Here is a 144,179-nt window from a genome sequence, read left to right on the forward strand (position 1 = left end):
AGAAAAAGCGCGACACTTGTAACCAGTGAGCAGTCCACACGTGAGAAGGAACAGCATGAACAGATTGAAATTTGCACCTAAATGCCTGCGCAAGTGTATCAGAATTATTTTTGTTATTAAGGCCAATTCTGAAATGGACAATTAACATTGGGTCTTTTACGCACCAATGTAAGGGCAGCCACAAAGATTCTTCTTGCTGATTCTTCTTGCAAGATTCTTGCAAGATTCTTCTTGCTGCCAAAGCTCTCAAAGGCTATACACACGCACATAGCAGTAAATGAGTGCTGGCAGGCAAACCCAATGCACTCAGGTACATAAGTGAAAGAGGCACTCTTATGGTGAACCTATCCGTGTTACATGTCAAGTGACAAGATGCTCTGTGATATAGCAAGAAGACAAATAAACGTTGGACAGGCAGTTGCTATTTATTGAATTGCAGAAGATCTGCAAGCTTAAGCATTTCTTCCAAGGTTGCCCATGCATGAAGCAAAGTACCTTTTCACGTGTTTGTAGCTTCACAGCAGAAATGCTGTTAGGTGGTTTTACATATAAATCATTATATGAGTACTGGTGCTTACTATTTGGTATCGTACACTTGTCTGGCAAGGCTAGTGTCAAATAATGGTGTCCACGAGACCCGACAGCAGAATTTCGCAACACTGGCATTGGATAAACGATGCCGTAATATTGGGACATTGAATAATATCACTTTTCTTATTGTCTACATACACGTGCATATTTTCACACAGGTTAGAGACATGAGGCCCATCTTGTTTTAATGCGTCTCTTGTGCATCCACGCTTTGGTCAGAAGATGAAAAAGCAGTTAACACTGGGGAGCAGCAATACACATGAACACTGAGGCAGAACTTCATCACATTCTTATCTACAGCGAAAATGTGACAAATGTCAAATCAAATCAAATCAAAATCAAAATGAGTTTAGTAAGACGTGTATACAAAAAATGCGTACATAATATTTGGACCAATAGCCTATGTGACTAGTAGCTGGTCCAATAGAGAAAATACATATAAGTTAGCAAAGCACATGATTGGTCATGAAAATGTGATATGCTCATGTACTAAACTTATCCGAACCTTTCATAGGCACTGATAATAGCGCAGAATCATCAAATGTAACCTGTCACTTTTACTTTCTAACAAGATAACTGCAAAAGAAAATGATGGAATGGCTTCATTACAATGCATTGATTGCCTGTAGACATGTGATGAAAAGGCCCTAAAACTTGAACCTCCTCTCAAACTTTCAACTTTCACATCATCTCTCACGCTTGAGTTCCACATCAGTTCTGGACACCGAATGAAAAACCACATCTGAAGATCAGCTTGAGATAAGCAGATGGTTGTAGACCGGCTTTTCACTGTTACATCTGATTCAATGCGCTGACGTCTCTGCAATTCACCAGGAATTAAACCTGCGCCAGAGAGATAAATATTCATTAGTCCAAGGTTAATGCTACTAATAACTGGTGCAATATATGGTGCATCAACTTCAATACTAATAAATGCAAGCATATGGCCAAATGAAGAACACCGGGTAGTGTGCTTGCTTATATACATTACAAAAGAACTCACAGGGTTCGTTATGCATTGCCCTGAGACGACTCGAAGGGGAAAACCATCCGGTGTGGCTGTTTTAACATGCACTTCATACCGCATCAGTAAACATAAGTCCTCGCTAGCTACGGACATCAAAAATATCAAAACAAAATTTAGTACCCTGAAAAAATACATTGTTGATGTGCAGTTGTACATAAAGACATGTACACAGCTAGTGAAGTTTGCCTACTCCATTACTATTTTCTTTCCAGAATTCTCAAAAATGACAAAGATTGCAGTACGTGTATCCACACAAGCGCATGCATGCACCAAGAGTGCGGGCACGCAGGGTACGAGATCACTTCATCTTGGCAACTAGTTTGCTCTCAGAAGACTTGATGGCATTCCTTGGAAATAGTAAATGAAATCTGCTACTTGTTGGCTCGTGTGCAGGGATCAACCTTTGCTCAGACATTGGTGCACCTATATGGAGGGGCAGGTAACCACATATCTACAGCTGCCCCGGCCTTTCTTAGGCATCGTGAATCAGCTATCGTTTCCTGCCGACAGTGTAACCAGGGCCGTAACTAAGGGGGGTTTGAGGGGGTTCTGACGCCCCCCGAAATTTTTTCATGCTTTAACTTTCCGGGTGACACAAAAATACTTGCACGCCTTCACAGCGACAACCAGTTGCCAAAGTTAGCCGTTCTACATGCAAACACCCCCCCAAAAAGAATTCCTGGGTACGGCCCTGAATGTAACAGATTGTTTGGTCCCGACTACAACCTTAAAAACATCACAAACAAGAGCTCATCACAGCAGGTAAAATGGTGAAAAAAAAATGATAAAGTCAAACAGCAAAGATAAAGACACACAGTGACACAAATGACCAATTCATATCGCAAACTAATCATGATGTGGCAGAGTGATAGCAAACTGCACTGAGTGAATGGGCCTCATTGACGCAGTTTCAGTGCTTTTTATGCATGCCATTCTCAACGTGCATCTGTTGCATGAATCCTGTACATGCTCCTGTACATGCCCAAAAAAATAAGAAAATGTGACCAGTAACTCACTGTACAGCATGGTTTGAATAAACAGAGCCTGTGTCTTGTGCCACAGGGTGAGTAAGGATAAGGAGGTTAAGCAGGGCTGAGCCTGGTTGGCTGCTACCCTGCACTGGGGAAGAGCAGCCACGGGGTTTCAATAGGCTAAATTCAAGGGCCTTTAGGGACACACAGCAGCATGCCTAGTAGAAATTCTTTGCTATAACAATGTTTCTAAAATAATATGGATATGCACTAGGAGCACAAAAATAAATTGGATTGGAAATGTCCAGTCTTGATCACCTTAAGTTCACAACAAGCATTAAACTTCACAGTAGATCATTTTCTTCAGTTGACTCCTTTTACTTAAGTTTTTGGCAAACTTGCTTAAAATGTATTGGCGGACTAGTTGGTTCAGCAAAGTGTTTGGTTTCACCATGAAGGTGATGCTTCCACTTTTCCTGAGCAACTTAGCATTGGCCGAAATAGCAAAATGGCAACAACTGCTTTAGATTTTTTTTTCCCTCGTGTTCACAATTTCACGCTTGAATACATTTTTTGGCTGCCTAGGGTTGTCAAGCTTTTCCCGTTTTTGAGCTTTGACATGGATTTAATTGGATACGAATTAGACTCATGCCTGTAATGAATATAGCCTATAGCAAATATCCTATAACGAATATAGTCACCATCTTTGTTTACACAAAGGAGCAATAAAAAGCACTGCATGTGAGTCAGTCACTGAGTGTCAGCAGCATGGTCAGCAGTTTTAATAAGTTACTTTTTTGGCATATGGCTCACACACAGCATTCCTTCTTTTTTTCTTTTTTCAGCTTTGGCTGCATAAGGACAGCAAATATTCGTTGAGCTACAGAATAAACAACTTCACTTTGTACACCACTTGCCTGACAGAAAGCTACAGATAGAGGAGACAAAAACAGCGTAAGTGCTGGAGGTGAAGTCAAGTCACCAGGAGGTAAGTTGAGAGAAGACGGACCAACAGGTTGGCAAATGAAATGAATGATGGGACGAGGTCTAATGGGTGACCAAGTGAGAGAAGCTATCGTTGAGTGTGGCATGTGCCCTTGGAGTTTGCCTGAACCTACCATAGAAAGCGCAGCTACCATAGTCGATATTAGACACCATATGTCAGGAAATTTGAGAGTTTTCAAGGAAAGAAAAAAATTCCAGGACTTTCAAGGGCTTTTAAAATGTACTTCTAAAATATCAAAGGTTTTCAACAGTTGTGTGTCGTACCCCCTGGTTTTTCATTCGACACTGTACAGTGAGTCATGCCATTTGAACCTACCTAAATGTCAACATTCAAAGAAAGAGGAAGAATGCATGCAACACAATGCATTAGAAAATTACACTTTACTTGACATGCCAATAGAATTTCACCGTTATCCGCATTGTGAGAGTGGCAAAAGGAGACGATGCACGCAAACCAATTTCATGTTCAACAATTTTGGCATGACATTTTCTCTTTAAAGTCCCGACATGGACTGTGCACGAGCCATAAACTATGCAGCTATCGCAATGTTTTGCAGGAAGCTGTAATATGGCAATTCTCTTCAGATTCTGTGTGCCAATTCTGCCAACTATGCAAAGAAATGATTTTTTTCTCCCAACATGATGCCTACATTTCACAGGCTAGCTCAAAGTGCCAGTTTCAGCACTTTGGCGAAAATGCACAATGAAGCTGTAGGAAGAAATGCAGGCATCAGTGTACTTGTTCATTAAGATACCAAGTTGTAAAGTATCTTTTTCAGTATTTGTTGGCTTTGCTCCTTTCCGTCTGCTGGTCTGTAGAGTGGTTGAGGCATCTGCAAAGAATTGGAGTGTGTAGAATATATACATATATGCATACAGATTTCAGTTGAATAAAATTGAAATGGCACTATAGAGCACACGACAGATGTCACAACGCAGTCTGTGTATCAACATGCAAACTAAGTATCCGTACAGAATTTCCTCTCTACCAACTCACGAACCTGCTATGGTTTGCTCCTTCTGACGAAAACATATCCGGCCCCAACTAAACAATGCGCCACATCACAGTCCGCACGCACGCCCGACGGCTGCGCCCGATTCGCGCCACAAAGGAGAACCAAATACAAATGTGGCGGTGCGCGCAACAAACGCTCTCAGACCACAACACAGGGCTACGGCGGACCACTTTTTGGTTCAATATATTCCTGGACAAAACAGTCGAAGCCTGCGTTCAAACATCAACAGAACTCAAAGGTAAATATTCGGTAGATATATGCCTGGTTGGGGACAACAGAATTTTATGGAAAAGAGAAGAACTCCAACAAAAGTTTATTTTGCGGTATCCGACGTTTTAAAGCCTAGCCGGCTTCTTCATCGGGGGGCGAAAAGGGCCGAGATACGAGTTTTTGTAGGTACTTGTCGGACAGTAGACGGATGGCAGGTCTGGTTGATTTTTCCCGGCGTCTGCTGCGAGCAGTTATCCACGGAGACACTGCCCTCCGTTTACTGCCAAGGCTTATGACAAGTATCTGCAAACTTCGCATCTAGGGCCTTCTCGCCCCCGAGAAAGAAGCCGGTCAGGCTTTCAAACGTCGGGTACTTTAAAATTGAGCTTTGCTTGAAGTTTTTCATTACATAAACTCCCCCCTTGCAGTTTTTGGAGTTTTTGTACTGATGCTAATGACGATGGAGCTTTTGATAGACGTATAATAAAACTCGTAACAATTAAAACTATACGCTTGCCACAACATTGATCGCCATCTTTTGATTATTTAAATTAAAAATTCTGCGTCTTCATGCGCTCAAAATCACCAACAAACAATGTCGCGAAACTAAGTTTCTTGATGATGATAACTATTGAGTTTCGTTTTTGACGTAATCTCAGCGGCGCAGGCTGGTCCCCATCTCACCACCATCATAACATCCGTGCCGTCCGTACAAAACCGTCATGGAGGAACGCGCCTAACGGTGAGCTCTCTCGGGATCATTTTCGATGCTTTGCGCGAGTGAGCGTGCAGTGTTAACTCATCCCAGAATCAGCACCGCAATCGAGAACTGCCACGAATATTCTATTGTTTCTATTCGCGAGCAGTTGTACTAGTTAGGTTTCCGGCGATGCACCAAAGATGCGGAGCACATACATTGTTATAGCTGCACCCCCAAGGCCGCGCTTCTGCTGCAAATTTTCGAAACAAGGAAATATTTAAATAAAATATAGATGCACATTTAAGATACGTGTCTCGCGAACCGTAACATTTTTAAATGTCGTTTTGTGCAGCGCACGAACCAATGTTTTCTGAGGAAAAGGTCCAGAGGAGAAGAAAGAACCTTTCTCTGAAAAGAAAAAAAGTCATGAAGAAAAAAAAAACAATCAATAAAAATATCGTGCGCTGTGCTATCCCTCGTGAACCAACTCGTCCACTCTTCCGCCCTCGTATATATAATCGTTAAACACCTTTTCGCTCTCTCTTGTCGTGATACTCCGCGCCGCGCACGTGTAGATGTTTTGAACGAAACGCATACCGCAGTGATATTGAGCATCCGGCATTCACATCAGTGGTGTTACAAACAGTAACACTGGCGTCGAAATTTGTCAGCTGCTTATCACTACGTGTGGATATGAGCTAGATTTTGCTCGATTATAGAAAATTTAATGTTGCATATAATTGTAACTAATTCCGCATGCATACTTTTAGCGCGCTGTGTATGCATTGTGAAACAGTACAGGGGCACAAATAATATATTCTAATGGCGAATAAGTAATACGCAGATGGATAATGAGCAGAAATTTAGGCAGGAAACGTAGTACGTACATTATTCTGTTTACGCTAAGGTGGCTTTTCTGCACGACTTGCAAACGCTAGGTGAAGCCTGCTTTACAAACAAGGGCTTGTTTTTTATGCGTAAGCTAATATGCCTACCCCATAACGATACCTGTTTGTCCGTAGTCGCTGTAAAGAAATTAATGTATAAAACGAAATAGATCCGAAAGGAAAGAGTTGGCGGGTGGTGGGTTTTGAACGACCTCAGAAAAGCCGATGACATTTGGGGCAACGTTACTAGTAGGCTGTTGCTAGGGTTACGTCCAGACGTAACTGTAGTCACCGCTATCGTTACGTCCAGACCAAAGTCCCTAGATTTTTCCCTGTTGAAGAGCAGGGAAAATCTAGGGACTCTAGTCATGTGGCTTTCCACAAACGTGAGTACATTATTTTCCTGTTGCTCAGTGAAGGCCCTCTGCGCCCTTCGGGCGCGGCAACCTAATCGTGGCTTCGCCCTCGCTTCGCGAGTGCGGCCATTTCGCTAACGCTCAATGGCCGGTTGGCAGGGTCACGGTCACGCGCTACTGGCCGCTGTCGCGGCCACGCGCTGTTTAGCCCGCGCAGCCTGCCCCTTCGGGGCAGGCGGAGGCGTACGTAACCCAAGAGCCGCGTCGCGCTTCTCTGGCAACAGACTTCAGCAACACCTCAGACAAAAAAAAAAAAAAAAAAAAAAAAAAAAAAAAAAAAAAAAGCAGCAGCAGCGAGGTTCGAACCAACGTCCTCGCAGTTCCGAGCACGACACGCTAGCCGCTGCGCCACCGAGGCCAATCGGTTCGGTAGGTCTAACGGGCTCTATTTGTATTGCCACGCTGGACGTAACTTTTAAGACTCGTTATTCTTACGTCCAGACGTAACTGCAACGGCTCGTACCGTTACGTCTAGACGTAACGCTAGACACTCCCTTACTAGTAACGTTGATTTGGGGAACCTAAAGATTTTAGCCGCCGTAACACGGGTCGCGCATTGGGAGAAAACAGTCAAAAGCATGCTGAGAGTGTCCAATGCTAGAAAACAAATGTTTGGCCTACAGTTCTGAAACGTACAAGCTTCAGGAGCTTTATTCGGGCCGACATCGTTCACATTTTCCTTCGAATTGAGCTGCCGACGCTTCGTCGCGTCTTCCATGAAAGAACATGGATTTGCCTAAACTTCGTTCTTCTGGATTCGGGTGGCTGTTTAGGATCGTTGCGTTGTAAACGCGACAGTTCGCAATGATTATGCGCGTGTATTGCATTAATACTATCACCCATAGCAATCGGGCATTTAGAAAAATACGATCGCTTGTCCGCTTCAGTTTTGTGAACAAAGGTAGCGCTGGCGTCTGGAGCAATATGGCGATATGCCTGTCTTCTGCTACAGTTCAGTGCGACAACCGTGTCTCGTAGCCGTTTAGCGAGTTACCTTTGCTGGTTGCAATGTACGCAATGTATGCAGTTAGAGGAGTAGTGTTCAGGTTGCTTTTGCAGCGCATACATCGACAAATACACATCAAATGATAGCTTAAAGGCAATGGACGGCGACCGAATAACAGAACCCTTTCTCGTTCGCATTCCTCCATGCTCGTTCGCAAGAGAGCCACGTGATCCCCGCGCAGCCAATCGGAGTCCTGGAAAGCGACGTCGTGGTTCGAAAGTTGATCGAGCGGTCTGTTTGATGTTTATATATCGTGGTCACGCTCTTTTGTCCCTTTCGTTGGAAAACGGATCGACAACGTGCGAATGGGAGGAAAATCTCGACTAACGAACGCTCTAGAAGTTCAACGGAGTCGTGCAGTACGTACGTAGAGAGGTGAGTGTGATCAAGGGCTGCAGGTGCTGCAGGCGTCGGTTCGCGAACGCCGTTGTGGACTTGCAGGGTGTATCTTCTTGTCCTATAGTATAAATAAAATGCTACGTACAAAACATGCTGCCCGCAATATAAGCGAGAGGCATAAAAACGAGTGAAGACGATCTTAGCCTCCTTATCCGTGCGATTTTTCGTATGGGGAGCCGCCTCTGGCTGGTTTTGCATAACGGTGTCGCATGGTGCATTCCAGAAGCCGATTAACCCCGCTTGGGATCGAATTTCTGAGCGGTGATTGGCTCCTCTGCGCGACTTGCGTAAATGAGCTAATCATAAACAAGATATTCGTTTCGTATCCAGCCCGATCGCGACCACAAATGACCGCGTGACACCGGTCACATCACAAGGTGCGATTTCCCTTGCGGTTCCGTCCGTGCCCAGCTGTGGCAGAAGAGTTATCGACTGCGCGTGAAATTGTTTCCCTGCCTCAAGCGAGAGCAAAGCAGGCTGAAGCGCTCGAAAAGTGATCGGATATATTGCAGCCCCGAAAAAATTGCACAGTCAAGTCAGTCCTGCGCAATACCGCAAGACATGGATTTTTTTTTTTTTTTGCAGCAAAGCTGTTTATGGCTGGCGTTCCGTGTATCTTTCTTGTGCGTCAACAATAACGTATGTACCACACTGGGCAGACCCCCACTACTCACCACTGGTCCACTACGAATGAAGAACAGGCGGCAAACACCTGTTAAGATCGTGCATGAAACGGCAAGCCAGACAAGGCGACGTACGGGGCGAAACGGAGAATGTGGCAAAAAGATGCATGCTGCCCAAAATAAAAGGTCGAGTAGAGGGACTTTCTGGACAGACATTTCAGATTTAGTTGCAGGGTGTGTGACCGGCTTTGGTTTAAAATTATGTGTCACCTTTGTGTCGTGCGCTAAGCAGCTTCGCTGGTCATCCACTTTCACAGAGTGGAATGGCGCACATTTTATTTTTCTATCTTTCTTTTTGTGGATGAAAATTTTTCACAGCCGAAGAGCAGGGCATTCCGGGCGCCGAACTGAAAAATGTACTGGTTCAGGTCTGGTTCGCCAGCGAAAATTCCACGCAGAATCTCCTCTGGGAGTAGTATTAGTGATGCATAAGCATTTGCTGCTATTCATCTGCTCATTCGTTGTCACATCCTGCTTTGATGAGGCAATTAGTGCAGTCTTCGTACCCGATGACATCCAGTATCGTGAGTGTCCTGTGTTGCGGCCTTCCTTTGAATGTTGCTGGGCAGCGTAGCTCAGTATCTTTCCTCCTATTTCTTGTGTATTGATGTACTTCCACCTGTACAGCACCTTGATATGGTTCAGATACATTCGGCTTCTACAAGTGCGGCTTCTCATTGGATCGGCTTACCCATTTAATAAAAAAGTTATCCGTGTTTGCAAACCAGTTTGGCAAAGCAAACTTTACTTTTGACATGTTGCACAACGTTAACTTAAAAGTGCTAATCTCCAGCCAGCACTGCTGATCTGATTGCACTGATATATCCAGCAGGACTTGTATTTTGTAATTTTTCATTGAATTTCCTCTTTGCTCCCAATCGTGTTGTACCGAGTGCATGATAAACCAGCAAGTTTCGTCAGGAAATGAAAGGAATAGGATCTTTGGCAGATTATAAACAATGATCCATGTTTCAACATAAGTATCAGTGAAACTTTGTGAAAATAGCCACAGCAGCCATTTTCATAAAAATAGCCATTTTATGAGCACTGCATCGCGTGATATGTGTGATGGATCTATATGATCTGTCTCCCACGCTTCTTTTGATTGGTCATTTTTCTGAGAAAAGGTAAAACAGTACAAATTTATGTGTATGTTTGAAGAGCAACATTTTTAAGCCAGCTCACCCACCAGTTCTAGAACATTTCATAGCACCCTTGAACCTAATAGCACTAGAGAAGAACAACTGCCGGGTATTAATTGAAATGACGTGAAATGAAAAGTTTTGTCAAGTGCTCTTTACATAATTTGTCCAACACATGTGACGTGGCAGGATTACATCTGGTGCCTGATTACATCAAAGTTAACGATAAGAAGATAAGGTGCATCTATTGTGGAGTGCAGTGCTCATCGAGTTAATGGATGAAAAATCTTGCATCATTTTGAAGGCATGGTGGGACTGGAGGAATCGTAAATTGAGGCAGCGAATTGATAGGCTGCACAAAGGCGAGACATGCTTACTGCAGACATGCAGTGGGGGACTGTTTTTCCTAACTGGCCCCTTTAGTGTGTTTGCTTGGGCTCATCTGTGCGACAACAGCAGTGCACCAGAATCACTTAGATGAGTCCAACTTTGAATCAGCCTTGCCATGGAGTCTGCGACAACTGTTGGCTCTTGCACTTTGAAATTGCGGTTACAGCGCGGGGGAAGACACGAGACAGGGACCGATGAAGACGAGCGCTGACTTCCAACAAAAATTTTATTGTGAAGAAGAAGCAAGTTTATGAAAAACAACACATGCGATAAAACCGCATGCGATAAATGCCCTCCGAAACATGAAGCCAACATGATGAAGCACTCTAATACAACAAAGCAGGAACAGCCCTGTCAAGAAGAACAAGAGCGCATGTGTGGGTGCAAGGAAGCAAGTTCCTTGTCAGTTAAAGCTATCGAAGGCTTACTAACAGAGTCACCTTCAGCGATTGCTGCAGCTTATATGATTAGTCTTGTGTTCTCGTTAGGATGCCTTGCTAGTATAGCCGTCTTTTCAAAGAACGGAACACAGCCGCATTGTGCACAATGCACACCAAGAAAGCCCTCCCTCCCTCTCCTCACTTTGTTGCTGTGTTCCTGCAGTCGGATGTTCAGACATCTACCTGTCTGCCCTTGCCCCTGTGCTGTAACCACAATTTGAAATGGAATACCAACTAGCCCATACTCACATCTTGCACTTTGAACTGCTTCATTCTGAATCTTGATTATTTGTTTTTCGGTTCAGTTCGAGTTTGGGTTCGGATTCCCTTCGACAGCCTGTGAAATATTTGGAACATCTGTGTTATGATGGCGAGGCATGAACATGAACAAAGCATGCTGCATTTGAAACAAGCTTTCCTGGGTGTTCAACAGTTTCGCAGCACCAAATAAGCGGACATGGAAAATGTGAAGCTATCGATTCATATGCAGTGATAATCTTCCCGCTTTCAGCAGTATAACTGCTAAGTCACTGCAGCTAAATTAATCAGTTACAAAACTCCACATGATTGTACCAACAAGTGTATCAGTCTGTCTTTGTCACAGGTCTGCTTTAGCACTAATAAGTACTAACATGTTTGCAAATGCAGTCTACCTCACCATTCACGCTGTCTAAAATTGCACCTTATTTTAGCCTATAAAAGCCACAGCAAGGCTGGAGGCCTACACCAAAATGTCTGGTACATTTGATTTTGTTCACATCTTGGTTTTTGCTGATTTCTAGTCATTTCGTTCTATTCAGATAGCTGTTACAGTGGATGTCAGTAGAAATGTATTTCGTCTGCCAAAAGACCTTACTCATTTTTTCTGTCTGCTATGAGGCAAGGATGAACATTGGTGTGTTCACTTGAATGTTCAACATTCAGAAATTGAAGGTCGCGGGATCGAATCCCAGCCACGGCGGCTGCATTTTCGATCAAGGCGACAATGTTTGGGGCCCGTGTACTTAGATTTAGGTGCACATTAAAGCACCCCAAGTGGTCGAAATTTCAGGAGCCCTCCACTACGGCGTCTCTCATAATCATATCGTGGTTTTGGGACGTTAAACCCCAGATATTAACGTTCAGAAATTGCAGCTGTGTAGCACCTGATGGATTCGGGGCTGTTTGCAGTATTCCCCATGTGTTCACATCTTGCAATATCGCCACAATCATGTAACAGTAGCTTTATTTGTTTTGCTCAAGCCTAATCCTATAATATCCTGTCAACACAGGGCACCAGTCTCTACTAATAAGTCTGCTTAGTCACTTTGACTTGTTCTTGGGGTATGGAACTTCATATTAGAAACAGAAAAAAAAGAACACTGACCAAAGTAGTGTTGTCAAAAAGGTTGATGTTCTGGCTTCCATTAAAAGCATTGTTCAGAGACTTCCTTGTGGAAGCCCTCTTGAAGGCAACAGTCTGGTCGGCTGTGTATTTTTACGTTTCCTAGTTAAAGCTTATTCTCCTTCAACACATGAGATGTTCAAAAGCAGAACATATCGTAATGTGACACTCCAGTATGCGTGTCACCTCAGACCTGAAAGAATGCCACCACAGCCGTCGGTGAGTTCCAGTTTCTAAAAAAAAACTACATTCAACAGTTGGCACTGCAGTTAATGCTTGGCTGTGTTGTCGTGATGATGAGCCTAGATTTTATGCAGAACCTGGCAGTATTCCTCAATCAACATTTTTAAACGGTCATTCACAGTTCCATCACTTAGGTTGTCTACTGTCAGCAGGCTACATGGTGTACCATGTGTGATGACCCATGTATTGTTTGTCCATTTTGCAGTGGCCTGCTGCCAACACGATGAACCCTGGCCAACAGTTGCCAAGCATACCGCACTGTTGCTGCCTTCATGGACGTGCTGGTGGCATTGCTCCTCCTGTCCAGCCCATGCACTGCTGCACCGCTGAGTACCACCATTTCCCCAGATGCTATCAACCTTCAGGGGTCGAGCTCGTCAGGGGCAGGACTCAACACCAGTACCGATGGCCGCCTGTCAACATTCACTCCACCGACAAAAACGACAAAGTCAGCTAATGATGCTTCCTTGCACACAGCGGACAGCACAACTGCCGATCCTCATCAAACTTCAATATTGCCTGCATTTGTCCACCACATCACTGAACAGAGCTTTACGAGGGACACGGATTTGTCATTGTCGAAGACGGTAGGCAGTGAAGTTGCTCAAAGCTCATCAGATGACAATAACTCCACAATAGCCTACCTGGAAACACAAACATCTGTGGATGTGCTTAGTTATGAACTCAGCTCGCTCAAGAACAGGTCGGGGGACAGACAGGTGAGCACATTGCCTGGGAGCATGCCTTCAGTTGAAGTGTCAACTGTACTTCCTACTCAAGAAGAGCTGAGGCCGGCTGGTAAATTATCAGTTGTCAAGGTGCACGAGGCACCCTCACAGACTGTTGCTAAACAAGAGCTGACTACTTCATTGTCAGTTACAGTTCCTAGCGTTACCACTCACAACCAATTTGATAATGAAGAGCTGCAGGTTACAGCTGAAGAAAGACCAACTAGTAAAGAGCACATGAGTCATATTCTACCAAGTGCAAGTCCTAATGTAACAACTCTCAACTACTCTGCAGTACAAAGCCTGATGCGGTCCACTACGGTTGTTTATGCAGTCGCTGCCAATTATGATGTGCTAGACGTTACAGCCACACCGAAGACTAGCACACCTCTGCCTCAAAACAATGATGTGCAAGCTCCAGTACCTACAGCAACAAGAATTAGTGAAAGCAACAGAACAGAAGACGTTGAAATTCAGTTAAAGAGTCTTGTGTCGACACAAGGTCAGACCATCCAGCCTCCTACCACAAGTTTTACATCTCCTTCCTTTTTTTCAAGTGATGACTTACAGAGCAGAACTTTATATAAGAGCTCTCTATCCAACATGCCACTACCAGCATGGAGTGAGCTAGTGAACTGCACGTCAGTGAATTGCACAGAGCAGTCAGTTGAATTAACACTACAGCAGCCCTCAGTATGGAGTTCTTCTGATATGACTACGGCTACTGCAGTTGAATATAGCACTACATCGGAGCAAAGTACAAGCCACAAACCAGATGATGGGGCCACACTGCCTCTTGAGAATACTGAAACAAGTACTGTCACAGTACTGCCTGTTCTTGAAGACAGGACAGTTGAGCACAGTACTACATCGGAGCAAAATACAAGCCAGAAACCGGATAATAGTGCCACAATGCCTCTTGTGAATACTGAAACAAGTACTATCATAGTGCCTATTCAATACTATGCAGTTGATCATAGTACTACATTGGAGAAAAATACAAGCCAAAAATGGAATGAAAATGCCACACTGCCTCTTGAGAATACTGAAAGAAGTTCTGTTACAATGCTGCCTATGCTTGAATACAGTGAATACAGCACAGTTGAGCAGAGTACTAAATCGGAGCAATATACAAGCCAAAAGCCAGATAGTGCCACACTGCCTCTTGAGAATAATGAACCAAGTACTGTCACAGTACTGCCTATTCTTGAATACAGCACGATTGAGCACAGTACTAAATTGGAGCAAAATGCAAGCCAAAAACTGGATGACAGTGCCACACTGCCTTTTGAGGATAATGAAACAAGTACTGTTACGGTACCACCTGTTCTTGAACACACCACAGTTGAGCACAGTACTAAATTGGAGCAGAGTACAAGCCAAAAGCCAGATAGTACCACACTGCCTCTTGAGAATAAAGAACCGAGCACTGTAACAGTACCACCTATTCCTGAATACAGCATGATTGAGCACAGTACTAAATTGGAACAAAATACAAGCCAGAAGCCAGATAGTGCCACACTGCCTCTTGAGAATAATGAACCAAGTACTTTCACAGTACTGCCTACTGAATACAGCACAATTGAGCACAGTACTAAATTGGAACAAAGTACAAGCCAGAAACCAGATATTGCCACACTGCCTCTTGAGATTAATGAACCAAGCACTGTCACAGTACTGCCTACTCTTGAATACAGCACAGTTGAGCACAGTACTACATCAGAGAAAGATTCTAGGCAAGAATCGGATAGTGCCACACTACCTCTTGGGAATAACGAAACAAGTACTGTTACAGTTCCTATTTCCCTGGATTACCCAGAGATTGACAACACGTCAGTGGCAACTTTTTCTCTGCAAACCACTGAGACACTAGCCAAGGTGACAGAGATTCCACCCACTCCCATTTCTGCTGCCACCTCAGCCTACTCAAGTGAAGCATCGGTCAATGCAGCAACACAACTTGTCAAGATGTCCACAGATGCAACAATGATTTCGGAAGAAGCCAGCACATCAGAAAGTTTCTTTGACACATTTTCTTTGGCACCGAAATATGATAGAGCCACAGTGGTGATGCCATCCCATGGTAGACCACTTGCGGCTACATCAAGTACTCCAGCAGGTGTGGTATTAGGTACATCAGATTTGGGAGATACTGTCACTAATTCCGAAATTCCAGATGAAGATAGTGCAACAGAACATAGTGAGGCAAGTCCAACAGGCACAAGTAATACTGCAGGAACTTCAGGAGTGATTGCTGGCACCACTACTACAGATTTGGTGGGACAGCAAGTACTCCCAGAGTTAAGAGATGTTCTTGATGCGAGTGAGCCAACATCAGCTGAACATTTTACACCCTGGGAGGGAACTGATCCTGTTCGTAAGCAGCTTGAAACTTTGCTAGCTACTGGTGCCGTCACGGAAAGCAACATGTTTGCAGGTTTCCCACATTCATTAAGTGAGGAACTCGCTAGCACCACTTTGGAGGTTACAACTACACTACCTGCAAGCTCTTATAGTCCAGCGGGGAGTGAGCCAGTTTCACCTCATACTCCAGCCATTGCACCAGAAGGAAAGTTGACATCACCACATGTGCAACAGAGTACCACAGAGAAGAGCTCTGTTTCTACAGCTTTGCCTTCTGAGCTGCCAAGGCATGGAATCCCGGAAGACGGCACTTCGTCAACCTGCGTGCCCTTGGAGCCACCGCGGAGGCCGACGCACGAGTTCCGGCTGGTGTTCAACACCTCGGCCGAATTCTCCTGGGAGCAGGTCGAGGCCCTTGAAAAGCGCATCCAGCACTTTTCCAACGACAGCGCTTGTCCGCGCCACTTCGCACGCACTGCATTTACCCTTGGACCCCCACACGAACTCAGCTGGACTGACCCTTCGGCCAACGCAAGCTGGTGCGACCGCGGAGCTGTAGACACCCTGTTGCACGCCATGCGCACCCGCACGGGTCACCCAACGCCCGAGGTGACGAGGGCCTTCTACCCTGAGTTTAAGGTCGTCACTGTTGAGCTACATTACCGTGGCGCATGCATGGACCGCCGAGGTATGGCGCCGTTCCCCATTGCAGCCACAGCCATCGGCGTTGTTCTTGCCGCGGCACTCATTGCGGGCTTGGTCCTCTGGAGGGCACTGCGGCTGGTGCCCTCACGTTCACGCAAGCTCAACGTCACCAGCAGGTCCTCCGCAGTGCCTCGCGAGTCGTTCCATCTGAAGCAGCGGCGGCCCGTACTCCTGACAGGAGAGAACAGGGCTGGCAGCACCAATGGCACTCCAAGCAAGAGCCCGCACACCAAGCCCAACCCACCGTTTGTGGTAGACACGGACTTCTGCTACATCAATCCCAACTTCTTGGAGGTTGTCAAACAGTCGCCGCCACCTCCACCGCCATACCGAAAGTCGCTCGACAGGCGCAGCCTCGATGCCGTGCTCCCTGCTCCGCCCCCGAGACCACCACATGGTCCTCACTCATCTCTCGGGAGTCGACGACGAGCTGAGCACGACGAAGGATCGTCGAGTTCGGGGGTTGAGTCGGACGCGCAGCCATCGGGGGAGGCCAAATCCAATGAGAGCAGCTGAAAGTGATGAACGATGGCATAGCAGCATTTCAGACACATTCCAGTCTTCTTGTGAATAATTCCATTCATTCAGCCCGTCCTCAGACAACATAAACCCAAGCTTTCTCTTGGCACCAAAGTTTAATGTGGCTGTTATCAAACAACGGTGGAAAGTTGGGCAAGTTGGTTCAAAACACTGCTCTGACACGTACAGACAAGAACAAGTGCTGGCTTCCAACTGAATTTTTTTTATTAAAAACAGGTGAACATGTGTCATCGAAAAAACAGTAGAAAACACGTAAGCATTCCCACCATTGCCTGCTATGCACGTGTAAATGAGATCATGAAGCAAGCTTAACATGTAGCCCCACATAACAATGTAGGTGCAATAGCTCTGCGGCCATAAGCGCCAGAAAAAGCCATATTGCATAGTGTAAGCAACAAGGACACATGCAGCTACATTCAATTCGCAAGAAATTGTGTTGCTATGCATATGCCATAAAAACAAGTACACGCATTTTCTGCCAGCTCATTGATCCAATCTACACATTATATCATTAAGCTCATGATTTCATAGCTGCCGATACTAGAACACATCCTGTCAAGTGTTCACATATTGTGTCCGTGCATTAAATCTAAAACAGCGCAAATCGTAATTGCTTCCAAATTTCTTATTCTGCACAGCCCTTGGTGTGTTACCTATATTTTAATTTGTGACAATAAATTAAGTGTACTTCAAATGAAAAATGAAGAACCCCGGTGAGATGTTTTGGGAGATGAATGGGCAGTCCTTGTGATATGCTATAGCAGGCTTTGCATGTTGTATCTCAACAGCATCTCAGTCATTTTGCTGTGAAATCGGAGAGACCTACAAGGGCTTGATCACTGCTTTTAGTGAGCAGACATACATGAAAACAACTGCGCTTAGCTGATGTCTAAGCAAGTAGACAAAGATACGTCCATGTCCAATTGTAATCTGCTTTACACTCCATACCGAGAAAGTCGACTTTATTGAAGGAAAACATCATTTCATATACTATTCGTCCTGTTTAGTGTGTTGGTCTTGTGTTACTGCAATGTCTGATTTTACTTGCTTCTGTAGTGTAACCTCACTGAATTCATGCTATGAGCTTTGGATGTGCTACTCAACATTGTGGGGAAATTTTGTACGACTTTCACTGCCACTATATTTTTCTCATTGGGTTGCACACATGTTGCATGCAGACAGACTTGCTGCCGTCTTCTCAAAACTAGAGGTATGACACCGAGCGAAGTGTTTCAAGAGTTTATCAGCATTTGTACTGAACGTTGCATGTGCCAGGCATACTTTAGCAATAACGTTAGCAGTAATGCAATTGACACAAGGAATTACGGGTGTCTCTGTTGTCAGTTCTCCTGTCTCCATTGTGTCAGGGCTATGGTTAGTAGTGTAGCCCAGTAAAATTCTGGACTCTATGTGAAATAAAAGATGCCCGTACAACTTGGCAATTGCGTTACACGGGGCATGCAAACCTTGGGTAAATTTCTTGCCACTTTCATCCACAATAAATTGGAATTGGCAAGTAAAAACTTTGCTAAAATAGTGAGCTTGGGCTGAAATACAGCGAAAGATTGTTCTGCTGGAGTAAAATCCTTGTGTTTTTTATTGCCAACACCACGTAGAATGCATTCCTGCGATGGATGAAACAGTCAATTAATTTGCACAAACTTAATATGAAACTAAGGGTAATTAACACAACTGCAAAGTTCCACCCCTTAGTGAAATTTGATGGCCATTCAGCCTATTTGAATGGCTATGTGTACCTGTCTGTATCATATATGCAACATTCTATACTTACTGCTACTTCTAGTACACAGAGCCCAGTGTAACATATGACATACAGGCTGTGTGACATTATCTACAGTGACACGATCTACAAGTTCATTGTACATTTGGCAACATGTGGCTTTGCCACATGCTTCACCACAAACGCTGCAACTGTAATGTGCGCACACCCCTTTGTTGAGAGGGAGTATTCTTATTATATGTAAAAGTTTGAATGGCATGTAAGAGATTGGTTTACTTTTACAGGCCTTGTCAGCGATGCTTGTCCAGTGAATTTTGAAAGCTGTGCATGGTATTTGCTTTAGTGGCATTCACAGGCATGCGCAGGGGAGGGGGGGGCACCCCCCCCCCAGTCATCTAAGAGGGCAGGGGGTCTGAAAGTCTGCCCCATACATTGACTTAATAGGGAGGCGGGGTGCTGCAATGTCTTTGCCCCCCCCCCCCCCCCTGAAGGGGAACCCTGCGCATGCCTATGGTGGTATTCAACAAAAGTTTCATGTAAAATTGTGTTTGTTCATCATGCACCAATCTTCAAAATCACAGACATGCTCAAGGTTCTGCGACTGCTAGGTGACACAACTTCGCTCCTTTGCAAGTACTTTGTTGCTTTCGGTAGCATACGCTGTAGACTCTCTTGCTGACTGTCATCCCCAGTGATCACCAAGAGCACTTCTGTTGCGTACATAGAAAGTCATTATGTGACGCACCAGACCACAAAGCCAGCCACTGATGAAAGAAACTGTTCATGCAAATAATAGATTGGCATTTTATGCCAACACATTCAAGTTGCACACCGGTATATCCTGCTTTTAGCATGCTACAGCAACCACCAATAAGAAAACTTCCCGTGAAAGTGAGAAGCTGAGCCAACGTGCAGTTGTAATTTCACTGGCCGGCTTGTACTAGGCGCTGCTGTAGATGCTGTACTGACGACTATGCATTCCAGAGCTACTTTATTTCCATTCACTAGTCCCTGTGCTTGTATTAGCAGAAATAATGTTATTTATTGAAATGTCTTGGAAAATGTGTGTTGTGTATTTGTGGCCTGAATGTAACTGAATAAATGTTTGTATATGTAGAACACTTTCCTTGCGTGCTAGTAGCCTCTTCTCATGTTTTTTCACCTTCCGACATAAATATGCAACACTAAAGAGCCACTACAGGGCTTTCAGGTTCTGCTGCTCTTGGCCACCTAAAAGCTATGTGCAACTCCTCGTTTTGTTTGTAGGTGTCACGCATGCATCCTGCATGTACGTATACCTGTAGTGAACCAAGTCCATCACTTTCCAACAGCACTGAAAAGGCTCTTGTAGACATGCAAAAACTAGAGCAGACTAGCAGCACCAGTTACACTTGTGTCTACTATATCTCATTTAAGAAAGACACAAAAGGGCAAAGGCCTTTGCAAGGTGTTCAAACTGGATGCAAGACTGCGGTGTGGAACGCAGGTCTGGCAGCAATGCTCGTGGAGCAGAATGCTCTTGATGTCAGCGATCATTGTGCTGAGCAGCTAATGTATCTGGCACAGTAATTGACTGGGGGTTTGTTGTCTGAGCTCAGTACCGTGCAGTTGCCGTTTCAGACGCAAGGGCTGTGATGCGGTAACACGAATGTTCAGCAGGTACTTGAGCTTTGTGTACACGTCGGTTACAGATGGAGTGACAAGTAGATCCTGCACACCATCTGCTGTAGTGGTGGAAGGCTGCTGACCATGTTGCGATATCTTGTATGGTCTGCAGTAACGTAGTGGGCAATGATTCAACATACAGAAACAGTATAGTTCTGGGTCGGTGGTCGAAAATGACGGTAGCTGCTCATCGATGGCAGACATTGCTGGTGCATTGGCTGGCGCATCCATGGCATTGATGCACTTGTCACTAAGCCTTGTCGCCATTGCGAGTCCCAACCAGACAACTGGTTTTGACAGTGGTCTGAGGTTAGGAAAAATGCTAATTTATGACCCGCTAAAGGGAGCATAGCTAAGGAATGGTGTGGAAAGGGGAGGCCACCCACTTTACATTAGCACCCACTACCAAGTGCCAGGCAGGTCGGTGTATCTCTTTCCGCATGAGAAAAACCAGTGGCTTCCCAGCAATACCGAGAAGCGAACGTGGCCGATAACTTTTGTGTTGGAGGTGAGTGCAGCATCATTTCACCACCACTGCAGTTACAACTGTTTTTTGTTTTTTATTTTTTTTTCATCTCAGAGAGGCAGCGCTTATTCACTCCATAGCGGCCATACGCGATCTGGCTTTACTGTGCAAGTAAGAGAAAGCTGAGGGAGTTTATAACGTTGCCCTCTTTTTTTTTTGTCAGGAGTGAACACGACAGATAAAGACGTACTTACAGTAGCACTAGTACCATGCACCTAAATGAAGCATGAAAATGGTGTGCAGGCTCTTTCTCACTAGGAGACATTGAGCATTCCAACTTGCAACAATCGCCTAATGTACCAACAGCAAATGCCTTTCATTCGTGCCCCTTTAACGACATGAAACTTACTACTGGTTACCTGAACAATATCAGAAGCAGGGTTGCCAATGGTGGCTACTTTTCGCCAAATTGGTGAATTTGAGAGGCTCGTGGCGACCTAAAATTATGAATGGCGACATGGCGAATTTTTGGCGATATTCGGCTCAGGTCTCCACTGAGTTATGCATCCTAATCTCAGTGTCTTCCCAACGAATGAGCGGCAACATTCTCTGTATATTTCTCGGTTTTATACCCACGAGTAGAATGTGCACATTACGCGTCATTCGGTATGTCTGTCCTGTAACTCGTGTGTATCTCCTCAATTCATCCAGATGCAGGAGGCACTGGAACGTCCCCCAGCGACATTCTAGCAAAATATAAGTAAGCGGACTGCCTTGCAAACCACGAGGGTGCAGTGCTTGACTATAACATGGCTTTAGGTGTTTTAAGCTTCTCTAAAGTTTCGCTTCTGAAGGTGCTAGACAACGGGTTGGCCGCGTGTTCCGACCATATGTTCCGTCAAAGCTTCTGAATAGCTAGGTGATTTATTCACTGTTGCAGTACCCCCAATTCAACTCGTAGACTGTTTCGGAATAGCGAAGAGAGGCGGATACGCGGCTATTTGTGTAATCAAAAAACATTTATTCAGGCATTTTCCACTGCTCTCGGTGAGCGTGTGCAATGAAAACAATTGCTATATAACATTTTACATTGTCTACCTGTTCATTAATAACACATCGGATTGACGCGTGTAGATATAAGTGACTATAAGAAGAGGTCCGTGGCGTCCGGTACCAATTAGTTCACACTGAAAAGGTGTAAGAATTCTGTCGTTACCTTCAATAAACCTTGTAATCCTTTTAATTCATATAAAAGTAAAAGCTGTCTGCAAACAACGCTTTCAGGGTTTTTGCCCAAGGTTTACCACACTTTTACCTTTGAAACTAGCGGACAAGGATGGAAGGATATCATGAGCGTTTAATTCATTCACCCTTGCGCCACCACGCACATCTTGCAGCTAGTCGGAGAAGCAGCACCATGCACTCCCCTGGTGAAGCGGGCGATATGACTGGCATTGAGAAGCGTCAATATAATTTAAGGGTCTTGGATGGTACTGTATTCTGCGGGGCTATACGTGAGTGGAAATATTTATTGCTAGGTATGCCGCACACATGTAGAATGGCGACTTTTTTGGCGAAATTTGTAAAAAAATGGCGACTTTTGGCTACTTTTTGTTCGTCGTTTGGCGACATTTACTCGAAAGTCAGTGGCAGCCCTGTCAGAAGTGGTTATGACGCTTTAGACTTTTTTCTCAATAAAACAGAAGCATAGCTGCTGTCACGCCATCTAGAGTGTAACTGGCGCTTCTGGCTATCAGTACTTGCAACTAGAGCTGTGCGAATAGCAAAATTTTGGGTGTGAAGCGAATTCGAATAATAAAGATTGAGTGCGAATCGAATCGAATAATTTCGAATAATTTTCGAATATTTCTCAAACACTTTTCGAATAATTCGAAGTGAAATTACAGAAAAAGTTGCAGAGAATCCCTAAGTATGTTCTTGTGAGATCGCAACATGAAAGTGTTTCTTTTCGCTAGGTTGACGAAGCGCTGGTGGGGTCATATTTCATAGTTGTCTTTCTTATCAAGAGTGAGGCAATGTAGAGGCCGAATTGTATTTATGTACATGGTTTGGTGCAACCAAAGTGTTGCCGACAACACTTTACACGTGATAGGCAGAGATGCCATTTCCTCAGCCTCTCCTCCTCTTTCAACTGCTGTGGAAGGCCAACTGATGTGGCGGACAAGGGTGTGCTCCCTTCAAGTCCGGAGTTCCAAATCTGCCTCGTAGACGTACGATATACAAGAACATCTGAAATTTTGGATGCTAAAAAGCTTCGGCGTCCGATTTTTCGGACTTCCTGCCCAAATTTCAGGTCCAAAACAGCATTAATTGAGCCCCAACTCTGCCACATCTTTCATCTCCATATTGGAACCAGCGTTTTCTTGAGTTAATACATTTGCGACCGTAGCGGAGCTTGAAAGGCAGCTTTGCCGCAATACGGGGATGTGATGAGGTGAAGCATTGAAAATCTAGGGACCAATTCCAAACGGACGTTGACTGTCTCTTGGCTAAGTTCGACCGTAACGGAGCTTGAAAGGCAGCTTTGCCGCAATACGGGGGTGTGAGGAGGTGAAGCATATTGAAAATCTAGGGACCACTTCCAATCAGACGTTGACTGTCTCTTGCCCAAGTTCGACCATAACGGAGCTTGAAAGGCAGCTTTGCCGCAATACGGGGGTGTGATGAGGTGAAGCATATTGAAAAATCTAGGGACCACTTTCAACCGGGCTTTGTCTCTTGGCTAAGTTCGACCGTAACGGAGCTTGAAAGGCAGCTTTGCCGCAATACGAGAGTGTAATGAGGTGAAGCGTATTGAAAATCTGAAGGGGTCACTTTCAACTGGGCGATGACTGCATTTGTCTTTGGGAAGTTCGAATAGTTCGAATAGTAAAATTTCAGTGCCAATCGAATCGAATAGCAAACACTATTCGAAAAATATTCGAAATTTCGAATATTCGCACACCCCTACTTGCAACAGAGACGGCAACAAGGCAAAACTCGAAATAACGGGCATCATTACTTACGTATTGTGGCAAGGTAGAGCATCTTCGCCGTAGATGATTGTCAGTCTAGCAAAAACAATTGTGACCGGGTGGCTGCAGAATGCTGGTTCACGTACTATGTTGCCAAAACGCCGCTGGTCACCATTACTTGTCGCGAGAGAGACATCTGCTGGTTATTCACCAACCAACTGTAGATATGAATTAAACAGTGTGCGACTGGCATCAGTCAGCATGCAAAAAAGCCCTATCAAGTCAGGAGCCCGTTAACATGGTTCTGTTGAATAATTTCTAGATGACTTTGTTCACAGATGTCAACGAGCGGGTCATGTGAGCAATTTTTGACATTTTAGACATATAGAATGCAGAGTCACTGCTAGCAAGTTTCCAATTCCCAGAAGGATGCACCACTAGAAAGTTTATAGCTTTTTTTTTCCTGCACAAGAGAACCCTGTAGTGTCTGTGTAGCATACATATTTTGGATAATTTTGGGAACAGTGCTCACATGTATGAAAAGTATACTATATATAGATTTTCAAACACAAAACACCACAGTTTAAAAATCCTAATGCTTACTGTAAATAATGAAGGCTTTTGTTTTCTATAAGGTGTATGTACACCTACAAATGTTCCTGTATGACGTGAAATCTTAATACAAAATCCCAACTTGGCAATGGCATTTACCTTCGAATAAAAAGATGCACAAATATTTACTGCAGCGACTTCCACATTGCTCACGTAAAACTTAAGGTCAGTGTGAGTAAAATTAAATAATTTTTTTGTGAATTACAGGCAAAAAAAACTTTTTTTTTCGGTAAGCACTGTTGTGCTGCTTACTTTATGTAAGTAAGCAGCACATCAGTGGCTTACTTACATAAAAAGTGACCAAATTGTTACAATAAAATACTTTTCTTGCATCTAACATGAAAATTTAATGGATTATTTCTTGGGTCTGTATTAAGTATTGCCCAACAGATTTGCTAATGAGCTTTTGGCATAGAATGCAATAGCTTTGCAAGGAAATATCTTTTTCTAGTCACAGAAGTCCAAATTTTCAATGCACACAGCTGGCTTAGTCCCTCTAGTTGAAACATGTCTGATTGAGAACTGCATGTATATGCATCCTTGTAGTACAGTGTTACTGCGACAGTGTACAACGTTGAAATGATCGAGATGTGAGGCTAATGTTAAGGCGGATGGCAGTCACTTGAAATATATGCTGACACTTCATAGGGACAATCCTGGTGTGGTTAATACACAGCACTTGAAAAGGCAAACATCAGAGTATCCAACACATGGCCAGCTGACATACAAAGTGTCTGTATGCCTCATTTTCTTTCATGATGAATTAGCCGACCTATGTTTCTACATATCACAGTCATCAGAGTCCAGACATTTCATTTCATGCAGATATTAAAAATTACAGGCCTTTGTTTTCAGTATACAGGGTGCCCCAGCTATCTTTAGCCAGAGTTTAAAAATATGCCGACGCACTCTATGATGATGCGACAAAATGAATCTTGCTTACAACTGCATGGAGTAAGTCACATTACTTTTTGTGTTCTTAATTGCATAACTGGGCAAGATTAATTAACAATCTTTCGAAGCAATGAAGCTGGGCAAGAATTCCAACTAGAAAGTTGTAGATTGGTTTGATTAGATCGGTTTGTAGGGGGTTTGTAAAATGTCCGATGAGACAGTTCCGAACTTACTATTTCATTACATATTGGCGTTTTTCTGCTTACTGCAGATGCCCATGAAATACAACAAAATCCGCACATTCAGAGCTTCTACTTGCTGCACTGCGTTCTATTTTGACACTTTCGTCAAAGTGGTCACATTTGAACTAAGCTCATTCTATGATGCCGAGTCTTCTTGGTTGTGGAACAGTAAATGAATGAATTTGGTTGAGCCAAAACCAAGTAAGATATGCGCACATGCGCCCACACCAATTGAAACTTTGCAGGAAGCATGGCTACTATGGAATGGTGTGGGCTAGCATGTACTTCCAGTACAGTAAAGTACTTCTAGTTTGGCAGGCTCACTCACAAGTACACGAACTCATGCTTGCTCATTTCACAGGCAGGCATGAATACATCATTAATGAGTGATAAAGGCTCTGAAGTGACCTGAGATACGAACATGGGTTGTCACCTTTACTACAAACAAGTGAGTAAGAGTGATTTTGAGGGGACGAAAGCAATAGGATTTTGAGTGGTATGAGCTTGAGAATTTTATGTGCGTGTGTGTGGTAAGTGGATGAGGACATGACGTTGAGTAAATGCCAGACTATTTCAATGGAGCCAAAAATGTTTGAGGCCTGTGCACTTAGTAGATTTAGGTGCACGTTAAAGAACCCCAGGTGGTCGAAATTTCCGGAGCCCTCCACTACGGCGTCTCTCATAATCGTCTCCTGGTTTTGGGACGTTAAACCCCATATATATAAAAAAAAAAGCCAGACTATGAATGCGAGTGTCGGCAAGTCCGAGCGCAGTGGTCTAACATAAACGACTTCATTTAGCAGCTCTTGTACCAGATATATTCAGTAGCAGTAAATCTTGGATAAGCAGTCAACGAATTATGCAATACTAGCTCTGCACCACAATACTAGCTCTGCATCATTTTACGTAGCTATTGGGACATAAAAGCAGCATGAACTTTCAGACAAAGTTTAAATAAGGAAGCCATGTGAAGAGTTGCAAAGTAATGAAATGCACAATGTGGTAAAGTGCTTAGGAAGCAGTAGCAATAGCAAAACCATAGGTTACACATGAAGGTTGCGACTTCACCCTGCATGCAACATTAGTGTATGTTTTTACTTCATTTGACAAACTAAGGCTTGCAAGTGGTTTTAGTAGCCGCTACTCAGTCTCCTTCAAGTAAGTCGCCACTCTGCATGCCTGGGAAACATACTGCTTTCAACCCTTCCAACACTGGAGTTATGTTCAGAATCATTTTGTTGATTTGATTTTATCATAGTGATAACTCTCATTTGCCTTTTTTATACCCTATTTCAGTTCCTGTTCTGTGTGCACAACTGATGCTGCATTTAGTAAATGCTACTGTTGCACTTGATCAACTTAGCGGTGCTTGTGCACTTGTGGGCTGGGAACACTGCACTCTCCTTTGCTGTTCTCACATTTCAACCTGCAGAAACATAGCTCATAACCGCTGCCAATAATCTACAAAGCAGCGAAAACGCTGGTTATCTTTCCACAATCCGTGCCACCAGACTTCGAGGAGGAGTCTTGGGAGCAGGCATTGAGCAATTTGAGCCAAAATGAGAGTTTTGCAGCGGCACGGAGCAACATTAGCTGTTTTTAACAGTTTGGGGCAAATGTAGCAGCAATTCCACTCCCTGGAACAAGTAGAAGTGTGACTACCTAAGAGCGACTACACAGCCTGCAAAAAACATTGGGAACTAGTGGCTTATGCCACCAACTCAGTACATGAAACAATGTTGAGGGTTTAGTAAGACTGAAAATTGGGCTAGTTGGTAAGGTTTTGTGCCATGAAGTAAGAAAAATCATGAAGGAGCACACAAAAAACAAGCACCGAAACACAAATGCCAAAACATAAGCGTCGGCGCTTGTGTTTTGTGGGCTCCTTCGTGATTTTGTCTTGCATCGTGGCGCCGTTTCGCAATTTTGAATGTTGTGGGTCACAATTAAACCCTTACAAATGTAACTTTTCATGTAACATGAATGGCAAGGCTTGGGTGTGTATTTAGTCTCCCAATGCTCATTGTGCAGTTCATGGACTTCAGCTCTAATACACTGCATGGGTTACATTGTCTAAAACTCTAGATTGATGAATATGCAGTACATTCTGCAGAGCTTCTAGAACAAAGAGAGTGTACACTGGCTTGAAAGCTTGTACTTGACTCTTGTATGTGGTGCAGCAAATGTGCGACTGTCTGAACTGTTCAGTGCGAAATACCAACACACCCATTTGTATGTTCTGCACAGTGGTGCGCTACACATAAGGCAGCACAACCACTACCACTCATAACAGCACTGTTTTGATTCGTTTATTACAGCTCTCTCCCACCGAGTTCTTCGGGATATGCAGATCCCAGCATCACACAGGTTCTTCACTCTACAAGCCACACAGTCATGCCAAACGTTCAGTAACGAACTCTCGGCAGGCAGCTTTCCAGACGTGGCACGAACTGCAAAGCCGCTCTCTGTGCAGCGTGTCCACTGCTGCAAAGAACCTTGCCGGGACTTGAGAACACAACACAGGATGAGGAGGAAACAAAATTAAAATGTACAGCACACAAGCAACACTAATTAAAAGCAGTAGTCTGTGTTCTTCCCTTTTAGTCTTCTTCCAGAAGTTCATTTTTTGTTGCACTCTACATTTCCCTACCATAAGTTTTTTTTTTTTTCTATGTTACAACGCTCGCTGTACACAGATCACAGAGTTTAAGAGCAGTGCTCCACTGCACCCAATGTGACAGGCAATGTCTCGGCACACACCGGTACACACAATCCCAGCCTTGTCCTGGCAATGACATCCTTTCTCAACTTGCACAGAAGGGCAAAACGTATGCTTCATGGAGAGATGGTGCGCACGAGCACACACCCACTTGAGATGCACACCGCAGCACCGTTTGTGTCCTCACTCGCTGCGCCAGTTTTATATGCAACTTCACAGCTGCAATTGGCCAACTCGTGATTGTTGGTGGACTTCTTGTTTCGATGTCGTCACCCACTAGCCAGCGGACTCGAAAAGTGAGCCACGTGCTGTGCATGCCCACGCGTGGCATCTCGTTGCCTGCTTGGCAAAGAAGGCAGGTTGGAGTAGGTTCCACATGACAGGCGTCTTCCAAAGCCTATCCAACCCGTTCACGTCGAAAGGCTCGTTGAGCATGAGGAAGCAACGTTTTCCACGTTGAGGGACAACATGCTCAGAAGTTGCCCGTTGTGGAGAAGAAAGGAAATGCACCAAACTGACTGGGCGTCTTCGGTGAGGCGCACACGTAGAGGAAGTCTTCGGACTGCAGGTGTGTTCTGTTCAGCGTTGGCTCTGAAGTACTCTGGTGGATCTTGGGCAGTGATCGCATTAGCGACTCTAGTGAGGCCAACATCTAAGGAAGGATGAAAGAAGCAACATCAGGATTCAGGCACTGCATGACATGAACGCATCGAATCACCCTTTATTAACTTTATGTTCAGTGGTGTCGAGATTGCGAGACAATGTTCAATCCACAAACAACAGTTATATATAATGTATACAGCTTACTGTTATCTTATCTCAAGTATCTTATATACCTTATTTACCAGCGTAATGAATGCACTTCTTTTTTGCGGAAAAACCAAAGCAAAGTTGGGATCTGTGTCTATTACACGGGGCAAATTTTGCAAAATCCTTTTGAGGTGAGCAAAGAATGCGGTGATTAAAAAAAGCCACAGTTTCGCCGCATAGGCGAAGCAATGAATGCGATAGCAACAAATTGAAATCTAACGCGAAGAACGGAAAGCAGCTCGAAATTGCCAGCGCGTCGCTCGAGCCCAAAGGACGCACGAAAAGAACGCACACAGGACGAGCGCGAACTATCATGCGTCACAGCTCGATACTTGAAGCGCACTGCTAAAACATAAAGCAGGACGCACGAAACGAACGAACAGGTACACACAGGACGAGCGCGAACTAAATGTCGCAGTTGTTACTTATTTCTATTTGAACAGCGCGCTCCTTTCGCAAACACGGCCACTACAGCAAGCGAAAGACCTTCGTTGCGCTCCTCGTGCCACCTCGCTGGAAATGAAGAAACACTTATAAGCGCCTGCCGTCTCTGAGTCGGGCTTGCGGTAAAGGGTGTGCATATAACGCTCGCCGTTAGCTCCCTAGAAGATCGGCGTTTTGTGGCGTAGTGGCTATCGCCACGGGCTGCGGAGCGAGAGGTCCCTGGTTCGATTGCGCTTCAGAAGCATTTTTCTAAATTATTTTTCTTTGGGAATTTCATATACAGCAGAACCTCATTGATACGTTCCCGCTTAGTACGATTTCCCGGCTCCTACGCTCAAAATCGCGAAAATTAAAAATAACCCAATACAGCTGTGTGCAATACGTTCCGGTTAATACGTTCCCGGAAAATACGATTATTCGGCAGCAATGTTCAGCACCACAGAAAACTGCGGTCGTATGATACGTTTTGTAGTCAGAAACTCCCATTCAGGCGCGCAAAAAGGGCCCTCTCGTGTACTCGTGAAGCGTGAAGTGGCAAACAGCCGCAGCGCGGCGACGGCGGCATTTCCGCAGTGCTTTTGCCCCCTCCGCGCTTTCTCTGCTTTGCTCAATTGTCCCCTCCGCGTCTCTTCCGAATTGCTCGATCGTCCCCTCCGTGTCTTCTCCGAATTGCTCGATCGTCCCCTCCGTGTATTCTCAGAATTGCTCAATCGCCGCTCTCTGTCAACCACACTCCGACCCCAAGGCAGGCGGCGACGCTGGCCATCAAAATCTTCAAACGGCTCTAAAAAAAAGAAAAGTCTTTTGTGTAGCACGTGGCACGATTTTGCTGAGCATTGCAAATCCTTCATCCGTAGCACAGTACATAGATGCACACTCGTTCCACACACTTTTGTTCAGACCCCACGGCTACAACAGCCGGGGGAACTAACAATACGGCCAAAGAATGGAGGCTGTCGCTCGTCCAGTCTGCCACGGTTCGGTACAAGACCTACGGAAAAGCACATGCCGTCGCCGCATCGTCGCCGCTGCACAGCACACCGCGACACGTAACCACAGCAACGCCGCCATTGTGCCCAGTGAATATGGCTGACAATTTCCCCCACACTTTTCTCCTGGAGCGCGTTCGTTTTCGGGTCGCTCCGCCCATCGCGCGGCGCGTTCGTTTTTCTCTGGCTGGACAATTCTGCCCACCAGCGGGTCGTCAGAAGCTGCCAGAAAAAAATTTTTCTGGAAGATATCTGGGAGTTTTCTGGTGATCAGGCGAGACGGATGGGCGCTCGCCGCCATCTTTGTGAGGACTCGACGGATCGCAATGCGGGCGCTTGGGGACTTCACCTTCGGTTGCCATTACGCAGGGCATTATCTTTTAAAGCCTGTTCCGCCGTTCCACCGTGCGAGATGGTACGATTACGAGCGGCGGCGAACATACCAGTGCATGTCTCAAGTTAAGACAGAGCGCAAATTGATCAGCGCGAGTGTGCGACGTAGTATGCGATAGCCGCGAGCAGCTGTCGCTTTCAGGACGCTTATCACTTTTGCGAGATTTCGCAAATCGTGTTGTACCGCGATTGTTACGTGCACTGCGCAGAGTTGAGCTTGTTAAGCCTTTAGCGGGGCGGCAATTTTCTTCATGGACGGGGCGAGTCGCGCGTGATCTTGCGAACGTACGTGATCGTATGCCAAATGCGTATGCTCGAGATTATAACTCCCGCTCTTCGGCAAACCTAGCCTCATATTTCCAAGCGGCAATGCAGAAAGAACCGACGCTCATCATACCTGCCAAGTTTGGTGAAACGGAATCCGGGAGATCTACTCAAGGGGGGGGGGGGGGGAGGGGGGTACTGCGATAGCAATTATACGGACACTGTCAGCGAGATTGTGCGGTCGCCGCTGATCTGTACAGAGTCCAAACCGATAACATCGCTTACGCATCTTCAGTTTCACATGCGAGTAAAAGCGCGCTAGCGCTAGGGACGAACGCGGTTGAAGCAGAGATGAAACGACCCGGCCGTCACCGTCGCGCGAAGGGCACATGCGATAACATCGCTCCGCGTGCAAGGCCTGTCGTCGCTTGCTTACCAGTTATTTCTTCAGGCAATGGGACCATAAGGGGCACTGTTGAGACGGGAACGTTCGCAAGCGCTGGTGTACACGCTATCTCGACAGACATCGGTAACGGCTACCCTTTTAAGTGCTGGGCTGTCCACTTAAGGGGAGATGTGGGTCTTAAAAAATGGTTTTTTAAAAGTTGGGTGAATGGCATGAAATTTAATTCACTTATTCAGCTTTTTCTGCAGATTCAAAATCTCTAAGTAGATTTTTAATAGCTGCATTAGAACAAAAGATATGCATTTTCTAACACATATTTAAGCATACTTCTTACGGGGATATTTGGCAACTTTGCTTTGTCAAACACAAAAACAAAGTATGTGGCAAGATTGCCAGGAAGCTGGTCTAGCCGGTGATGCTATTTATTTTCTTATAATGTTGTTCACCAAATTATAATTCTCGATTATCAGAAATAGTATGCAGCAAAAAAATTTCACTGACATTTACGTCTATTTATTTTGCATTCAAAGTTTGTTGAAGACAATCGGATTAGCATCACCGGCTAAACCAGCTCTCTCAGTGTTTGACAAAGCAAAGTTGCCAAAAATTCCCGTAAGACATATGCTTTTAGAGACTGCACATCTTTTGTACTAATGCAGCTACCAAAAATCTAATTATAGATTTGGAATCTGCAGAAAAAATGGGATAAGTTTGTTAAATTTCGTTCAGTTCACCCAGCTAATAAAAGAAATAAAAACAAGACCCGCGTCTCCCCTTAAAGCAGCAGTGACACAAAATTTTGAAGGCGAGGTAACTTGTCGGATAGATTTGTGTGTACACAAACGCATCATCTACGAAATATTAACGGCTGATATAACCTATAACACATTTAGGATCAATTTTTAAATTGCGTGTAGCGCATCTGTACGCGAAACATCCCACCTCGCGTCACCGTGACGCACGGGGCACGCAATGCACTGGACGCGCGGGGCAAAACTGGATTCCCGGGAGATTTTCCTATGACCCGTACAACCGGGAGAAACGTTCAAAATCCGGGAGTCTCCCGGGTAATCCGGGAGACTTGGCAGGTATGGCTTATGCAGCACAAAGTTTCGTCTGCTGACACGGCGGCAGCGTTTCTATACATTTACGCTGCTTGCCCCAGAGTTCGATTTTGCAATATTCGGGTTGTCTCAGGATTTCAACACACGTGACCACGACGTTATTTCCAGTCAGGTCCGGAACTAGCTGGCTGACCTCTGGCTGCCAGCGAGATGCCAGGTGTTCGAAAATCGAAGAGTCCCTCCATGTTTTTTGAGAAATAAATGTTTTTTGCTCATGCACCTTAATATGGGCTTGTCAGCCTCAATTTTTACTGGATTCAGATTGTACGTTTTCCCGGATCATACGTTTATTTTCCGCGTTTTTTTTCGGAAACGTATCAACGAGGTTCTACTGTATATATATATATATACATACTTATACATATACGGTGAATGACGGCGACGGACAAAAACCAGCCGAGACTGTCCATATAATTGCTATCGCAATAAAAAAGCATTACATAGCTTACCTTTCACAGTAAACATACGCGCACACTATTTGCAAACAGCTTTTACTGCGACAGCAATTATATGAACACTCCAGGTGCATTTTTTCTGTTGCTGCTGCCATTATGTTCCATTGTAAAGTCCAAATCGACATCGCCACCCACGCATTGTATGTTCTCTGAGCAAGCCAGAGCGCATGAGTGCTGCCAATGAATGCTGCTCAAGCCGAGATCAAACAAGCCAGTCATCTCCGGCGCGTGAAAGGCGCACGAAGATAGAACTTGCGGTGGGGGTATCCACAACCTTAGAATTTGAAGGTTGTGGGTTTGGACCCCACAAGAGGAATGGGTGTTTTTTTTTCGTCCACTTCAATTAATTTCAATCCATGTCATAATTACTAAACTACAGCTAAAGGCAACAAGCAATGTCCCCTATGCTTTGCTTGGCCTAAGTCTGTTGCATTCATTTGGTTCTACGTGTGTTGGAACAGATGCGCACATGGCACGCAAGCATAAGAGTAAGCGCCCTGTATCCCTTCGGGCAATTGTTGCTGAGTGGCTGGCTTGTGTGGCATCTCATGCTTGGTACGTGAGCGAAGCATAGGATGTCACAATCTTGTTTGTTCTGGCCTCGTCTATGCTACACACAGGAAACAGGAAGCTGTACTGACACCGTCAACATATTGCAAATCTCAGTGCACGCATGCTCTCCTCTACTGCGCATAATAAAATGCACAGTGCCAGTCTCATCTTGTTCCCTGTCTTTATGTTCCGTTTCACATAAGTCGCCATGTTCGGATGTGCAGCTTAATCTTGTCTCTGGGAAAAATTTTTTGCGAGAACTTTAAGAGGCCCTGCAACACTTCTTCAGCGTGGTCAGAAAACACTGTTGATCGGTAGTCGAGGCTCCCGAGAACACGTGAGCCAAGCATTATAGCACAGCACGTGGCCTGGAATTTACAATTCTCAGAGTCGGCTAGAAATCGCTCCCTCTTCTCTCTACAAATGATGCCATATAGTACTCAAATGACCGTGCCATATACCCAAATTCACGGCCATTGGCTGATTTGAGCATCGTGAGCTGCATAGTTACTGCAGCTGCCATGGGAGGCCACCACGTGCCCACACGCGCGCTCGCGATCTCACTGAAGGTTAGCCGCGTGCTCAAACAAAAAAAAAAGTGCTCAAGGTCATGACGTGCTCATGACGTGACTTCTTTCCCCCATGCCATCCCTCCCTGCTTAGCTTCCAGCACGTTCGTCGGGACGAGAGAAGAGAGAAAGCAATTACAGCGCGCGACAAATCTCTGTAACTCTACTCGTGCTTGGCGGATTCTAAAAAATTTTGAGGCAGTTGGTTCATGAAGCAATAAAGTCCTTTAGTGAAGCCATTCGATGGTTACTAGGAAAGGTGTTGCAGGGCCCCGTTAATAAGTAACCCTTGAGGAGACAAAAAAGATGCATAGATAGCCGAGGGCTTAACATATGTGCAGCTTTATCTCGGAAAAACTTCTTCGTGTGAACTTTGATGAGTGGTGATTCAAAAAAAAAAAAAAAAACTGCCAAGGGTTTAGTTGTCAACTCTGGCTGTGCACCCACCTGTCGAAAGAGGGGTCGCTCGTCCCGGTTGAACTTGATGCAGTCCTCGGTGAAACGAATCAGAGCCTTGGGTGTGTCCTTGCGAGCTATGCTCAGGTCTGGACGCAACAGACCGTGCCCCACCATGAACAGGATCTAGACAGCACACGCACCTCGTCAGAAATGCACAGCTCGATTCTCATGCAAGACACCGTACCTGGTCCTTGTTGTTGATGTGGGAGTAAGGCAGTTGGCCAGTGATGAGCTCATATAACACAATGCCAAAGGCATACACGTCCGACTGGAATGAGTATGGGTTCGGGTCCTTCATGCGGATCACTTCGGGAGCCTGTGCAATCGCAACAGAAAGAGCAGTCACGAAAAACATAACACTGACCCAAGCATAAATGCTTTCTTACTCAAAAGTGATGCTCATATCGACACATTTGCACAAACAAAATTCAGGCAAAAAATGAATTCCAGGGTTTTCAACAAAAAACACTTTCGCATTACAGCAGAACCCCGCTGATACGTTTTTGAAGGGACCGTAGGAAATAAACGTAAGAGACGGGAAACGTAAGAGACGAAAAACAGGAAAAACGGCAAAATATTTAGTGGTACAGAATTTTATTTCAATTCTTACGAGCAGCACGAAAATTGGCGCGCTCAGCCGCGATCTAGTCGATGGATAGAAACGCGGAGCTAAGGACGGCCTCATCCACAGAAATGTAATCAACGTATGTGATTTTTTTAACACCAACAGCTGTAGGCATGAAAGAACTAAGCACACGCAATCACGACCGGCGCGGCGAGTCCAACCGCGAACCGCACGCACGACCATGCGAGCTCCAACCAGCTCGAACTCCTCCCGTTCTCCGCAAATAACAATGATGATGAGTCTACGCCAACGCGATGGCAGAAGTGAATGCCAATCTCGAAGGCCTTGCTTTCGCAAGCAATTACGTCATACACGCCATGTTTGTGCAATGCAAACCTCAAAGGCCATGCTTTTGTCAATAGTAAATGCCAATCTCGAAGGCCTTGCTTTCGCGAACAGTTACGTAGACGCCATCTTTGCAATTTGAATCTCGAAGGCCATGCTTTTGTTTGCATCAATTGAAAGATTCTGTTGCTTGCGCCTCTCATGCGGCTAATATTACGGTCAAACGAGGCCAAGCTGCGTGAAAATGCACCATGGCCGCTCTCTTTGGTAGTCACTCGGTCGGCTCCGAGCGCACTTCGCGACGTATCATACGGGAACGGTCCGACAGTTACGACGTAACAGCGGGGTTCCCAATACATTGTATCCTATGGGAGCTATGCCGGGACCGGCGGAAAACGACGTAACAGCCGGGAAAACGCAGCAGTGAGGAACGTAACAGCGGGGTTCTACTGTACAAGGAAAGCAACAGCGGAGGCACTGCGGACCGATTTTGAGCAGCTGCAGTACAGTCAAGCCCGGATATATCGAACTCGCAAAAAAACCTGTCAGTTTGATATAGGGCATAATTCGATATAAGCCTGCTAAAGAATTGGACGTCATAAATTCACACACCATTCATGAAAGCACTTTATGGACGAAGCTAGCTTAGTTGCGTTTGAAATACTCTCCCATTTTTTTCTGTTTGAGCAACTTCGCTGCCTGTGACAGCACGCATTTCTCAACATGGTCTAAAGAGTCGGAGCAGGCGAGGCCGCAACCTTCCACATTTGCGCAGAAGCGCCGGACTAGTGCGAGAGCACCAATCACCACTGAGGATGTGGGCAAAGGATCGTCGTTTCTCATGCCTTTCTTTGAACCGCTGTAGCCAACCAGAGCCACCTTGAAAATCCCCCCTGCCAAGGAGAAAAGCCATGTCCTTTGCTTTTTGTTCGATCATGGGGCCGGACACGGGGAGGTTGCGCAACTGAACGTCGAAGAACCACTTGTACACGGCTGCCATCTTCATACACGGCCGTGCGTACGCGTCGGGCGCCACGGGCACCGGGTCTTTTGTCCGCTTTATCCCTAATCTCCGCCTTATTCTTCAAGATCGTGCCGAGAGTGTTCCTCGGAATCTTGCACGCTGCCGCGACGTCCGACTTCTTCTCACCACGTTCAACTCGATTTATAATTTCGAGCTTCACGGAGAAAGGCAAATTTTGCCACTTCACGCTAGCCATCATGGCACAGGCGCACGGTGTGAAGCACAACGAATGAGAAATGCAGAGAGATAACTCGCACGACCCACGCGCTCGCACGACGAGAATACAAGAGGCCTTGATTGGCTGTCTCAGCAAGCGCTGCGGGCGGGTTGGGATAATTTTTTGCAGGGGGGTGATGGCGGCTCGAGGCGCGGTCACGGTAGGGAGAGTGGGTCATGCGCCGCCGGGTTAAACCACTTTTGCAGTGAGCGGTGAGAAAAAGCGCCAGTTTTCCCGCCACTACGATGGAAAGCCAGCTTCCGGGGGCACTTTTGCTCCGCTTGACGTTCGATATAACCGTAATTTTCGCTATATATTCTCACTGTAACTATACCGTGTTCAAAAGTTGTTCGATATACAGGACAATTCGATGTAAATGGGTTCGATATAGTTGGGTTCGACTGTACTTTGATGTCCATCTATACTGAGTGAATGAGCATTTTTGCATTTCCCTTCCATAGAAATGCAGCCACCTTGGCTGGGATGACAGCTGTGGTATGGAGTTCAGCAGAAATACACATTCAGTGACTGTGTTGTGAATGGTTAAAAAAAATGATCTAAGACATAAATTTAAAAAGAAATGACATTACTTGCACAACACTTTTGACTGTAAGAGCGAGCTTTGCCATACACTTGTTTTTACAACATGTGCTATTGATAACAAATCCATAGGCATAGCATGCCTTGTAGCTTGGATAATAACGCTGCCTAGTTTTTATAACGGCAGCAGGATTCGTGTAGGCATTCACTTCCTGTAAATCTGATGTTTGCTGCATTGCACTGTTTCACACTCACCATCCACAGGATGGACCCAGTTGGCTGACTGAATGGTTGAGAGCCACTCCATCGCGCCTTTACTGTGGCTAGGCCAAAATCGCCAATCTTCACAGTCAGGTCGTCATGCAAGAATATGTCTGAACACAATCAGGTCAAGGTACAACAGCTGCTTGGCAACGTTGGCAATGTTGGTTGCACAAGGAAGCGTATTCACTCAGAAAGCACTTGGCGACAGTGGCGGTAAACATGGTAAATCAACTGACAATTTGTGCTGACAGTCTTGTTATCAGCTATGGCTGTGCATTTTTAACACACACACTTTCGTTGATAAACATATTTACTGGATGAGCATTAGAGACAGTGCTCATTAAGTATGTGTAGCACATATGTAGAAATTAAGAGGCTTCTTGCACAAAAATTCAACTCCCAAATCAGGTACATGCTGCTGAAAACTAGCACATTTGCACTTACTGAAATATGACAGATATCCAAATGAGCCTCTGCGACACAGAAAATTGTTGTATGCTCTATGGTTATAACAAACAGAATTGGCAACTGGGTATCCGTGCAGAAAGAAAAGGCAACCAAACTTGCTTGCTTGCCTGCAATGTGTACTGTGCACCAGCCTTAGCTACCACCACAGGCTTTCTTTTTTTCATCGTTATTTATTTATTTACAGATACTATCAGCCCTTACACAGGGCTATTACAGGAGTGGAAAACAATACATAAAACCATAACAATCATTCTAGAATCAGATCTTAACATGTACAATCAGAACTTACAGATGAAGGGACAAATGAAGTACACCAAGAAATGCAACCAGGTAATAAAATTAAATGCACTAGATCCCATACCGACATATAAAGTTTTGTTAGAGAATATGATCTATGTGTTTTAAGAATAAATCTGCAGATGAGCACGAAACGGCGTCCTCGGACAGAGAATTCCATTCGTTGATAGCTCATGGGAAGAAGCTATACTTATAACAATCAGTGTAAACAGCAGGAGCACGAATGAACATTCAATGGCGATGTCTAGAAGTTTCACTACGAAGAATATCGAAATAGTCGGCATACCTTATATGAACATGGTGATCAATAATCGGGTAGAGATATTTAAGTCTTTCGTATTCAGTTCGAACCTGAATCGTGGGTAGCTCTGCTAGTGCACACAGTTGAGATGGTGAATCGGTCCACCGATATTTATTGAATATGAACCGGACCACTAGACGCTGAATTTTTTCAATTTTCGAGATGTTCGTAACACAGAAAGGGTCCCAGACAATTTTAGCATATTCTATGATTGGTCTAATAAGCATTTTGTAGGCTAAACATTGTTTCTTGTGTTGCAAACGGCAAATGGCACCTAAGACACCAGAGAGACTTATTGGCCTTTGCACACACATAACCTACATATGTGATGATTCCAGCGAAGATCACTAGTAAAAATCAAACCAAGGTTGCTCAAATCTTTTAAGTTCATGATTATTAATATAATACGTACAGTTAAATTAATTCTTCTTTCTAGAGACTGTCATAACTACAGTTTTTAAGGGGATTAGCGCCATTTGCCATTCTTCACACCATTTCTTTATTTTCTGTAAATTTTCTTGCAATTTTACCTGATCACTCACTGTGTCTATTTTTTGTATATGATGCAATCGTCTGCGAAGAGCCTGACAGAAATGGCTATTTCATTCGGGAGATCACTTATAAATAAGAGGAACAGAAGTGGTCCCAGAACACTACCTTGGGGTACTCCCGACTTTACAGCTAAAATTTGTAATTTCTCTTTTTTTATCGGCAACTCCAATGGAAAAGTTGATGCACTGTAATTCATCTTTTTGAAGTAACCTTTGTGCAGCCATCGAAATAACCCAGAACTCGACAACACTTTGTTCAGGCTCAAGAGCTAAAAGATCGAACTGAACCAGGCCAGACCTTTCAGTGGTGCCAAAATACAGTACACCTTACCTTCTTTTATGGCATTCTTCTACCTTGAAAAACAAAGAAAAAGGATACTGTTTGATTTAAGGTCTCTATGAATGATGTTCTTGGCATGAAGGTAGCTGAAAATGAGGGAAGATAAAAACACCGTCAGCTAGCAGACAAGCAAATATGTATAATGCATAAAAGGCAAGCTAAATGAAACACACCACACGTGAGCTCACTTGAGCCTACAGCAAGTTTACAAGAACTATTGCATACGAGAATGAGTATGAACTAGCACCTTGCCAATGAAATTTCCAAGCACACACAGACACAGCAAAACAAAGTGGAAAGAAAAAAAACTGCGTGATCTGGGATTTGCAGCAGCACATGAATGTTACTCCATTTGACAACTGTACGCCCAAGACTGCACACCAGACAGCATTGCCAACTGTAAACTGCCATACTTATTTCATATGTACCGATAGGCTAGTTAGCTGATCAGCACAATATTAAATTGATTTATTAACCCAATTTATTAAAAATTATTGGCAGCAGACAGTGTGTTACACAAAGGGTTAAACTGTATATTTCCCACTTAAAGACTTTAAACAGGTGCGCTAATTTATCACTATAACACATCATCTTTTCATTTTTATCATCACCTCATGGCATGTTCTAAATGGTTGCCACTCCCTTCAAAGCAATCGCAGTAGTTGTGACCAGTATCGCATTGGAAGCAAATGGAAGATAAATAACTATGTATTAACATATGTTCATCAAGAAAGTCTTCTGCAAGTGAGGAAATAAACACTGACAAACGAAACTTTACACTAGACAAAACATGAAAACCTTCTAGAGCCCTCAGAGTAGTCAACAATGGTTGGCTAACTAAAAAGGTAATCGGCTGCAGTAACATCAAACCAACAGTAAGCCACATGTGCAACTCACTCCATGCCCTGTGCTGTCTGTCGAGCAATGTCGATGACCTGCAGCATCTCAAATTTTGACTCGAGCACGTGTAGATGCTTGTACAGGCTGGATCCCTCACACCACTGGGTCACGATGGTCAGCTGTGGCTTGGAAACACAGCCCATGAACAGGATGATGCTCACGTGCCTCGTTTTCCTGCAACCACCGGGTAACATTCAAAACAGTGCTGCCTTGCCAGAAAGCATAATGAGCATATTTTTATATACAGTCGAATCCCGCTATAACAAACTCCGCTATAACGAAATTTCCGCCACAACGAATACTTTTCGATTCCCCGTCAGCCGCCTGTAGAAAAAACGTGAAAAATGTCTCGTTAAAACGAATATTTTTCCTGGGTACTTCCGCTTCAACGAAGTTTTCGCGAGTGTTACCACATCAGGAAAAGGAGCTTGTCTAGGATTGCTGCAAAATTACACTAGCAACTCGACAATTTCTCGTTGGCTCGTGACTTCCAGAGCTGTGCGGTCACATCGCAAGACTCGTGTCCTCATTGGAGACATGCTTTCTGGCACCACACGCACGTCCCCATAAAATTTTCGCCATTGAGATGCTTGGCGACAGATCGTCCATCCGTCATGATACTGCAGGCGGGTTTGATACGCGTGCAGACTGGGGTAGAATCGTTCTTCAAGAACTGTCGCCACGTTTTTGACGCAGTGCTCAAAAACGAAACTGCTACTCGTCGTCACTAGCCCTGCGATCGAGAATGACAACCACGGCGTTATGAAGGCACACGCGTGGCCAGCGCGTACGTGGTCCAAGCAACCTGTGCAAACACAACTGCGGTCGTGTCAACGCTATCACGGGTGACCAGGAAAGTACGCGCGCATCCAACGCGCACTGACTCCAAGCAATGCTGCTTGTCCTGCAACGCTGGAGACAGAAACGTGGTAGACATGATCACAGATTGCAACAACGCAGTTCTGAAAGTATGCACACCACGCGCGCATAGATTGAAGGCAGAACTACCGTTTGCAGCAACCGCTGCGCAGGAAACCGCGGTCGCAATCGTTGCCATCATCGATAGCAACTAAGCTCCAAAGGTACGCAGCTAGCACAGCGGAAGATTAAAGGCAATAATGTCGTAAAATGGCATGAAGCGTTTCAGCTTTCTTGTCGTTTGCTAATGGCTATGGTGGTGCGAAGCATATTTTTTCGTGCATAACCCGCTCCTGCATATAACTGTCACCCTCCACTACAAACGGAGGGAGAAAAAAAAAATCGCATTGACGCAAAGCCGCCTTCCTTGCATTACCGTGAAGCCAACTTGCGCACCGAAATTCACGTATAACCTGCACCTCGAGCTTAGCTTCAAATTTTCTGTATATTTTGTGCGTGTTATACGGGAGAAAATACGTTCACTCGAGGTGCAGCCAAGTACGTCTGAGTTAGCGAGAGTTCAATGCAAAAGATAATGCATGCGCTTGCTGGGACCAAAGGACGAGTCATAATCATCCGATCTTCTAAACTTTTGTGGTCCTACACATGAAATTTCGCTGCAACGAAATTCTGCAACAACAAAATTTTTCGCACATCTTGTCAATTTCGTTGTAGCGGGATTTGACTGTACAAAATTGTTCCTGCAGTAAAGTAATGTCTAGCAACTTGTTCCACATGCCCATTCTTTAAATTCATCCTAAGCCATCATAATACTTGGCAGCAGCGACTACCCCAGTCTGCAGTGCTATCTTACCACATTTTGCATTTTTCAGTTTACCAGCTTTCCTAGTCTTCATCTGGCTTTCATCACTTGCTCTCGTCACCCAAAACAAAGAAGCAATTGCCAACAGGAAACTCGAGAACACACTTTGAATATGGCACATTTCTGGCACTGCATTGCACTTCATCATTGTCAATGCCACGTTTTCTGCTGCTGCAACTGCAATTTGCGAGCTTCTTAAGACCTTGCGGGCATGACTGCTCTCACTTGGCAGCAACTGCTCAAGTCCAGCACCCTGCTAAACAGTTTTTCTATGTTGTTAACCATTTGTACAGTTTTTAGACAATGTAAGACTAAAAGTGTTGGCTATAAGGGTTAGCACCAACTTCAGTTGTATATTGCAAAATCTAATATTGCTGTCGGCAATTGATTTTAGGTTTTTGGATCTCACAGGCATGGTACCGAATGAGCTTTGGAGTGACACGAAGAAACATTATTACCAAAAAACACATTCCGATAAAGGAAAAGTGGAAGCACCGTATAATGGATGAACATTTAATGCGATTAGCGTGCTAGGGGAACTTAAGTTCTGTCCCTTGCCAATTCCAATGCTGCTCTCTGGGTGGTCTACTGGGCAGAACAATCACAATCAACTCTCACCGTAAGACAGAGACCTCGTTCTTGAAAGCCTGCAGCTGCGCAGGTGTTGGGTTTGTCACATTCAGCTTCTTGAGAGCAACGTGCCCTGAAAAGGAAAACAAAGCACCACAAGACATGAAGTCAACAAACACCTCTGAAACACAAATGCTAACACATGTTTAGCTTAAAGACACGGCGACATGTGAACGATAAACCGCATGGTGCACTGCTTACAAGACTTCAAGTGGAGCTGAACGAAGGACGTACCATGCCAGTGTCCCCTGTAGACGGTCCCAAAGGACCCTGAGCCTATCCGTGGTCCTGTGAGTATTTCGTCAGGCATGATCTCCCAGTCTTCGATGGACTCTCGTGCAGGCTTCTGCTGCTGCGGAAGAAGAAATGCAAGAGCACCTCTAAGCAGTGCAACTATACTACGAACTGGAAGAGTAAACAAATGACAGTAGACACCAGTCAGTGCAGGATGAATATATTCCATAACTATTCATTGGAATTTTCTCAGAATACTCTAGGGCACGTGACAATGGACATTTTAAGCAACACACAGCACAAACCTTTCACCTGGTGGCACCGTATGGTGAGAGTATGTGCTAAGGAGCAGCCGTTATTAAACGGACACTAAAGGCAAATGTTAAGTCAATGTTGACTGTTGAAATAGTGTTCCGGAAACTTGTAGTGCTTGTTTCGTGCCAAGGAAATGTTATTTTTAATAAAAATCACGTTTCAGTGGTCTGCACAGCGTTGGTGCACTTCAAATCGCATGCCTGAAAAGGTTTCCTGACATAGCATTTGCCTTACCCAACGTTGCCCGCCTTTACTGCCCAGCAGTGGATGCTGTGGTTTCTGCTCTGAAGGGCACATTACAGAACATTGCATGGACATGGCATTTTATTGAACTTTCCATTAGAGCGACTTTCACGAGAGTGCAAGGCACACGTAGCAGTATGCGATAACGAAACTACCCCTTAGGCGCGACCTCACGAGTGGAGCGCAGCACTGCGAAAAGAGAACTTTTGCACAACACGTGCCGTTCTCCACTGTAAAGTCAAGTTGTTTTTTCCATGAATAAAACAGAAGCTCACAAGCAGCATTTTATAACGTTTTTCAATGCTCAGAATGTTCTTTTTTTTATTATAAGTAGCTTGAATAGTAGAGATAATCTGCACTCGGGACTCTTGACGTCATTGGGCTCGTTCCAAAACATCCCACTGGTGGCGCATATAGTGTCCTACATTTACCTTAATTTCTCGATTACTAGAGCACTGCTGTTGATAATATTGACGTTTTAGACGTTCTCAAACATTGATGTTTCACTATGACATAAATTTGCCTTTGGCGTCCCTTTAAGACAGTGACAACACAGAGTGAAATTTTTGTTCGGGGTGACTACCTAGGAATCTTAAGAAATAGCACACTGAAACATAACGAATAATTTTGTTGCGTTTTTCAATGCACAAGAAAATTGCTACTAAAATTATATGTGCCAATTCCATGCTTCACCAATGCCTACCAAAGCAGAAATACAAGGTTCCTAACAGAGGAAAAAAGAATGGCTCTGAGGGTGGCCAGACATACTTACAGTGATAGCCTTTTTGGAGCTTTCGTCAGCAGACCGTGCCCGCGGTCGGCATGTCTTGTGAGCACTCGTCGGCGAACCTTGAGCACTTTGTGTCCTCGTTGGGCTACCACTGGGACTCGATGAACTCTGAGGTGGTGCCAGACCTGCTCCAGCCACAGTGTGTAAGAGCGGCGTTACTCCAATGAACACTTCACAATGCCATCTCTTAATGATTCTCTCCCCCTCAAATTTGTGCCAATGTCAGAAAGATATTCCCTTGCAAGCTCCCTATACTTACACTTCTTGGCCAGCACAATTCCATCTCAAGTCAGTACACTTCAATGACCATGCTGACATAGCCCACCCTCTTGGCAAAAAGGGCTTTGAATGCTTACTTGACAGAGTGCCATGCAGTTATCGAATTTTATTTCGTTCAGCATCAATAAGAGTGTTGGGGGTACATTCAGAGAAAACACTAGCTGACATACTTGCATGGCCTTCACTGGCGCACAGTTTGGCCAGGTGAATGGGAAATCTGTCTCAACTGTAGGCTGTGTTGCCGCATGCTCAGTCATCAACCTTTCCAGATTTCAGTCTGAGAGCACACTAGCCGACCTGCTTGCATGGTCTTCAGTTTTATTATTATTATTTATAACATAGAGCAGGCCGCAATTCAGTTCTTGCTGGAAAGGTACTCACACAGTGTACTAGGTAAATAAAAAAAGGGAGAAAATACAAGGCAAACATTACAGAAATATGCAACTAGACACACAGAAACCTGGAGAACATACTTCAATAAGAAAGTTAGTTAATATGTCACATCTGGGAGTTCCACTGCTATACTGTTTGAGGCAACACAGGAAATTTGTAAGTGCTTGTCCTGGCAAAATGATGGCTAACTCATTTGTATGATATTGGCATGTGCACCTTGCGGACAAAGGGGTCTAGCGATAACCTGCACTAACTTAACTTCTTCCTGGCAGCTACCAGTGCCCCCTCAGGGTAATTTGTGAAAAACACAGGCGAACCATCTGCCTCAGTATCTTGGGGAAAGGAATATGATTTGCCATCATTAGCTGTGTGGGGGAATCTGTGTGCTAAGACCTAGAGCAGTGGTTCTCAGCCATGAGAGAGCCATTGCTGGCATTGCAGTGAAAGAAAAGGGGAGGGGGGGTCATAAATTAACACAACACACAGCATGAAATAGGTGTCTTTTATTCCTCCCTGGCAAAGAATGGCCAAACTTGATAATAAGTTGTGTGGTCTGCAGCCACATTCAACCTGTTTCCAGCTATGTTTGCTCTTCAAATATGCAAGCCTAGAAAAAGTAAGCTGGCATGCGTATGTCGTATAGAACTGCAAGTCTGCAACAAAAGCTTTACAGCCATCTCATGGAGAAGGGGAAACATAAGTCAGCTCAGCTGCAATGCAAATTTGTTAAGCGGAGAAGCATACAAAAAATCAGAAGGTACCACTGTTATGGGACATAGTAGGACTCCAAAAAACGAGTTTTTTTTTTCAAGGTTGGGTTTCGTGGACCCCCCTTTGAGGACCACTGACTTTGAGTAAATAAAATTAGTAGCCCTTCTGTGGATTTTCCCATTTTTTTTTAATGTTAGGAATAATGTACAGATCCAACGTAATGCAAGCATACTCCAGTTTAGGTGAAACGAAAGTAGTGTGACTTTCCATGTCTCATAAAAAAATATAGACCAGAATCATTTAGCCTCACTGGCTAAATGCTAATGCATTTTTTTTTGCATGAAGTGCCACTCCAGTGCAGTGATGGGGTTGGTGGGGGCTTTGCTAAATGTCAGTATGCTGAATATCATGCTGCATACACAGTCAAAAGATGAGAAATGCATGCAAGCCATTAGTCTGTGTGACATTGCACTGTTGCTGCCTGTGCAAATAACCAAAGAAACCAAAAACTAAAATGTTCATGGATGCCAAGTGCAATGTTTATGTTAAAGAAAATGATGGCTGTACGTGTGCGGTGTATGCCCATTTCACAATTTTCCAGTGACACCTGAAGCACTGAGAGAGTGCGTTGTGACTTCGAACACAAAGACCTTCGAACCCAGCAAGAGGGCTTGGGTAAATTGAGTGACGACTATGGCTTGTAATAGGCAGGATTTTGCTGCTGTACTTCCGTGCTTCATGCGCATGTATCGTTTCCATTCAGGTTCACCATATTGCTTTTGACTTCGCTTCAACTGCTGGTACAGACTGCATGCGAACATACAGTGCCAGACCATGCTGCTCATATTTGCTTTATGCCTACAAGTCTCGCCTTAACGTGCAAGTGTGGCAGCTTTCCCTGTGACTGTAGCATGCCAGAAACTTGTTATGTTGTTCCCCACCTGATCACTATATGCCAACAGAGCACAAAAAGTAGGGCAAAAATATAGTGCACAGTATGGCAATAGTGCAAGCTGCAAATGTACCTTACTGACCTTTTAAAAAACAAAATGCAGCCCTCTTTTTCATCTATTGCCTTTAATAGAGTCCCGAAGCCAGCAATTCATCTATAAACATGAAGATCTTGCAGCTAAATTGCTATATCTTACTAAATTGTTTGCACGAAATGCCATGCTTGACCATGGCAAATGCCTGAATGGTCCCTCCCATGGGCCAATCTACATGCTTTTTGATGACAGTGACCTTAATAAAATTCAGGTTACAGGTGCATGGCCTTCGATGCAGAGCTAGGTTGCTGCCTAGCCCTGCGTATATATTTCACACTCGTGCAATAATACTCTGTTGGAAGTCAGCACCAGTGTCATGTATTCCTTATTTCATGTCCTGTTTATGCGCTGTGAACAGAAGTACGTGTTCGTGAACAAGCCACTGTGGTTGTTCTGCCGAATACTGCCAATGGCACTACCCCACCAGAATCTCACCCCGGTGGCACTGCAGTCACTTCAAAAGTTGCTTGGGTTTCTGATCCATACCAGCTGACACACCTGTGTGCCCTTTACAGAGACATATTCTGACCAGATGCATGTGAAATGTGCACAGACTACAGCCTATAATGTCACACTATGTCGTGAACTGTCTTCAGAGAATATGCTGGCACATTTGTGTGGCCTTCAATGACGCAAATATCGACCTGGTGCAACTAAAATGTGCACTAAATACAGCTAGTAATGCCACATTCTATGTTGTGACCCTTTTCCAGGTCTCGTTCAAACAATGCGTTGTTGGTTACCTCATGAGTATTAGACGAGGTCTGTAGATTTACAAATTGTTTCTGATAGAATCCTTAGAAATGGAATGGGACAGCAGCACAACATTGAAAGGCAGGTTGCTCCAGTTCTCATCAGTTTGCACAAAGACGGGCTGAAGACAGTTGAAAGTGCGAGCGCGTAGAGATAAACAGCTTTTGGGTGGTCTGAGCGACATGAACTGCGATGAGTTGGTGGGATGGCAGAGAGCCCTAGCAGCGAATGATAAAATTTGTGGAATAGTCAAAGTTGACAATTATTACACCTCGATTCCAAGCTGGAAAGGTTAATCCATGATTCAAGTTCTGCTGCATTCGTCTGAAAGTAAAGATTGGAGTAACAGATCTAGCTGAGTGATTCTGAACCGATTCAAGAGTGTTGGATAGGTCAGAAACATGTGCGTCCCACATTGCACATACGAACTCTAGTTTGGGATGCACCAGAGTAAGATAGGCAAATGTTTTAACTGAGGGTGAGGAAAGGCACGCAACAAGATGGGGCTGTCCTAGAATGTGGTTAGCTTTGTTAGTAATCTCAAAGCGTGGTGTCCAGCTCAGATTACTAGTTAAAGTCAGGCCATGCTACTTGCATGACGATGTGGAGGAGATTAATGACGTGCCAACAGCGTACTGTCGCGGTACATAGTTCTTTCTACGGTGGAAATACATCGACAGTCTTTTACTCACATTGACATCAGCCAAAACCTACAATATTCCTCGACATGGTTGAGATCACCCTAAAGAATACTAGTGTGATTATTGCAGGTAACAGTGTGATATATCACAAAATTATATCCGAAGAGATGGATGACAGATGAAATGTTTGATGAAAGGTCATTAATAAAAATTAGGAATAGCAAAGGGCCTGGAAGAGTGCCCTGAAGTACACAGGATGTTATGGGAGACAGATTAGTAGACAAGAACGAATTCGCGCAGACAAACTGCATGCAATTAGTTAATAATCTACATATCCAGCATTGAACATGCTTATCTAAATTAAACAGGAAAGTTTAAGAAAAAGTGACTGGTGTAGAAATTTGTCAAGTGTTTTTTTTTTGTAATCAAGAAACAATGCATCCCCAAGCAGGTTAATGTCCAGATATAAATTGATATCATTAATGAAAAGAGCAAGCTGTGTTTCTCATAATCATCTTTTCTGAAACAGTACATGTTTGTTAGTATGATATATACTAGCTGACACACTCGTGCACTCTTTACTGATACACAGTTTACCCAGGCACATGAGGCCTTCCCTGTTCATAGGATAGCATTTTATTGCGACAGCTATTATATGGACACTTTCGGCTGGTTTTTGCCGTTGCCGTCATGTCCCGGATATGTATATGTATGTATGTATTAATAAAAGCCACAAAGAAAAATAAATCAGAAGAAAAAATTTCCGAAGCGTGCCACCGGGATTCAAACTTGCGACGCCTCGATCTGCAACGCACCAGTTTAAACAATTCGGCCACGCGTCACTGCTTGATACTAATGGCGATTTATTTATATACACCATTTAACACTGGCGACACGCAGAGCTCGGATGTGCTTCAGCGTGTGCCATGGTATCACCCACGAGATTCACCCATGAGATTGCCCAAAGGGTGCACTTTAAAGCAACGCTCCTACATTCTCCTTCAGTTCGAAAACTGCCCTTCAGACGCACACTAAAAAGTGGCCCATTTCCGTACCCACTCGCGATGTAGAACGCCGGATATACAAGGCATCGAACACCCCCGCACGGCAGGAGACGCGGAGGGGTCACTCCACGCCGTCACAGTTTTTAAGAAAACAAAAAGTCAAATAGTGTTGGGCTGTAGCGCGCTGCTCAAGCATGAGGTAATTGTGACAGTTCGCACTCGTCCTCTGTATACCTGTGCGTTCTTTTCAAGCGTCCTTCCTTGTGTTTGAGCAACGCGCTGCAAGTGTTAAGCTGTGACCGTGGTTAGTTCGCAGTTGTTTTGTGTGCGTTCTTTTTCATGCGTCCTTCGTGCTGGAGCAGCGCACTGGAAGTTTTGAGCTGCTTGCACTTCTTCGCGTTACATTCCAATTTGTTGCTATTGCATTCATTGCTTCACCGTAGCGGCGAAACTGTAAATTTTTGTTTAGGGAAGCAATGATCGGCCTTTCTGCTGGCATGCACTTATACTGTTGCACAATATGTGCCACACTGTGTTTGCAAGAACATTATGCAGGATATAGCATGCACAGCTGTTCCTTATTTTGAGCTGTTACACTCCTCTGCAAGATAGGGTGCTTCTCAACGGTGCCCAAAGCTGAATATGCGTGCGAAGCAAGACATTTGCAGGCAAGGTGCAGCAAGGGTCCACCATATCAAATGAAAAACTACTGACAAATGAGCACGACCTTTTGTGCAGGTCGACGCATTCCAGAACATCAAACACTAAAAGCAGTGTTAAAAGATAAAGGTGTACTAAAATGAACAAGATGCACATACAAAAACAGAACACATAGTAATGTTGAGGTTAGTTTGATGTATATGTCACATTGACCACACATCTTCCCTAGAAAAAAAAGATTCATCAACCCATTTGAAGCATGTCTACAAACAGGTGGTTTATCTCAAGTTGAAATCCTGGATTAGGACAAATTTTCACACAATTGTGAATTTCTATTTCAAAGAAACCTGCATCGGTCACCTAGTAGCTTCGTGATGGGTAGGCTTGGTAGATTTTTGATGTGTACCCTCAGTAGTTTCGTGATGGGTACACTTAGTAGCTTCACGAAGAGCACACTTAGTAGCTTCGTGATGGTACCCTTAGTAGCTCAGTGATGGGTGCCTTCAGCAACTTCGTAACGGGTTCCATTAGTAGCTTCGTGATGAGTGGACAGATGAAAAAACTTTTTTTCCTTTTCATGGACCTGCCTCAACTTTTTCACAGAACTGATTTTCTGTAGTCTCCCAAGCGTTTTAGCTTGTACAGCGAAATATCAATGGCCAAGGTTGGTTTGCATCTAGCACTGGCGTAAATCACGGGGGGATCATGGGGGTCCTGACCCCCTTTGTGTTCAGGCTGGGGGGGGGGGACACCCCTTGCATTGTCCCCCACTTGAATTTATCTTTCAAATGCCATGTATTCGAATTGCTTGAGAGTTAAGTATAGTGCAAGCAACTTTTTTTGTTAATGCCTGTTTATTTTGTGTGTGTAGGCCTGTGTTCAATACCCTTCATCTATGTGAGACTATTGAAATCGCAAATGCCGCTTGACCGCTTTCAGAGAAGACTCAATAGAACAATGCCATTACATGAGCTAGGAAACCATGCTCGTTTTTTTTTTTTAATTTTATTTCAAAGCATGATTTTAATTAGGAGTGTGCGAATATTCGAGCTTCAAATTCGGATCGAATAATACCTAATCGAATAATTCTATTCGACTTTCGAATAGCTAGTATTCGAAGTTTCGAATAATTTGACAGGGCGAATATCTAAAACGCGACAAAGGTCAATGGTACAACTTGGTTAGGGTGGCGTGGCTAAAACTAACGCTAACGTTGTTAAAGCCGGCCTTTCGTTAAAACTTTCAATGATATCCTGGTTCAAAGGCGAGCGCATGTTTGTTTTAAAGGAGGTTATGTCATTTCTGCACATAAGAAACACACACGAGAAAACTGTCAAGGCCTTCACAACTTCGCTTCCGAAACGAAAGCACGGACTTCTTGCGTAGTTCGGTCGCATATGCCGCAAGTACCATAATACTTTGACCCGCAAAATCCTCGCTGATTGGCTTCACATGGAAAAATTTGTTTACGCTGTGTCACTGGCACACCACACCACACGTTCAGAAACGTCCATCATTTTGGCGCGCAGTTATAACGCTACTGTGAACGGGCACCCGAAGGTTTTGGGGCCCTGAGCACTCGTGACTATGAATCACAACATTACCGTTGTTGTTTCTTTCAATTTTCCATAAAAATTTTGGTATTCGATATTCGATTTGATATTCTATATTTCTGGCCCCTATTTGGCACTATTTGATTCGAATTCGATTCATGATGAAATTTCACTATTCGCACACCCCTAATTTTAATATGAATATAAATAAATATAAAAACAAAATGGCCACTATAGCGAGATGTGTGCCCCCCCTTGTGATTTAACTGGATTTATGCCACTGGCATCTAGAACACTGACAGAGCACAGCCAGGCAATTAAATCCTAACCCGGAACTTTACTTTAACCATGATACAGTCGAATCCCGCTATAACGAATACCGCTACAATGAAATTTCCGCCACAACGAATAATTTTTGATTCCCCGTCAGCCGCCCATAGAAAATAATGCGAAAAATGTCTCGTCACAACGAATAATTTTTTCTTGGTAATTCCGCTTGAACGAAGTTTTCGCGAGTCCCACCACATAAGGAAAAGGAGCTTGCCTAGGAGTGCCACGAAATTCCGCTAGAAACTGGACGATTTCTCGTTGCCAGGGCCGTGCAGCCACATCGCAAGACCCGTGTCTTCATCGGAGACATGCTTCCTGCCACCAAACGCACATACACACACATCCCGGTAAATTTTTCGCCATTGAGATGCTCGGCGACAGATCGCCCATCCGCCATATGCTGCCGGCGGGTTTGATGCGCGTGTGGGCTGCGGAAGAATCGTTCTTCAAGAACACCTGCCATGTTTTTGAAGTAGCACTCAAAACATGACTCGTCGTCACGAGCCCTGCGATCGTGAATGATATCCACGGCATTTTGAAGGCACACACGCGGTCAGCGCGCACCTAGTCGAAGCGTAACTACGTTCTGCCGCAACCGCTGCGAACACAAATGCAGTCGTGTCGACGCGATCATGGGTGACCACGAAAGTATGCGCACTGACTCAAAGCAATGCTCTGGTCAAAACCACGGTAGACGCGATCACAGATAGCAACGACGCAGTTCTGAAGGCACGCGCACGGCCAGCACGCACAGATTGAAAATGGAACTATCGTTTGCCACAACCGCTGCGTAGAAAATCGCGGTCGCTATCATCGTGATCATCTATAGCGAATACGCTCAAGTACGCAGGTTACACACCGGAAGAAAGAAAGACGTAAAACGGCATGAAGAAGCGTTGCGGCTTTCCGTTCGCTCACTTATGACTGAGGTAGTGCAGAGCGTCGGCAGCGGCGGCATTTTATTTTCAATTAGCCTCTAGCGAACTTTGGCACGCTCCTTCGTAGCACTACGTGCTCGGCACGCTTCGAGGGTAGCCTGCATATCGTATTTGCTTGTGTATAACCCATGTGTATAACTCTCGTATTGACGCAAAGCCGCCTTCCTTGCACTGCCGTGAAGCCAACTTGCGCACCGAAATTCGCGTATAACCCACACCCCGAGTTTAGCGCTAAGTTTTCTGTATATTTTGTGCGTGTTATACACGAGAAAATACATTCACAGGTGTGCGGCCAAGTACGTCCGAGTTAGCGGGAGTTCAATGCAAAAGATTGGCATGCGCTTGCCGGGACCAAAGGTCGAGTCATAATCATCAGATCTTCCTAACTTTTGTGGTCTATAGATGAAATTTCACTACAACAAAATTCCGCAACAACGAATTTTTTCGCGCATCCTGTCAATTTCGTTGTAGCGGGATTTGACTGTATGCAATATTCGATCTATGTGGCTGCATACTGCATTGCCCATTCTCCCTTGGACAAGCAGCTTAAATGAACACGCACAGCCTTGCTTGGCCTTTTTCCGTTCCTAGACCGCATACTACACACAAAAGAACAAAACTCGCATCCACTTTTGTTCACTGTTTCTCAGGACTGCAGCTAGGTCGTGGACAGCTCTGAACGATGGCCACTAAAGTTGCAAGATGTTGGCAATCATACTGGTACTTGCAGAAATTGTATACGGTGCGTGCACACGTGTAATTAAGGAACAAAATGCACTGTCTTGTGACAGCTAGCAGCTTTTACCCACTCTTACTGGCTTTTCCACATGACAATGAACTGCAGTGAAGGTACCTTAAGAAACGTTCCACAGCGCGATTAACATTGCAAAAACTGAAAGAAGCTTTTGTGAGTATGAGACTTCGCTTGCACAAAGACACTTATGTCCCACATTGCCTAAAACAGCGGCCATACGGTAGATGTGCAATGCAGTATGAAGTGTAAAAAAATCTCTAGTCTACTTATGTGTTATCGGGAGTGCCTAGCTGAAATCAAAGATAATGTGCCGAACATTAAATAACAAAGGCCACATGCAAATGCGATGGTAGCACTGTTTCGAATAAAGGCAGAACCAGAGGTGCCCTCCCCCTCTTTAAATTTGAAATTTGTGGGGAGGATCCCACACCCCTTGGAAAGCTGTTTGGGCTTCCCGACGGCCAGAAAATTTTAGAACCACTGTCCTTTGTTATTTTCTTTTCGCAGTGGGGTTAAGGATGTTTCTGGAGATATTTATGGCTGTGCTCGTACAATCCAGAGGACTGGTCAGTCACAATTCGGGAGTCTGCCAGACAAACAGTGAGGTTTGGCAGGTTTACATTAATGAACGGATGAAACGTGGCAGACGTGAGAGGTCATAACATGAAGACCCTTTCAACTATTCAGTAGGCTGCGATTCCTGCAAATGCAAGCTTTGATATTATAGTGTTCCGTACACTTAACTGAATCAAGATCGAACGGCAACAAAAATGAAAATGAGAGAGTGTAAGAAAGGCAGGCGGAAAGAGAGGAGAAAAAGGTGGCGATTAGGTAACCTCAATAAACTATCGAAGGTGCAATGTTTTCATAAAATTTAAATTACAAGCGGCTCGCAATTTCCTCTTGGTCTGACGACAACAGCAGACTGAGGTATGCTCATCAGCCGCCAGAAAAACTTGCAGGACCCTTGAGCTTCGCCTTCAAGAGTAGAATGCTATAGCATAATCAGACCCTGTTTGCATCGCCTGCTCGATCGTCAGCCTAGCTTTGTTTCTCGGACACCTAAAACCGTGCTGCAAGGAAAGGTACGTCTGTGCACCTGTAAATCGGCCCTTTCAAACTATCCCATGAGGGGGTCCGTTCTACGCACGGCTGGTGCAGAAGCCTAGCTCCGGTCCCAGCCGCAAATAGTCGTACCGTGTCAACGTCCCCTTCCCGTAGCGCGCGTCATCGCAGCTACGACGGGTTCGGGCGAATAAGGCAACAGGCTAGCACAACAAACAACACTTTATTGCTACGTTAGCAATAACGCGTAGATGTCGCGTAGAGGGATAGTCCGCTCTCGTAGAAAACAAAGGGTATGGCTTACACCTTCGGTCGATGATCGGCTGGCGGGTCTCGGGGCGGTGAGGTGTTACTTCGCAGGTCAGCAGGGCACGAGAGACCGTCTCCCTGCCTGGTCGGCAGTTTTGTTCACCTCCCGTGTCCCTCCCCACCGCGAGGGTTGATTCCCTCGCAGGGCGAGTTCCCTTTCCCGCGAGCCGGGATGCGAGGATTGGCGCGCGGAGTGACGGGGAAGAAGGGGGTTGTCCGGCAGGAAAGGGCGACGGTGCTCCTCTCCTAGTGGTCCCATGGCTACCACCGTCAGTTCCCGATCGCGCCTGCCTTAAGGAAAGGAAATGGGCGCGCGTGCTCTCCCACATCCTCCTCCCCTTAAGAAAGCCCTCGGACGACAGAGACTGAACCATGAGGTAATATTTTGTTATTCCTCATCGAGAAAGGCTAGGACGGATCGGTCCAGGTCCGTGCCCTCCTGCGGTCGGCCCTCTGCCGTGGGTGTCGCCGGTGCCCCCACTGGCGTCGCCGCTGCCTCCGAAGTAGCCACCACCGGCCTCGTTGCGGTCTTCGCTGCCGTGCCCACTTGCGTCATGGCTTCCCCAGTCGTCGCCTCCGCCCTCACTGCTGCGGTAGGTCTGGTCTGCTCCTGCAGCCCCGTGGTCCGGACCGCGCCTCCTTGGGCCCCGCCTCTCTGGTCGTTGGTGGTGATTGAGAGGAGCGAGTCAGCGAAGCGTTTCATTCCATAAGGCCTCTCCAGCATGGTTCGGGCTCCTCCGGTCTGGCGGGGCTCGGGGTTTTCGGCATGCTGCGCCGTGGCCTTGAGGGAGCATAGGCCATCGGGGTGTCCACACAACCCTGGCACGTCCTGGTGGCTGCGGCCCCCAGGCAGCTGGCTCTCCCAGTTCGGTTGGCGTTGGTCTTCGGGCCTCTTGTGTGGAGGCCGGGCGGTGAGGCGATGGGGTAGCGTGGAAGTGGCGGCGTGATGTACCGGTCGATCTCCAGTCAGGCGTCCATGGCGATGCTTGCCGGTGGTGGTGGGGCTGCGACAACGACTGAATGTGAGTGTGGGCTCGCCGTGAGGAGGCGGTCTCCTCTCCGAGCCGTCCCGGCGGCACCTATTTCCCTTTTGCTTATCCAACATGCAGAGTTGTCTCCGCCTGTTTCGCAAGAAGTACCGCGGCTCAGGGCTCTTCACTCGGTTTCGAGCGTTCCCAGCCGCCGGCCGCGGCTCGGAGGGGGACTGATAGTCGTCCCCATGCTCCTCCCGTGACACGTAACGTTTCAAGTCGCATACGTGCACTGGTCCGCCGCTCGGTTTGCCTTTCATGTTCGCGAGCCGATAAACAAGCGAGGAAACCTTAGAATAACAGAGAGCTGAGCTAGTTGGTAAGTATTCATTCTAAAAAGACAGGGCGTGCAAACAAGGACACAAGAAAGAAGTCAGGACACCTGAAGTCAGGTGTCCTGACTTCTTTCTTGTGTCCTTGTTTGCACGCCCTGTCTTTTTAGAATGAGGAAACCTTCTCTCGCACTCGGTACGGCCCGGACCATTTCGGTGCCAGCGAGGCTGCAAACTGTTGCTAGCGTCGCTAAGAACATGATGGCGTCGCAGCACCAGATCGCCCACTTCGTAGTGTACGTTCCGATGCGAGCGGTCGTACTGCGCCTTCTGTTGTGCCCTAGCAGTGCCGAGATTACTGCGTGCTTTACGTAAAACTTCCGCTAGCTTCTCGCGCAACTGCGCTGCGTATTCAGCTCGTGCTGATGACGCCACTGGCACTCCACTGCGATCCGCGAGTACAGTCTCCATCGGATTCGGCAGTTCTCTTCCCAGGTTTAGAAAAGAAGGCGCATACCCAGTCGAGCGGTTCACAGTCGATCGCAACGCAAACCCGATCTCTGGAAGGTAGGTATCCCAGTCCTTGTGCCTTTCAGAGAACGCGACAAGCATGTGCTTGATGTTGCGATTAACTCGTTCCGTGGGGTTCGACTGAGCATGGTAGGTGGTTGTTTTCTTGTGCTTAATGCCAAGCGCGGCGCACGTGTCAACAAACACCTTCGCAGTAAAATAAGACGCGTTGTCTGTTATCAACTGCTCAGGGAAACCAAACCTGGTGAAAACCTCCATCAACTTATCCAAGATCACACGAGCCGTCAGCTTTCTAAGGGGGAAAAGTTCTACCCACTTAGTGAAGTGATCCGTGATCACCAGCAAGAATTTGTGGGGTACGGTCCCATTACGTCACATGCCGCGATTTGCCAGGGAGTCTGGCTGTTGATCGGCTGCATGAGGCCGGGCGGTCGTCCGCCTCGGGGCTTGACGCTTTGGCACACGTGGCATGAACGGGCGTAACGAATCACATCCCGCTTCATGCCTGGCCAGGTAGCGAGGCGACACAACTTAGCATAAGTCTTAGGGCCGCTCGCATGCCCAGCAATGCACGAGTCATGAAAGTAGCGAAGCAGTGCTCCTCTCAACTTGCGCGGTATAACGACCTTGAATGACTCACTTGTGTCATCGTCGGATGGGATGTACCTCAGCAGGATGCCATCAGAATCCAGCAGATAAGAATCCAGCGCGCTCACAGCATTACCAGCTGTTGCCGAGCGCTCCGCACCGACAGCAATACCAGCTGCCCCCGTGTGCGCGGTGGCCTCGCCACCCGGCTCCCGGAGCCCGTCGAACACCTTTCGACAAAACGGATCTTTCTGCTGAGCTTCTAACAGCTCCCTTCTGCTGAAAACAATCCCCGCGCTAACAACAGCCTCCACGTGGTTCACGCTCGTGCCTTGAACTGACGTTTGTTCTACTGTTTCCGTTAGCGCTACTTCGAGTGTCTCGCTCACAGTCCGTTCCGGGTCAGTCTCGTGACGGACTGGAGCACGCGATAGTGCGTCGGCCGCGGCATTGTTCTTGCCCTTGCGGTAGCGTACGGTGAAGTCGTAACGCTGCAGAAGCAATGCCCAACGAGCCAGGCGGCCGCTTGGTTCGTTCAAGCGCCTCAACCACGTGAGCGCCATGTGGTCCGTCTCAATAACAAACGCCACACCGTCGATGTAATAGTCAAACTTACGAAGAGCGAAAACTATCGCGAGACACTCTTTCTCTGTTACCGAGTAGTTCCTCTCCGCCGGCGTTAACGAACGGCTCGCGAACGCAATCGGTCGGAGGGCACCTCCATGCTCCTGAAGCAAAATTGCTCCTAAGCCCAGGTCGCTTGCGTCTGTTTGAATCACAAACTCCCTGTTCAAATCGGGTAGCTGCAGTTCAGCCGTGTTAGCCAGCAACTTAGTGAGGCGACGCAGTGCGGCCTCCTGCTCTTGACCCCAAGCCCAACGCTCGCCTTTCCTCAAGAGCTTTGTCAAAGGCGCCTGCACTGCTGCACAGTCTGGAATGAATTGGCGATAGAAGTTCGCCATCCCCAGAAAGCGCCTCAGCTCGCCGATGTCTTTCGGCGACGGATAGCTGACTATCGCTTCAAGCTTACCCTTATCCGGCAAAATGCGACTCTCGTCAAGCGTGAATCCCAACAATGTTATTCGGGTCGCCGCTATCTGAGCTTTGTTCGGGTTCAGAGTGATGCCCGCAGACCTCAGCCTTTCTAGAACGTCTCTTAAGTGGCGCAAGTGCTCATCGAACATTTTCGAGTAAACCACTATGTCGTCTAGATATGCGAGGGCGTGCTGCCACTTTGCATCTCCCAGAACTTGGTCCATTAGCCTCTGATAAGTAGCGGGAGCCCCCACCAAGCCAAAAGACATTCTCCTGAATTGAAAAAGTCCCCTGTGGCATGTGAAAGCTGACTTCTCTCTGTCCCGCTCGTCCATTTCGACCTGAAAATATCCGCGACTAGCATCGAGCGTCGTAAAGTACTTCGCCCCGCCTAGGTTGGATACTAACGATGAAATGGATGGAAGAGGGTATGCGTCCTTCTTCGTAACCTCATTCAGCCTGCGGTAGTCTACACAAAGGCGATATGTATCATCCTTCTTTGGAACTAGAACAACCGGGAAACCCCATGGGCTGTTTGACCTTTCGACCACGCCTGTGTCGATGAGTTCGTCCAAGGCGGCGTCAAGTGCTTTCCGCTTAGCCAAGCTAATCGGTCGGGGATTGCATTTCCAAGGTCGTGCGTCACCCGTGTCGATTGTGTGCTTGACCAGCGTAGTGCGGCCCGGGCGGTCAGTGAAAATCGCGTCGTACTCGTACAACAGCGACGACAGCTGCGTCTTTTCCCTTTCTGGCATGCTGTGTGCATCTGCCAAAAGCGGGTGCACTGACCTTCCCTGTACCGCGGCACATTGTTCTGGCGGGGTTACTCGCTTACTCCGCGCGCTTTCCTGCTCTCTCACTCGCGCTGCTCCCTGCGATTGGCATGCCGTTGTCAATGCGGGTGCTTTCGAGAAAAGCTTTAGCGCGTCTCCGTCGCGCTCTCGGTAACCTCCTCTTGCAATGTCAATGACAATCCCTGACTTGGCGAGAAAGTCTCGACCCAGGATTAGAGGCATTGACAACCCGGGAAGATGGACAAAGCGTTGTCGCCTCACGCGTCTTTCCCAGCGGATCACAAGTCTAGCCGCACCGCTCGATTGCGCTGTGCCCGAAGCAAGGCGGAAGGTGGTGTTGCTTTGTCTCAAGCGGATATTGTTCTCGCAGAGATGGTGCAACACCTCGTCCCCAAATAAAGAAGCGCTTGCCCCAGTATCCAAAAGTGCTACAAACTTCTTTCGAGCTATTGTTAACTCGATTAACGGTGCGGGCGAGTCTACGGCATCACCTGCGCGACAGACCGTAGGTGCTAGTGATCCGAGCGCATCGGTAGGACTACTGATCGCCGCGCGGTGCCCGACGTGGTTCACCGGCGGCGTCGTCCGTTTCCCGAACCGCGTGTTCGCTCCTGAACCGGCGTGCGGCCGCATTCGCGGGCGATGTGCCCCGGTGCGCCGCACCGGTAGCAAGGACCGCGGAAACCACGCCGTGCCGGGCGCTCGTCGCCACGATCCGGCGGGCCTCGCTCCGCGTTGCGCCGCTCGTCTGGGTTCGTCTCGACCACGTGCTCCTGCCGCGGAACGTCACGTGCAGGCGCAGCACGGGCCGTACGAAGCGCGTAAGCGTAGGGGTCCAAAGCGCGGTCTGACAGTTCCCAACCGCGCGGTACGTACTCATCAGCGAACGATGCTGACGCGTTACCCCTAAACGCCTCTGAACCGACCGCGCCACCGTTCCACGCGCAGCGAGGCTCGAGTGACTGCGCTGCGGGTGGAGGCGGGCGATACGCTCGCGCCGCGAGGATGTCCCCTTGTATGCGCTTCGCTTCGGCGGCGAGCTCTTCTAGGTCTGCGAACTTGCATCCCCTGAAGTGCGCCGCAAAAGTCGGGTGCGCTTGCCGTGTAACGCGCTCGACTTTCTCCGCGTTGGTGGCGAGAGGATTAGCGAGGCGATAAAGTTCGTCCATCGCCCGTACGTACTCCAGCAAGGATTCGTCCGGATGCTGTGTGCGTAGCTCCAACTCCCTCCTCAAACGCCACTCGTAATTCGCCGGAAGGAATTCGTCGCGGAAGCTCTCGCGGAACTCTTCTACCGTGCGGGCGCGATGACCGGTCAGTCGGAACCATCGGGCCGCTTGCTCTGTCAGCGACACCGGGACCACACGCGCGAGAAGTTCGGCGTCGGGAAGCCCCATTGCTTGCTGATAGTAGAGCAATCGGTCGAGATACTCATTTGCGCTCCTGCAGTCGTGGTAGCCACTGTAGGTAGGCATGTCTACCTTGACACGTGGTCCCGCACTTTGCGAAGGAGGCTGCGCTGTGTTTTGCAACGCGCTGGCTAAGCTCTGCATAACTGACAGCGCATTCTGCAAGAGTACCTCGCTCGAGGGCACACTACTGCCCGAAGACGCGACCACATCTGCGGCTTGTGCCGAAGCAGCATGTGGCGGCGTCTCGCTGTGCGCGTCGCGAGGTGACGGGGCGCCCGGCGTGGCGCTCTCCGTCGTAGGCCTAATCTCTCCTAACGCGGTCGCCGCAACACCTTGGTTGTCCCGCGTGAAACAACCAAAATTTACGCTGTCGGAAAGTCCAAACAATGCCCCCGCGTTAGCCATAGGATCGACATTCTGCGACGCGACATCAGACAACATGAACAAATCCTGGAATTCAGACATGCCCGTTGTCCTACGTTGACGGAGCGTCGGTAGTCGCTCGCGTCCACAAAACTGGCCGCGTTGCCAAATTCGTTAACGTTGGGCGCCAGATGAGGGGGTCCGTTCTACGCACGGCTGGTGCAGAAGCCTAGCTCCGGTCCCAGCCGCAAATAGTCGTACCGTGTCAACGTCCCCTTCCCGTAGCGCGCGTCATCGCAGCTACGACGGGTTCGGGCGAATAAGGCAACAGGCTAGATCAACAAACAACACTTTATTGCTACGTTAGCAATAACGCGTAGATGTCGCGTAGAGGGATAGTCCGCTCTCGTAGAAAACAAAGGGTATGGCTTACACCTTCGGTCGATGATCGGCTGGCGGGTCTCGGGGCGGTGACGTGTTACTTCGCAGGTCAGCAGGGCACGAGATACCGTCTCTCTGCCTGGTCGGCAGTTTTGTTCACCTCCCGTGTCCCTCCCCACCGCGAGGGTTGATTCCTCGCAGGGCGAGTTCCCTTTCCCGCGAGCCGGGATGCGAGGATTGGCGCGCGGAGTGACGGGGAAGAAGGGGGTTGTCCGGCAGGAAAGGGCGACGGTGCTCCTCTCCTAGTGGTCCCATGGCTACCACCGTCAGTTCCCGATCGCGCCTGCCTTAAGGAAAGGAAATGGGCGCGCGTGCTCTCCCACACCCAAAATGCCTACTGCAAGTTACAGTTTTTTTTATGCCTGGTGTGTTCTACGCTTCTGCCACACAATATTACATGTGTTAATGACCCTCCTTGCCCTATGTCCCATTCATATAATGCTTTTTTCCAAAGCAATTTCGAACAGGGCGTGGCTCTGTGGTAGAATACCTGCTTACCACACAGAAGCCCTGGGTTCGGTTCTCTCTCGAACCAAAATTTTTAGGCGTGCACGTTCAGTCCTGCCCTGTCACCAGCATTGCCGTCGTCGCCATCAAAAGTGTCGACTTAGTGTTGAAGACGACATTCTGGAACTTGGAATTGCCGCGATACGCGACGTCACGAATCATTTTCGCTTTGACCCAGCTTTTGCAAAACAGTGATTAAAAAATAGACGCCATCCCAGGCAGCAACGAGGAGGTGCGCGGGGAGGCACGCTTGGGCCATGCTCGCAGGTGTGTCTCAAATAGCTACATTAGACAATTTAAGCGTGCACGGCATTCCGGTATACGCAAAGGGGTCTATGGAATATTGGTATAGTGAATGCATGCCAGCGAAGAAATAGAATACGTTAGGTTTCTACAATAACATTGTGTGCTCGCCAGGTTCTTCTTTGCGCCGCCAGATGGCCCCACCTATCCAGCCTCTCACGGTTACGGCTGCAGTAACCCCGTATTACACTAGCGCAAGGAAGTCTGCAGACAAACTAGAATTCACTATTAACGCTACCTGCGTGTTACTTGTTAGCAATTACATTTATATCTATACGCTACTCCACTTTGATAGCTTGAAGTCGTGTTGGCATGTACCATAAGTGTAATGAAACGACACACTCATTCCGCTTTTTCCGCGCTTCCAACACAATTTTAACTGCAGCTCATCGGCTCCTCAGGACAATTTATAAATAAAGTTCATTGACTGACTGATTGGCAGCTCACAGCGGTTCCCCGACATGCTGACTGACGAACACGCATCGAATCATGCTCTTTCTTTTCGCCTGTCTTTTCTTGGTGGTTTGAATCTTGTGATTTCATGTAATCATTCAAAGCGGTGCGACGAAGATCAGGCATGAAGAGTGAGAGCCTTTCCAGGCGTCGGTGCCACGATAAAAACACTCAGATCGTCGACGCCATCGCAACTAGCGCATCGTCACTCGGGATGGTATGCGCCACATTGAACACGTCACAGTAGTGTCGATGTCGCAGGGTGCTGAAAGCCCCTTTGAGCTATCGTCCGCACTTTGCCCTCTAAATAAAATAACTTCCACGTGACAGACGCCATTCAAATTCGGCCAAAAATACTTATGCATACCGAGCAATCGAATGAAGGACACATCTCGAGCTTGAAATTTTATGTCAGTGCCCCTTTGAAACATGGGTGGCTTGAGCCACAGTCACATGGTGAATGAAGTCGTGAATGACGAAAATTGCGGCTTTTATGCTGCTTCTATGCAAAATAGGTACTGGATTTATGTATCCACCAAGAAAATGTAAATGCATTGATGTAACAGACACTTGTTCGTTTTCTTGATCCTTTCGACAATTCAGCATTTGCGTAATTTGGACATTTTTTCTGGCCCCGTGAAATTCGAATTAATGAGCTTTTACTGTAGACACAATGGCAAACACTCTGGCTCCTCTATGGCATCAGCCCTCTGTGTAATTGGTCGTGGGTTCATATGCAAGAACCATGAAGCAAAAAGAAAAAAAGAGCAAATGAGAGATGTCTGCGAACCAAGCACGCTGCAACACGCACCTCCCGACGGTGGCGCCCTCTGCGAGGCATACGCAAAGGCGTGCCGCTTGTAGGCGCTCCCGGATGGGTGGGGCAGGGTCAGGTGGTGGGATGACGACGAAGGGGTCCCGCGGGGTGGAGGGGAGTACGACAGGGACGGGAAGCCATTGCACCAAAAGCTGCGTGCTGCCTGCGGCGATGACTCTGCCAGAACACATGCACGCAGCCACAGGCCACAACAACAACAATTAGGTCATGCACATGCGGCTATAAGGAGGTAGGACATCTCTGTCATTGCCGCAAGACGTTCTCCTGGCTGCAGCAGGGTCAATGCTACTCAGGCAATACATACACACAGCTTGTCTTCAGCTCATCTGAACGACACTAAAAGCAGGTAAGGTGCAGGCATCTAGGCTTTTCTTTGCACACCCGCACTAAAGCTTTCGACATGTGCAAAGAAACACTGCATTGCTTATCGAGAAGCGTCTTTTAAGACTGGAACAACTCTTGGGCTCTGTGGCCACATTTTTTATGGCCATCGATAAGTCAGCGTTACTACTAGGCAGGCAGGATAAATGTCTGCGAATACATAAACAAATAGAAAAATAAGTAAATCGATACATAAAGGAATAAAGGCACCACAATTCTCATTCCTCAAAATCAAGCATGCTCAGAATACTAGCACAAAACTTAAGTACATTGAAGGGAAACATCACTAAGGTAATCCAGGGATCCAGGGGTGATAACTTTTGATGATACTGCTCTCACTTCTGCAAGATTCCACGAGACTAGTGCCAAACACGTACAGTGTCTACGAGCCACAGCAGCCAGGCTCTACGGCAATTGTGAAAGTACAGAAAGCAAGAAACATTGCTAATCTTATGAAATCTTGTGAAAGTGAAAAGTATGTACTGCCAAAAGCAATCACCTCAGAGTACTGCCCCAGCATTTCCATAGTACTTGAAACACAAATGAGGGCTATCTGGCAACACAGGACATGCTCTCTGCATTACGAAAATATGCGCGTTTATATGAACATTTGCATGTACTCCGGAACACATATAAACTCGCTGCGTAATTTATATTTTTAACTTCTTTGGCAATATCATATACAGTTGCCGACCATTTATGTGAACTCGGCGGGAACCACCGAAAAGTCCGAATAATCGAGCATCCGAAAAAAAGGATTCACCAGAAAAAAAAGTAACCTTTATTGGCCCAGTGGCCGGAAAAACTTGTCAATGTGTGTTTCCACACATGCATGCTTACTCACAACCAAGTCGGGCTGTATTTGAGCCAGTGTTTGGCCATCGCTGGAGGTCGTCAGTAGCACTGATACGGCCTGCGCTAAATCACCATTTGATGACTGTGGTGTGGGCGGTGCGTCATCGGAGTTCCTGTCCACCTGCGCTGGTTCGAGGATCTGACGGATGATCTCATCTCATCATTGTCTAACTCGGCGCATACTCCAGAGCAACTTCGAATTGAGCACGGCCGCCTTACACCTGGCGAATAATCGCTGCTTTTTTCGCCATCGTGTCTTGTAGTTCCCGTGTTTCATTATTCATGACAGCACAGATGGAACGGGTGGCGTCGAAGCTATTTCAGCAGATCAGGCCTCACACGCCAAGCAACAAACGAGAGAGCAACACAAAGCGCGAGATGCAGATCAGGCCTAGCCACAGAAAGATCTCACAGTGCAAACCGTGAAACGCTAAAAGGGTACAACATTGAGCTAGTTGGTGTAGCAGCATTTGTGTTGCTGTTCTTGGTCTGCGTCGTACTTGTAAGCGCTGTCATTCACTTCAGACCTCAAACGCCACACCGAGCCGACTTCAAGCTTGGCTTGGCCTGCGGTTTGGCAGTGGTAGCCATTCAGCGGATAAATGACTTGCTAAAGCTAAAAGGCAACTATTACCTGTAGCCAACAAACATAGCCTTCGAGATTGGCAATTGTTATTTCTGCGCGTGGATTTGGACACTGGCACGACCTCCAGCGATAGCCAGTGCAACTTTTCAGTGCTGCCAACCTAGCAAAAATATTGTAAACATCGCTGTCATGGCAGTCCACGTTGCACTCGTTCAGCCAGCCAGAGTCCAAAAAATCGAACGGCGCACTGTGGAGCGTCCAAATTTTTGGTCGCGAGTTTACATTATTTCACTGTGATGAGTGACGGTGCCACGAAGATGTCCGAATTTTCAGCGTACGAATAAACAGTCGGCAACTGTACCATGTGGAATTAGTGGGCATTGCGGTATTCATAAACAACTACACAAAACGAAATTTGAAACAAGACAGAGGCGCACATGAAAATAAACACCTGAAGTGATTTGTGTTGTTGTGCTCACTTATACTGTAGCACAGCGGTGGACAGAGACAACATTTTCACTGATATTTGTTATACTGAAAAATCGCCATTTCACACGTGCCACTTCAGTTCCTATGTGGTGCTGGCTTGTGTGCGTTCATACCATTCCTTTGTAGAGCTGTCTTCTCATGTGACACTTTTGTTTTTATTAGGGGTTTGTGAATAGTGAAATTTTATCTCGAATCGAACAGTGCCGAATAATGGCCCAAAATATCGAATACTGAATACAAAATATGTTATTGAAATTTGAAAGAAAGAACCAAGAAATGAAATCTGCTCATGCCCTCGAGCACAAAACGTGGTGAGTGACTGCTACCGAAAGACTACAAATTCTCATGCAGAGACAAGCTGTTCCACATGACGTGGATTCAGGCTCTCTCACTGTGATGTTACGGTGTTTACGGCTCATCTCACAATGGTAATGTTGTGCTTCATCGTCACGAGTGCTCCGGACCCAAAAATCTTCGACTGTGCGCCGGAACGATGGGAGTTTCTGAACGAGTGTTGCTGTGCGGCAGTGGCGACTGCACAGCGTGAGCAACTTTGCACAAGTGAAGCCAATCACCGAGGGTTTCCGGAACAAAGTCTGGATGTTTTACGGCGCATGCGGTGCACGCAGCCGAACTACGCAAGGAGTCTGTGGCTTCGTTGCGAAAGCAAAGTTTTGAAGGGCTTGACTGTTTTCTCATGTGTTTTTTTACGTGCAGAAATGACATAATCTCCTTTACTGTAAACATGCACTTGCTTTGAACCAGGATATCAGTGAAAGTTATAACGAAAGGCCTACTGTAACGACGTCAGCATTAGTTTTAGCCACCCCACCCTGACCAAGTTGCACCATTGGCCTTTGTCAGGTTTTAGATATTCGTCCTGTCGAATTATTCGATTAAGTATTACACGATTCAAATTCGAAAGTCGAATATTCGCACACCCCTAGTTTTTATGCGACGGCTAACACCAAATCGTTGAATCTCTTGTGCACCACCAACTTGGAAAACATAAACAGGACATCTGACATCGTTGCAGTATCCTCAGCAATCTAACTTTATTACTGTTCCAGCAAAACCATCTTTCAATGGCTGTTGAGGTAACGGGAATAGCATTTAAGTAGCACACCGTATTGCGACACATGACCTATTTCAACAGATGCGTTGCACTTTTCTCTGGCCACATTGGGTCATGTGTGCATTCACACAACATTGTATGTGATGTGGGTTGTCAATGAAGAGCAGGACATACACACTGAACCTGACTGGTACGACGGTACCCAACAGGATGTCTCAGCACCCGATTGTCTGCCAATAAACACAAGCTGGTGGGAAAATGCTTACACAGACACAGTATGATGCTGATAATTCAAAATCTCTTATTTTTAATTGATGGATAGAACTGCAATGCCAGTCCTTGCAGTGTTCTATGTACTCAAATACAGAAAGATTCACAAGAGTTTGCACTCTGGGCAGTTTGCACCGCCCAACAATTATTGTAAACAAGATTCCTCACTCCTACGAACTGCATTTTTGGAAAATGTTGTGTCGTTTTACCCTTCATTTCAACTTGTCTCTAGAACATTGATATGATGTATCCTCCACCACTGTGTATGCAGGAAGATAGCGCACACGAAGCAATTAGCAACCTTTGAACCCACTGCTAATTGCCCTCAAGACAAGATGCACCGGCCGCCTATGCTTGCGGCCTTCTACATAATAGTATAGCCCAGCTTCGGCTGGCTAGGAGAAGAGCACTAAGCCGCAACAACTGTTGTTGCATAAAGAACGTAGGCCCCCCTCCTCGTGTGCTCACCTTCTCCTTCGTTACAGCGCACTTATACATTTAACCGCGAGTTTGACAGAACCAGGTTCGTTACGTGCTCTGTGAATTGAATTAAAGTTGCAGTATTTTTAGGGGTGTGCGAATATTCGAAATTTCGAATATTTTTCTAATAGCGTTTGCTATTCGATTCGATTCGCACTGGAATTTTACTATTCGAACTATTTGAACTTCCCAAAAACAAATACAGTCAACGCCCAATTAAAAGTGACCCCTTCAGGTTTTCAATATGCTTCACCACATTACACTCTTGTATTGCGGCAAAGCTGCCTTTCAAGCTCCGTTACAGTTGAACTTTGCCAAAAGACGTCAGATTGGAAGTTGTCCCTAAATTTTCAGTATGCTTCACCTCATCACACCCCGGTATTGCAGCAAAGCTGCCTTTCAAGCTCTGCTATGGTCGCAAATGGATTAACTCAAGGAAACGCTGGTTCCAACATGGAGATGAAAGATGTGGCAGAGGTGGAGGCTCAATCAATGCTGTTTTGGACCTGAAATTTGGGCAGGAAGTCTGAAAAATCAGAAGCCGAAGCTTTTTAGCATCCAAAAGTTCAGATGTTCTTATATATCGACGTCTACGAGGCAGCTTTGGAACCCTGGACTTGAAGGGAGCACACCCTTGTCCGCCGTATCAGTTGGGCCTCCACAGAAGTTGAAAGAGGAGGAGAGGCTGAGGAAATGGCATCTTTTCCTATCACGTGTAAAGTGTTGTCGGCAACACTTTGGTAGCACCAAATCATGTACATAAGTACAATTCGGCCTCTACATTGCCTCATCCTTGATCAGACAACTATGAAACACCAGCCCGTCAGTGCTTCATCAACCTAGCGAAAAGAAACACTTTCATGTTGCTATCTCATAAGAATATGCTTAGGAATCCTCTAACTTTTTTTCCTGCAGTTTCACTTCGAAGTATTCGAAAAATATTCTAGAAATATTCGAGAAATATTCGAAAAATATTCTATTCGATTTGCACTCACACTTCAATATTTGAATTCGCTTCGCACCCAAAATTTTGCTATTCGCACAGCTCTAGTATTTTTGCTTCAATTTTATGTCGTTCAGCATAACAAAGTTCTGGACATGACAAAAAATTTCACTTTTTACAACGTGTCCTAGCATATCGTACATTTCTTGCTTCAATATAACGATGCGTCTTTATCTGTGATTTCCATCTACGGAAGTTTCGATGGTTCTGCAACGCAACACTGAGGTAAATAACTGAAGCTTATGCTGATGCATTCGCCAAAACACGCGGTTTTGGCGAATGCATATTTAAAATCACACGCTGCGCAACAGAGAGCAACCACTGAAGCGGAGCAGCAGCGTTTGGGTGGCAAGGGGAACCTGAGCACTCCTCTGCTTCCAGACCAGGGGGAGAAAGAGAGCACACATGCAAGTACGTGCTCTCAGTTGATCCAATGCACGGCAACAATAGGCCCTAGTGGGTCTTCCTCAATTCCTCAGACATAGGGCACGTGTGATGTTGCAACATAAAGAACATCAACACCATAAACAAAGGTGTCATAATTCAGATTATTGCCTCGTTTTCATGCGACTTTAGGCTGAAACATTTTTCTGATGGGTTTTGATTAGGCTTGTGCGAATGTGATTTGGTCGAATAATTTCTAATCGAATTCGAATAGAATGTATCACATATTATAAAAAAAAAAAATGAGCATATTCGTCATGACCCAACTAACTTGCACAATATTTTTTAAAATTGAAACAAGGCATGTGCAAATGTAATTCTTTTTGGTTCAAAGGGAAGTAGAAGCAACTTGGAATAGTAGCAGGATTTGACTTTCGGTAGAATGCAAGTGATAACCTGTAAAATACGTTCGACTTAAAAATTTACTTAGAGCATATAAGCCACTATAACAAGCTTATAAACTTAACCCCTTGAGGGTTTTTGTCGTACATGTACGGCAGAAGCTTCCTCGTACCAAAGGGTTTGCGTCGTACATGTATGCCATAGCGTTTATTTTTAAAATGCGTGCCTTTTTCGATCAGTTCTCTTGTCTGGCCTGTGCAGCCACACTTCGGGAATACGTGGAATTTTTTTCATGCACCGATGTCTCTCCGTTATAGCTTTTTTATGCTTCACAAAACGGCGCGCCGGCTCTCGCTTGCGCAACCGAGCGCGCCCGCGGCGCGGTTGGCTTCAAACGCACGCCTTCTTCGATCATTTCTCTTGCTTGGAATGTGCTGCCACGATTCAAGAATACGTGGAATTTTTTTATGCGCCGATGTCTCTCCTTCTTTCTTTTGCTTTCCAAAGCGGCACGGCGGCTTTCAGTTGTGCATCAGAACGTGCGCACGCGGTGCGGCTGGTTTCGGTTTCGTGCTTCGGGTGGTTTTTGCTTCTTGCGCCTGCAAAGCTGATGGCTGTTTGGTTTCTAATCTCTCAAAGGGTGGCTGCTTGTGACTCTCTCGTTTACTGCTCCCCGGGGCTCGATTACATCTGTTTCTGTGCGGCGCTAAATTACACAAACGCCGCCGCCGTGATTGCATTTCCTGTTTTGGGGTCTCAGAAAAACTAACTACGTCTTGTTGGCGATAAGACGAAGGATTACTGTAGCTTTTTCACTCGTTTTGCTTTCCGGACGGGCGCACAACCATAGAGTTTTCTTCTGTGCGCTCACTGATGCAGTTCGCTTACGCTATGGAAGCACGTGTCGGTTGCTCTGCTGCCGGTGAGTCGAGCAGCGATTCTTCCAATGCGAACTATTCCCCAAGTGTTCAATCAGAATCTGATTCATTGAATTTCAGTTTGTCAGGCGGGATTTTCTGACGAGTTCAGACTCCGATGACGATCAAGGAGCAACATCTGAAAAGCGTGCATGGCGAGACGATGCGGACTACGAATAAACCATGTTTATGTAACAACAAAAGTGATTTTTTTGTCACTTTACGGCTACGAAAAAAAATTTTAGACACATTTTTCAAATAGTATCGCCTGAAGAATTTATTTCAGCAATAAAAAAATTACACATTTTCGGACTGGATTTTGCGAAAAAATTCGACCCTCAAGGGGTTAAAAAATGATGAATTTATGTGAGGGTAATTTGTTCATTTAACCTTGAAGTGGGGTTTCGTAGCAGTGCGTATTACCCCTAGAAAGGTGTATTCATGGCATAGCACCCCTGCACTGCAGTGAAACCACCTTTACAGGGGGTTATATGCTGTTTATATACGTCTATTCATTCATTTCGAATACTTTGAAATTTTAGAGTAACTTCAATTCGTTTTGAAGTGAATTCGAATACTGTAATATACGTTCAAATATTTGAACTGCTTGAATAATCGCACAAGCCTAGTTTTGATGTTTGTACACTAGAATGAGTACAGAACAGGCGGTACATGCCACATAAGCACACGACTCGAGCATTGGGGGGGGCGGGTGGATCATCTGGCTGCAGAAAGGACCATGAGATTTTCTCTTGCTTGTAGTGGACAGCAGCTTTGGACGTGGCGAGGCCGAGGCCGGACATTGCTATGAACTCAGTCGGCACAACTAAGTAAGAGTGGCCAAATCAGCAGTTATATAGCAAAGGTTACCAGACTAATGTAGAGACCAGTAACAAGGATCGACCGAATTGAACTATTTACCTGAGGGAGTTCACAATCTACTGCTGTCATGTCAGGTTTCTTAACGGTTCTTATTAATCCGAAGCTACATTTTTGGTATACAGTTAAACCTGGACACAACGAAATTGACAAATTCCAGAAAAAATTCATTACAAATAGGTTTTTGTTATGTGCAGTTTCAGGCACGAAAATTCGGAAAAGAAACGCACAAATTATACAAATGGGGGAACTGAAGGTAGAACTCACCCATAACATTTATTTAGCAGCAAAAAACTGCATTAGTTTGCTCTATTGCTTGTTCATGAGGGATGGCAATACTGGACATTCAGAGGAAGGACATCAATACAACGCTGCTCCGTCATCGTCTAGCCGTGCCCTCCGAGATTGACTCCGGCAACGCGATGGCGCGTTGCCGGAGCTAATCGCGGAGGCCACAGTCTAGCGAACCCGTGGCGTGGCACAAGATGGCAAAGCGCGCGACAAGTCAACCTCCGAAGATCCATCGTTGTCACCGTGGTCTCGGACGGTTTCCACCAGCGCCTAATCAGACATCGCCTCGAGGCGCATTCCCCCTTTTGGGGGGTGAGGGGAGGCTGCACGCGCACGGCATCGAAAATGAAGAGCGAACGGCACGGATACCACGGAATATTCGGAAAAGCGCTCTTCATATGCGGCACGAACTCAAAGCGTAACGGCACAGTCCAAGAAACTTTTTTTTTAGTGATGTCACCTGGTGTCACGTTAACGAAGTACAGTTCAGAGACTTCTGCAATAGCTAAAAATGGCGCTGCCAATGCAAAAGCGTTTTTTAAAGAAAGCCGGCACGGTTAAGGTGGCGGCACCCGCGAGTGGATGGATGAGGTTTGAAGGGGGGTGAGGGGAAGGGCGGGTTCGCGCATGCACCCGTGGTGGCGAGAAGGCCGGCTTGAAGGGTGCAGGCCCGCCTGCCTTGCGCACACCTGCACGCACAAACGAGTGCTCGCTCTCGCCTCGTAGTCACCAGGGATTTGAGTGTACAATGCGCTATGCCGCCGCTTTGTGCTCCGTCGTCGGCAAGGTAACCACAGAAGATTCATGCGCCTCCTGCTCGTGCCAAAATGACAAAAATCAGGGCAATATCCCTCGGTTGTCAACGGCGAAAATTCATTATATCAAGGGTGTCTCCTGCTGCCACTTTGTTACATAGAGGTCACAAATACACGTGCTCCTATGGAGTAACGGCGGGGAGTAGAAAAACTTCGTAATATCGAAGAATTCGTTGTACGGAGGTTCGTTATAGGCAGGTTTCACCGTATTTGTATTTTTGAGTGCAGTGATTTGAGGTGCAGATAAATGTTTTGTGCTTTGACGCTGGGACATCTCATTCCATCTCCTAAACACACCCAAAAAATCACGACACGAATTAAATTTATGTTGTGTTTGAAAGTGACAGTCTGAAAATGGGGCATACCTGTTTTTTCTTTTTCCACTTGTAGAGTAAATGAAGATATTTTCTGATAATTGAGGTATTTCCGACTTTCGAACTATTTGATGGTTTTATTCCAATCAAAATTACTGGCAGCAGCTGTATGTCATGCATTATTCAGAATCCTTGAACCTATTTCCCTTGCTAAGTTTGTGTAGACACCCCATGTTTTTGCTGCAGTGTAGGCTCATGTGTATTAGCATATAAAGTGGCAATCAGGCCACTTTATATGATGGTTGTCTAGGCATTCAAGAAGATTGAAATCAATAAGCACGCTTGCACAGCGCTACGCATCCACATACAGTTAACCCATGCAGGTTGCACATTTTCTAGCCACAAGAATAGGGGCATGCTACTCATAAATCACAGAATAGCGAAGAAATGCACTGACCTGCAGAAGAGTTGTGTGACCTGTAGCGGCTGGCAAAATCCTGTCAGGAAGGGAGAACAGACTTCTGAGCAAGACAGCAAGTTAGAACATCTGTGCCCACGTGATAACACATTCAAATACAGTCGCCGACCGTGTATTCGGACTCGGCGGGAACCGCCGAAAAGTCCGAATAATCAGGAGTCCGAAAAAAAGGATTCACCAGAAAAAAGCACTTTTATTGGCCCAGCGGCCGGAAAAACTTGTCAGTGCGCGTCTGTACACGTGTATGCTTACGCGCGACCAAGTCGGCCTGTATTTCAGCCAATGTTTGGCCACCCCTGCGGGTCGGCAATAGTAGCTCAAACCTCATTATAACAAAGTCGCATCTGCCATGAAGATAACTTCGTTATATCCGAAAATTCGTTATAAACGTTTATTTGTATCACTGTAGCTATGACAAGACTATTGTTAATTTACTTCGTTATAACTAGAGCTGTGCGAATAGCAAAATTTTGGGTGCGAAGCGAATTCGAATAATAAAGATTGAGTGCGAATCGAATCGAATAATTTCGAATAATTTTCGAATATTTCTCAAACATTTTTCGAATAATTCGAAGTGAAATTACAGAAAATGTTGCAGAGAATCCCTAAGTATGTTCTTGTGAGATCGCAACATGAAAGTGTTTCTTTTCGCGAGGTTGATGAAGCGCTGGTGGGGTCATATTTCATAGTTGTCTTTCTTATCAAGAATGAAGCAATGTAGAGGCCGAATTGTATTTATGTACATGATTTGGTGCAACCAAAGTGTGACAACACTTTACACGTGATAGGCAGAGATGCCATTTCCTCAGCCTCTCCTCCTCTTTCATCTTTTGTGGAAGCCCAACTGATGTGGCGGACAAGGGTGTGCTCCCTTCAAGTCCGAAGTTCCAAATCTGCCTCGTAGACGTCGATATATAAGAACATCTGAAATTTTGGATGCTAAAAAGCTTCGGCGTCAGATTTTTCGGACTTCCTGCCCAAATTTCAGGTCCAAAACAGCATTAAGCCCCCAACTCTGCCACATCTTTCATCTCCATGTTGTAACCAGCATTTTCTTGAGCTAATACATTTGCGACCGTAGCGGAGCTTGAAAGTCAGCTTTGTCGCAATACGGGGGTGTGAGGAGGTGAAGCATATTGAAAATCTAGAGACCACTTCCAATCAGACGTTGACTGTCTCTTGGCTAAGTTCAACCATAACGGAGCTTGAAAGGCAGCTTTGCCGCAATACGGGTGGTGTGAGAAGGTGAAGCATGTTGAAAATCTAGGGACCACTTCCAATCAGACGTTGACGGTCTCTTGCCTCAGTTCGACCGTAACGGAGCTTGAAAGGCAGCTTTGCCGCAATACGGGGGTGTGGTGAGGTGAAGCATATTGAAAATCTAGGGACCACTTCAAACCGGACTTTGTCTCTTGGCTAAGTTCGACCGTAACGGAGCTTGAAAGGCAGCTTTGCCGCAATACGAGAGTGTAATGAGGTGAAGCATACTGAAAATCTGAAGGGGTCACTTTCAACCGGGCGTTGACTGCATTTGTCTTTGGGAAGTTCGAATAGTTCGAATAGTAAAATTTCAGTGCGAATCGAATCGAATAGCAAACACTATTCGAAAAATATTCGAAATTTCGAATATTCGCACACCCCTAGTTATAACCGATAATTCGTTATATCCGTGTTCGTTATAACGAGGTTTGCGTGTACTGCAACAGCCTACGCTAATTCCGCATTTGATGGCTGTGGTGTGGGAGGCGCGTCATCACGGCAGTCACTGTCCACATGTGCTGGTTCAAGTAGCTGACGGATGATCTCATCGCCCAACTCGGCGAAAACTCCCAAGCAACTCCCACCTGGTGAATAATCACCGCTTTTTTTCGCCATCGTCAGGGCCTTGTAGTTGCTGCGTTTCCTTAGTTCCGACGGCGCACATGGAACGGGCGGCGTTGGAGCAACACCTCTCACGCCAAGCAACAAGGGAGTGAGACAAAGCTTGGGACGCAGATCAGGCCTAGCCACAGAAACATCTGACAACGCAAATCCTCACACGCCAAAAGGAAACGACTTTGGGCTAGTTGATGTTGCAGCGCTTCTGTTGTCGTACTCTCTTTGTCCGAATTAGGATCCGCGTCGTACTCGTACGCGCTGTCATTCGCCTCAAATGCCGCACCGAGCTGATTCCAATCTTGGCTTGGCTTGGCCTGCTGTTTGGCCGCGGTAGCCGGTCAATGGATACTTGACTGGCTAAAGCCAAAAGGCAGCCGTTACATGTAGCCAACAAACATAGCCTTCGAGATCGGTAACTTCCGCGTGGATTTTTGACACTGGCACGATCTCCAGTTATAGCCAGCGCAACATTTCAGTGCTGGCAACCTAGCAAAAGTATTGTAAACATTGCTGACAGCTTGTCAAGGCATTCAACGTCGCACTCGATCAGCCAGCTGGAGTCCGAATTTTCGGTCGTGAGTTTACGTTACTTCAATGGGACAAGTGGCGGTGCCGCGAAGGTGTCCGAATAAACGAGCATGTCCGAATTTTCAGCGTCCGAATGAACGGTCGGCGGCTGTATAATGCAGTTGTTGACTGCACAGTTTATTACACTAGAGATTTTAAAACATTGCACTACACCATGTATAACGTGAAGCCTGCATACCCATCAAAGGCCAATGTGTATGTTTGCATCCCTGTTCAGCCCTGGCTTAACTCACTGTTTCAGACCATGACCAATTTTAATCTTTACAACGGAGGTGTGATGATGTGGTCTATGTGGCCGAGACAAGAAGACTTGTGATGACGGTGATGGTGTATGAAGACGACTATGTGGCCACAAGAGAGAGAAGAAAAAAGGTTTTTGGAAGTACAGTTGAACCCCTTTATAAGAGGCACGCATGGGGGAGAAATTCTTGCCTGTTATATGAGCTGTCTCTTATAAGCAGGGTACTAAGTGATGCATTTTGCTATCAACCCTTACTTTCATGTAGCACGCTGGTGTCTCTTATACCCCACGTGTCTCTTATATCAGTGTCTCTTATAAAGGGGTTCAACTGTATGTAACTAGAAGTGCCAGAAAAGAGCTCTTTAAAAAGACCAATTTAAAAAAATGGCACGAAGTAATTAAGGCTGACTTTTTTTACTGATACTGTTTGCGAAGTGCCGAAGCTTTTTGCCATGCAGAATATGTTGCGAGAACAGCATGTGTTTGTTTTGTCTTCCAGCAGTTGTCTTTTCTTAATCTTCAATTGCATTTGATGCACGCTAACGTCAAGGTGAAGCAGCACCCATGCACAAGAAAAGAACACCACTAGAGCGGCTGTCACCTCGGCAGAGAAGTCCGACCCGGAGACTAGGTTGTAGCAGACGTTGGGTGCGGAGGTGGAGCGCTCCCTCTGACCCAGAGGGGGCGGGTGTGTCCGTGGAACGCTCAGGGGTGCACTGGTCGGCGAGAGGACTGGCTCCCCCCCTCCCCCTGGGGGTGGCATGAAGGGCGGGTACACACCCGACTCGTACTGGGGGCCTCCCACCATGTCTGGCATGGCCAGCAGGCTGCACACAGAAAATGCAACTTCATCCAACTTCATTCTTAAGTGCACACCATGCTGAACACACTGAAATGCAGCAAGTGCAGTAAAGCTCCATTATGACCCACCCGCTTTAAGCACATGTAGTTGCGACGAATACTCGATCGAATCTCCCAGAGCTTAATGTCCAAACGCCGACTAGCCTTATGCCTGCTGGTTAGTGTGTGCTCTGATCACTTTTTGTGACATAAAAGTCAACTACACTCTTTTACTTACTGCGTGGCCAATGCCAGAGTGTGCTGCAATAGGTCTTCTTTTTTGATTGGTGAAGGAGATTGGCCTATCAACCATTCCAACTTTGCAACAATTGCAACAATATCTTCACAGATAAGCATCAGAAAAGAATGAAGGCCTGATGGCATTCAATGAAAGACGTGGAAAGAAATGTGGGTGTGTTTCAGTTATTGCCTATTAAAAGCGTGCAGTATGCTTCCAGCTGCACTACTATGCACGTACTGTCAAAATTGCGCTTATGGCAATTGGGTTGGCAGTGATAGCTGTGAATGCGATGAGCAATGGCCAGCACGGTGATCTGCTATTACAGGAAGCAAGCATGCCAGTTGACACGGACAGGTGAATACTGCGAAGAAGCTGCTGCTCTGGGTGGTTACTGTCCTTGATCGCATGTGCTTTTTAACTTCTCTGCTACACACGGGATCTAGAGGACAGGAAGTGCATTATATGATTGTAGTTTGGAGATAAACCGAATGTCGGAGCCAAACGGTGCTTTTCTGGAAACATTCCGGTAGCGTAACCATATTATGTTATTTTTTGTGTTCCTGATCGTGAACATTAGCACTGGGAAAAATACAAAACAGGAATGTATCAACGAGGTCCTACAGTACTGCAATATGTACAAGGCTGTCAAAACAGTAGCTACAGCTCACACAATGCTCACCTCTTATCCTGTTTGCACTGCAAGGTGTGTATCTACTAACAGCATGCTAGCTATGTTCCTTCCCAATGCCCGAGTGCTCACAGACTTTCTAAGCATACACTCGGGCAGCCAGTTGCACAGAAAGGTGGTGTGCCACCGCCAGCTTTTGAGGGCAATGCTGTTGTCACACGAAACTGGTGGTGTAGCAGGGAACCGTGACACTGGTGGAAGCACACCCAAAGGCTGTGCAGCCACAGTTTGAGAAAAGGTTACGCTCTAAAGAATAAAGAGTTCAAACATTGCAAGCCTACTAACTGTTTGTAGTAGTCACTCTCAACCCGCAATGGCTGACACAACTTGGGAACACTGGAGGCACATCGTTGGTGGAAGCGGTAGCCACACGTCTGGCACCGGAAGCCGTGGAAGAGCAGCTTGCGGCAGCACTCGCAAAATGCCAGCGAGAAGAACGTCTTGCGCACCTTTGGTGAAAGACAGAAAAATGTCCGCAGGTTAGCGTACGTGGACAAAGGAAGCAACGTCGCGAAAAGGTAAGTCCGACTCACAAAATTGTGCGAGATGCTCGTGGTGACGGGGAACTTCTCCTTGATCTCCACCTGGATGTCGTCGTCCTCGATGTGGCTCACATCCTCGTTCCAATCCACAACCGCCCTGCAGCAAAAACCATTGTAACGACATGTAAGGAATACAATGAAACTCGCAGAAAGGTGTCACGAACAGACTATGTACAGTAATACTTCAAGCTAACAAAGTTGAACGTTGAAGGTTGAACGGTTGAAGGTTGAACGTAACAAGGTTGAATGCCCCCATCGAAATGTGGACGGTGTGGCCGGGAATCGAAGCTGCAGCCTCAAGCTTAGCAGCGCGGCACCTTATGCACTGAACTAGCACAGTGGGTTGGTGAAGTAACAGTGTCTAATATTAACATAATTTTAATCCTTTAAGGGTCGAATTTGCTTGAAAAAACCTTTCCCAGATGTTCAAGTTACTTTACTGTGGATACTGAATTTATAAAATGTGTAAAGTCAGGAAGAAATTGTAAAAAAAAATCAGGACCAGTACTTTGGTGTCCGCATGATTCAGAACTGCAAAATGTTCAATAGTAACATTTCAGAGTGTGCCATTCCTTGAAACACGCATCTACGCACAGTGCCTTATTGCAGTCTGCACACATAAACCGCATGTCTGTTCTCCTCTTGAAGTGAAAAGCTGTGTTGGTACACATGACATCTTCTCTGCGTGTGGCTACCGTCAGCAGAGTAAACTTAGTGAACAAGCAGAGCAAGAATACCTCGCAAGCATCGGTGACAAACAAGCTAAAAGCAGCACCAGTAAAGATGGAAATCAACTTCCGCCGCCGCTGCGAGGGTGTGCCGATGAAGATGCCAGCACCTCCCAGTCAGCATGCATCGCCATTATTGTGCGAAATTTCAAACGGAGGGTCAAAACCGTTCCCATATGCCAAAGACCTTGCAGGACGGATTGTTACCGTACATATACCGCAAAGACCCTCAAAGATTAAAAACTGTTGCAGGGCATGAAAAAACTGAAGTATTGTGTGGCTCAGGAAATTCAACAAAAAAGAATTAAGAGGACCAGGAAAACGTGGGTAATTTGGAAACACTAAATTGGTAGACAGCTGGTACAGTAGAACCCCGCTGTTACACTCCCGGGTGCTACATCATTTTCTGCCAGGCCAGTCGCACAGGATCCAATGTCTAGGGAGCTCCACTGTTATGTCACGACTGCGGGACGTTCCCACATGATATGTCATGAACTGGCACTCAGAGCTGGCCCAAGTGACCATGGAGAGCGGCCATGTTGACTTTTCGTGCAGCATGGCCTATGATATCAGCAGCACAATGTGGTGTAGACGTCACCCATGACGACATGTTTTAAATTTCCATGAGCAAAAGCATAGGCCCTGCAATATGTCTTTGCTATTTAAACACGGCGTATATGATGTAATTTCATTTTGCACCCGCTGTCAGTAAAATGTAAGGCCTCTGAGAACGGCTTGGTTGTGCCATCACGTTGGCTTGGACTTGTTGTCCATGCTTCCCGTGGCCTTTTCCCGTTGTCTTTTTACTAGAGCTGTACGAATAGCAAAATTTTGGGTGCGAAGTGAATTCGAATAATAAAGATTTAGTGCGAATCGAATCGAATAATTTTCTGATATTTCTCAAACATTCTTCGAATACTTCGAAGTGAAATTACAGAAAAAAGTTGCAGAGAATCCCTAAGTATGTTCTTATGAGATAGCAACATGAAAGTGTTTCTTTTTGCCAGATTGATGAAGCGCTGGCACGGGGTGGTGTTTCATAGTTGTCTTATCAAAAATGAGGCAATGTAGAGGCCAACTTGTATTTATGTAGACGATTTGGTGCAACCAAAGTGTTGCCGACAACACTTTACACGTGATAGGCAAGGATGCCATTTTCTCAGCCTCTCCTCCTCTTTCAACTGCTGTGGAAGCCCAACTGATGTGGCGGACAAGGGTGTGCTCCCTTCAAGTCCGGAGTTCCAAAGCTGCCTCGTAGACGTCGATATATAAGAACGTCTGAAATTTTGGATGCTAAAAAGCTTCGGCTTCCGATTTTTCGAACTTCCTGCCCAAATTTCAGGTCCAAAGCACCACTAATTGAGCCCCCACCTCTGCCACATCTTTCATCTCCATGCTGGAACAAGCGTTTTCTTGAGTTAATCCATTTGCGACCATAGCGGAGCTTGAAAGGCAGCTTTGCCGCAATGCCATGTGATGAGGTGAAGCATACTGAAAATCTAGGGACCACTTCGAATCAAACGTTGACTGCGTCTTGGCTAAGTTCGACCGTATCGGAGCTTGAAAGGCAGCCTTGCCGCAATACGGGGAAGTGACGAGGTGAAGCATATTGAAAATCTGTAGGGGTCACTTTCAATCTGACGTTGAGTGTATTTGTTTTTGGGAAGTTCGAATAGTTCGAATAGTAAAATTTCAGTGCGAATCGAATCGAATAGCAAACACTATTCGAAAAATATTCGAAATTTCGAATATTCGCACACCCCTACTTTTTACTTATGAATCGTAGCAATGGTCATGCAAATGTGCTACGTGTGCTTAGTTCTTTCATGACTCGAACTGTTCCAACAGAATCACATATAAAAGTTTACATTGCTGTGAATGACACCATTCTGCTAGCAATCAAGAAGACAATGCGCACGGGGCCCGATTATGCTGTCGCGTTCTATACTTGCAGGTGAAGCTCAAGCGTCCTCCAAGCTTTCTTCTTTTAATGCAAAAGCATGGAAATAGGAGTGTATGCATTTCACTAACACTCACATTGTTAAATCTTTTTTCCGTTTCCTGGCTCTAACAAATTTTTATGCAGTCCACTGAAAAACGTATCAGCAGGGTTTTACTGTACAAGATTACTTGTGGTGCAATAAGACACCAAACCGTGTGCGGCAGGGGTACCCCTTGATGCATATCGGCTTACGCAAGAAAGCACAACCAATACAGTGGGCGCAGCAATCTGCAGCTAAGAATAACTCCTGGACCCCACAGCCCAATGTGGACACGACATCTGTGTTGCCTTAGGATGGCCCCACATTAAATCCAACCAAAGGATTGAGTTCCGCACCTGGTGCTGCATTTGAAGACCACACACATTTCAGTGGTGAGCTTTCGTCGTTTCATTGCCTTGGACAGTGCCTCCATCACCGTCTGGCCAGGTCGCACCTGAACCTGTTGAGAAAACAAATGCATAGAACAGGGAAGAAATCAAGTTTGAAAGTGTAACAGCACACAAGCAGAAAGGAGACCATGTCAACAATGTGGTTTAAGGGTAAATTTGAATAACCTAGGAACATTTACTGAGACGGTAGGTTGAGCCAGTCATGACAGCACAGAACAGCAGAGCCACTATGTTCCCCACTTGCTGAGGCATGAACACAATCCACATAGGATTGTTGAGTATTATATAGAGTGTGTATACAAGTGAGTGAAGAAGAGGTTACTCCAAGCTGCTGTGTAAAAAGTTACATTAGAACAAACTATCTTTATTCTATGTGTTGAAACTTGTCAAGTACCCTCCGTCATTACGAAAGGAAAATTGACAACCACCTGTTTGTAGCACTAAGCTACAAGGAAATCCACACACATTTCTAAGAAAGAAAGCTTCTTAGTTGACCTGGGACCAACAACTTTCCAAGGCAGTCGTTCTACCAATTGAGCTAACTAGGACTCCAGCCATTGCAAAGCTTTACTTTCAATTGGAAAGCTTTCCATTCTGAGAAATCCATATCGATTTCCTTGTAGCTTAGTGTTACAAATGGGTGGTTGTCAATTATTCATTACATTACCCTTCCACCACATTGCCAGATTCCACACAAATGATTTGCAACATCCTCGCAAATTTTTTTTTTTTTGTACAACAACAGAATGTTCTGCTCTAACGGGTACACACAATAAGGAAATTGTTGCCACACAGCACCACCTCATAAGAGGCCACCTACAACACCTTAATAATTAGAAACTGCTGCAAGTGCAGGGACGCTTTCTTGAAACCCGGTGGACAACACAAAGGTCTGTGGAATGTTGTGCCACAGATCTTCATGGCTCTTTCCTCCAAAGTGGCCTGCCATACATGTCACCTATGTGCCAGTCAGAATCACCACGCCCTGCACGCTTCCAGGCAGCTGCTAGTCAATCCGAATTCGAACTGGTCACCGATTTCTTGTCCCAACGAATTACAATCAATGAGTCTGATTCCAACTTGGCATATGAGCAGTAGTCCGAATCAAAAGAATCGCTGTTTGACTCGCTCACAGCAGACAAACCATGCCCATAGTGCAGTCGCTGAATATGCAAGTGCACCTAAGAAAACTGGAACTGTGAAACAGAAAAAAAAAAAAAAAGAGTGAAACTTCCAGTGAACCTTCACGTTATGCCCACCAAGAGGCAATCAACTTTTGCGATTTTTAAAGGGGCCCTGCAACACTTTTTCTGAGTTATAATAGAATAGTCTCACTATTAGCGCATGACGGTTCACGAATCACATGCTGCAAAAATTTTTAGAATCCGTCATGTACGAGTGCAGTTACAGGGATTTGTGGCAAGCTTCAAGCGCTTTCTCTCTCCTCTCGTACCAGCGAGCGCACTGAAAGCTACGCAGGGAGGGAGGGGGATGACAAGGGGGCAAGAAGATGTGGCCCTTTGTCAGCACGCACCTTGACCTTGAGCACTTTCTTTTCTCCTTTTTTTTTTCGAACACGCGGCTGACTTTCAGTGTGACCGCGAGCGCTTGCATGGGCACGTGGTGGCATCCCATGGCGACCGCAGTAACTATTCAGCTCTCAATGCTCAAATCAGCTAATGGCGGTGACTTTGGGTATATGGCCCAGTAATTTGGGTACTATATGGCGTCATTTGTAGAGAAAAGAGGGGGCGATTTTTAGCTGACTGAGAATTAATTGCAAATTCCAGGCCCTGTGCTGCGCTACAATGTTTGGCTCGCGTGTTCTAGGGAGCCTCGGTGACCGATCGGCAGCGTTTTCTGACCGTGCTCAAAAAGGGTTGCAGGGCCCCTTTAAGAAAGAAAACTTGCGGGCGTGGTAGCATCGTTTGCATGCAGCACCATGCACATGTATATCAGCGCCCGCCTGTGAGCAGCTGAAATCGCACCACTGTGGGCAATAACTGAGCTAGTACTGAGTGGTTACCCTCAGAGAGATCAGAAACCAGACGGAGATCTCTATTTGCGAGCACAACAATTGGAAACACCCGTGAGACAAAACCAAACTTCCATGCGCGTGCGCACGTTTGGAGGTGTGAGCAATAGTCAATGCACTGGCCTAAACAAGCCGGGGAATGGAAAATCAAGGGCAATGACACAAGAAAAAACAATTCCTTGTACTTGCTGAACCAAGAAAGTGGGAAAAGTGGTGCGTTTTTCTAACATTCAGACAGTGCTGTAAATGCAATGGCATTGACTATTTGGTATTTGTTCATGGAGCCGTATTATGTCAGCGACCTTCTTAGGGGGTCAAATTTCACATAAACTTTCTCAAAAGTTTTTGAGCAATTATCTGTGCTTTACTTCAATTCAGGTCACACTTTGTGCATTTCAGTAGTCAAAAATAAAATCTACAGTAAGAAAACTGGCAAAACAGTGCTTACAGTTGTTCTTTGCTGATTCGGTAGAAATGCCCGTACTACTGACTTCATCGGAGATTTTGGCACGTCCTTCGTGTTGTCCCCTGCACAACAAAATAATAAGATCAAGCCTCAAAACCCAGAACAGAGGCATGGACAAAAACAAAGTCAGGGCATTACGCTTTGAGTGTGAATCTAGCATGGCACATTATAACATTGTTTTCCGGAACCTTTTACCACATTCCATCCGTTCTGGCCGAAACTAACACACTCACAGCTCAAGTAAAAGAAGTTTACGTACTCTTCTACAGATGGCGCATAATGTAGTGAGAAAATGTGTGCGCGAATCATCTGTGAAAGAATGTGTCCAGCCGTACCCCACAACGGACCACAAAGGGTTAAAGAAACGACCGGGAGTTAAATATTTCAATTGAAAAGGAAAACTGTGAGAAAAGACAACTTTCGTAGCGGTGGAACCTATGGTGTCAAGTGCCCCTTCATCCACTTCCATGAGTGTGTTATTAAGGTTTACTGCCTCCTTCAAAAATGAATTTTTTGAAGAGTATAATTTCCTTTTCTTTTACATTTCTGAGGTCCTTGTTTACTCAAGACTAAAGAAAAAAGCACATTTTTATCATAACCCATTTAGAAATTCATCAGCAATTTATCAGCAAGCGACCAATGGAGGTGCACAGTATATTCCACTTACAGTAGAGTGGGGTCACGGCATTACACTCAGTGAAGACTTAAAGAAATTTCACGAGGGCTTTTTATTTGCCTGTATATCATTTAACTAGAGCAAAAACTCCAAAGATCAATCATACTGCAAAAACAATTGTAAAATTGCAAAATCTGGCCACTTTCTTGATAATTTATTAATACTGGCCAGCATCTCCATGGTGAAAAAAAAATAATATAAAAGAAAAAACTTGCACACATGGCAGCACTTGATCAGCATTGAGGCAGTTACCTGCGGCTTGTTGTGATGTCAGTGGGGAAGCCCTGACGGGGGCATCCTCCGTGTCAGTGTCGCCCCCGTGGTCTGGCGAACAGTTGCCATTCATGGTGCAGATGCGGTCCAGCAGTGTTTGCTCACGCAGCTGGAACTCATTCAGGCGCCCTGTCAGGTCCTGGTACTCCTGCGCACAAGTTTATCACAACAACATCAATAAAGGCCCGTTTGTCGGTTGGTTTATGGAGCTACTCGGGCTACGAGATGTCATAGTAAAGAGCTCTGAATAATTTTGACCACATGAGTTTCTTTATGGGGGGAGGCTATCCTTTAAAAAAATCACGTTGCGGGGCTAGTTGGTGATACATTCTTATTTAAAAATCGTACCTTTCTTCTTGTCCTTGTCTAATGTAGCGCTACAATTTTTAAATAAGAATCTATCCTTTAAAACTCTAAAAATTCTTGATCGATTAGGGAAACTTGCCGAGTTTACGTACGTTTGTCTGCTGATTTCAAATGTGCAATTATTTTTCTAGTACAACACGTAGTTCTTAAAATATCAAACATTTCATATGCCTTGTTTAGAGAACATTTTTTCTAAGCATGAGAGTTACAAAGTAAATCAGCAAATCACAATACTGCGCAATGAGAACTGCATGCAATAAAACAAGGACGGATGTTCTAAACGCAACAATCAAACAAAAAGTTACGGTATGTTGGACATTCACGAGTGAGTCGACACCAAGCTGGGATTTCGGTCACGTATCTTCCACATACCACAACTTTTGTTCAAATGGGTTTAGAACATTCATTCTTGTGTTCACACATACGGTTCGACAAAGGAATGAACATTTCGGGTGGCATGGAGATGAGCGATGAAAATGCACAACCAGGCTGTGCATGACCTGTTACGCTGGTTGTGCCATGTTGGGTTTGCCAGATACCACAAAAATTCCAGTACTTGCTTTGGCACAGTTTGGTACAATTTGCATCAATTTTATCGAGGTGGCAGAGTAAGTCCCCTTCGGCTACATTTGGTGCAAAAGTGGAGTCCCTGTGTGAATAGTGTTTCGGTCTAAGCAACCTGCAGCAATTACTAGAGCAACTTGAACAATTTCTGAAAACTCCTTAATAGCTCCACATTTTTTTAAGCTCCTCCAAGATGTCCCTCAGTGTACCCCCTTCATTCAGGGCAGCAGTTTGAAATTGATTTTAGTTCTTTAAAAATATTTTTAACATTCTGTAGGATATCATCTGCTGTGACTGCTGCAGTTATTACGGGTACTCGGAACTTTACCTCCACATCAGAGAATCTTGGCAACCTTCAAGACATCATCTCGATTGGGTATTTCATTCTTTAGTGATCAATTTAGAGTAACAGAAAAAACGTGCTGAAAATGAACATACAACGCTTGCCATGCAAATTTCCAATTCAAATAACTACACAAATCCAGGATTCCCTACACCCTCGTCCAAGATGAAGGGAAACGGGGCTCACCAGTATGTACATAGATGGAGGGTGCTGGTAGGCAGAGAACTTGGCATTGAGGGCCTCCAAATTTTCTTTGGTGAGGCGGATCATGCTACGGATGTTCCTTAACTGCAAGAGGAACAAATCATCACAATTTGTAGAACATACAGTCACTCCATTCACACACTGTACATCATTTGCAGCTCGATAAAGCGTGGCTTCAATATATTAGCACACCAAATGTGCAAGGGCACGGCATAATTTGTAGTGGCACACATCTCCGTTTCCCCATGAAGTTAGGATTTCCATAACATCTTAGCTTCTTTCAAAAATAGAACCAAGTGGCATGATGATCAACTGATTTCCTTCATGGCAAGAATGACCCCATCAATGTTGCAACAATGCACATAGGGTGTACTTTAACAGGGCCTTGCAATGCTTCGATTTGCAATGCTTCAAATCGTATGACCTCACCCTATCGGAGTTTATTGCATCACAAATCAACTGCCGTAAAAATTTTTAGAATCCGCCAAATATGAGCAGGGTTACAGGGATTTGTCACACGATTCAAACACTTTCTCTCTCGTTTTGTCTCAATGAGCATGCTGAAAGCCACACAGGAGGAGGTGACAAAGGCGCAAGAAGCTACGGCAGAGTGTGTCATGACCTGGAGCACTTTTCGTCTTTTCTTTAAATAAATGCGTCAGCTCACTATGGAGTGATCATGAGCGCACTAGTGTAAATTCTATAGGGGGTAATTCTAGCACTACAGAGCGTGGCACCGGTATGTTGTGGCAACCTGTGGTGCTCAGGGTAACTACGGAGCCCACTAATGCTCAAATCATCCATGGCCGTGTCCTTTCACCTGTGTCATAGTCGGGCCACTCTATGGCATAATTTGTCGAGAAAAGAGCAAGCAAATTCTAGCTCACTTTGAAATGTAACTGTAAATTTCCTGCTGCATGCTGTGCTATAATGTATGGCTCGCATATTCGGAGGAGCCTCAACTATTGAACGACAGCGTTTTTTGACCATGCTCAAAAAGTGTTGCAAGGCTCCTTTAACCGTGGCGTGTGAACACCCGAATTTGTGGTAAGACCTCAAAGGCACAGATCCCAGTTGTGAAACAAGTTCTTTTTTTTTTAACAACTGTGGCATTGCCTTGGTGTAAACCGAGTATAAATAACTTTTAGAACATAACAGCTATGCGACCCAGATAGGACTGGCTAACTGATTGACATGTTGGTGAAGATCCATTAAAAAAAAATGTATACATGGAATTAACATAAGGAACAGAGACAAGAGAAGACGAAGTGCCGACTTCAAGCGAAAAAATGCTGATCGTGAAGATATATATGAAGCCAAACATCCGATGCATGTATGCAATCTCCATGCTAAAGGAAAATCATAAAAATGCGTTCGATCTACGCACATGTGCACACTATGTGTTGCTGCCTTAATGCCTACATCGCCGCACATGTTTCAAGAAAGCAAGTTCTTTTTCTGGTTGCTTAACAGAGAGCAAACACACAATTCTCCTAAAGTTGTCATTTCCTTGGGCTCAATTTTTGTTATCTTTTTCTGGCTTCCGCCAACGATGATGCATTAATGCAGAAGTTTTTGTATCTAAGCATGAGTCCCCATTAAACCCCCCTAGGCCACTTTCTGCAGCCCTTTTTGCAGGGCACAAGTTCATCCATTGGAGCAATAAAGGTCAATTCGTTTACCAAAGCCCGTCTTGCTGTATTCCTTGCCGACGCTACAGTGTAACAATATCCAGCACGATGCACTATCGTGTGAAAAATGACAATCGGTAAGCGTCTTGCACCATGCTATTTGAATCAAGCCAAGCCCTTATCTTTCTCGTCTTGAACGATGAAATCAAACCAACATACTGTACTGGATTTACTAAAATGAAGCTTTATGAACATCATATCACCACCATCAAACCAAATCAAATCAGCGAAAGGAGATGAAGAAGCCCTTTGACAAGGGCTCAATCAACTCCTTCCCCTCATTCTTGGAGAGCAAGGGTGAAAGAATAGAAAAAAAGCAGGTCATGCCCACTGCTTCATTCAGTAAGTGTAGGAAGATAACATTATTGGTCTCAAAATGTCATTCTTATTGTTTCCTACCTTGAATGCACATTTACTAGAAAGACAGTTCAGTATCATTAAAAATGCATCAAGTGCCCAATGATTGGTAGCAGCAGCAATTGATGGCACGGCATGTTCATAGGTGCACCCTACAACTCACAACCCTAATGGTTGTGCTATATTGCAGCAGTGAACTGCTGATAAGAAAGGTATGGGGTAATGCAACTTGACCTTTGTAGTCAGTAGTCAGACAAGCCTACAGAATTTTGCACCAGTAATGCATAATCTTTTTTTCCACGAATGCCCTTTCTTACCTAGAAGTTACATACAAACTGTAGATGAGAAATCCACATCTCAATAATGAAACTGTTAGGTGTGGTTGTGCCACCGTGATCTCAACCGTTGAATTGCTTCTCTGTCATACTGACAGCAACCACTGAAATTATTATTCAGCTTGCATAATGCACTCTGCAGTCCTTGGCATCTAATTGTGTGCTGTGTCATGCAACTGTGCACATTGTAGAAATGTCTAAAAGTGTTTTAATAGCCTGAACTTGACAGCTGTCACAGAATACTGTTTCTTCCAAAGCAAGAAGCCTGCCAGTATTTTGGCTTTCAGTTGTACAATAAATGCTTGGCAGTATTGTAGGTTAAAAGCTCATTAAAGCAGCTCAATGGTACTAACAAATCCTGAACCTGTACAAAACTCCTAAAATTACCCTGCCATGTTCCGTAAACTGCACATTGGCCAAGGCCTTTGAAGATGAATAATATGCTTTGACTCTTCCAAATGGGAGCTTATTTATATGGCTAGATGTCGAAGAAATGCTTGCATACAAGCGCAGCATTTATCTTAATGTTGAAAGCCAGTTGCTTCACACATTATTGCTCCACACAGCAGCAGTTAAGTACAAGCAGAAAATGGAATAGATAAGGGCCCTTATGCACAAAGAAAGCACTTAGCATAAAACATTAACTATGGCCTTGTGTATCATGTAAACTAGCAGAAAACCTCTGTCACTGCCCTGTAAGAACTCTGCTTTGCTGAGATCTGAAGAGTTCCAAAAAGTGCAACACAAGTTGCAAGCTCACGTGCACCCTTTCTTTCCACTATTTTTTGGCATTCTCAAAGATCACGTCTTAAAGGTTATCTGTCTCTTCTAAATTTCCTTTTTATGCATGTCTTAAAGCATTAAAGGGACACTAAAGGCAAATAACAATTTATGTCAGAGTGAAAGGTCAATGTGTGAGAACATCTAAAACGTCAATAGTATCAACAGCAGTGCTACAGTAATCGAGAAATTAAGGTAAATGTACAACACGATGCACGCCACGAGTGGGACATTTTGGAAATCATCCCGATGACAACAAAGAGTCCCGAGTACAATTAACCACTACTAATCAAACTAGTTGCAATAAAGGAAGAACCTTCCGTGCATCACAAGACGTAATAAAGTGCTGCTTGTTCAATTCTGCTTGATTCATGGAAAGAGGAACCTCTTGGCACTACCATGGGGAACGGTGCGAGTGGTTCAAAAGTTCCGTTTTCGCCGAGCTGCGCGTCTCAGGTATCGCGTACTGCTGCGTGTGCTTGGCTCTCGCTATTTTCACCCTGTCAATACTCTACTTCTGCTGCTGCTGCCTAAGCTTAGCTCCGTTACAGTTTCGGAGTGGCCTGTGGCTGCGTCTTGGCAAGGTTGATGGCCGCTGTTGCGCAAGAAACCGCAGCTTCGGCGACCGGGCAGTAAAGGCGAGCGGGTACGGCAACTGCTACGTCAGAAGGTCCGTTCAGGCGGGTAATTTGAAGTGCGCTAACAGTGTGCAGACCACTAAAATGTGATTTTCTTTCAAACTAAGCATTTCCTTGGCACGAAACAAGCACTACGAAGTTTCTGCAACACTATTGCAACAATCAACGTCGACTTAATATTTATTTGCCTTTAATGTCCCTTAATACTTGGCCTGTGGCTGCTGCGTCTCTAAAAATGACACCAGTGTGCATTAGTTGTTCCTCTCACACACACACAAAAAAAAAAACCAGCACATTAGAATGCTGTGATTTGCAGGAGCCTTAGCAAGTAACAGACATTGTTAGACTAGCAACATATTTAGAGGACTACTGAGAGAAATTTCTGTTGCAATGAGAAGATAACAACCCACTTATCACAGCTGAAAGCCTTGTTTGCTCGAGCCAACAGTGGTTAATTATTTGAAGACATTTTCATGGTGCCCAGTCACACTTTCGGTTTAAGAGAGCACCAAGAGAGGTGAGACGCAATGTGGCTTGTCTACACAGATGGCCACATGAGCACACAAAGCAGTGATGCAGTCGCAACGCGAGTTGCCTGAGGCATGGCGTACACGTGAGCACAGTGTTGAAAACTGTGGGAGACAAAGACAGCACATGCAGGGAGCATGGCAGCCAACACAAACTCTTAAAGGGACCGACAACTGGTCACAACGTGTGATTAGATCCTGGTAAAAATGAAAAGACAGTGAAATATAGTGACAGATTCCAGGATCCTTCTCGCCTTGTGAGTAGGATTTATATGTTTGAATCGTGTTTAAAAGTAACAAAAACCGGTATGTGGCGCAGCCTAGCGGAAGAGCCTTGAAGCAGGATTATGAAGGCGGTCACTTTGCTGTAAGTAGTCTGATGCTGTCATGCGCGCCATAATTGGTCCTCAAAGTTAGAGTATGTATATTATTATCTATCCCCGCTCTATTTCGTGCTGCTTACGAGGTAAAAGGAGTTGCACGGTGAGAAGCGGCGCTGCCTTCGCGGTAACCAGAGGACAATGTCAAGACGCGGCGCATGCGCACGGAGTGCCCGCATGCGCAGCAAACCGCCGCACTCGAACACGAACCGCTCTTACGCTCACTGTTTGCAGCATGGGTTGTCACTTGTGTTTACGACTTCATATTCGCCGCAGAGTGAAAAATTCTGATTACAAATGTTTCACGGCGTTTTCCACGTTACTGTTCCGTGATTAGACACTCTCACCGGTAATCTTTCCGTTGCGTTAAAGAAAATTACACCATAAAAATTGGTTGTCGGTCCCTTTAACATCGGTGGTTGTCGATTGTCCACCCTCACACCAAGTAGATGTTGATCTTGCGAGGTGGTTCATTTTGTCTGTGCTTGTGCAGGACAAACATTAATATATAGATTTTAAATATTTCTTGGCTATATTAGCCATGTATATTTTGCGGATGATGCATGTGTGTCCACATAAATCCAAGTGTTATCATTTTCAAAATTTTGTGTCAGTACTCCTTTAAAGAAATGGCATCTTGACTAAAAGGTGCCCTCTCTTCCAATCTCACTGGACTCCCATTCACCTATATTCTTATATAACTGGAAGAGCCTGCAGATTAAACATGGTCTCAAAAGCTGTGCACATTTCGCAATGTTGGAGCTGCAGCGACTAGGACTTAGTGAACAAGTGCATTGCAGAGATCAGATAGTGGCAATAACTCCTGCAAAGTACGAAGAGGCCGCTGCAGAAACTGTAAAAAATTCATGCAGAAAAGCTCATGCCTTATTTTTTGACAAAACTACGCTTCAAGCAAGAGCAGAAGTCGCATACGCATGTGACACCGACTGCAGAAATGGACTGCAGACCATAGCGGAACGCATGGTACACATGCTGCTAGAGGATGCTAGCAGAAGCAAAGGGGGACGGCATTGGCAGTGAATCTCGACTTCTAAAGGCACAGTAACAGGACAGCGCAATTTCTTCTACCTCCTCCAATACAAAACCTGTTATATCAAGAATAGCCGGAATAAAAGGTGTTCCAAAAAAGGAACAGCATTTGTCATTTGAGAAACTTGCATGCAGCACAGTCCTAAGACCCTCTCCTGGTGCTGTGCTGGCTCTAGCTTTGTCAGCTGGGAGCCGCTCCAAGGACAATCGAGCTCAAACGCACAAGGAGCGTCTTGCAGACATAGCAGAACCAGTTTGAAAAATTTGGACAAAAAAACATCCTAGACTGCACCTTACAACTTCGATTGTGTAACCGGATTTGGCAATTGGGCCTGATGAGGGGTGCCTTGAAACTTGTAGGCAAGTGTTAAAAGTCAAAACTGGATGAGTCACGTGCGAGTGTTCTAAATATTGAAAGGTCTAACTTGATTCCAAAGAGAAACACTAACCCTGAAATTCGGATTTCATCTTTTCTTGTTTCTAAAGGAAGCAAAAAAGTATTTGTGCTACATAGGCACAATAATTGAAAAATACTCTTTACGCGACGGCAGTAGTGAAAAAAGAGGACGAGCAGCATGTCATTAGTTAGATGCACGTGAAGCATTGTCGAAGGAGAAACGTGTGACACTGCAGCACTACAAATTATACTGCATAGATGTAAATATGGTGAAACTGCCCAAATAAGAAGTTTCATTGTTTATGTCAGAACAATGATAAAGTATATGCAGGCTGCCTAAAAGGAATGCAGTCTTTTCCAATGACATAAATATTGAGTAGCAGTCATTTGCCTTTAACATTTTGTGCTGGAACTGGCAGCTCATTCAACAACTGTGGCTTTCCAGTAGCATTTGGTACGAATTTCACTGGTGCCAGTCTCTCACCTTCAAGGCTCCCATAAGTGTTCTTATCCCTCATATCCAAACAGTAGCGGATATTCAACAATATTGAAGTGAGCTTGCAAACAGAATATAAATCACCAAGATTAGTGGATATACAATTGCAATTTCACATACTCGCGCACCTTTATTGCAACCAAATGCCTCCTTTGATCACATCGATTGGACATGCCAATGGCTTACTTGCCCGCAATGCTGGTGACAGGCTCACCAAGGGCTTTTGCTCGGTAGATTTCGGCTATACGATTCTTCAAGCCCAAACATGCCGTTGTACAGCAGAACAACAAAGGGGCATTACAGAAAAAGAAGTCAGCCCGTGTTTTCCCACAGATCTGTAGCACCTAAAGTTGTGTGACATACTTCTGTTTCGGCTCCAAATGGTGAAAGTTAAAGAATGAGTGCTCCAGCTTTTGTGGATACTTAATTTTTAAACGACCTTCTTTTTCCTCGGAACACCTGTAAGAAAACAAGACAGTACCAGTGGGAGAACGAGCAATGAAGAGGAACTCGGGGTGACACCAACAGTTTGTATGGCCAAACTTGTGCCCCTGTGCTTTCATACAGTGCTTCTTTGTGCGTGTAAATGCCCGCGTGCTATTGCCTCCTTTCCAGCGCCTGCCAGCATGGCAGGTGTGTGGACGTATCCAATTGTCGAGGGACAACAGGACCGAGGTGACAGCACAATTTCAAAAGAATTGACAACTTTCAGTGTATGGCTCTACAATCAACCCGCACGCGTGGTTCAGCAAACGGATACCAAAACAATGATCTAGTGTTCCCTGTAATCCCTATTAACATTGCTGTCAATGTGCTATACGTACAGTTCCTGTGATAAGAACCCAACAACTTTTGAATTTTGATTTGAATAAATTATAGGTTTTATAAAAAATACGGCATGATGTAGAAAGCTTTCAATGTGATTAGATTTGAAATTTTGCATGCAGACTAGTAGTAGCACCTAACGAACCCCTAACAGCTTCTGTCCAAAGCTCATAAGAGTTGCATGTGATATGGCCACAACTCCTTCACCGTGGCTTTAATAGTTTTAAATTAATGAAGTTCAAGGAAGTTTGTTGGCAACCATATAACAGAAGACCTTGCCTCAAAAGACAGGGCCTTGCACCTCAACAGGCCAGAGGTTGGTGGGCTCTGCATCAAGGGTGGCAAGAAGTTATGGTTGCTGTTGCCAATGAGGCAGGCACATTCACGTATTTTGTGCGCCATGCAGATTGCAACGTCTGTGGTGTCGCTGTCCTCTTAAGGGTATTCACACGAGGGAGAAATCCGCGGGAGACACGGGGGGATTGCGGATCATGTGACCGCGACGTCACAGATTAGTGAGAGGGCGCGACCCCCCCGGGCCTCCTCGGAGGACACGGGGACCTTTTCTCTGACAGGACAAATGATCCCCTGGCGGTGGGGGATATGGCATATTTCGGGCTCTAGTTTGGCCACATTGCTGCACTTACTCCTACAGAGAGCGGCAGTGGGCATCCAGTCTGCAGCTGGTCCTCTGCAGCTCGTCATCAGCAGCTGGTGAAACGGGCGGTACAAGCCACCATAGTAGTCTGGTAACACTGGTCTCCCCCTCCGTTCGCCTCGTCCTTGTGAGTGAGGGATATGTGCGGGGAATTCTCCTCGCGAGCTGACGTCACTACGCTCCGCCATTATCCCCCGAGGATTTGCCTCCCATGTGAATATCGCTTTAAGTGCATCGTAATCATACCCTGCAGTATGAAGAAATAGCATGCATCTTCATGCTTCCTCAAAGAGATTAATTTCTTTCACTTTGAGGGTAATGATTTCCTATTATTTTTTTTCCCCGAGTTAAGCAAGATCGAGGTATGCTGCGTGATCACTGCACTGTGCAAATGTTTGTTGGCTTTCTCAGCTCAGCGAACTGTGACTATGTCTCCAACCCTTGAAACGTCTACACAGCTGTGGAATGCACAGTCTGACTGATGTATCCAATTTCTAGGACATCCCACTGCACACTCGGGGCAACGGTAACGACGAGATGCTTTAATAGAATGTCTTCATTCTCCGCTGTACCTGCTGTGCCTTCGATCCTTCCAGAAGTTCTTCCTCACTTAAACGCAATAGATCATCAAAAACTACTCCTCTACTTGTGCTAAATGCATCAAGTTTTCTGTGCTGGTTCTCAGTGTAAACCTCAAGGAGAAGGCAGCCGCTAGCCAGTTCCGTAACACTGCAGCCAGAGCCTAGTGTGGGTCACAACCTTAGCAATTATGAAAGGCGAAATCATGCTTACAATCACTTCAGAGTGAGAGCTATGAACCACACTGGAGCAAGGGAAAGTTTCCGTGGAGTGGCCAAATAATCGTAACACTTCTTTGGTGTGTCCTCTTTGAAAAAGAGAATGATCGGTAGTTCAGAGAATGATAAACCTATGGATAATGATTTTTCGTACATGATAAACCTAGGGTAATGATTTAAGGATATTGGCGGCGAGTCACCCTCTATCAGACGCGCCTCGATTGCGTGCTAGGCAGGATGCCGCCGGCGCGCGCCCCATAGGTTTTGCTGTCGGCGGTCTACAAAATCACCTCGCGGAAGTCCTCCGGGACATTTCTGCAGGTACTTTCGAAAAGAAATATGTTCTTTCCTCTCAAAAGAATAATTTTCGACAGACAGGAAGTACAAGATAATCTACAGTCGCTGTCTCTCTGCAGAAAACCGAACACCCGTTTCACGCGGTCACCACATTGGAGACCCCTGAACCGGCTTCTTGCGTGAAAGGTAGTCACTCGCTGAGTGCAACATATGTGAAATATCTCGTCAGAGTAGACTGCCTGTATAACCAAACGGAGCATAACAGAAAGAAGCCTCAAGCCAGCGATCGCACGGGTTCGCGACGACTGACGGTGCCTCTGCATGTATGAGCATCTGCGTATATGTTCGTACTGATGATTTCGCTTTTGCTGCGAGCGCGTTTTGGAACCGCGCTGTGAACTTTAGGCCGCAAAATATGAGAACTTGTGAGTACACAAACAACTACTGTTGCGCGGACACTATCAAAGCAATTGAAAAACAATTTCGTTACAACTACGGCTTCGGTGAGCATGGCAACTTTGTGATGTGCCGTCCCGATGATTCAGTTTTTTTTTTTTCGGTCTAAATTCGTGTACGTTTCAATGTCATTTGACAGGTTGTCTCGCACTGCGTATTGATCGGCCTTGTCAGTGGGTAAATGCCGCTGCTTCTGTTTCTTTATTCAGCGCATTCGTTTCGTTTGGTGCTCACACAAAATGTGAGCAAATGCGACGCCTTTTTTTAATGCTCCTTAATTATGGTTCCATTTGCATTCTAGTGAACTTGCCGCTCTCTGTCATCAACAAATTCATAGACCAAAGCTTCACCACTTCGAGATTGCTGGTGGAAGGAGTAGTTTATGAGACCGAGCATGGTAGTAGCATGCAACGTCAAGGAAAAGAAAGAAAATACCAGTAATGTTTGCCGGACTTGTTCTGCAAACGTCGGCTGTGAACTAGGACCCACATGAACTTGAAATAGCGGTGAATAAAATAGAAGTTATTGCAGCAACCAGCAGCCGCAAAGCAAGATAGTAAATATTTCACGAGTACCCCAGCAATTTTGGCAGCAGTGTCGTGTTTAAAGCCAACAGGATGGCATCTTTCCCACGTAAATAAATAAGGCTCCAAGAAAATACATGGGGTTGGAGAGGCCCAATGTCAGTTTGAGGGTGACACAAATAAATTTGGGACATAGTGTTTGCGTCAGGTTACCACAAGCTTGACTGAAAAAATGTTATTGCCAACATAAGTGCAGCACACAGCCGCAGGATTTGACTCTCTCGCTATGTACGTCCACCAGCAAACGTCGCGTAGCTTATGAAGGCGAAAGCCAGATGCCTCTTCAAACGGGAAGATTGACCGTCGTGGCGTCAAGACGAGTGACTCAAAAAATAATCGTCACGTGATGAGGTCACCGTATGACGTCATCATGACGTCACAGATCTCCTAAATTTGTAACTTCATTATGACATCACCATGACGTGACATAACGTGATGTCACACGATGACGTATTCTCATGACATGGTCCCTTTGCATTGCCTCCGTGATTGATGACGGAGGCCGTGCAAAACCACGTTAGGTGCAGAACGCTTTCGGAGGGGGGCGCAGGAGAATCGATACATCGACTGACAAGAAGAAGAAGATGGCTTTCGCCTTCTAGTCATCTTTGGCGAATGCATAAGGGATCCTGTGAGGTTTTTAATTCAATGTATCTAAACAATGACTTGCGCATCTGCAGCCGATTTTGTGGATGCTGAGAACGGGGCCGACGATCAAGAGGTCGCACAGGAGGGTTCTGAAATGGTATCGCACGTGGTAAAAGGTAGCACCTTTTCCATCCTGTGCCAGATAAGCATCATTTGCCGGCGGGAAGCACGCGTGAGTCATCGTCTCAGTGCGCGCTGTCTGCTACTCAGCGAACATCGCAGGCTTGACGCAGTAACGAAAGTCTTCGTCGCGGAAGTGCTTGTTGCACACAAGACTCGTAGCCAATGGCTACTTACTGGTTCTTAGCTTTAGAACCCATGCTTCACGCAGTTTCTTGTCCCGCTGTTACCGGTGCAGGCTGACACTGGGCTCCGTTGCGTAAGCCCGGCACTGCGGCACCGAGCGAAAGAGCCCCATGTTCGTCGCCTTCGGAGGCAGCCACTCTATTACAATGGTTTCAATTGAGCAGAAAGTGCAAGAAAACTTCTGTGTTTGAACAGACCGCAGCGCATGTGGTACTTGAAACTCGTTTTCAAAGCACGCGGCAGCGCTCCACAAGCAGCCAGCGCGGCCGCTGAGACCACGTGATCCTGCCAAGCACGTCATGCCGACGGTGGCGCCGGCGTTTCCAGTGGTGGGCCTCGAGGCCAATACGAAATATTTTGGCCACAGTGCCGGCTGCCCACCATAGAGCCCAATAAGGGAATGGTCTGTGCAAGGACAGGGCCTGTGAACGCCACCTGTACACGGCCACTATAACCGCATGCCACAACCAAGGTCGGTTACTTCACACAAGGTTAACTCAAGCCACCAGAAAACTGGGAAAGATGGGAACCAAAGAGAAGGGAAAGGCAAACAGGATAGGTTGGAAAGAAGAGAGGAAAGCGAAATAGGGAAGAGATAAGTCTGGGGCTGCCACCCATGTGAAGCTCGGACCAAAGGGATGTGTTGTCTCAGTCGAGGGAGCCTCAGAGGTCTAAACACTTAGCATCACAGTGACTCAACCCCCCCCTCCCCCCCACACACACACATCTTCTTTTCTTTATACATGGCTAAGCTATGCAGAGCTGCATTTGTGTGGGGGTGGTCTGACCCCTGTGTCCTCGGGCCCATAGTGTCACAGCATAGCAAGCACCTGCTTAAGCAGAGGTTTCTGCATGGAAAATGCAGTGCCGTTACACGAACTTGGTGCCAGTCACGCTGCATGGCAGCCCAAAATCCACATGATTTCACCAGACACTGACACACGATTCAGCCAGCATATCTAACAGCAAGCTCTGCATTCAACCTACATACACCGCGTCAATCTCGCAATGTCACAGTGCCATGTGGTTTTAAGTTGCCACGTCTGCACCTTCACCAGAACAGTGAAAGTGATAACACATGGCATACTCTCACCGCACCTGCATTGCACTCACTAAAGAGGCTTGCCCCTCTTTCCTTCCATGACTAATCCACCCAAGAATGCATGAAGAATGGATATGGCTTGCAAAAAGCACAGAAGGAACGGGAAAGGTGATGTAAGCTCATGCAGAAAAAAACACACGTGACGGGCTTAGACCGAACCACAGTGTAAGAAAAATAAGGTGCTGACACTCGCCGCTCCCCGTAAGGAGAGGGTGCGGGCAGATTGCACTACGGTATGAGGTCTCACGGGCTGGCGCGGCGTGCATTCTGAGCTTCACACGCAGTGGCAGATCTTCCTGAAAATTGTGCCTGAAGGCTTTTTCGTGATTTAGATACGCGTTGTGCTGTGCTCGTGAGCCCTGTGAGTGTAATTTTTTTGCTTATTCGTAATCTGGGATTTGCTCAACGTATACCTTGATGCTGCATACGACGCCGAGAACCCTTTTGCTGCATTCACGCTGGCTGCGCTTTGAAATGAGCAAAAAGTGTTTTGTCTCAAATTGCAAGTTCGGGCATGTATAGGACTTGTAAGGAGAGTGTGTCGATTTTCAAGGCTCTGCATGAACCGAGCATTAGATAAGTGGCGATGGGCGATTCCAAAAGCAGATAGAGTTTTGCAGCCTACTGACCATGTGTGTGCATAGCATTTCCCAGAGGAGGTGATCTCTGCAATATATCCTACAAAATTAAAGGAAAACGTCCTGCTGGATACCTGGAAGCATTTTCCAGAACTGTCCACAATGCCTGACCATGAAGTAAAAAACTAGAAACCTCTGCGAGAACGGCAGGCTCTACTTCCGACTAGGAGCCTCAAGCGCGGAGAGCCAAAGGCGTCAAACGCTTCTGAAGAGCCTCTTCTCCCTGTTGAAAGTAGGCCGAATTTATTGCGCGTAGACATAGAGAATCCAGGACATGCTGATGCCAAATCAACAGGCGCGCTATGTAAGAGACTGCACTTTGACTTGAGCAGCGACGGGCCTCCTCCATGCGAAGAAAATGATATCCATCGCAACATGACACTGACAGGGTGAGTGGCCCATGCACTACCGACGCATTTAGTTATCAAGCCGAAAAGGTAATTTCTCGTTTTATCAGGTGCAATTTTCCAGCTGCGTTATCTATGCTTATTAGGAGCAAGAAATATTAAATGTTCTAGAATAGCCAGTGAACAGAAATCATTGTGAATATGACTTGTGTGATGAAGCTGCATTTTTTTTAACGCTAGGTATATTCATGTGATTATAATTAGTAAGCCAGACTTGATATGAGCAGGAAAGCTTTTCCCGTGTTAGGATGCCTCCTGCGTCTCTTCATCACAGTCCAGTGACAGTTTGCACCCAGGCAGGCGCACTTCCGACACAAAACAGCTTAACAAAAGGATAAGGTAAGCTGAAGACACATTGCCCAACAGCAGACCATTCTCGGCTCACTCGCTCCCCACTATGATTCATATACACCATGGTATACACACTCGTTTCTCCTGAAGTCCACACAGATTGTTGCAATGATGCAAAGTACAGCCAACATGGCCTGAGGTTGAAATGGAGCTATTCACGAAACGTTAAGCGTTAAGACTGGCAGGGGTTACGTGTCGATTGAAGTCTGTAATTATGAACGAATGTAAGTTTCAAAATGCATTGGTTCACGGTGTTTTGATAGTTATTTTTTGTGCTGCAATTTTCCAAGCAACTAGAAAACGTGACCACTATACAGACCAACGTTTGTTCGCTGTCGGAGCATTTTGATAACAAAAATTCTGATGAGAAATGAGCTGCACATACAATTAGATAATCAGTTTCGTTAATGCAGAAGCCCGGTGTATTAATTGATATACATGTACATGTACGTATATCGACAGGGGCATAGGCAGAAATCTCCTTGATTTGAAGTGGGGGCCGGGCAGGCAGATGTGGTCGAGTGTCATTTTGTGCTCTGTGTGCCATGGCAAAAAAAAAAAAAAAATTTCGAGGGGGCACGGGCCCGGTGTGCCACCCCCTGGCTACGCCACTGTATATTGAGCATAGTAAACGATCAAGGTTCCGCAGCCATAACCTACGCAGTGTCGATCGAAGCCCTTTCCCAGTGAACCCCTACTCAATGAGCCTCCATCAGTTAGTGCCACCTGTCGCCGGCAAAGGGAAACAGTCCATGCGGCGGACAGAATCTGGATGCAGTGCCAGCCGCAGTGTCATAACCTAAAATATTCTTACACCACAGACTGAACAGTGGCTAACCAAATTGCCAGAGCTGCAATGGCTTCTCAGCACAGAGGCTTTGGTGATTTGGGCTAAAGCTACAAGAGCGTATGTAAGGTGCAGATGGGTGACAATGGTTGCAGCGACCTCGAGAATGCATAAAAAAATGTGGGAGTTGCAATAATAGCAGCTACCGTGCAGTTTTGTGCTGCATCCAACTTCTTCGTACACTCATTCAAAGCATCGTGCACACCACATGGCTGCACTATTCACACTGCCACCACCACAGTGACTTTAGTCGCGACATTTTTGAAAATAAGACATTAGGAAGCAGCCGAGGCACCTCAATAATTATGAGAGAACCTTCGTAATTTGGCATTCATAGGCACGCCTGTGGCAACAACCATAGCTGCTGGTGACACTTGTACAACTGCAAAATATGAGGAGTCACAGTTTTTACCATCCAAGGTTATTACTGCCCCATAGAGTCAGGTTTGTTTGACATTTAAAATGGAAGGTGTACGAACAAGAATTCAGAGTGAAAGCTTAGTGACCACCCTGCGATAGATTCAGACGTCGCTATGGCCACAACCCACTGAGCTGCGTGGAAAATCTAAACAAACCCTAAAAGTGTGTTGTGGTTGAGAGCTCCAGAAACCGTGTTCATTACAAGATGTCCAAAAAGGGATCTCTGTATCATTTGATTCCAACTACCAAGGTGGCATCACAGATATGGGCTATCATAACGTGTGCATGTGGAGAATTGCAATGGACAGAAGAAAGCGGGAAGAACGGCAGGAAGCATGTGTGCTCCACGCACACATGTATGAAAGTGACAATGGGGAAAGAAAACTATGGTGGTCTCCACACGCAACAAATCCATGCGCACATGCTGCAGGGGGGGTCCCGTACTGTCGGTGTAAAAGGTTTGCGCGTGTATCTAGCCTTACAGGCTGCTTGTGTAGACCTGTATCGGTCAAGTGATTTGGCATTGTGTCTCGCTAAAAGGATTTGATTTTCCTCTGTCGTATTCGAAACCGTAAGCATGGGACATGCTGAAATGTGTTTAAGGCAAAATAGCTTGAGTGGAGTAAATAAGGTAGGCCTGGGATGCAGCCAAAGCCCCCATTCCAGTTGCTACACCCCAATGGGTACCACAGTTGGAACATCTTTCACCAGATTTTGCATCCGACATTACAGATTGGTAGATGTGCACCAACCCTCAGAAAGCCACTGTAGCATGATTTATGAACACACACTCCTTCACAACACGTGTACAAATTAGCGCAATAGTTCTCCAAGATGAGTTGTATCAAGCAATCACCTACAGACAATGTGGAGTGGTCACAATGCATTGATCATGTATACTGAAATGACCGCACCATATACCCAAATTTACGATCATTGGCTGATTTGAGCATCGTGAGCTGCATAGTTACTGCAGCAGCTCTAGGTGGCCACCACGTGCCTGCGCGCGCGCTTGCATTCACACTGGAAGTATGCCGCGGGTTCAAAGAAAAAAAGAAGAAAAAGTGCTCAAGGTCATGACGTGTGCGTGACGTAACTTCTTTCCCCCGTGTCATCCCTCCCCAACTGTGACGCGTTGTCTTTTGCTAGACACTATTTAGGTCGACTACGTTTACAATAAAATCAGTTGAGTCTGCGCTCGTCTGTCCCTTTCATTCCTTCTTTGTGTCCCATCTGCTGCGCAGTTTGCTAGAACATGAAACCTTACCAACTCGCCCAGCTTTCAACGCTTGTTGCACATCCCTCCTTGCTTAGCTTCTAGCGCGCTCGTAGGAATGAGAGAAGAGAGAAAGCCATTACAGCATGTGAAACTCTGCTCGTACTAAACGGATTCTAAAAATTTTTGCTGCGGTCAATTCGTGAGGCAATGAATTCCTTTAATGAAGCCATTCGATGGTTACTTGGAAAAGTGTTACGGGGCCTCTTTAAGGCAAACTTTGGCCAAGTCTCCAAAAAGAACTGAATTACTAGTGCATGTGCCCCATCTCAGAACAGGCTTCCATGCATTTGAAATTTATATGTAAGCTGTGCTACATCAATAAAACTGAATTTGGACAAGAGAAGGCGTTTCTTTCATTTGTCATTGCTATGATAAGGAGGTCTGGTTCTCATGCATCATAAATTCTCTCAATTATTTATCTGTACTAACTACTGGGCCTCATACTGAATCTGTGGAACTTTTTATGCTGTTTTGTTTACTCTAATATTATAATAATAATAATATCTGGGGTTTAACGTCCCAAAACCACGATATGATTATGAGAGACGCCGTAGTGGAGGGCTCCGGAAATTTCGACCACCTGGGGTTCTTTAACGTGCACCTAAATCTAAGTACACGGGCCTCAAACATTTTCGCCTCCATCGAAAATGCAGCCGCCGCGGCCGGTATTCGATCCCGCGACCTTCAGGTCAGCAGTCGAGCGCCATAACCACTAGACCACCGTGGCGGGGCGTTTTGTTTACTCACCTTGCCGGCTATAATCTTGAGTATGTTGCTACTTTTTCAACTATGCTTTGCCACAGCCTCAATCTAAGCCTTTCTTTGAGAACCAGGAGCACGTTAAAACGCATATTTCCCACACGTTGAATGCTGGAATGAGACACCTGTTCCGTTCGTGAATTAGCATCGTCATATTTTGTGGAGGCACTTCAGCGATTTTGGTGCACTGCAAAACAGTGCACTAAACGTGTATAGGTTATGATTTTTTGTTATGTAGCACTGCATATTTTTGTTCTTCTTTTGTATCCAACTCCTGCAAGAACCCTGAATATGGCTGCAGCATTTGCAAGTAAATAGTATAAATAGTGCAGTTAGCTTTCATGCCTTCAACTAAAGGTGGCCACAGATGATGCACTGTCTTTGAGAAAGTGGTGTTTAATGTTCAAACTCGCTCCCGAGTGCAGCTGAGGCACGGTGGTTAAGGGAACACGGCCGGTAACACAATGCAACGTAGTTCCAGGGATAACAACACCCTAAAATGCACTAAACAGATTCTTGGAAAGCCACCGGGGTTAGTTCTTAATGAATGCAGCCGGTACTGATGAATGCTGCCACAAAAACTTCGTTTCAGACTGAAGGAAAGCTGCTGTTTTTGTTGTTGTTGTTGCTGACGCGCGAGGGCAGTCACTACTTGATCGCTATAGATATGCACCAAATGTGCTGTGTTGATGAAGCATAACTCTAATAATAAGGTCCAGTTCGCAATGAACAGCGTGGCTCAGCTCGTGCAAAACATCCGTTGTCGCGATGCTCGGGTGTCGCGTGGACTGGGGGCAAGTAACGATCCGACGCAAAAGCTCGTCATACGGCTTCACGCAGTTTCGCACCGGCATTGCAGAGAAAAGAATGCGGTGACATCGTTAATCTGCAGCCATGCGCACGGCTGGGTTCAGCGGACAACAGTGTTCACGCAACAATCTCTCCACCGATACATATCGAGGCACACAGGTGGGAGGGAGGGCGCCTCGGCGGAAAGGAACACGAGCAAGCCGGTTGAATAGAAGCATTTTACGAAAGCAACTACGGGGTCCCGATAGGTACAAACGAAAAAGCACGGTCATGCTAGCTCTCAGCGAAGAAAGGCCCAACCGCGGAGGCGCCACGACTTCCGATGGTAAACAAACGCTCATTTGCGGGCTGGCCACCGACAGCCACAGGACAGGACGGTGTTCTCCCGCCATCGGTCGGGTCAAACCATTGCGCCTTGACGCTCCATACCCGCGACGGCACTGGAGGCCCCTTTCCGACGGCTCGAAGGCATCGCGCGCGGTACAGATCCCAGAAGAGAAGCCTCGAAATGTGCAGCAAAGCACGTATTCCGCCAGGCCGCTCGAGGCCCACTCCAAAACACACTGTAGCAGCAGCACAGCAATCGGGCCGACGTGCGCGCTTTCCAGCGGCCGCTGTCGCTTCGCTGGAGGCACTCGGCAGGTGCTTCAGCCTCGCAGGCTACGTGCACGGCTGATCGCTGCGGTTAAGGACGGTGGATGCGCGCATGGCAGCAGGGCCCGTGCGTAGCCCGCTGCTGCTAGGCCGACGCACTACGTTCGGCGCTCGCGCTCGCGCGCGCCCGCTGTGAAGGAGAGATTGTGAGCAGCCTACCTCGCCCGACAGTGCAACCCTGTCGTCCTGTTCGTAGCTTGCAGGAGGCGAGTTCAACGGTGGGACGGAACCGTTGTATGGTTGCTCCGGGACCACGGCCATTTTAGCTCGCACAAATGGCCCGTGGGTCACGTGACTGCACGGTGCTGCCAGCCGTTCGGCCGTTCCCTCTGCGGGCTTGCTCGCCCGCCGGCTGCGGTTGGTTGAAATCGCGGCTGCTACATTCCAGTGGGACATTTGAATGGTAATCGCAAAGTGATAGAATTGTTGCAAAGCGCAGTATGACCACACGGCAAGTTACTCAGACGAGGATATGCCGAAGCACCGTGATATGAGGGACTAACGGGGGGCACGCCGCAAGAAATACAGCGAACAGGTCCCATATATGAGTTTCTTATTGCAGAAAAATGCATGTGCCGCAATCACAAGAGTTCGTTTGTTCTGCCGCAAAGTGATCGACAGGCAAGCGCACATATAAAGACGAAGACGTGCGCAAGGTGCCATTCGGAAAGAAACACTGCCTGTACGACCGGGACCAGGGTCCCCATAGGGGAACGGAAAGACAGGAAGGAGAAGGGACTATACGAAGCGGGAAAGAAAGAACTATAGCTCTTTCTTACTGTGAAGAAGCACCTCCAAAAACCCCGAGTGAAGCAGACGACAGCAGAGCGTCCCTCAAGAAGAGGAAGAAAACGAAACCAGATTTAGAGCTCGCGCAGCGAATGCGAAAAAAGGAAGGGCTCGCGCAGACGATCGGTGGCTGGAACGCCGGCAAGACGAGGTGAAAGAGCCTAGAGCACTGCACGGGCCGATTTTTCCGGCCCGCCCGAGCCCGGCCCGGTGTTCCGCGCCGGCCCGGCCCGTTTCAGCTAGTTGTGCCTTGAGCATAAAGGAGGCAGTGTCCAACCTTCGGTTATTGTGAAGATACCCGCCGCACACAAGATAATTTCTAGAGATTGTTTTAGGAACTTCTTTCAGTGTCACAACTTTGACCAGTACTATGTATACTTTCGGTGAATTACGCGCGTAACACTCTTGCGAAATGATTGCAGGGCAATATAAAATATAATTGGAGTCATAGCTGGCTCTTTCATGTACGCACGCAGTGCTAACCATGCAATCTCATTTTTGCATTTCAAAGAACAACTACAAAATCTAATACCTGCATAAAGTGGAGAAAAAAGCATGGCAGACATTTTTAAATTGAGTCTACATCAACTGCATACGAGCTAGGGCTGTTGAGTAAAAGTAGCAAGTCTCCTGCAAACCTCATCTATTGCACAATGCAATGGGGAAAAAAAAAACGTGCTCTATCTGCTTCTGGCAGGAATACGCCAGGCTGGGCAGCGTTACATAAATTAAAGCTGTCGTGTTGACTCCTCGGCAGGCAACTGCACCCAACCTACACTACGTTTTCGTGTTCAAAACAACAAGGTTCTTTGTCCCACCCTTCTTCCCGAGTCACCGCCACCGTCACCGCCACTCGGGGAAACGAGAGTCTCTATGGTCTGGCGCATCGCCACTAGTAATGGGAAAATCAACAACGGCGTTTGCCCTGGGATAAGAGTCGCTCCGCATCTTGCGCCTAAAATGCACGAAAAACAGCTCCTGAGATATTAATGACTCACAAGTCGCGTTAGCCAGTCTACGGGCATGCGAGCGTAGCTGCATACTCGAAATGTTTCCCTAGATACAAACGCGCACATCAAGCTTATACACACTAATCTAGGCAGTTTACCGTTGTTTTCCTTACACGGTACCCAAGAACGTCTTTCACTCACTATAATGGCGGAAACTTATATTAGGCGTTTCTTGAAATCCCATGTAGCATACCGATGGAGCAAAATTGTAGACGTTTTGTACTGTGCAATTTCTACGCACGCCAATGCACTCCAGGTGGTTTAAATTACCCGGAGCCCTCAACGACGGCGTCTCATATAGCCTGGGTCGCTTCGGGACGTTAAACCCCACAAAACAACAAAAACAAAGCCACACAACGTACACACGCAATTATACCTATACGTATGAGACCCGGGCCTAATACGGGCCTGGCTCAGGCCCGAGCCCGACCCGAGCCCGAAGACCAAGGGCCCGAGCCCTGCCCGGGCCGGGCCCGATCCAAGAACCCCTTACCCGGCCCGCGGGCCGGGCCGGGCCCGGGCCCGTGCAGTGCTCTAAAAGAGCCTACTGCGGACCCGCAACTACGCGCGAGGTTCCGAAGGCCGCACTCCTGTGTTCGAGCCGTCGAGGTCCTCCGGCCATGGCGTGAGCGGACACAAGTTCCGGGAGAGCCCTGCTGCCGGCCATCGTCGAGACAGTGAGCGTGTTCGAGGCCCCGGAGTCGCCGGCTACCGCGTCGAGCGAGCTGTGGCCGCCTGCTACTTGCAGCTTCGCCTGCACCTGCTGCTTCTTTCTGCGCCGGGACGTTGGCCGCCGCACACCAGCGACAGTCGCAACGCAGAGACGCGCATCGAGCCTCGCTTCACAAGGCACTGGACGTCTTCGGAGACGATTGTGAGACGGCATATTTGTTTGTTTGTTTGTTTGTTTGTTTGGAACCGCGTACACGGGCCCGTATTGTTGTTCTTGTTGTCCTCTGTGTTTGTCGCTCAATATATGTCTTTTCTGTTACGCACTGTCTCCATCTTCCTCGCGTCACACGCCTTGCGACGTGACGAACCTAACCATCACACTTACTCGCTTCCTTATGAATTTCCCTTCCTGTGTAACCCCATGCCAAGTTTCTAGCGCACGAAACAATACAGGACAGTACAGAATGGACCTATGAAGTACGAAGGCTTCAGCGGAGAGTTCAGTAGTCTAATATAGTTATCCTGGTCAACACATTCTTCAGCCGTTGACGTCTAAAAGTACGTCAGTTAGACAATGTCACGCTAAAAGTTGGCTAAATAGTAATAATTGTTTGGGTTTAACGTCCCAAAACCACGATATGATTACGAGAGACGCCGTAGTGGAAGGCTCCGGAAATCTAAGTACACGGGCCTCAATGATTTTCGCCTCCATCAAAAATACAGCCGGAATTCGATCCCGTGACTTTGGGGTCAGCTAGCAGTCGAGACCATAACCACTATAGACCACCGTGGCGGGTGTTGCCTAAAAACGTCTTGACAAGATCGACATAACTTTTTAGACGTTTTCAGAATTTTCTTGTAATGGTTTTATTAATATAAAAATCGGCAGATCCCACGTACCGTGGGAGTCGATGTTATGCGAAGCATGCGGCGGGTAGGTGACTGTGGCGTAACTTTTTCTTCATGAGCGACACGTTACAAAATGACGCTAAAGATTTGTATATATTTTATACGCACACATATATATGTTGAAGAGCTGCACATGTGTTATATAAGCAGTTGTTTACGGTTGGGTAACGTTGCCAATGACAACGTGGGCATTACCAACACCAGAAAATTTATACAAGCAACCAGCAAGGGCGATAACAATTGTTATCGCCCTTGCTGGTTGCTTGTATAAATTTTACATGTCTGCTCAATAAACCGCAATTTATACAAGCAACCAGCAAGGGCGATAACAATTGTTATTGCCCTTGCTGGTTGCTTGTATAAATTTTACATGTCTGCTCAATAAACCGCAGTTGAAATTTGAGCGCCTGTCCTGTGTGCCTCTTGTCTATGTCCCCGTCCCATAGCGCTCGTATGTCCGTGTCATGTATGAACCAACTTGCCCAAACACAAGTCTTGCTAAGCCAAATGATATGTAGTGCTTATACGTGTCCCGAGAACGCACGCGCGTTTCACGAACCCGTGTGCATGTGTGCAAGAAGTTCTTGACAGTTCTTGAACAAGGGCATCATCATCGTGATCAGTGAGCACCAGCAGCTGGTTATGACTTGTTATAGGATCCGGTCGTGATCGTGGTGAAGAGGGGTCCATGTGTAGTGAAGTATGTGGTATAGTAGAGCTGTTGGAATTCGTGGATGCCTCGGTCATTTCGTCGACAAATTGTCTGTCGACAGAGCCGGCGACATGTCGGAACCTGAAGCCACCTTTCGCGTTGGTGAGGCATAGGCCGTCGAGGCTGGTAGGCCTGGATAGTGCCACGTAGACCAACATCAGTGGATTATGTTTGTCCTATTCGTAGACTACCTGGGCGTATGTGGCCTACGTAGCCTAGTCTACAAATGGCTGTCAATCAATCTGACATCATCCTCGGTCAGCATGAGGCCATCGCCCAGCCTCTTAAGAAATGAAGAGGACACTTCGTCGTTCTGGTGGACGAAGTGCAATTTACGATGCGGTGATGTGGATATCATATGTAACTTTCGTTAATGTATTCCTCCGGGGTCGAGCAGTGCTTCAATATAGCTTGCTGACCCATAGGTATACAGACGTAATGTTTATTAGACTGCTATGAAAGCGGAGCTGACACTGGAAATAGAGGCGTTAATCTGATATGACGCCTGTATCGTAGGAGTACACATCGTAGGAGTATCATGTAGTGTTTATTGCTTTCTTGTAAAATTAGACAGCCAGCACCACAACCACAATTGACGTTGCATCGATATTACGCCTGCGTAGGCTGTTTTTCCAAATCAATTTATAGACCTGGCGTGGCTCAGTGGTAGAACACCTGATTGCCACGCAGAATGCTTGGGTTCGATTCCTGCTGGGATCCTAGTTTTCATTATTTCCATTCGTTGAATCAACGCTGCCGACGTTGGTTTTACTTAACTCTCTAGCATTTAAGTTACCAATGTCTGTTCTCGCCGTTCCTGGGTAGACATAAACTGTCAATCACCTGTGGCGCATACCCGTACACCGCGGCCCGTGGTACACGGGTATGTGCCACACGTGTCTAGTGGAAAGGGTTTGACGACGTACGCGACAGGATTTTAACGTTATTTATGTCATGACCCGGCAGTCATATTCGTCAAATCCTCTTACCCTCCCATGCAAATTTTGGTCAACACCAAGTTAACGAGGCGATCATGAGAGCACCCAGATGTAGGCGGCTAGATAGATAGATAGATAGATAAATAGATACGTAGATAGAAACGCTCAAAGTGCCAGAGGTTCGCTAAGAAATGCTTCGCATTTAAAACAACCTATTATAACAGCGTCATAAGAGCCCTTCGGAAGAAGAAAGAGGACGACGGCGAAGCTGGCCAGGTGTTCGAATCGACACGAGCGCGTGCTTGGAAGATTCTTGAGAGCGCGAGGCACGTGAACGCAGCCGCGGGCAGTGTCTGCGTGGGCTGGAAAGAGAAAGGTTGCATCTCCAGCAGACGCACTGGCGACGGGATCGACGGGCGTTCTGGTCTGCAGCCGGTGACGCGGGCGTCCCGAGGTGAGGCAGGCAAACTCGACGGCGTTTGAACGAGGCTCCTCGGAGATGCAGCTACCGCGCCCTGCAAGTACGGACGCCCCTCACGCAAGCCACCGAAGGCAATCCCCGGAGGGCCACGTCAGCGGTGGAACGCCATGCCGGGCGAAGGAGCCGAACACGACGTTAGGCCTAGCGGGTCTAAAGAGACATGCGTCAACGATACGATGGCCTGCGTGTACAGACGACGGACGAAGCAATGGACATCGCACTGGATCCTAAGGTCGGCGAAGGACACAAGAAATGACCGAACGAGGACTACTATACTGACCGGACATTAACGACGAATCGGCGTCCGCACAAGCAAGTATGAACAATTCTGGAGTTGCTGGACAGGGAGTAGGACAGTTTAGTTATATAGTTAGTTGATAGTTGGAGTTTGTTTGTGGTGACTATTTTTTGTATATTTGTACATTTTCCGAATGCAGTGCCCCTTTTCCACAAATGCGTTGTCATTAACCAAGGCTTTGACCGAGTCCATCGCACGGGACCACCCGAATCCGTGACAAACTGTCTTTACAGAGTGTTTGGTTAGCAGCCTGACGAGTAACATAGGAAGTTAAAAAATGAAGGGACTGGAAAGAGCGCTCGGCAGAGCTGTTTCCTGCTCTCTTTTTTTTTTTAGTCTCTCATTTCGTATGTCAGCCGTCGTGCCGGAGACCAATAAATCAGGGGCGTAGTCAATAAAAGGGGGGGGGGTCAACCCCCACCCCCCGAAAGTTTTCAATTTTGCTTGCGTATATATGCACGTACAAATACAAACGCACGCATGAACACACCTAAAGTATTGTTGAACCCCCCACCCCCCGAAAAAAATCTCTGGCTACGCCCCTGCAGTAAATCATGCAACAGTGCCAACATGGCTGTATATATCCACCGTTGTCCTAACCGAAGCATTAATAAATATTCGTGTTAAATTGCCATGTGCAAGGAAAATTATTGGCTACTTCGGCATACCACGTATATCCAAGTTTCACATAGAACACATCGCAGTATTATTGAACATATAAGTCTGGAAGAATTAACATGCACTCCATAGGTTACATTTACTGTATGACGCAGAAATAATCATGCTTACATGATAGCAATAAATTACTACCTGATTTTGTGGAAGCGGTTTTATTAATGAACAAAGTACGACTTAATGATGCGCAAAATACGGCAGAAGGTGACCGGAAACATAAAATAAGTTGTTTCACGTCTGAAAAACGGCTTGAACGGATAATTGTAAAGTCTAATAGTTGTCCTGGTCAAGACATTCCATAGCCGTCGACGGCTACCGGACCGTCAGTTAGACATGCTAATGTTACGTTAATAGTTGTCGAAAAACGTCTTGACAAGATCCAGCTAAGAATTTTTTTTTTAACAGCGGAACTGTTTAAGCTTTTCGTTGAACAGAAATTATCAGGAACCGGCATACGCTTCTTCGTCCTCTTCATCTTCCGCTTCGCTCCACAACACGTGTGCCTGTTTGTCCGGCGCGGAATGCAATAACTATGATGGGCGAGTCTGTAACGTGAGTAAAAATCACGTAACGTCATGAAACAAGAAGTCACGGGACTAAAATCACGTAACAACTAGTCACATGACTAAAAATCACGTAGCAGGACGTAACAACTAGTCACGTCACTAAAAATTGCTTAACAACTAGTCACGTGAATAAAATCACGTAACATCACGTAAAAACTAGACACATGACTAAAAATCACGCAACAACTAATCATGTGACTGAAATCCCGTAACATCACGTAACTAAAAATCACGAAACATGACGTAACATCTAGTCACATGACTAAAATCACGTAACAACTAGCCATGTGATTGAAAGTCACGTAATAACACGTGACATCTAGTCACGTGACTAAAAATTGCATCACCTAACAGCTAGTCGCATGGCATATTCCTGCCAAAACCACGTAACTCTCATTGAAGCCATAGCGCTGAAAAGACAGGGGCCGAGGAAGAGGACAGGACGTGCGCTCGTTCGGTTCGGTCGGTTCACCACACTACGCACGTGTTACGTGCGTAGTTACGTGCGTAGTGTGGGTAGAGACCCTTCTAGCCTCTCTAGTGTGGGGAACCGACCGAAACCGGAGAAGAATAGCCAAGCCTAGCCATACTTAGTACTATACTAGCAAAAACTTAGCATCTCTAGGATAGCTTGAAGTTGCTAGCAAAAACTTAGAAGAAGCTATAGGTCGAACACTATTACTCGCGGACAACGTTTCTTGGCAGTGAAGGGAAGGCTACAGAGCCGAACTACACGTGTGCTACCGCTGAAGAATATAGTCCCACAACTACAGTGTACTAGAAGGGGGCAGTGGAACGAATAACGAAGCGGCCGCTAGGGGGTGTGCACGGGCTCCGGGTAACCCGAAAGCCCGAGCCCGACCCGGCCCGCGGGCCGGGCTCGGGCGGGCTGACGTATTTTCACGTCGGGCCCGGGCCGGGCTCGGGCTACTTGGAGTTTTATCGGGCCGGGCTCGGGCCCGGCGCAAAGCCCGACTCAAGCCCGAAATATAGAGAATGAGCGGGAATTGTTTTCCAGCACGCATATACAACGCCTTTTCCGCGACTGCCGTTTGCCGCTTTTCCTTTCCATTCGCTACTTTAAACAAAAGGGGAGCAGGTAAAGCACTGCCTCTGTTGCACTCCGACGAACAGAGAAGTAACACCACCTGAGCTAGTGACGGCGCCACCCGACTGTTCGCGTTAGATTTAAGGCCAAATCCGACACGAGTGAAAATGCACGCGACAGCGACGAGCGACCCGATGTAGATCGCCTTCGTGCAAGCTGACGCTTGCATGGGCATACCCCATACTCGTGACGGCTTCGGCGAGCGAACTCCATTGTTGCTGGCATGAGGCCGTCTACTTGTATAGCAAAAGTACCGCGCTGTCGCAGCTATGCAATGCAAATAAAATATTTGTTGCATGTTGGTACGTAAAACGTTTACCGTTGTCTCGCAGCACTTTTTATATGCACGTGGATAATTACGTTATTTGTTGGTGTACAGCTGATGTGCTTAGTACGTCGCTGATGTACATCCGGTTCGGGCGTTTTGTGACTTCCGGGTGATGAGCGATGGTTTCCAAATGTGAAAAAACCGAGCGATCGCGCGATTTCGACCATGCGATACATCGCGCGAACGGCCCGTTTCGTCGCTCGTCGCTGTCGCGTGCATTTTGGCGCATATGGGGTTTGGCCTTTACTCGTAACTGCTCTACGCGAACTCTGGCAGCACGCAAGAAGAGTGGATGTGACTCGCCGGCTGTCTCGCGTTCCGTTTTTCCTCTGCCAGCCAAGCCCGGTAAAAAGGACAATAAAAAAATTGCCTTCATTCTGTGAAAAAATCGCTCGATATAGATATGCATTACCTGCTCGTTCAAATGTCGTTCAAAAAGCCGGGCCGGGCCGGGCCGGGCCCGGGATTGTGTTTTCGTACGTCGGGCCGGGCCGGGCGGGCTCGCAGCCCTTTGCCGTCGGGCTCGGGCGGGCCTTCGACAAAGTCAGCGGGCCCGGGCCGGGCTCGGGCTCGGAAATACGGCCCGTGCACAGCTCTAGCGGCCGCGCCGCATCTCCGGTGGTGCTCCGACGGGCGATCGTAGCGGCGGCGCTGTAGTCACTAGAGAGTTTTAGTGCTGGGTTCCCGCGGGCTTGGGGGCGCGCGGGCCCTTGCGCTCTTTTGTATTCTCGGTGGATGCGGCTCGGAGTACAAAGGAACGCAAGACCATGCGTACGCAGGTGGCTTGGGGTCCCCAGTGCTAAAACTCTCTTTAAAGCCAGCTGTGGAGAGCGTCTGCATTTGGCGCGCGCGCGTCGCAGCCTACGAAAGCGTGTAATTGCGCGTTTTGAGCGCGTTTAATACATTACTGAGCTTTAATCGGTGTCTCAACGCCTGCTGCGCGCCGCGGTGCACGAGTGAATATGCAGGCGTGCCAAAACTGCTCCGAGATATTCCCTGTTTTTGGAGCCTGCCGGCCGCCAAAGAAGGCGACAATCTGATTTTGCACCTAGCTGCTCACTGATTGCTGTGCGGTTTGCAAGCAACACTTCGAGTCGCGCTAGACAATAAATGACTACGAAGAAATAAAAAACCAGCGACGAAAGCCTACCATTCTTCTGCCGGCAGTCTCTACGATATCCGGAGCATTGACCCTTATATGAGCTCTAATGCGCTCGACTGTTTCATTAGTAACTTGAGTACAAATAACTCTATCACAACATTTATATTAGTGACGGCTGAGTTCTGCGAGTTTTGCTCCGTTTCTTTAACGCCGAAAGGCTATCTTGTTTCAACAGCGTGCTTCCGCGCATAGGCGTGCGCCCCCCCCCCCCCCCTTCAGGGGGGGGGGGCGAAGTCGGGCGAATGTTCGTCGCAGCGCCCCCTCCCCCATCCCTATTAAGTCAATGTATGGGGCAGACTGCGCCCCCCCCCCCCTCTTAGGTGACTATAGGGGGGGACGCCCCCCCTTGCGCACGCCTACGCTTCCGCGATTAATTTACTATGCATCGGTTATGCGACCTCTCAGTGCTTAAAATACCAGGAAGCCGAGCCAGCTGCAGGAGCCGAGCCGAAGCACAACTTCATGCATCAGGGCTTATATCAAGCATCTTAAAATGCGCAGATGTAAATATATCCCGTCGGTTATTCTGCCTAAATTCACTACAACCAGTTGTCCTTTTCAATGGACAGCTTATATTGCACTTTTCCTGACCTATCGATGCCATTGCAGAAACTTCTTTTTCACAATGCATGTTTTGTATTATAATTTCGTTGCTTTATCTGTGAAGTGTCACGAGTCAAGCCAGGAGGGGCGGTGGTGCTCTACGCTTTGCGATATTATGTTTTTATATATATGCATGTATATATATTTACACGCACAAATACGGGCAGTAAAGTCTCACCTCCTCACCCGACGCCAATAACAATATCCATGCAACGCCCCTGAGGCCGACCGTTATTTGTACCGGTCGAGTTACCATTGACTTCGGATACCTTTGAGCCCTCGTAATGTCGAAAAAGTCACATTTACACAGAGCATTTGTAAAGATACGCACCATACATACAGCTTCGCCAACGCGCGGTAAATGCTTTCGGCAGAATATCAGCACACAGCTTTCTGAGCACAGTTAAATTCCAATAGAGCAGCTAAGTTATTCTGAGTAAACTAGACGCCGAATCACCAAAAGAAGAAAGCATTAATACAAAATAAATCAGATTAAGGCACGCCCTTTTGTTTCCTCTGTCTCTTTCTACTGGCGGTCGTTCTGCGTCTAGCTAATTGACAGTAATGTAACTAGCCCAGCAATGAGTTCTGCTCAATTACACCGAGATCTTGAATCTTCACGGTCGGTATCAGCCCATTTTCATTTTTATATTTTGCGTACTTCCAGCGGTCACTTCGGCTACAAGAACTGATTTGCAGTATCTCTCAAAGGCATTTAAGAAGCAAGCATCAATTAAAAGCTCTGAAGTTTCGTCCATCAAGGCTTACGATGACTTACGTCCATCAAGGCTTACGACGGTCGACGCGGAAAGCATCAGGCGGCGAGGCGCGTTCACGCCACTCGACAGTCCTAGTACACTCTACCACAACTGCGTCCGTGTTTTCTGCGTGAATAAAAAAGAAAGAAATAAGAGGTTAGTTTATTTTCTGCGGGACGCTGTTTGAAAAGAGGGTCAGCATGCACCAAGGATATATTTATATGTATTTTACTTTATGTAACTTCATTTCGCGTTTTTGCGCCCGTGATAACGTCGCACCATGCATTTACACGTACCTATATATAACAGTCAAAATGGCGCCTTCGTCTTCAGGTGAGTGCTCGTAGTTTTGTAGCGTTAGCTACACTGGCCTAGCCGAGCCAGTTTCGCGTGGCTTCTCAAGAGCCGTGCTGCGCATGCGCGAGGATCAGTGATGTCACACAGCTGGCGCATCGAAGCCGGTACCTCTCGCGCGGGACTTGCTGCCGCCGGTCTGCGCTTTCCGGAGGAGTGACGTCGTAGCCGCGGTAGACGTACTGGCGCCGGCGCGCGCGCAGCTATTCGCCTTCGCTGTGCAGTCGCCGTCTGACATTGCGCTGGAGCCGTTTGATAGCGCCTCTTACTGGAGTTTGCCAGTGTGGTTTAGCCATGGAGAAGGAGAGCGCGAATGGTGCTCAACGGCGCAGAAGAGCGGGGAAGCTTAACTCGTCGGATCCCGAAGTAGTTGCCTGGCAAATTAAATATACATGTGCCACATAATATGTATATCATGTGTGTGTCTTGGAGCAGCAGTAAGCATGATAATCAAGCTAATCCTAGACAATCAGGAAACCTAAGAACAATCAGCTGAACCTTTGCTAACGCTACGTTATCCTGGCATAGCCGAGCTAAGCAATTGCAACATTTTCTACGACGACTCGCCGAAGGAGCTTGTGACGAATTTCACTAACAAATGGCTGTTTAAGCCTGTGACAGCCGCCGGAATAATCAAACGGCCGTCACAGTAGATACGGAAGGTTCACAAACCAAAACTAAATTTGAAACGCGCGCCGAATTGGACTACTTCGCGGAGCAGAACATGCGCAGTAGCTCCGCCCCCGTAGCCTTTCCTTCATTGCCAAGAAAAGTTGACCGCGATTGCTGTGCTCCGCTATTGGTTCCAGCCCTGCGCCACTAGTGTGAGCTACGCACAATTTTTTAGACATTTTTAGACATTTCTTAAGGAGGGGCTGTATGTATGTGTGTATGTATGTATATAGGTCGCCGCCCTCTGAGCCCCCCCCCCCCCCTCCAATGAAAGGAGACCTTAAGCCCTGGGTGGCGGTCATCCTCCCAGCCACTTTATGAGGTATATTTATGCATTTACACATAGGAGTTTTATTCAGCGCCGCTAGTAGTTATCCTTTCGTCCACTTTACTTTCTCCGCATTTACATAATAATTACTACAAATAACATCCCCTATACTTTCCTTAGCTTTCTTGTCCGTTAGTTCTAATTAATGTTGTGTCTAGCAAAGAGAAACGAGCCCTTAAAATTCCCCACCTCTCGTTCATTCATAGCGAGGGTCTTCTTCTGGCAGACTGAATGCCTTCAGGTAGTATACGAGCTGCCAGTTCACAAAAAAGATCACGTGCTTCGTGACGCCAGCAGGCAGAAAAAGTGTTCCACACTCGCCGTGTGTTAGAATCAAAACCCACGTATGTACGATGCACCTACAGCACATGCGTTGCGAAGGCCCAGCTTTTAAATGCGAAGCATTTCTTAGCGAACTTCTGCGACTTTGAGCGTTTCTATCTATCTATCTATCTATCTATCTATCTATCTATCTATCTATCTATCTATCTATCTATCTATCTATCTATCTATCTATCTATCTATCTATCTATCTATCTATCTATCTATCTATCTATCTATCTATCTATCTATTCGCCTACGACTTTGGGCTCTCCTGGCCGTTTCGTTAATCGGATGTATACCAAAATTGGTGTGTCATAACATGGCCTTATTACGAACATAAATGACAGGTCATATCATGATAATCATGACACGCATGTCATGAACAGCATGATTTACATTCCACGGCCTTTGGGCTCTTGCGGCCGTTCCGTTCATTTCATATATACCAAAATTGGTACGGCGTGACAAGAGTTCATGACGAACATAATGACAGGTCCTAACATGCAAATCATGACGCGCATGTCATGTGCAGCATGATTTACATGACATGGTCTCCGGGCGCTCGCGGCCGTTTATATGAAGGGATACATACAAAAACTGGTATGACGAGACATTTCGGTATGACGAACATAACTGACACGTGGTAACATGAAAATCATGATATGCATGTCATGTATGACATGATTTAAATGCCACGCTCATGGCGCACTCGCGGCCGTTTCGCTAGACTGATATACACCAAAATTGATGTTACGCGACACGACTGTATGACGAACGTAAGTGAGACGTGGTAACATGAAAATCATGACATGCAAGTCATGTACGACCTGATTTACATGCCACGCTCATGATGCGCTAGCGGCAGTTTCAGTAGATTGATATAAACCAAAATTGGTATTGCGCGATGTGACTGTATGAAGAACATGAATGACATTTGGTAAGATGAAAACCATGACATGCATGTCATGTATGTCATGATTTAATTGCCACGCTCATGATGCATTCGCGGCCGCTTCGCTAGCTGGATGTACACCAAAATTGGTATTGCGCGAAGCGATTGTACGACGAAGGTAAATCAGACGTGGTAACATGAAAATCATGACATGCATGACATGCGCGACATGATATACATGTCATGCTCATGACGCACTCGTGCCGTTTCGCTTGCTTGACATACACCAAAATTGGTATTGCGCGACACGACTGCATGACGAACGTAAATGAGAGGTGGTAACATGGAAATCATGACATGCAGGTTATGCATCTCATAATTTACATGCCGCGCTCATTGTGCATTTCCGGCCGTTTCACTAGCTTGGTATACACCAAAATTGGTATTGCGCGACGCCACTGTATGACGAACGTAAATGAAAGGTGGTAACAGGATAATCATGACATGCAGGTAATGTACGACATGATTTACATGCCATGCTCATGGCGCACTCGTGGCCGTTTCGCTAGATTGATATGCACCAAAACTGGTATTGCGCGATGTGACTGTATGAAGAACATGAATAACAGGTGGTAACATGAAAACTATGACATGCATGCCATGTATGTCATGAATTACATGCCACGCTCATGGTGCATTCGCGGCCGTTTCGATAGCTTGATATAGACCAAAACTGGTATTGCGCGATGTGACTGTATGATGAACATTAATGACAGGTGGTAACATGAAAAACCATAATATTCATGCTATGTATGGCATGAATTACATGCTCTACTCATGGTGCCCTCGCGGCCATTTCGCTCCTTTGATATACACCAAAATTGGTATTGCGCGATGTGACTGTATGACGAACATAAATGAGAGGTCTTAACATGCGAATCATGTTATGCGTGTCATGTACGGTATGATTTACATGCCACAGTCATGGTGCGCTTCCGGCCGCTTTGTTAACGTGATATATACCAAAATTGGTGTGGCATGACACGAGTGCGTGATGAACATAAACGACAGGTCATGCATTTATATAACAGAATATGCGTTTCATTGGCATGGTGTACACTAGATTGTGCATGCATGCGTGCATGGCAAACATGCGATATATGGTGGACTAGATGCCATGGCATGAATGATTTCATATGGCTCAAAGACAAACAAGGCGATGTATGCAGTTCTTTGCTGGTTGCTTCGCATTACATCGATTCCCACAGTGCGTGGGATCTGCCGAATTTTTTAAAGTTGTATTCGTTTCGAGCAAAGAAAAAAATACTCTTGACGTTCGTCCTGGAACGCGGCACGTCAAACGATCGTCGAACATGGTAGTGTCTCCAGCAAAGTGATCCTCTGCAGCAATACGTAGCCCAATAAGGTTAAATGACCGCTAGTTGTCCTCTCGGGAAGCCTGCACGAATGTGCACACTGCGTTTCAAGCCATTTGAAGAAACACACGATGCGTGACGTGCCTCCGAAGTTGATGTGTTCAATCGTTCAACCGCTGAAGGGGATATACGCCTCCAGAAATTTCGCCAGAATGTTCTAGATTTGATCTTTAACGTTGCAAAATTGCGCTACGAACATACGAGTAATGAATACTTACTCTACGGAAGGTATATTTTATGTTGAAAATATTTTCAGACCACTGAAGTTTCTAAATTTTACGAGAAAAAATCACGAATTTTAGAAAATAATAATTTCCGTCCTCATTGAGACGCAATTTACGCCACGTGGTGCTCCCATTAAAAATCAGCTTTATACCTCAATTGCAAGCAAATATCGTATGGCAAGTTTTATCATTACATTTTGTGTTTTAAAGGGGTACTGACACCTTATTTCGAAGGCGAGTTTACTCTGCGATACAAATCTCTTGCATGCAGAGACGGCTCTGAGGAAGTGTGAAGCTCAGCAAATGCTGATAAGATAATTTAATTTGATATTAAAGTCAGCTTTCCCATAGCGCACCCACTGGCAACACTAACCTGACGTCAGGCTACAGTACAAATTCTGGTGACTTCACGCAGCAGTATGCCTTGTTGTGATGACGTTAGGTACCAAAACTTCCAAGATGGCCGCTTGTGAGTCATCAAAACTTCCAAGATGGCCGCTTGTGAGTCATCAAAACTTCCAAGATGGCCGCTTGTACGTCACCAACGGAGCCACGGTGCGGAGCGGCCGTGGAAACGTCACTATACATTGTGCGAGCACGTGACTAGAAGCTCGCACCGTTTTGTGACGTCAGGGTACAGTAGGAACCGAAACTAGCTTTTAAAAACATACTATAATTACTTTTTTATGGCGCACTCGCGCTTAGCACTACCTTTTCTATAGGCTCTTGGGGGATTGACCTTTCATTTGACAAAGAAACGACAACTGAAAATATTCGCGTCAGTACGCCTTTTAAGGAAGAAAATATTTTTTAAAATCCTCATTGACGCTTATCTTTCCGCTTGGCCAAACGCCCGTTTCCTCATTGAAGTTCCCCATGACCGTCAAAGAAGACCAAAATTTTTTTTAACTGCGGAGTTACTCGCAACTTCTGCAGAACCGTCAAGATACTGATTTCCTCTGGTGATGGCATATCATGAATTAAGATTTTCGTTGCGTCGGGTAGAGCGAACAACAACAACAACAACAACAACAACAACAACAACAACAACAACAACAACAACAACAACAACAACAACAACAACAACAGCAGCAGCAGCAGTAGTAGTAGTAGTAGTCCCTTGAAACCGAGGCAGAACAGAACACGCGCTTCCTTCGTCCTCTTCTTCCTCTTCTGCTTCGCTCCCACAACACGTGCGCCGGTTTGCCCGGCGTGGAATGCAATAGCTATGGTTGACGAGGACGGTCGCGCACCGCGCGCCTACAATCATCATTAAGATTAGTTTAGTGTAAAGGTGGAAGATGAAGGCAGTCATGCCGTTGGTCTCTGTTCTTTATGACTATAATGGACGAGTCTGTAACGTGGCTAAAAATAACGTAACGTCACGTAACTAAAACTCCCGTAACATCGCGTAACAACTAGTTACATGACGGAAAATCACGTAACATCTAGTCACGTCACTAAACAACATAACTGCACGTAACGATTAAATACTCACGTGAATAAAATCACGTAACATCACGCAACAAATAATCACGTGACTAAATATCACGTAGCATCTAGTCACGTGACTAAATACCGTAACAGGACGTAACAACCAGTCACGTGACTAACAAAACATGACTGATCCCTCCGTCATAGAATCGGTATAACACGAAAGTGAATAAACGTATCTTCACAGAAGTAGTCGATTGTTTATTGCGCATTGATATATGAGAACTTGTACAATGTCTACTGGTGCTTGGCAGCTATAGCACCGTTTGACGTGGATGTACTCACGTTGACGCTTAACGTAACATCTCCATCCCGACGACTAACGCCTTAACCCTTTGTATCCTACAGCCAATCTAGTAATGAAAGTACTTAAATTTTTTTGCCTATATGCAATAACAATGCATACGAAAGTGGGAATAAACCAAAAGCCTGGAAAATTTAGCTTTAGTTCTAGAAGAAAACAAGTGTCCACATATGTGGACGCTGGGAACGCCAGTTACACTAGGCCCATCATCCTTCTTCATCGTAGATGGGAACTTTGCTTGCAGATGGCGCTCTTTCAACGCATTGCTCATTATCATCATCGCTACTTACCGTGATCAACGCCTTTCCTCAGTATCATCATCATCATAAACGTTCACGTGGCCGTTTGCTAACGGCTCTGGTTCAACACTTTCATCATCATCGTTCATTACCACCATCATCGACGCGTTAACCCTCATGTTCAACGCTTTCGTCATCATAATTATCATCATTCAAGGCCCATTACCTTGCCCACAGCTCCATACTTCAATATGTTCGTCATCATCTATATCATCGTTGAACATAATTGCCAATGCTTTCACGGTTAGTTCAAACTGAATGCCTTTATCATCAGCAGTAGCATTGTTTAAGAGGGCTTTGCTTGTTGATGGTTCTGCTTCAACGCTCTAATTATCGGTGCTTCACTTCCGCTAATCAGCTCGAAAATTATGGCAAGTATGTCTTCATCACTGAACCCACGTCCCGAATAAAGCAAAGAAATTATAAACATAACTTCTAAAAGGCGTACTTAGCTATATTACAGATAATGTTCTGTGCAGAGCCGCACGGCAACGAAGCGGGTCTTACTACCATGCGGCGTTCTATCAGCTTCTTATACGAACTCGGTATGCCTGGCGCCCAGAAACGTGGACGCCGCAGCAACAACTCAACTTGAAAAACTGTGGTCCCTCACAGTGCAACAAAACTCACACAAAAACAAGATAAACCCTTCCTTTTCTCGAATAAAGCCGAATACTTTAAAAACTGCAAGCATACACCTCTATAGGCGACTTGAGAAGAACGCCATTGTTCTGTGCGCACTTACCGCTGTTTGTTCACAGAAGTAAACACATATAGATGTTTTTATGAAAAGCTGAACTAATGCCAATATTTCAAATTGATTTTTAAGGCAATGCGTCGGCTAGCCTGGTCCCACTTCACTGATATATGTTCTGTCCACATATGCGGACGCTGGGATATACAAAGCGTTAACATACACCTGGACACAGTGAATCCCGCGCAAGGATGGCATCAACAAGCGCATAATAAACACTGGTACTCGACATGCATTCCCTCAACGTGTCAAGGAAAAACGAAAAAAATCACACCATCTCCGAATGAGTCCTACAGGCGCGATACACATTGGCTCCGGTCTCAAGTCCATTTTCAAGATGAATTTCTCCCTGGCGACCTGAGCAAATGATAGGAATTTGTTCCTGACATCACCGCAGTCAAGCCTACACCAGACTTCAGCCTGTGAGTGCACTTTTCAGCATTATTTTGCTCCAAGAGCGGAGCGGCTGCCGTCGCGGAAGCCCAAAAACAGGTTTTTTAGAGCGACCAGTGGACGCGCGATCGAGATCGCCGGAGTTGGAAAAATTCGCTAGCGGCAGAGCGGCTGCCCAAGGTCACCCAATGGGATAGCAGTGACGTGGGGAGCACGTGATTGCAGGGGCGGAGTCGAGGAGCGGGCGCGCGCGCCAGGAGGAACTCGGTTTCCTAGCAGACGACATTCGCTGTAACGAGCTGGCAGTGTAGAAACGCCTTTCTTTTCGTTTTGTTGTTCTCTACTGCGCTTCCATCAAAGCAGACAAATCGTTTGCACGTGTCATTTTGTTCTTTTGTATCTTTATCGAATCGTGGCACCAACACAGGTCCGTACAGGGGGACCCTACGGCACTGCGCACTTGTTGGTCGCATGTTTCAGTTTTTTTTTTTTTTTTTTTTGCTACTCTGACCCAGCACGTTCGAATAGTTTACTGTTTTCTTTTTCTTTTTTTCAATGGTCACGTACCCCGAAGACGACAAATGCGAGCCCCCCAGACGACGACATTGTGGGTTTGCAATGGTTGCCGGCCCAGACGGCGCACCAACGCCTTGCGGCATTCGAGAGCAAAAGCCACCGAAAGCACTCTGAAAGCTTAAAACCACAAAAACCAATTCTTTTTTTTGCTTTTCCATGGCCAAGTGTATGAGCGTGCAAGAAGACTTGCGTGGTAAAAAAAGAAAGCTGTAACAGAAATAAACGTGACTACTGAAGTTGTTTAATTGCACTCTGATACACTGCACATTTTCGTCATTCAAGGTTTAGGCGCGTGAAAATCGAGTACCGAAGTAGAAGGCTGGTGAAACTCGCAACCCAAGTGCACCAAAAGAAGCGAACTCGGAGAAAGGAAACCCGCGGGTAACGGGCGCTTTCCACAACCATCACTGGGCATCGCAGAGGCGCGCGCCGCGCAAAAGCGGTGCATGTGAAACGAAGCCGCGTGCGAGCGTCCTGTCGCCGCTCAATCGCCGCGGGCCCCGCCGCTCAGTCGCTCGCATGTGAAACAGGCTTTACAGCAACGTTATATGACCACGGGTGCCCGTCCCGCCTACCGTGATTACCCACACGCACATAATACACCTCTAGATGACAACATTACAGGAGCAGAAGTTAGGGCAGCCTTGCAAAGCATTAAGCGTAACAGAGCACCCGGGGCTGACGGGATTACGTACACACTTCTGCGTAATTTAGATGACCAGGCCATCGAGCATTTAACCGCCTTTTACAACGAACATTGGAATAACTGCACGCTACCACAGGACTGGCGACACGCAGAAATCATACTTATTCCAAAGTCTGGCAAGCCGCTATCCCTCCAGAATCTTCAACCTATATCCTTAACTTCATGTGTAGCTAAACTCTTCGAACGCGTTGTCCTCTCCCGACTCCAGCCATTTCTCGAAGACACTCACTTTTTTCCGGATACACTCTTCGGCTACCGTCCTGGTATTTCTACACAGGACGTTTTACTGCAGCTTGAGGAGGACGTGTTGAATAGCCCCAGTTCAAACCAAGTCCGCGCAGTTCTGGCCCTGGATCTCAAGGGCGCTTTTGACAACGTCTTCCACGACCTATTTATTTATTTATTAGATGCGAAGTATCTTAAGGCCGAGCTCAATCCGGTGGTGGTGGTGTGCGGCGTGACCACCCTTACTGCGCATGCGCATACCCTCTCCACACACCTCCTCTCCACTCCCCCTCTCCCATTCCCCTCTCCCCGCCCCCTTTCCACTCTTCCTCTGAAACGCGGGCTAGACATGCCGAAATTCTCTCCTGCGCAACGCCGCGATGAGCTCGAGCGCATGCGCGTCCCCTCCCCTTCTCTCTCCTCTCCTACGCTGCCCCCCTCTCGCCCGCCTGTCGACCGCGTTCCCCGCTCGCCCTGTGAGAATTAACGGCCAGGCTAGATGTAAGATACGACGCGCGTAGCGTCCCTCTTCGCGTTCCACGACGCGAGGTCGGTAGCATGCCCAACGAACGCCAACGGAACGCGATCGTGCAAGTGCTCCCGCTTCGCATCGCCTCATGGCCCCCTTTAGCGGGATATGGTGTAATTTTTTATTTGTTTATTTTTGCATACTGCAGCCTCAATGAGGCTATTGCAGGAGTGGGAAAAGAAAACAAAACATTAACAGCAAATCAACATTCATGAACAGGCTTCCAGAAATTCTTTGAGTGGTAAGCAACGCACACTTCCGGGCAACAAATTCCAGGCTTCTATAGTTCCAGGCAAAAAGCTATATTTGAACATGTCAGTGCGGGTGAAAAAAGTTGTAATGTTAAGGGCGTGGTCGCTCCGCGTAGATGAAGGTCTGGAGAACTTAAGATAACTGTCTGGAGTGTCGAGGCGGGGAGAATTGATTAGATTGTAAAGAAATTTCAGGCATTCAGCGTGGCGACGCTTCGCAAGTGTAGTGAGACCTAGTTGAGGAAGAAAATTCGACGGAGAAAAATCCCTGTCATATCTTTTGCATATACAAAACGCACAGCTCTTTTTTGAACGGATTCTAGTTTTTTAATGTCACATTTCCTATGTGGGTTCCACACCACGCAACCATATTCGAGGATGGGACGAATGAGAGCTTTGTAGGTAAGCAGTTTGGTTTCTTGAGGAGCAAGACGGAGCGTACGATGTAAATAGCCTAATTTCTTAAGAGCCTTGTTGCATGTGAGATCAATGTGTTTAGACCACGAGAGATTGTGTGTCATAAGAATACCGAGGTACTTGAATGCGTTTACCCTGCACAAACTAACATTGTTAAAACCATAGTCAAAAGTCAAGGGGCATGAACATCGGGTAAATGACATAACGACGGTCTTGGAGAAGTTAATATTCATTTGCCAAGATTCGGACCAGCTACAACAGTGAGACAATTCTTGACAATCTCGCTTCCTCTCAGTGCGGCGCGCGTATCTACGATTATGTTAGGGCCTTTCTTTCTGACCGCACGGCCACTATTGGGATTGGAGACCTCCGGTCGGACGTCATTAGTCTCTCAGGCAGAGGAACACCACAGGGCTCAGTCCTTTGTTCAACGTGGACTCCCTCCATTGTTACAACAAATTCCCAACATCCAACATGCCAGCTATGCAGATGATATTACCATTAGGGAAACCAAAGGATCAGACGGAACCATTCAGGACGCTCTCCAGGAAGCTGCGTCTGTTGCACAAGATTATGCTGCTACCGACAGCCTTACGTGCTCAGTGGAAAAGTCGGAGTTGTTATAGGTACACAAGCGGCGCCGCAAAACCGACGATTCTCCTAATATTTTACTGTTTCTTGATGGCCGTCCTATTCCTCAGGTACCTCGACTCCATATTTTAGGCCTCCACATTCAGTCTGATGGCAAGGCCTCGCACACTATACACACCTTATGACTTAGCAGATAACACAAATTACACACATGATCCACCGCATCACCAATCGCAGGAGAGGCCTCTGTGAGAAGGATATCCTCCACTTAGTGCAAGCACTCATAGTTAGTCGGCTCACCTATCACCTTCCCTATCACAATCTCACACTTGCTCAAACCAAAAAGATGGACGTCCTTCTACGAACGGCGGTGAAGGCGGCTCTCGGCTTGCCTCCACACGCATCTACGCAACGCCTCCTTCAACTCGGTGTCCACAACACCGTAACCGAACTACTCGAGGCCCACCACAACAGTCAGCTCCAACGGCTAACGCAGACCCGTCAGGGCTGCGCCATTCTTTCTCGTCTTGGGTACCCCATTCCTGGAAAACCCACGCAGGTACCGCAACATAAGCTCGCTCCTACTCTTCGCGCTCTAATTGAAGTGGCTCCGATTCCTCGCAACATGAATCCCCGCCACCACGCCGGTCGTCGACGTGCCCGAATTCAGGCCATGACACGCGTCTTTGGTGATGACACCACAGATTTACAGGTCCTCTACACTGATGCGGCACGCTACCCAGAAAAACCCGCCATGTGTTCAGCCGTGATAGACGACACAGACGCCCTTGTGGCGTCTGCCACACTTTGAACTACGGACAGTGGTTCGGCTGAGGAGGGTGTTCTCGCCATTAGCGCACCCAGGATTTCTCTCGGGGGGGGGGGGGGGGGGTTCTGAGAAGACTACAGGAATGCGGGGGGACGGGGGGGGGGGCAGGCGCATTGCATAATATACCTTTTCGTTGTTTAGGCTGGAGGAATGCAAGGAAAATAAAATATGAAATACCAACTAATAATGACAATAATATCAAATGTGATATGATGATGATGATGATTCAGCGTTTTACAACAAAATCTTGAAAAAACTTGAGAGGGCCAAGAAACAGTTCAGTGAAGCAGTGCACGTAGAAAATAAACGGCAAATTGGATAAACCAACGCGTAATGTAGTTCCAACAAAGATATCTGGCAAATACTTGTTATTGCAAATTTTTCAGCTCCAGGTAGTGTTAAGGGTGCTGACGTGCCGGCCGGCTGGCGGTCGCGCAATGCTACTTTAAAAAGATTATTATATGGTAGCGCAAACAAATGGGACGCAAGAAAGGCACACGCGGCGCCGTGTGCCTTTCTTGTGCCCGATTACCACAGTAATCAGGAAATGTCACACAAACAAGCCCCATTGGCAATTTTAGCAGTTAAAAAACTCTGCAATTCAGAATCTTGTGCATAATGCGAGCAGAACATCCTATATTATACTTCCTTCGAGCCTCGCCAAACTACAAATCTGAAAGTGCATCGTAAATATTGATTATAAACTTTGTGGCATTGATTATAAACAGCATGTACAGCTCAATGCAGCACACATATAGCACAATTTCACGGATAAACTGCATTGCAGCCACGCTTACCGATTTGCCATGTCATTCGGGTGCCCAGGTTCGGCGACTGAAGTACCCTCTGATAAGTGACTGATCGATTGACGCATCTGAAGGCGATAAGTGCTCAGTCATCGCTTCCTTTTTGGCCGTAATCGGGCATTCTGGTGCTGTTGCTGCGTCTCTTTAATCTGAACACGGAATTTTTTTCGGGAAGTAGTTGTGGATCGCGTTCGACTGGCGCTTTAGCGAGATGCCTGTGGTGTGGTAGCTCATTCGACGCAGACCCGCGCAGCAGACACAGAAGCAAGTTCTAGCAAGCGAACTGAACGTGTGCATGGGGGCACATCAAACTTCGTAGCTTCCGTCCGATGTACAACATACAAAAAAGAAGTAGTAAAAAAAGCCGGCAGATCCCACGCATTGTGGGAATCGATGTAATGCGAAGCAGCCAGCAAAGAGCTGCATACATCGTCTTGTATGTCGTTTAGCAAAATCCGTGTCATGGTTTTCATGTTAACTCCTATTATTTATGTTCGTCACACAGTAACGTCGCGCAATACTAACTTCGGGGTAGATCAAGCTAGCGAAACGGCCGCCAGCGCCCCATGAGCGTGGCACGTAAGTCATGCTGTACATGACATGCGTGTCATGATTTTCGTGTTAACTCGTGTTATTTATGTTCGTCACACAGTCACGTCGCAAGATACCAATTTCGGTGTATATCGAGCTAGCGAAATGGCCGCCAGCGCCCCATGAGCGTAGCACGTAAGTCATGCTGTACATGACATGCGTGTCATGATTTTCGTGTTAACTCGTGTTCTTTATGTTCGTCACACAGTCACGTCGCGCAATACCAATTTCGGGGTAGATCAAGCTAGCGAAACAACCGCCAGCGCCCCATGAGCGTGGCACGTAGGTCATGCTGTACATGACATGCGTGTCATAATTTTCATGTTAAGTCGTGTTTTTATGTTCGGCACACAGTCATGACGCGCAATACCAATTTCGGTGTATATCAAGCTAGCGAAACGGCCGCCAGCGCCCCATGAGCGTGGCACGTAAGTCATGCTGTACATGACATGCGTGTCATGATTTTCGTGTTAACTCGTGTTATTTATGTTCGTCACACAGTCATGACGTGCAATCCCAATTTCGGGGTAGATCAAGCTAGCGAAACGGCCACCAGCGCCCCATGAGCGTGGCACGTAAGTCATGCTGTACATGACATGCGTGTCATGATTTTCGTGTTAACTCGTGTTATTTATGTTCGTCACACAGTCCCGTCGCGCAATACCAATTTCGGTGTATATCAATCTAGCGAAACGGCCGCCAGCGCCCCATGAGCGTGGCACGTAAGTCATGCTGTACATGACATGCGTGTCATGATATTCGTGTTAACTCGTGTTATTTATGCTCGTCACACAGTCACGTAGTAAGATACCAATTTTGGTGTATATCAAGCTAGCGAAACGGCCGCCGGCGTGCCATGAGCGTGGCATGTAAATCATGCTGTACATGACATGCGTGTCATGATTTTCATGTTATTACTTGTCATTTATGTTTGTCATACATTCATGTTACGCCATACCAACTTTGGTGTACATTCGATTAACCAAGTGACCAGGAGAGCACAAAGTCGTAGGCGGCTAGATAGATAGATAGATAGATAGATAGATAGATAGATAGATAGATAGATAGATAGATAGATAGATAGATAGATAGATAGATAGATAGATAGATAGATAGATAGATAGATAGATAGATAGATAGATACGCTCAAAGTCGCAGAAGTTCGCTAAGAAATGCTTCGCATTTAAAAAAAGTCAGTTTCGCCGCAACGGCGAAGCAATGAATGCGATAGCAATAAATTGGAATGTAACGCAAAGAACGGAAATCGGCTCGAAATTGCCAGCGCGTCGCTCAAGCCCAAAAGACGCACGAAAAGAACGCACACAGGACGAGCGCGAACTACAGTGAAACCTCGGTGATACGAATCTCACGGGGTTACCAAAAATATTCGTATGATCCGAAATTCGTATCACCAGAAAACATGGAAAATTAGTATGCGACAAAATAAAATTGGCATACGTTTTGATTCAGTGTTTCTCAGGGCCGCAGCGACGTCATGAAGAGCTCTGAATGATTGCCAATAAAGTTTTTAAACGACAACGATCATACTTGTACTCGTATATAAGGTGCATGCGCGCTTGTGTAATTAATGAACCAGATGTGTTGTGCCCCGTGACCGCTAGTAGCCCCTTCCTAATCTTACTACGCTTTACTGCATGACACCAAAGTACTGCGGTGAAAGTGACTTAAGAAGCGCTTGCGCACGATAGCTGGAGGCCAAGCTCCTTCGCCAAGACCGTCTGCTTCGTCTCTTGGGGTCTTCGTCCACCTTTAATGGGACTTCATGGCGGACCCGCAGCCCAAGTTTCAGTCTGGTTTCATAGAACGTCTGATTGCGCGGACATGGCTTGCATCGACGTGGTATGCACGTGTTAACACAGTACAAAGACGCTTCTCCCTCGAGCACAGGAGCACGTGTCAACGCGTCGAAAAAAAAAAAGCGCGACGTCAACGTCATCTGTAACCTAAACGCGAAGGCGCCTAAAGGCCTCCAATATTCGCGCGCACTATCCGGAGGCAGCGACGCACCGTTGATGGTCGCTCAGCGCTCATGCCCGCGCCCGCGCGTGACTGCCGCGTCCTCTTCCGCGTCCTCTTCCGCGACGGCGCGGGCAGCACCTGTTCGTACTTGCGCGCTAGCGCACGTTCGTATCAAACGTCGCGGGGTGCAAATCGGTTCGCAACAACCGTACTCCAATACATTGCAGGCTAATGGGCCTTGACCGGGAGCACAGAAAAATTCGTATCACCCCGAAATTCGTACGAGCCGTGATCGTATCACCGAGGTTTTACTGTATCATGCGTCACAGCTCGACACTTGAAGCGCACTGCTCAAACATAAAGCAGGACGCACGAAACGAACGAACAGGCACACACAGGACGAGCGCGAACTAACTGTCCTAGTTACTTATTTCTATCGCGCTCCTTTCGCAAACGCGGCCGCTGCAGCGAGCGAAGTAACCTTCGTACGCTCTGTGACTTTAGCGCGGACATCGCGGGGAAAGCACAAGACGTCAGGCGGCGGCGGTGATCTTCGGCAAAGAACAGAGGAGTTCGAGGGATCGACCGGCGGGAATGAGTTGAAGAGTAAAAGAGGGTGGGGAGCTCCTTTGGCGTGTGGATGTGTAGAGATACAGGGAAAGGGGGATACTTGGTGTGCCGGACTGTGCGAGGCTGTACGCAGAAGTCTTTTTCTTTTTTCTTGCGATCTGCGCAGGGAAGAACGACGGTGCTACGTGTAGGTTGGCTTGAGCGTGGTTCACAAATGGGGTCAGTTTGAATCTGCCATCATTAATTTCCGGTAATTGGCTTCAGCTGCGAGGAATTTGCGACGTCTTTCCTGTCTTTCTCAGTTCCGCTGGTGCAGTTGGCGTCGCAGCCAGCACAAGCAGTTTTGTTGAAGATGGCTTGGGTACGCTCTTCCGGTGGCCGGTCTTTGGGAGAAGGCAGAGAACGCGCTATTGTGTTCGTAAGGCTGAAAACATTTTCACGAACCGCCCGTCCCCATCGTCGGCTGCGGGCCACACGCTCGGAGGGTTCAGACGTCAACAAGATTGTTTTTTTTCCTTCTTTTTTCGGCAGCCTAGTACGCAGGCGGCTTTTCGAACATGTGGCTTCGTTTTGAAGGCGCGAGCGCCGCACCGTTTGCTGTTTCGAACTTGCTTCGATCCAGGCTTTATCCCCCCGTTTCAGACTGCACGTGTGTATGGCGCAAGCCGACGGGCCATTCGCGTTCTTGCTGTCACGTGACTCAGCCGTCCGCGGAAACGGGCGATGGTTTCGCTGGGGCCAGGGTAGCGGAGAGGGATGTATTTCTGTCGTGATGTTGATTGGGGGAGGCCTGTTGCTGGATTTCTCAGCTTGCGTCGTTGCGTTTTTGGAAGCGAAATGCTTTCCGAATAAAAGAGTTTGGGTAGCTGTTCTTGGCGAGTTTCCTGAATATATCGTGTTTTTCTTGTTTTTCTTGAAGTTCTGAGCTGCAGTGCGTTCCGGCTCTTCGCATTAATATCTTTACTACTGATGTATTGCGGATTTTCGGCAGGTATGAAGTGAACTGAAAATATCGACTTGTGTAGGTGTGTTTGCACAGTTTTATTTTCAAGTTACGAGAGCATCCAAAAACGACAGGGAGTCTTCTGTTTCAAGGGTGAACTGAATACTCGTTCAATAAGTTTAGATGAGAGAATAATTGTGACTTATGATCTCTTTACGCTCGAATGACAGTCGTTGAGACGTATCTGTGAAAGATTTTTGACTGCGGCTGCAATGAATTAAGAGCTTGTTCCTCGATGAGTTTCATTGTTATATTTGCCATGGCCACAGGCATGGGCACAGGGTTCCAAATAGTGAAACGTTCGTGAGAAATTTTGCATATTTAGCAAACAATGCATTGTGACAAGGCAAGAAAAAGAAGATTCGGACCATGTCTCTGGAAGGGCCCAAGTGCTTCAAATGCTTTTATCTTTTTTTCGTTTTGGAGGATCGATAGTTACCTTGATTAGGTCCTGCCAATTTGAATTACGTTAGACCCCTTTTGCACCTAAAAAGTGCACCTAATTGGTAAGAAAGTAAATATAAAGGGCATTTTAGCGGTGATACGAGCTTGCTGTCGAATGAATGCCTTCATTCTCATTTTGTGTTTTGTACAGCCCATTTATGATGAAAAAAGAATGTTTGCCGGCAAGGAGAGTGTATACATTATTGACTATTTAAAGGAAAACAAAGGTGTTCCGTGACGGACACAATTCGTGTTCATTATAATATGAAGGATATAAGAAAAAGTAACGAGAATGCCACCTTCATCGCAACAGGAAATGTTCATCACGCTTAAGCGAGTTTCGTTTCAATGCGAGTAAGACCACTGAATGTACGCTAAAGCCCTTGTTATTTCTATAAAATTAGTTTTATGTCGTATAATTTGACAGAAGTTGCACATTCAATTAAGGCAAAACCAACATATATTTATTGCGCAACTTCGTCATCGTGCCATTAGTGTCGCTAAATCAAGCCATGTGAGGCCGACAATTTAATGGTATTTAGGCACTTGATATCTTAATCTCTAATTGCATTAGAAGCGTCCCAGTGAACCTGGTATAATTTGCATGTGTGCAGGTAAGTGCGTTAGATTTGCCCATGTGAACCGGATAATCATGTTATAAACGGTCAACAGTGCGAACTCTTGTTCTGGACATACATGTGCGTAGCACTGCGTACACAGCTGGCTGAGCTGCTATACATAATACTTTTTGATGTCACATGCACTGTGCACCGATGTCTGTGGCCAGGTCACGCGGCGCATAAATGAAGGAAAAAAGCAATAGCTTGTTACAAAGATCCCGAAATATCTCCTTGCTCTATTGCAGTAATCAGAGGGGGCATGAAAAGAAGAGGGGTCAAACTGACGACCCGTGAAAGCATCTTTTCTTTCGTCCAAAGCTGCTTCACTGGAAGTGAACGCAGAGCCACAGAGCACGCGGTTTGCGTTCTTTCAGTTTAGGAGTAGATGAGTGAATACAACACATTTCTGGAGTAAATGAGAGAAAATCGACCTCAGACCACCTCTGAATTGAAACGACAACGTCAACAAGGGCCTTGAACGTGTACGTTGGATTCTCGGTTACAATGACCGTGAATCAGTTACAAGGTGGGTGGGGGGGGTCAGGTCGGCTTCAGGGGGGGTTACAACCCCCCACCCCCCCGTCGGTGCGCCACTGGCTCTCGCACTGGCCATTGTCCACGCCACGACATTGTCACATGACGCCCATGTCACCATAGTGACAGACTAGCAGGCTGCTTGCCGTGCCTTCGCTCAAGGACTTGTAACTGCACATACACACAATATCCTGTCTTCTGTCTCACCGTCCGCACTACGTCCGGTGCGTATCGTCTGGACTCCTGGACACGCCTCTCTCCATGGTAATGAACGCGTTCATGCGGTTGTCCGAGGTCTGACCGGCCGGGCACCATCGGAATAGCTGTCCAACCCAGACGACGCAACGACAGAACCACTAAACTACAACGCGACGCTGGAGTACTACCGACAGAGCCGTTACACATGTCCTCCTCCTCCTCCTTCACTTATCAGAGCAGAAGCTGTCACTTGGCGGCAACTGCAGACTAACTCATTTCCTTGCCTCTACATGCTAAATCTCTTTCATATCAACCCTATACCCCTCCTACTGCCCCTTCCGTGGATCCGTACCAATAGTGTACCACTCCACGTGGGAATGCCTTGGCCCACGGGGCGTTCCTCCCATCCCCAATCCCACCCCTTCCTCTTGGGAGTCTACACTGCTCAGCTTATGCCGGCAGGAACAGCAGCAGCTTGTCTAGTGGGCTCGCAAGGTCGCGCGAGGCAATGGAGCCCTGGACTGAGGGCCCCACCCAACGATGGTCTTCTGTACTAAATTCAATAATAATAAAATGTTTATTCTCTCTCTCTCCCGTTAAAGGGGACCATGAGGCGATGCGAAGCAGCGTTTCGGCATGTCGAGCCCGCGTTTCAGAGGGGGATTGGAGAGGGGGAAGGGGGAGAGGGGTAGTGCAGAGGAGGTGTGTGGAGAGGGTTTGCGCATGCGCAGTAAAGGTGGTCACGCCGCACACCACCACCACCACCACCACCACCGGTTTGAACTCCGCCATAAGATGCTTCGCATTTAAAAGCAGCACCCGGGAACATGACAGCAGCAGGGAACATGAGCAGGGTTCTTCTATGACATGTAGCACCTTGCCAAATTCACTTGATCTGAGGCGTGGCGCAATGCGTGAGGCCCGCGCGCTCATCGCGGCTGCTGCTGCGGCGTACACACTTTTTCCATGAGCGCTTGCGGCTTGCGCACTGTGCTTGAAGAATGTCTATTGAGGAGAGAAACGGCCAGGTGCGCGCTTCCCAGTCATAGGCATGCGCACGAGGGAGGAAGGGGCACCCCTAATCATCATAAGAGGGGCGCCAATTCTACCCCATACTTTCACTCAGTCCTACCTGTCCCGGCATCCTTTAAAGCGCAAGGTTTTGGCGATGCAGGTTTCTGACAACAATGACGGCCGAGGACCACCAACGTTTACGAGCTGTGTACTACCAGAGTCCTTCTGGTACAACCAATCTTTACCCCGAAAAAGCCGAGGACGAAAGGCAGGCCGTTGTGGGAAGCATATGTATGTCATCGCCTCTTTTTCATTTTTGCCTCTAGTACTGCGAAACAGGGGGGGGGGGGACGTACATTCTGCACATTCACCAACTTTCGTTACGTTGCGACGAAACGGCGTGTCTTTCTTCTTTGTCAGGCGTTTAACTATACAACGTCATGCTTCCATCTTAACAGCTGATTTCGCAACAGCCTTCGTAAATACGTGAAGTGACTGCATGGGCCCTTCTTTTAATTCGCAAGTTTGCACTTAGCATAAAAGTACGGACCGGCAAAAGACCATTACTCTGCGACCTTGTTTGCTTCCGTAGCCCAGCCAGCACGTAAAACTATGGAATGTGCGGCGTTCAGCACTGACTGCGCCTCATCTATTAATGCCTACCGCTCGGTAAAAATTTTCTGATTGTGGTGAAAATGAGAAGATTGTTCGTCACATCGGCGGCAACGAGCATGCTTTTGCCCCGTAAAAAAGGAATTATATCTTTAATTTGATGTTGAAAATCTTGAAAGAATGACCGCCAGCGTCACCCATTAGCGATGTGGTCAATGTAGGACAAGAAATCCTCGCAGGTAGACTCATTTTGTTTAAAAACAAACACGTATAACTTGAAATTGTATTTTACGCACTTGAGGCAGATTTCAGTTGCATAAGAGAGTAATTTTTTACATTTTTTTTCTCACGCATCCAGAAAGGCGCCCGGTGGTGCTGCTTGCGGAGTAAGGCTTCATCTAACCGCTAGCGCGCTGAAACGACTGTTACATTCATTACATGGTGAGCCTGGTGGCAGACATGTCACCGCCCCGTTATAAAGGGGACGCTCATAGCATCCATCCATCCATTGCTGCGCCGTCTTCGATTTCGTCTGCTTCAACTCATGCCCTATGCCATGCGGCCCTCCGCGCTGGTCGTACTGTGCCGCTGTATTGTTGTTAGGATGTCTCACACGTGCTGCGCTATGAAGGCGTGCATTTGTAGTCTCTTTTTGATGAAAATAAACGCATAAACTGCGATTACAGCAAAACAAGTGTTCTTTAATTGTATAATAAGGCTTCATCTAACCGCTAGCGCGCTGAAACGACTGTTACATTCATTACATTAGTTTTCAGCGAAAATAAGTAATCCTACAAAAATCACATATGTGCTTTCGGTTTTAATTTTTACCGGCACTACAATCGTCATTGCATCCACCAACTAGTGTTGTGGGCATGTTTCACGCCAAAGAAAGCAGACCGAACGCAAATAGAAAAATTCTGTTTTAAACATGTCTACTCACTTTCCAGAGAAACCGCTGCAAGGTTGGACACTTCAGACGGTACGCTTTCTATTGCGGTTGAAAACAGAAACGCGATGAAAGATGGTAGACAGTCCCTTTAAGGATAAATTACGTTTTTGGTAAGCTTGCTCAGAAGGAAAACGGAACAATTCACTATTTCTGCATGTTGACCAATTTGTTCAAACTTGGCCAATTTTCGCAGCAGCAGCTGATCGAACAGGCACTGTGGCAGAACAGCGCAGACAACGGGATGATAGTTTTGGTCCTCTTGATATTTAGTGGGCCAGTGTTGAGTATTTACCCAATTTCTCTTGCACATGCCCGCTTATGACGATGATAGTTTTTTGGTTCGTCGGACGAGGAACGATTATCTAAACAGCATCGCTGTTAAAGGGCCCCTCACCAGGTTTTTCAATTTTGAGCTAACGAGCGCAATGCATACACTGGGCGTTCACGATCGCGTTTGCCAAAATTTGCAACGCTACGCGCCGCGGAAATGGGTCAAATTTCAAGGTGAATGCTGCTTGCCCTTCCTCTCGCGGGCGCGCGCTTTAGAGAATGAGAGGATGACGTACATGAGAAAATGGCCCTACGTAGATGGTAGTGCTGTGACGTCGCTCCTCTACGTAGACGACTGTGCTCTGACGTCGCCAACAGTAGCACGTGACACTGCGATAATTATTTGACACGACATGTGTAGTTTGTGCAATTTGTTGCTTGAATAGATTCATAAAGCTTGAGAGAAATAATGAGACACACAAAGGGAATGTGTGCGTCTTTTTCATTTTTTTTTTTCGTGAACAGCAGCGAGATGCGGGGCTAATGTGCCTCCCTTCCCCATGCGTTCGTGTCCCTCGGTTAGCGCATCGAGCAGACGCCAGCCCTGAAAACGAAAGTAATGTTCTGGCGCGTTCGAGCACTCATTATGCTCATTTATTCGACCGCGTCCAAGTAAACGTTAATGCGGCACAGGCTCATGATACCGCCACTCTCGTCTTTCATGCCCGTCCCGCAGAAACAGGCAGTACACCACAGAGAACGCCAACAAAACACCCACGGCCGCTACATAAAAAAAGGTAGCGGCCGTGCAACGCCGCTCGCGTGCTCGGGCTGGCTCAGGTAAAGTGAGCTAGAATAGGGTAGTGGGCTCACTCGCCGGCCGGCGCTATGCATTGCGGTGACGCCGCCAATGTCACAAAAACGTGCTTCGGCGCGTCTCCGTGGCGCGGCGCCACCGTCGCATCAAATGTAGTGAGCGTTGGCGCTGGGGCAGTTGCTGGCTGTTTGGAGTGGCGGTCGGTGTGTGCGAGTTTTGTTTTTTTGAGAACTCTTCACGCTTTGCATCCTCAATCTGCTAGGTTGTTCTGCAAACAGCGATGTGGCCTGACAAGCAGTGATCGTCTCACGAGGTTAAAATGCTTCCGCGGCGGCAAAACCACTGTTTTGCGCCAGGCTGTCGGACAGGTTACGTCCACGGGAAGGGCAGCACGAAGCCGTCTTTGTTAGGAGTTCCGAAGGATACAGCCCTGAGAAAGCAATGAGGAAGCCCTGGGAAAGGAATTTGCATCGAGCGGACAAAGCACTGGACGACACATCTGCCGTGTGTCAACTTCATTTTGAGCCGAAGTATGTGCTACGGTACTACGTACATATATAATCGAAGGGAACGAAGTACGCACATCACGTGGGAAACCTTGCCTACGAGAGGACGCTGTGCCTACAATCCTGCCTAACTTGGCGCCGTATTTGACAAAGAAGACACCACGAGAAAGACCGACCCGAAAGAGAAAGCGATCGGGAAGCGTTCAAGGTGAGAAGAAGGTACGTTCTCGTACCGTTGGTGATACTGTTCAAGCAACTGTGCCCAATATATGATGAATAAATGTTCATGTACTTGTGCCCAGTACTTGAGGAGAGTGGCTTCCTGTTTTTCTTACTGCGGATTTTTACAATCATTGTATAGGAATATTCAGTGCATAAATAGCCAAATTACAGAGCCAAGCTACTGGAGATCTGCAGAAGGAATGAGCAGCTCCAAGTTTTTAAATGCTGTGGAATGTATAACATTAAGAGCTCGTGGTAAACTCCCGAGTGTGTGTCATCGACAGTAATTTCACACGCTCGTAAAAGGCGTGCTTGACGAAAGTAGTGCCCGAGAAATGCAAAGAATCCAGTTTACAATTGATAGCCGCAAAACGCGTAAGCTTTGAAAAGTTCGCCATCGCTGCTTATCACTCGTATGAGCAATTTATATGCATCTCAAATTTACGCAGCATCCCTTGCATGCATCGAGTTCTGCATGCGCGTTCGCGCGAGTTACGGCGACAGAGTTTCAGAAAAGAATGTTTTCTGCAGCTTTACTCGCACGAGTACTGACGGTCTTCGGTGTGTTTAATTTAACATCAGATAAATAGCTAACAGCAGAGGTGCATACACCATGCTACAGTGTTCTAGATGGTTACCATGCCTTAGGCGCGCATGTAGGCCAACGCACCTAGCTCGCGCTAGCGTTCTTTCTTTATTTTTTATTGTCTCAGCGACATCAGCATCACCGTTTACACTGCCGAAATTCGCGTACATTTCCGTCCAGTGCATATGATAACAGCGCACAAAAAAACGTGACATCAGTTGCGCACAAACGCCTCCGGCAGGCAGTGCCCTACATTTAAGTCGCTGGTGGCGCCACCACACATGTGACATACCCGGCGTCAAGCAGGGGACCCCAGCAAGCCCACTACCCTCTTCTAGCTCACTTTAGCTCAGGCACGTCATGCGCACGTGACCATGCATGCGCATGACGTGTTCATGCGTATGTGTCAAGTGAAGAGTGCAGGGAAGAGATTTGGCTTGCTAAGGCTACACGGTGCAAGTGGCAAGGGTTTGAAACTCGCCTCCTCGCATCATGGTTTCGCGCCGCTACAAATTATTGTTTTTCTCAGCTCGTAATGAACCGATTTTAAGAAAGCCGACGTCAACGAGCTCGCGAAGAATGACACATTTGTTCAGTCCGGCCTTGCAACAACAAAGGCACGTGAAATACTGTTGGCGACCCAACCCGCCCATTCTGCGAAAGGCAGCTGCGCACGTCTACCAGCCACCAGAGTAGTCTCGTCTCGCTCTCCGTTCTCCTTCTCCGTTTGAGCGGGGGACGTCACTAAGCTCTGCCTTTATCCTACGTATGAATGCCCCTTTAGTCACAGCCGACACCCTCGCTTTCCCCCTAAAGCTTTCCATTTCCCCAAAGCTGCAGCTGACTGACAGAAGTATCCGAGACATCGTGCGGATAGGTGAGCGCGAGCTTTTTCTCCTTCATCCATTCCATGGTCGCCGTTTGAGACAGGCAACTTCGTGCACACAACCGACGGAACGAGGATGTACCCTGGTCAGCGTAAGTACGCCTGTGTTGTTTAGCATGTTTCAACAACGGGGATGAGATCAATCTAGGTGATGCGAACCACGCAGATGAAGAAAGAAATACGGAGAACACGTTGTAAGCCAACGTTAGGCTTACTCACGGGACGGCTCCCCGCACGACCTCCTGCCCCGCGCAAGGCAAACGCTTAAGTTACCACAGGTAATCTCCGTAGATCTCAACGAGGGCTTGGCGTAGGAGAAGGAGACGCACCAGAGGCACAGCCAGTGTGTCGAGTCGATCGGCAACCTCGTAGGTGGCTGGGCCGGTGATGATCAAGATGAGCGTTAGACGCGACGACTCGAGCACCATCAATCGAGGGAAGTCGAGAGGCGGTCGCATGGATGCCATCGCGTGTCCCAGGAGTATGCCATTCACTTGAGGTCTTTTCCTTGGGCAATGGCTATCGCGTTTTCAGTAGGCAGTGATGCAAGCTTTCGTAGTGCTGTCGACACTGGCTTGTTCGCCTGAGCTACGTTTCCGAGCACCCTTGTACTAACCACGGGCTAGGGGAGGCTTCCAGTCTTTTTTTTTTTTAAATTTCGCGTGTGTGCATATACGCGCACACATACACAACTGTCCGCATAGCTCGTGCGCAGCTAGCTCACTTGCGGCCGATAGCAGGATTGCTAGCAGGTAGTGGTGTTTTCGTAGTGGTGTATTAATACAAGCCTTCGCAATTTCAAACGTGCGAGTTTTCAGTAGATGCCCATTTTTTGCTTTTGGATTGTAAGCCAAGTTCTCCAGTACGTATTGAATCTATGTAGTTCATTTTCATGGTGTTAAACAATATTGTGCAATCACTACATCACATTGCTTCAAGGCTATGATTTCTTTTTTTTTTAGTATGCTGTCATAAGGTGCACGTGATGAATTTTTCATAGGCAAATTTGCCTCTTTACAGCAGCACGTAAAGTGAAGCGAGCATGAAAGACCCGTGAAATGATGTGTAAAGCTGCTCCACATTTAGAGAGAACATCCTATGCCTTACTATTTGATGGGAACATTCTCGCGAAGGCACGGTACTGCACAGCAAAGGTTTGCAAAAATCCACAAGGCGGCTTTTCTGCAAGGTTATTTTTTTTTCTACCAAGCACTCTTTCACAGCCCTCGCTCGTGCTTTTTGCCGCCCCCACTTCCAGTGAAAGCGCGTCGTTAGAACGACGGTGTTTGCGGAAGATCCCTGGATCTAGGAGGGGTGAAAACACAAAGAGCGAGAAAGTGCTTGGCTGGCCAAAGGAAAAAAGAAAAAGAAAAGATCGGGGCAGCAATAGTTGGTACGTTGTTCCTCCTCACCCTCGCTTGTCTCCCTGGGCGCCGCCATAATCCTCTCTGCGGGCAGTGATCTAAATAGGCGTCAGCCCTCAAAAATGCACTGCCGAGGCTGTGACGTCAGCCTTTGTACTCCCGTGGAGGTCTGTTTTATCTCGATGAGCTGTCGACACGTGTGCCTCTTGCCTCCACGAAACTGAACTCTCGAAAATATTGTCCGCTAGGCTGTGCGTTCTGGCGCCTCAGTCGCACTGGAAAACTTCACAGCCCGGTGCCGATTGTTACACGGGCACGCTAACCTCAGGTTCGACGAACCTCAGTTGCAGCAAACAGCGGTTACATCCAGTTAGACGGAAAGCCTAACTGCAGTTATGTAACTAACCGTGGTTGCCTCAAACTGAGGTTGACGACCTCAGTTAACGAAGCTAACTGATAAAATGGCGGTATCCATGTTGGCGGTCCTAGGCAGCATGATTATAACGGAGGGCGAAACGTAGTCCCAAAAAAGCGCGTCAACTGATCTGTCTCAACGCTAATGTTTCTGATACATGAAACAGTACGGCAAAACAAATCACGCATCGTACACGGATAGACACGGTGATAGTAATATTCTAGGGACCCTAGTGATAGTAAACAAAGCAGGCAACGGATTGTCTTGGCTTTGGCGCCGACCGCAAGGTGACTTCGCCCATAGTTGTGAGCACCAGCCTAAACTTTTGCCAAACATTGCCAAATCACGTGATGCAATAGGCTCGGGGACTGCACGTGTGAACGGGGAGTAATTATTTCAAAGGGAATACATTTTATTTGCCAGTATATTTACGAAACGCAGCCAAATCTTTATATTTTTATTCGTGAAGCTGAATGTCACGTGACCTGCATCACAGCCGAAAACCACCAACAGCTTTTCCCGTGTAAAAGGTGCGAACTGCAGTCGGGGGTAACTGTAGTTTACTGCGGTTAATTGAGATTCGTCGTAACTGATGTTAGCGTGCCCGTGTTCACCAGTGCGAGCGCCCATAAAGAATACATGCGCACTTTCAGAAGCTCTCGCGTGCCAAAATGTGGTCAAATTCAGCCGGGATTTGTGGCACAGCATTCTTTTTAGTATATGGAGGAAATGGTGTGGACGAATTTATTGCTCGAGCTTTCGCTTTTTACAAACCAGAGGTAAATATCCACAAAAATTGTATGACAGTAAAATTTTTGTTGGTGACTTTTCTGCTGTAATTTGTAGCTTTATTGTCTGGTAATCCCTAAGTTAAGTCGTAAATGCTCTAGCGTATCGTATACCTATAATTCTAGCGTAGTTAATTGTCACCATTTTAGCGTCACTTCAAAACGCCCGCCTAAAAACGACAAGAAGCCAGCGCACCATGCTGGGGAGCGTGAAACACTGCGTGTAGTCTAGCTGTGGTGACGTTGAAAGCGCGGATGGATGGATGGATGGATGGATGCTATGAGCGTCCCCTTTGTAACGGGGCGGTGACATGTCTGCCACCAGGCTCGAAGAAAAAAAAAAAAAGCTTCCTTGTTTTATGTTGGCCTAATACCTTATTTACATTGATTAAATCTATGTTATTATACCAAAAAATATTAATTCACGGTCTATCTCTCTGCCTCTTAAGGCAGAATGACCCTATTCCCCCCCCCCCCCCCCCCCATTATTTATTTTTGTTCTTTATCTCTACTTTTCTGCCACCAATACTCTAACCGTCTCTTACTTATTTCTATCGCGGACGTGTTCAGCTTTCCATTGTTGTCCCTAAAACCCAAGGCTTCATGTAGACTCGTGCCCACACGTATACCTGGGTGAATATCGCCACATTCAATCAGTACATGTTCCATCGTTTCCTTAGTTCCCCCGCAGCATGTACATTGTTCTTCTTCGTTACTGAATCTCGCTTTATAACTACGCGTTCTAAGGCAGTCCGACCTTGCTTCAAACAGTAAAGCGCTTCCCCTTGAATTATCATAAAACCTTTCCCTCCTTATTTCGTTTTTTCCCTTTCGGTAGTTACTCAGAGCCGGCTTCTTTTCCATCGCTGCCATCCAATAAGTCCTCTCCGCGTCTCTGACCTTCCGCTTAATGCTCCTTGTTGCCATATCGCCCGCACTGCCAGCCGTATATTTACTGGTGAGCCTCCTAGTTCTTTTTCTCCACTGCGTGTCAACGCTTTTTCTATACCAATACCGCGGTTTTCAAATCGGGGCTCCGCGCGCGGTAGAGATTGAAAGTATGTTGATGATGATGATGATGACTTGGGGCCATTCCCTTTGTATCGGGCGGGCAAGATTAATTTGCCCTAGCCAGCGAACAAAAAAAAAAAAAGAAAACGCACGCACGCACGCACGCACGCACACACACACACACACACACACGCACACACACACACACACACACACACACACACACACACACACACACACACACACACACACACACACACACACACAGCCCCGTAAATAAGTCTGTACGGCTAATTCACTGCCGCTGCGTCGCTCGCCACCACCGCACCAGCCTTGCTTGGGTGGTGCGAACTGCTGAAACCTGTTAAGCGCGTGTCCCCTCACGAAAAGCAGCCCGACAACAGAGCGAGAGGGGTGCGGAACAATAGGCCTCGCCGGGTGCCAATCGTCGTATTGTGCACGTGCGCCCCGCAAACCTCCTGTGACGTCCACAATACTTGCTTTACTCGTGGAATGTCTCGCGGGGCCTCTATCTACGTCATGCCAGGATGTCGCGAGGTGCAGCCAACTCAAATGAGCACTCACGCTTACTTTAAAACCAAATTAAGATATCTTAAAGGCAACGTTCGTCACTAATAATCGGTCAGATGTGCCCCCGTATACAGGAAAGTCAAACAACACAAACATCTCGAGGTTCCAATTTTGGTGCCAGGGGTCCTTTAATGCCTCGCTCTTTCCTGTCGTCTCCTAAAGAAAATAAGCCAAAATAAGAAAATAAGCTGGCGACGCCTATTCGGCCTACACTCTACCATCAA

General features: G+C 46.5%; 2 protein-coding genes across 4 annotated transcripts; one reads left to right on the forward strand and one right to left on the reverse strand.

Annotated features, from left to right (window-relative positions):
- Nucleotides 1–5,502: 5,502 nt before the first annotated feature.
- On the forward strand, nt 5,503–19,707 carry LOC119395703 (mucin-16). Of its 2 annotated transcripts, none has more exons than XM_049416752.1 (2): nt 5,503–5,562; nt 12,716–19,707. In XM_049416752.1, exon 2 carries the CDS (start codon nt 12,783–12,785, stop codon nt 16,821–16,823), a length of 4,041 nt encoding a protein of 1,346 aa, XP_049272709.1. In that variant the 5' UTR covers nt 5,503–5,562; nt 12,716–12,782; the 3' UTR covers nt 16,824–19,707. The 2 variants fall into 2 exon arrangements, with proteins under 2 accessions (XP_049272709.1, XP_037518641.1); XM_037662713.2 differs by lacking the exon at nt 5,503–5,562 and adding an exon at nt 7,917–8,204.
- Nucleotides 19,708–27,736: 8,029 nt separating this feature from the next.
- Nucleotides 27,737–104,881, reverse strand: LOC119395704 (serine/threonine-protein kinase B-raf). 2 transcript variants are annotated; one of them, XM_037662714.2, is made up of 19 exons: nt 104,728–104,881; nt 86,062–86,163; nt 84,582–84,750; nt 83,636–83,715; nt 81,099–81,202; nt 78,024–78,129; nt 77,776–77,939; nt 76,323–76,548; nt 72,994–73,033; nt 63,369–63,551; nt 44,374–44,516; nt 43,044–43,161; nt 42,798–42,882; nt 40,436–40,612; nt 39,578–39,624; nt 37,573–37,691; nt 34,811–34,942; nt 34,615–34,749; nt 27,737–28,813 (listed from the first exon to the last, which is right to left on the reverse strand). In XM_037662714.2, exons 1-19 carry the CDS (start codon nt 104,827–104,829, stop codon nt 28,634–28,636), a joined length of 2,412 nt encoding a protein of 803 aa, XP_037518642.1. In that variant the 5' UTR covers nt 104,830–104,881; the 3' UTR covers nt 27,737–28,633. The 2 variants fall into 2 exon arrangements, with proteins under 2 accessions (XP_037518642.1, XP_037518643.1); XM_037662715.2 differs by lacking the exon at nt 63,369–63,551.
- Nucleotides 104,882–144,179: the final 39,298 nt, after the last annotated feature.

The sequence above is a fragment of the Rhipicephalus sanguineus genome, chromosome 6 (genome assembly GCF_013339695.2).
Source record: "Rhipicephalus sanguineus isolate Rsan-2018 chromosome 6, BIME_Rsan_1.4, whole genome shotgun sequence".
Classification (NCBI taxonomy): domain Eukaryota; kingdom Metazoa; phylum Arthropoda; class Arachnida; order Ixodida; family Ixodidae; genus Rhipicephalus; species Rhipicephalus sanguineus.

Bases quoted from the DNA above. Each gene is read 5' to 3' on its own strand.
- LOC119395703 (XM_049416752.1), top strand. From the start codon at position 12,783: ATGGACGTGCTGGTGGCATTGCTCCTCCTGTCCAGCCCATGCACTGCT.
- LOC119395704 (XM_037662714.2), bottom strand. From the start codon at position 104,829: ATGGCCGTGGTCCCGGAGCAACCATACAACGGTTCCGTCCCACCGTTG. The intron at 63,552-72,993 runs GTCAGTGCATTT...GTGTTCTGGCAG, and splicing joins GTCACACAACTCTTCTGCAG to AGTCATCGCCGCAGGCAGCA. The intron at 44,517-63,368 runs GTGCGTGTTGCA...TGGCTGGAGCAG, and splicing joins GAGGGCGCCACCGTCGGGAG to GTCTGGCACCACCTCAGAGT.